General features: G+C 38.6%; 1 protein-coding gene across 5 annotated transcripts; it reads left to right on the top strand.

The window, feature by feature from the left end:
- RAB28 (RAB28, member RAS oncogene family) lies at positions 28,274-139,963 on the top strand. Of its 5 annotated transcripts, none has more exons than XM_018049733.1 (8): positions 28,274-28,564; positions 33,013-33,109; positions 38,209-38,297; positions 51,537-51,666; positions 110,918-111,021; positions 117,712-117,789; positions 125,751-125,845; positions 127,073-127,997. In XM_018049733.1, exons 1-7 carry the CDS (start codon positions 28,490-28,492, stop codon positions 125,838-125,840), a joined length of 663 nt encoding a protein of 220 aa, XP_017905222.1. In that variant the 5' UTR covers positions 28,274-28,489; the 3' UTR covers positions 125,841-125,845; positions 127,073-127,997. The 5 variants fall into 5 exon arrangements, with proteins under 5 accessions (XP_017905222.1, XP_017905224.1, XP_017905223.1 ...); XM_018049735.1 differs by lacking the exon at positions 125,751-125,845 and adding an exon at positions 124,953-124,991 and having other exon boundaries at positions 127,073-127,181; XM_018049734.1 differs by lacking the exon at positions 125,751-125,845 and adding an exon at positions 124,950-124,991 and having other exon boundaries at positions 127,073-127,181.

Below are 144,179 nucleotides of genomic sequence, written 5' to 3'. Positions count from 1 at the left end.
TTCAAGTCATTTGGGGGAAGAAGATAAATGTTGATAAATAAATAGATGAATAAGGATGGAGGAATTTTGTTCATCAGAATTAGTTTCAGGTATATGACTATCTTTTAGGGACAATACAATGATTAGTATGAAGCACCCATTTCCAAACCCCCCTCTTGCCCCACACTCAATCCCAATATGCAGATGTAGGCTGGCAAAAAGAGCATGTAGGAGAAAGGAGGAGAAATCTAAAGCTCTAAGGGAAATTTGGAAGAAGGAAAAAGAAGCCAGGGTAGCTGGGGGCTGCCTAGAAGAAAGAGGTTAGAGGAGTGGCCTGGGTAGAAAGAAGGCTGAAACATAACATTTGAAGAACAAGAAGGTCTAAAGGGAGATCTGCTATTTCCCATAAATTATGCAATTTCAGCCATCTTCCCCTCACCCTTTCTTAGATGAATGTCCTTCCCTGCCAAAGACCCTGTCTGCAACCCTGCCCTCCAGCTCCTGTTGGTTAGACGTGGAATGGACCCCTGAACTGAACCAAAGCAGTCAGATGCTCTCAGTGATTTCGAATTGGGATTCAGAGACAGAGAATTCATCTCTGTGTATAATTAGAATTACAGTCATGCAAGCCTGAAGGCTGAGGCATGGCTGTCTTCCAGAATGGGGCAAGAAAGCAGAGTATACCAGGCTAAATGGAGTGGAATAAATTATATGCCAAGAGAGAAATAAATACAAGAGATAGAGTGTCTCTCTCTCCTCTTTATGGATTTCTAGGTCTTGCTTAAAAGTCCTCCTGTGGAACTTAATTTCATTCTTGTCCTTTGGTTCTATAGGATACTCCTGTATCCCAGTAACAAAAATGACTAAGCCTAGTTCAAGGTACTGTCTACTAATTTAACCAAAAGAGTTTTCCGCTTCTGAGAATTTATTCAAAGAAAGCAAAGGCACTAACTTGAGAAGATATGTACATCCCCATGTTCACTGCAGCATTGTTTAACATAACAAGACATGGAAACCACCTGTGTCTAGTCGAAGGGCTGAATGGATAAAAAAGATGTGAGTTGGATATATGTATGTGTGTGTGTATGTATATCCATGTATATATATATATATATATATATATATATATATATATGCATACATAATGGAATATTATTCAGCCATACAAAAAAGGAAATTTTGCCAGTTCTAACAACATGAATGGAAATTGAAAGCTTTATGATAAGTGAAATAAGTCAGAGAGAGTGAGTAAAGACTGAAAGATATCACTTATATGTGGAATCTTAAAAAAATGAATAAATAAAAAAGAATAGAGCTCAAAGGTACAGATTGTTGTTTTTGTTGTTCGGTTGCTAAGTTGTGTCTGATTTTTTGTGACTCCACGAACTACAGCCAGCCAAGCTTCCCTGTCCTTCACTATCTCCTGGAGTTTGCTCAAATTCATGTCTGCTTTGGCCCCACCTCTTCACTTTTTCTGGAGCTATTAGTAATTGCCCTCTGCTCTTCTCCAGTAACATACTGGACACCTTATGACCTGGGGGACTCATCTTTTGGTGTCGTATATTTTTGCCTTTTCATACTGTTCATGGTGTTCTCACAGCAGTAATACTGGAGTAGTTTGCCATTCCCTCCTCCACTGGACCAGGTTTTGCAGAACTCTCCACTGTGACCTATTCATCTTGGGTGGCCCTGCACAGCAGTGCTGATAGTTTCATTGAATTACGGAAGCTCCTTTGCCACAACAAGGTTGATGATCCATGAAGGAGAGATACAGATTGGCGGTTGCCAAAGTTGACCAAGTGGGTGGATGAAATGAGTGAAGGGGGTCCAAAGAAACATATTTCCAGTTATAAACTCAATAAATCCTAGAGATGTAATACACAGTATGGTGACTATAGTTAATAATATTATATTGTTTACTTGAAAATTGCTAAGATCACTGCAGATGGTGACTGCAGCCATGAACTTAAAAGATGCTTGCTCCTTAGAAGAAAAGCTATGACCAACCTAGACAGCATATTAAAAAGGAGAGACATTACTTTGCTGACAAAGGTCCGTCTAGTCAAGACTATGGTTTTCCCAGTCGTCATGTGTGGATGTGAGAGTTTGACCATAAAGAAAACTGAGTGCTAATGAATCGATGCTTCTGAACTGTGGTGTTGGATAAGACTCATGAGAGTCCCTTGAACTGCAAGGAGATCAAACCAGTCAATCTTAAAGGAAATCAGTCCTGAATATTAACTGGAAAAACTGTTGCCGAAGCTCCAATACTTTGGTCACCTGATGCAAAAAACTGATTCAATGGAGAAGACCCTGATGCTGGGAAAGATTGAAAGCAGAAGAAGAAGGGGACGACAGAGGATGGTTGGGTGGCATCACTGACTCGATGGACGTGAGTCTGAGCAAGCTCCGGGAGTTGGTGATGGACAGGGAAGCCTGGCGTGTTGCAGTCCATGGGGTTGCAAAGAGTCGGACACAGCTGAGCAACTGAACTGAACTGAAGTGAATAGATCTAAAGCTTCTCATCGCAAGAAAAAAAAAATTAACTATGATGATGGAAGTAAGCTAGACTTACCTGGGTGATCATTTCATAATACATACAATATTGAATCACCATGTGGTACACCTGAAACTAATATGATGTTATATACCAATTATATCTCAATTAAAAGAGTTTTAACTCAGAACATTGGTGTCTGAAGTTGGATTGCAAATAATAGCCCTTTGGGGATGAGAACTGTAGAATTGGCTCAGTTGAAGTGCTATAAAATGGCATGAATATGAGTGGGACAGGAATAGAGCTTGATTTTGTTTCTTGCAACCAGGCAGATATGACTAATCACAGTTAGAGTGGGAAGATTAAAAATGCCAAGAGAAAACCATTTAACAAAAGCCCATAGAGATCACTGGAGAAGAGAACTAGATATGGACAGGAAGATCCAGTGTTTGTCAGGAAAAAGTATTCAGGAAGTGAACTGACAACAGTTTTTCTCTTCAGATGAAGAAAAGCCTAGGTAGAAGTAAGGCAAATTTTACATTCAAATATGATTAAGTATGAGCACTTATAAATGAAAAACATAAAATGTAGCATGGTGTGTATAATATAAAAAATGGAAGCATTGTGTATTTGCTTCCCCGGGGTGCAGTGACAAAGTATCACAGGCTGAGTGGCTTAAGACACCAGAAACTTATTCTCTCATGGTTCTGAAATTGAGATGTCCAAAATCAAGGTGTCTCCAGGGCCATGCTTCCACTAAAGGCTCCAAAGGAGAATCTTTCTTTGTCTCTTTCATCTTTTGGTGGCTCTAGGCGTTCCTTGGCTTGTGGCAGCATCACTGTAATCTCTGCCTTCTTCTTCACATTGCCTTCTTCTCTCTGTGTTTCCACAAGGTATTCCTCTCTGTGTTTCTTTCCTCTTCTAATAAGGACGTTGGTTTTACTGAATTCAAAGCTCATGAAAATGTTCTTAACTCAGTTACAACTGTAAAGGCTATTTCCAAGTCAGATCACATTCATAAATGCTGGGGAATAGGATTTCCACATATCTTTTTGGAGGGGGACAATTCAACACAAAACAGATTGTATATAAATATATCTTTTTAAAATTATTATTTGGCAACCTGATGCGAAGAACTGATTCATTTGAAAAGACCCTCATGCTGGGAAATATTGAAGGTGGGAGGAGAAGGGGATGACAGAGGATGAGATGGTTGGATGGCATCACCGACTCAGTGGACATGAGTTTGAGTGAACTCTGGGAGTTGGTGATAGACAGGGAGGCCTGGCGTGCTGCAGTCCATGGGGTCACAAAGGGTCGGACACGACTGAGTGACTGAACTGAACTGAACTGAACTGAACTGAATTCAACACAAAACAGATAGTGTATAAATGCATCTTTTCTTATTCAGTAGACAGTTATTTTTCAGTCTGGGGCTATTGTAAATCATATCTTCAAAAAGAGGGCTACAACAATGTCTCCCATCCTGGGTACCCTTCTGCAGTGTTCTTTGCCATTCTCTCACTGGTAGATGGAGTGTAATTCCCCTCCCATGGAATCCAGCTAGCCTTGGTGAATTGCAATAACCAAGATAATGCAGTAGAAGTGTCGTCACATGACTACTAAAGCTCCATCAGAAAATATTTTGCAGCTTCTGCCTAGGACTTCAGAGAAGGCATTGACAACCCACTCCAGTACTGTTGCCTGGAAAATCCCATGGACAGAGGGGCCTGGTAGGCTGCAGTCCATGGGGTCGCTAGGAGTTGGACATGACTGAGCGACTTCACTTTCACTTTTCACTTTCATGCATTGGAGAAGGAAATGGCAACCCACTCCAGTGTTCTTGCCTGGAGAATCCTAGGGACGGGGGAGCCTGGTGGGTTGTCATCTCTGGGGTCGCAACCCCAGCCTAGGACTTGAGAATGCATGTTTCTAGTCACAGCTCTTTAGGGTACTCCCACTCAGAACACGGCCATGTCCTGTGGGAAGCCCAAGACACTGAGAGGCCACATGTAGATGTTTCTGTTGACAGTCTCACCCGAGCCAAGTCTTCAAGCTGTCCTAGCACAAGATCCAGACATTGAGAGAAGAATGCTTCAGATTACTCCAGACTCAAGGCGTTTGTGTCACTCCCAGTCACTTGAGTCTTCCCAGCTGTAGCTCCAGCTATTGCAAAACACAGACAAGCCACTCCTGCTGTGCCCTGTCCAAATTCCTGATAAACAGAATCCCCAAACATAATAAAATGGTGATTGTTTTATATCCCTAGTATGTGGTAATTTGTTCTGCTGCGATAGTAATTGGAATAGTGGGTCACAACTCATTAGTGTGATGTAAAATGAATTTAGCGGGAAAATTAAACTAAAAGTTAAACATTTTATATTCTGCGTCTTGAGATTTTTATTTTAAAGTGTAAATATAAATTTGCTGTTAAAAGTGATTGTATTTTGTCTTTGTGGTTTGGAAGGCTGTGTTAGAAAAATTATTGTTGTTGTTTAGTCACTAAATTCTGTCTGACTCTTTGTGACCCCATGTACTCTAGCCCGCCAGGCTCCTCTGTCTATGGGATGTTCCAAACTTTTGAACTGTGGTGTTGGAGAAGACTCTTGAGAGTCTCTTGGACTGCAAGGAGATCAAAACCGTCAATCCTAAAGGAAATCAGTCCTGAATATTCATTGGAAGAACTGATGCTGAGTTGAAACTCCAATACTTTGGCTGCCTGATGCGAAGAACTGACTCTTTGGAAAAGACCCTGATGGCAGGAGGAGAAGGGGATAACAGAGGATGAGATGGTTGGATGGCATTACCAACTTGATGGATATAAGTTTGAAAAAGCTCAGGGAGTTGGTGGTGGACAGGGAAGCCTGGCATGCTGCAGTCCATGGAGTTGTATAGAACTGGACACAACTGAGTGACTGAACTGAACTGAACTGAAGCAGGAATACAGGAGTGGGTTGCCATTTCCTTCTTGGGGGATCTTCCTGATCCAGGGATTGAACCTGCATGTTCTGCATTGCAGGCAGACTCTTTACCACTGAGCTACAGTTATTTAAATGTAATAGCCAGCAGGAAAGATGTGCTGGAAAATCTACGAACTCAAGGATAAATGTGTGAAAAAGAACTTTTGACAATGGAAAAAATAGAAAGAAAAACAAATGCTTGTTATACAAGCAAACCCATAACTCCAGTTTGCATGGGCAGCTAGAGGATAAGAATGATTTCTTTTTAATCAAAAATTTTAAAATTTTAGTTTCAGATGTACAGTATAGTAACATCTGAAACTGTGAAACTATGTATACCCACTTTTCCAGATTCTATCCCCTTATAAGTTATTATATAATACTGAGTATAATTCCCTCTGCTAAAAGCATCTACCTTCCAATGCAAGAGACGAGACAGGGGTTCCATCCCTGGGTCTGGAAGATCCCCTGGAGGAATAATGGACAGAGGACCCTGGTGGGCTTTCGTCTATAGGGTTGCAAAGAGTCAGACTCAACTGAAGCAACTTAGCATGCATGCCTGTACAACCCTAGACAACTCATTGGAAAAGACCCTGATGCTGGGAAAGATTGAAAGCAAAAGGGGAATAGGGCATACAGGATGAGGTGATTAGATAGCATCACTGACCCAATGAACCTGAATTTGAGCAAACTCTGGGAGATAGTACAGGACAGAGGAGATGAGCATGCTGCAGTCCATGGAATTGTGAAGAGTCTGACAGAACCTAGTGACTGAACAATCCCAGGAAGATTATATCATGCATCTAAAATTCAGTATTTTCATCTATAAAATGGAGATTATAATAATACCTACTTCACAGAGTTGTTAAGAAATTACATAAGTTAATGTGCATCACCTAACAAAGAGCTCAGTTCCGTTCAGTTCAGTCACTCAGTCGTGTCCGACTCTTTGTGACCCCATGAATCGCAGCACGCCAGGCCTCCCTGTCCATCACCCACTCCCGGAGTTCACTCAGACTCACGTCCATCGAGTCAGGGATGCCATCCAGCCATCTCATCCTCGGTCATCCCCTTCTCCTCCTGCCCTCAATCCCTCCCAGCATCAGAGTCTTTTCCAATGAGTCAACTCTTTGCATGAGGTGGCCAAAGTACTGGAGTTTCAGCTTTAGCACCATTCCTTCCAAAGAAATCCCAGGGCTGATCTCCTTCAGAATGGACTGGTTGGATCTCCTTGCAGTCCAAGGGACTCTCAAGAGTCTTCTCCAACACCACAGTTCAAAAGCATCAATTCTTCAGCGCTAACCCTTCTTCACAGTCCAACTCTCACATCCATACATGACCACAGGAAAAACCATAGCCTTGACTAGAAGGACCTTAGTCGGCAAAGTAATGTCTATGTTTTTGAATATGCTATCTAGGTTGGTCATAGAAATTTCATGGCTGCAGTCACCATCTGCAGTGATTTTGGAGCCCAAAAAAATAAAGTCTGACACTGTTTCCACTGTATCCCCATCTATTTCCCAGGAAGTGATGGGACCAGACGCCATGATCTTCGTTTTCGGAATGTTGAGCTTTAAGCCAACTTTTTCACTCTCCTCTTTCACTATCATCAAGAGGCTTTTGAGTTCCTTTTCACTTTCTGCCATAAGGGTGGTGTCATCTGCATATCTGAGGTTATTGATATTTTTCCTGGCAATCTTGATTCCAGCTTGTGTTTCTTCCAGTCCAGCGTTTCTCATGATGTACTCTGCATATAAGTTAAATAAGCAGGGTGACAATATACAGCCTTGATGTACTCCTTTTCCTATTTGGAACCAGTCTGTTGTTCCATGTCCAGTTCTAACTGTTGCTTCCTGACCTGCATACAGATTTCTCAAGAGGCAGGTCAGGTTGTCTGATATTCCCATCTCTTTCAGAATTTTCCAAATGAGCTCAAATAGATAAATAAGAAGCAGAAAATTCAGTACTCTGGCTTAGCTCTAAATAATTGAGGCGAGTTAGTTGGTATGGTAGGCAGAATTCTAGGATGTTCCTCAAGATATCTACCTCCTGATGGGTGCAGCTTGTGTGTGACTGTGATGGGATAGTCGATCCCATGCCTGGTTAGATTATGTGGCACAGGTGACTTCAGTTCAGTTCAGTCGCTCAGTTGTGTCCGACTCTTTGTGACCCCATGGACTGCAGCACACCAGGCCTCCTTGTCCATCACCAGCTCCCGGAGTTTACTCAAACTCATGTCCATTGAGTCAGTGATGCCATCCAGCCATCTCATCCTCTGCTGTCCCCTTCTCCTCCTGCCTTCAATCTTTCCCAGCATGAGGGTCTTTTCAAATCTGTCAGTTCTTCGCATCAGGTGGCCTGGTATTGGAGTTTCAGCTTCAGCATCAGTCCTTCCAATGAATATTCAGGACTGATTTCCTTTAGGATGGACTGGTTGGATATCCTTGCAGTCCAAGGGACTCTCAAGAGTCTTCTCCAGGTGACTTAAAGAATAGATTACCTTTTCTATTAAAGAATAGACAGATGACTTAAAGAATATATTGTCCTGGGTTGGTCTGACCTAATCAGGTGAACACTTACAAGGGCTCTTCCTAAAGCAAGAAATATGAAGCAAGAGATTTGATACAAGGGAGGTTCTTGGTTGCAGGCTTTGGAGTGAAGGAAACCAAACAAGAAGGAATATAGATGGGCTCTGGGAACTAACAATTTATCTGATTCTTTTGGATTTTCGCTTGTACACAGTCGTATCAATGCCAGATAATGACTGTTGTTTCTTAATGTCTGATCATTATAATTACTTCTCCTTAAGTTATGGTGCCAACTAGGATGGCCAGTACATCAGTAAGTAATATCAGTGACAGAGGGACTCCTCTTTCTAGGCTCAAATGGAAGCTTTGAATTATTTAACACAAAGTGTAGCGTTTACTACAGCTGCTGGTAGTGAAAGTTGCTCAGTCACGTCTGACCCTTTGCAACCTCATGGACTGTAGCCCGCCAGGCTCCTCTGTCTATGGAATTCTCCAGGCAAGAATGCTGGAGTGGGTAACCTTTCCCTTCTCCAGGGTATCTTCCCAACCCAGGGATCAAACCTAGGTCTTCCATGCTACAGATGGATTCTTTACCATCGGAGCCAAATTTCTTTATCAAAATAAGGGAGTTCCTTTCCATTTCCTATTTGTTAAAATATTTTTTTTTAATCATGAAAGAATGTTGCCTTCTATTGAACTATAACCTTTTTATTTATCACCTGAGTGGTCATAATTTTTATTCTTTAATCTTTACATGTAATATATTGTATTATTTAATTTTATAGTGTCAAACCATCCTTACATTCCTTGGATAAGCCCTACTTCATCATGACTTTAGACCATTTTTCTCCATTTATTCCTTTCTCTCCGAGATTTATTTGCTATTGTTGTAGTGTATTTTAGTTCTACGCTTTAAAACAATATAGAATATATTATTTTAATACTTTAAAACTCAGTATTCCTTTTTTTACACACATGTTGATCACTTTCTTTCTTCTTCTTACATGTTAGTCCTTATGAAATAATTTTTCCTACCTCATGTGCATCCTTAAAAATTTTCTTTAGAGTGAGTCTAATGGTGGTAAGTCATTTTTGTTGGCCTAATTTATCTCTTTGTACAGTACAGTATTATTTCTGTGTATAGACATCTAGCATAACAGTTATTTTCTCTAGAACATTCAAGAACCCATTTGTCAGTCTTTTGACTTCTATGGCTGTTGAGAAGTCAAAAGTCCATATGCCACTCTTTTAATGATAACCTCATTTTAACACACTTTTCATCACACTGTTTTCATGACTGAGAATTTGGGATTGGCATGTACACACTGCCATATTTAAAATAGACTACCAACAACAGCCTACTGTACAGCATAGACAACTCTGCTTAGTATTCTGTAATAACCTAAAAAAAAACCACAGACACTTTCTTTGTCTTTGAATTGCACATCCACGGGGTGTATTTGGATATGGATTTGTTTTTATTTAACTTGTTTGAGATTCATTGCAATTCTTGAAGCTGTGGATGAATGTCTTTCATAAATTTTTGGAAACCCTCATCCCTTATCAATAAAAATATTACACCTGCCCTGTGTTCTATTTCATCATGTTCTGGAGTTCAAGCTGGATGGTTGATAAACCATTTCATTTTATCCTATGTTTCTCAATAGTTTATACTTTTCACCTTTTTTTCTTTCTGTTCTGCATTCTGGATACTATCATCTGGACTATCTTATTCACAAATTCTTTTTTTCATTTGTGTCAAATGTGTTTGTTGTGTTTTTAATCTCAGTTATTTTAAATTTCATTTAAGAAATATTACTGGATTTCTGAATGTCTGCTTTGTTATTTTTTAATAAATTCCTTTTACCTGCAAAAATATTCCAGTTTTCAGACTTACCTTTTATGTCTTTAAACATACTGAGCATTTTTTTTGTAATTTGTATTAATAATCCCATTCTGTTAGTTATTTTAGGTCTGTCTATGCTGTCTGTTATTTCCGGTGATTGTCATTCACAGTGTCTTATTTCTTTCTGTCTTAATTATCTTTGTGAACTGCTCATTTCTTGATGGAAAATTAGTCATGGTGATGCTTTGTAACATAGGAAAACGGTGCCTTCTTCCAGGGATGATTAATTTTTATTTTTTTCTCTGTGCCTAGGAGCGCTAGGGCTGGAGACTAATTTTAAGCTAAATTCATGGTTTGAATTTTATCAGTTATATAAGTGGTATATGTTTATTCTCATAGCTTGCCTTTTAACTTTGTTTACAGTGTTTTATCTTTTTAAACTAAAGTTGTTTTCTTTTTTATCTTAAGGGGATCATTATATATATTTTTTATAGTCTTGTTTTTATTCTTTAATAGCTCCTTTCCTACCCCAAGTTGTATGTTGTATATTTTTATCTAAAACAATAGAAAGTTTTGATTTTCCCAACTATATATTATTTTAAAATATTTACTTACATTTGCTTCTTTGGTTGTGTTGAATCTTGGTTGTGTCATGAGGGATCTTCCACTGTGGTGCATGGATGCTCTAACTGTGGCGCTTGGGCTCCGGAGCCTGTAGGTTCAGTAGTCGTGATGTGGGGGCTTAGTTGCTCTGTGGCATGGGGACTCTCACCTCCCTAACCAGGGACTGAACCCATGTCCTCTGCATTGGAAGGCTATTGGACTACCAGGGAAGTCCCTAGATTATTTTTATTTACAGTGTAGGATGTAAATTTTTTTTCAAATTAATATCCAGTAGTCCAAGCATGATTTACCTACTAGTTCATCCCTCCTTCTCTGATTTGAAACACTGCACTTCCATGCATGTATAAGTCTGTTTCTGGATTCTCCATTCTATTCTAGTAGTGTCTTTATCTGTACAATGTCTGTATGCTTTGTTCATCTTTTTCAAAATTACTTGGAACTTCAGGATTATCTTGTCAAGTACCATATTAATACTTGTTTCAAATTTAATCAAAAAGTATTTCGGGGCTTACAGTCCATGGGGTTGCAAAGAGTTGGACATGACTGAGTGACTAGGCACAGCATGGCACAGTATTTATGTAGACTTGGGGCTATTTTACAGTAATAACTTTAAAAATATTGCCTTTCACCTCTGAATATAGTATATATATATATCTTTATTTATTTCTTCAATGATGTGTTACAATTTTCTCAACAAAATTTTTGAACATTTTCTGCGTCTCATTACCTCATAGTTTTTCTGTTTCTTTGTGAATGGTTTTTTTCTTTATAATTTCTAGTTGATTTAGTTGGCTTAGAAATACCATTATTGTGTGTGTGTGTGTTAATGTTGTAACCAGCAACCTTAATGAACTTTTTAGTATTATGAGTTTACTAGAAGATTTACTTTGCTTTTCTATGTAGTTGATCATGTCATCTGCAAAGACAATTTTGTATTTCCTTTTTAATATTTATAAAGATACAAAGTGATAAAAATGTTAATCAAAGTGGGTATCAAGGGAACATATTTCAACATAAAAATGGCCACTGTGACAAACCCAAAGTAATATCTTATTCAATGATGAAAAGCTGAAAGTCTTTCCTCTAAATTCAGGAAAAAGGACAAGGATGCCCACTTTTACCGCTTCTATGTTAACACAGTTTTGGAAGCCCTAGCCACAGTAATCAGAAAAGAAAAAAGCCATCCAAATTGGAAGAGAAGTAAAACTGTCACTAATTATGCCACAAAAGCTGGCATAATACTTTGTATTGGAACTCTCAAAGTCTCCACCCCGAAACTACTAGAAGTGAATTCAGCAAAGTTGCAGGAGGCAGAATGATACAGGAATATACAGAAATCTGTTGCTATTCTACACACTATCAGAAATAAAAAGTAAAAAAAAAAAAATTCCATTTAAAATCACATCTAAAAGAATAAAATACCTAGGAATAAACTTAAAGATGTGAAAGACCTATACTCTGAATACCATAAAACACAAAAGACCACTAATTGCCAAAGCAATTTTGAGAAAAAAGAATAAAGCTGGAGGTATTGTGCTCCCAGACCTCGGACTATACCACATAGTCACAGTAATCAATACAGCATGGTACTGGCACAAAATAGAGACACATAGACTCATGGGGTCACAAAGAGTCAGACACAAATTAGTGACTGAACAACAAGACTAGTGGGACAGAACAGAGAGCCCAGAAATAAACCCACACATCTATAGTCAATTAAGACAAAGGAGGCAAGAATATACAGTGGAGAAAAGACAGTCTCTTCAACAAGTGATGCTGGAAAAAATTAGACTGCTTCATGCAAAACAGTGAGATTGGAACATTTTCTCACACCATATACTCAAACTCAAAATATAGATAAAATAAACTTAAAGTGGATTAAAGACCTAAATTTAAGACTTGAAACTGTAAACCCCTTTAAGAGGAACATAGGCAAAACATTCTTTGACATTAAATCATAGCAATATTTTTCTGGATCTGTCCCCTGAGGCAAAAGAAATAACAAAAATAACAAATGTAACCTAATTAAAAGCTCTGGCACAGCAAAGGAAATCAATGAGAAAATGAAAAGACAACACATAGAATGGCAGAAAATATTAGCAAAGGATATGACCTATTAGGGGTTAATGTCCAAAATATATAAACAGCTCATACAACCCAACATCAAAAAAAGAGAATCAATCAAAAATGGATAGAAGACCTGAATAGACATTTTTTCAAAGAAGGCATATGGATGACTAATGAGCACATTAAAAGCTGCTCAATAATGCAATTATCGGAGAAATCGAAACAACAGTGAGATGTCACTCACACCTGTCAGAATGCTGCTGCTGCTGCTGCGTCACTTCAGTCGTGTCCGACTCTGTGCGACCCCACAGATGGCAGCCCACCAGGCTCCCCTGTCCCTGGGATTCTCCAGGCAAGAGTACTGGAGTGGGTTGCCACTGCCTTCTCCAATGCATGAAAGTGAAAAGTGAAAGTGAAGTCGCTCAGTCATGTCCGACTCTCTGCAACCCCATGGACTGCAGCCTACCAGGCTCCTGCATCGATGAGACTTTCCAGGCAAGAGTACTGGAGTAGGTTGCCATTGCCTTCTCCACCTGTCAGAATGGCTATCATCAAACATCTACAAGTAAAAAATACTGGAGAAGGTATGCAGAAAAGGGAACCCAAATATACTATTGATAGGAATGTTGGTAGGACATGAGTTTGAGCAAGTTCCAGGAGTTGGTGATGGACAGGGAAGCCTGGCATACTGTAGTTCATGAGGTCACAAACAGTTGGACACAACTGAGTGACTGAATTGACTGACTGAGGAATGTAAATTAGTAAAGTCATCATGGAAAATGGTATGGAGCTTCCTCATAAAGTTGAAAATAGAACCATGTGATCCAGTAATGCCACTCCTGAGTACATATCCAGAAAAAACAAAACAACCCACTAATTTGAAAAGATACATACAAGCAAGATATGGAAGCAACCCAAGTGCCCATCAACTGATGAATGAATAAAGAAGATATACACAGTGGAATATTATTCAGCCATTAAAAGAATAAAATCCTGCCGTTTGCAGCATTGTAGATGGACCTAGCAAATATTATGCTTTGTGAAATAAGTCAGAAAAAGACAAATACTATATGATGTCACTTATACATGGAATCAAACAGATAATACAAATGAAATATTTGCAAAACAGAGACAAACTCAGAAATAGGAAGCAAACTAGTGGCTACTAAAGAGGAAGACAGAAAGGAGCAGGAACAAATAGAGGCTTGGGATTAAGAGATGAAAACTACTATACTATATATAAAATAAATTAGCAGCAGTGTGCGTAGCACAGGGAATTACAGCCTTTATCTTGTCATAACTTTTAGTAACTTTTAATGGAGTTGCAAGGAGATCCAACCAGTCCATTCTGAAGGAGATCAGCCCTGGGATTTCTTTGGAAGGAATGGTGCTAAAGCTGAAACTCCAGTACTTTGCCCACCTCATGCGAAGAGTTGACTCATTGGAAAAGACTGATGCTGGGAGGGATTGAGGGCAGGAGGAGAAGGGGACGACAGAGGATGAGATGGCTGGATGGCATCACTGACTCCATGGACGTGAGTCTGAGTGACCTCCGGAAGTTGGTGATGGACAGGGAGGCCTGGCGTGCTGCGATTCATGGGGTCACAAAGAGTCGGGCATGACTGAGCGACTGAACTGAACTGAATCTGTGAAAATACTGAATCGCAAGGCTATATACCTGAAATTAATATAATATTATAAATTGACTGTAAATTTTTAATATTTATTGTAATGTTTCAGAGTAATTTTGCCTCAGAGTAAGAAAGTTCCCTTCTATTCCTCATTTTATAAGAGGGTTTTTTTTTTCCTAAATCATAAATAAATATGAACACTTGGACTGTGCTTTTGTTCTCTGTAATCATAAGAGAATTAACATCTTTTGTCTTTTCAAGACCTGAAGTCATTTATGCCCTTAGTTTCATTTCTACCTACTGCTTTAACCTTCTGATTATCCATGATTTATGTCTTGAATTCTCTTTTATATGCTATTATTTAGTCTTATATGTACATAATAGAAGAACTTGCCTCCAATAAAAACTTTATAGAATTATTTTAACTAGGAGCTTGATTGATAGATGTTGTGGGTTGAATGGTGGCCTCTAAAAAGATATGTCTATGTCCTAAGTGAAACCATACGTGAAAAAGTGTCCTTACCGATGTAATTACATTAGGCATCTCAAGACAAGATCATCCTAGATTAACTAGAAAAGCTCTCAGTTCAATGACAATAGTCCTTCTAAGAGACATACCGAGGTCTTTTCCTCCTTGTCTGTATCAGATAGCCATAAGTCAAGGAATGCTTAGAGCCACCAGAAGCTTGAAGAGGCAAAAAAGGGTTCTTCACTAGAGTCTTCAAAAGGAGTATGGCTCTATGGACACTTTGATTTTGGACTTCTGACCACCAGAACTGTGAACTAATACATTTCTCTTGGGGCAATTTGTTATAACACTTCTAGAAAACTCGTAATATTCTGGTTATTAATTCTTTTTCTATTTTCTTTTATGCACACCTCTTTTATGAGCTTGTCTCTTGTTCTTTAGTGGAATATGGGTGACCATCATCTTTTTCCACACAGTGAATCTCATTGTCTTCCAAAATGTCTCTGAGTTGGTGTTTTTTTTTTTTTTTCCTGGAAAGATTTGAAAAATATTTTTTCTGAAATTAAGGTAAAGGCGTCACAGTGATCACATGGAAAGGTCTGTTTCTTCTTACAGGCACTGACAGCAAGGAGTTTGGTTGTCTCCTGACAAAAATACAAATCAGTTTCGTAGTTGATATAACATTATCGACAGTTATTGTTCAGTCGTTCAGTCATATCCAACTTCTTGCAACCCGATGGACCGCGTCTAGCACACTCTTCGCGCTTCTCTTCACTTTCTCCTGGAGTTTGCTCAAACTCATATCCATTGAATTGATGAAACCATCCAACCATTTCATCCTCTGCCATCCACTCATGCCCTCAATCTTTCCCAGCATCAGGGTCTTTTCCAATGAGTTGGCTCTTCACATCAGGTGGCCAGAGTATTGGAGCTTCAGCTTCAGCATCAGTTCTTCCAATGAGTATTCAGCATTGATTTTCTTTAGGATTGATTGGCTTGATCTCCTTGTTGTACAAGGGACTCTTAAGAGTCTTCTCCAACACCACAGATCAAAAGCATCAATTCTCCAGCGCTCAGCTTTCTTTATGATCCGACTCTCACGTCCGCACATGACTACTGAAAAAACCATAGTTTTGACTATATGGACCTTTGTTGGCAAAGTGATGTCTCTGCTTTTTAGTACGTTATCTAGGTTTGTCCTAGCTTTAATTTCAAGGAGCAGTTTTCTTTCAATTTCATGGCTGCAGTCACCATCCTCTGATTTTGGAGCCCTAGAAAATAAAGTCTATTACTCTTTCCATTTTCTCCCCATCTTTTGTCATGATCTTAGTTTTTTGAATGTTGAGTTTTAAGCCAGCTTTTTCACTCTTCTCTTTCGCCTATATCCAGAGGCTCCTTAGTTCTTCTTTGCTGTCTATCATTAGGATAGTGTTATCTGCATTTCTGAGGTTATTAATGTTTGTCCCAGAAATTAAGACAAAGGACTGTACTTTCACATGGCATATGTGGGCAACATTTTTATTCACTTAGAAGAATCAGAGAGGGAAAATAAATCTATAAAAGTAGCAGACGTTTCTACATTGAGCATGTGCTCAGATGAACAGTTCTGTGTGCATTCATGTGTGTGTGTGTGTTTTAAAGTGTGATTGTTTACAGTATTCAGGATGTAGCCTTTTGTAATTTTCTGTACAATACTTTTTTAAGTCTGAGATATAACTTTTTTTGAAATAAACATTTCTCTTTAAAATGACTTAAATCTGCAAAATCTCAGACAGATAATATGGTACCACTATTAACACATGCCTATTCATCACCTCAGAAATTAAGTACATTATGTGTAAGTACAAAATTATTTTCAAGATTTCTAGGATGGTATTAAATTGTCATTACTCTCTGAAAGCATGGATCTTCTGCTACCTTAGATCACCAATAGAGGACCTTCCCATGCATTCCCAATAATAAGTATTTTTCTCATTGACTAAGAAAATTGATATTTTGGGTGAGGGCTTTGGAGAGAAGAAGCTGGAGTCTCGTAGCTTTGTATATTATACAGTAGAGCTCAGAGACAGGTATGGTCCCCTCAAGTACTTCAGCTTGACCTGAACTACTGGAGTTCAGCTTCAACTTAATTGCAGCACAGCAAGGAGTCCCTTCTGGAAACCAGCTGCTTGATCAGGGATTCATTTATCAGGAGGATTATGACTCCAAACATTTTTCTAAACTGTTGTGGCCATTTAAAAAGGGAAAAAAAGAGGAGTCTGGGGAACTAATTAGGAAGGAGTGGCTCCCCTCTGAGTCCTGACCTTAACCCCACTGAGAAAGTGTGGGATTTGCTTTACCTAAGTAAGGGAAGAATATAAATAGTTGGCAAAAATGCTTTGTGGTATGAGTTCCAGCAAGTCATGAATTGGCCTGATACAGAGATGGAGAGACGTAACAAAACACAAGAACTCCAAAAGCTTTAAAAGTAACAATTAAATGCATCATTGTAACACATCATTATTTTGTACTTTCCTGATTACAGGAAAATAAACTAATTTGAGTCTGTGATTAGTATATAAAATATGAAAAAATGTTTTTTGGTTTTTGGCAGATTATGAAGTGTTATCACAATAAGTCTAGGTGTTATTTTCTATTATTCCACTTAGTATATTGTGTTTTCCTATCTGCACATTAATGTTTTTTATTAATCTGGAAAATGCTCAGGCTTAACCTTGTAGAATTCTTCCACATCTTCTCTTCTTTCTCCAACTCTGTATCACACCTTTTTTTTTTTTTTAAATCTTCCATGTTTCTTAATCCTTCTTTCATTAAAAAAAAAAAATCTCCTGATATATTTGAGTTACATTCTGGGTAACTTCATTATGTCTATCTTCCAGTTACTGAGCTGCTTCAACTGGACTTGAGTTTGGACTGCTACTACTACTGCATAATCCATTCACTAAGATTTTCATTTCAGTGTTTGTAATTTTAATTTCTTAAAGTTCAATTTTTTCTTTTTTTAATTTTTATTTTTACTTTATTTTACTTTATAATACTGTATTGGTTTTGCCATACATTGACATGAATCCACCACGGGTGTACATGAGTTCCCAATCCTGAACCCACCTCCGACCTCCCACCCCATATCATCTCTCTGGATCATCCCCCTGTTGTGAGGACTTTATACAGTTTGCAAAGCTGCTAGGAGCAAATATTTAGCCTTTTTTCAAGTCTATTTCTGCCATATTAAGTAAACTGTAGGAAAAATGAAGATATAATCACTAGGAAGCTCAAATGAACACAAATGAGTACCTCCTGGTATAGTCTGAAGAGTTCTTCAGAATATCAGCATTTAATTTAGTCAAAGTACTCTTGTGAGGTGCTTATTCTTATATCCATTTTATGGGTAACAAAACTGAGACTTACCCAAGGCCTCCAAGCTAGTAATAAGTAGAGCTGAAATCAAACTCATGTTTTATGACTCTCATTTTATTCTATATTTCTTCCAATATTTATCCTTAAACATTTTTTACATTTATGCTATGGGTTGAGTGTTGAGTAAGTAGGTAAAGGTGTACTATATTTCACTATGACACAATTAAACTTTCTCTGAAAAAACCTACTTAAGCTCAGCCCAAGGTAACTCAAAATGTTTCCTGAGTAAATGACAATGGGTTTTCAGAATAATTTTTTTCCCATCTTTTTTAAAAAATTTCCTTACTTCCTACTTTGCTTTTCTATGTTTTTACCCCCTCCCTTAAGGGTCTTATATTCTGTAAAGCAATTTATAATTTGCAATTTATAAAAATTTAAAGTGAAAGAAAGTGAAAGTCACTCAGCCATGTCTGACTCTTTGCAACCCCAGAGACTGTTGCCTGCCAGGCTTCTCTGTCCATGGGATTTTCCAGGCAAGAATGCCATTCCCTTCTCCAGGGGATCTTCCCAACCCAGGGACTGAACCCAGGTCTCCTGCATTGCAGTCAGGTTCTTGACTGCCTGAGCCACCAGGGAAGCCCAGTAAATAAAAAATATCAAAACAAGACACTTTAGTAATAGGGTCTAACACAGATTTACTAACACAGTTGTGCTAAGCATTGTTATTGTTCAGTCGCCAAGTCGAGTCCAACTCTTTGTGACCCCATGGACTGCAGCACCCCAGGCCTCCCTGTCCTTCACCATCTCCCAGAGTTCGCCCAGTTTTAGGTCCATTGTATACATACATATATTGCATTGTATACCTACCTATAATGTATGTATGTATAATATTGACAAACCCTATGAAGAAAGAATATTACTATAATCTGTTTTATAGATGAGGAAACCAAAACTCATAGAATTTAAATTACTTGTTCAAGCTCGTAAACTTGACCACAAATGAAATTAAATTTCTTTGACTCTAGGCCAGTGCTTTAACTACTCTGCTTGAGTAGATCTTCATATTCTTACAATACGAATTTGTTTGAGTTATAATTGCAAAGGCACTGAGAAAACTTTAAATACGTTCTGAATCAAAACATTTATCAGTAAATTGAAGTCTTCACATATGTAGGGAGAAATTGAAATCTTTTTCATATGAATTTTGTATAGTGGAGATTTAAGTATTGAAAATCATTTGCTTACTGCTTTTAAGATTTCTTTCTCTATTGGAATTTTTTAGTTTTGGATTTTGTTTGATGTGTACAGTTTTAAAAATCTTTATTAAATGCATTACAATATTGCTTCTGTTTTATGTTTTGGATTTTGGTCATGAGGCATGTGGGATCTTAGCTCTTCAACCAGGTATTGCGGAGAAGGCAATGGCAACCCACTCCAGTACTCTTGCCTGGAAAATCCCATGGATGGAGGAGCCTGGTGGGCTTGAGTCCACGGGGTCGCTAAGAGTAAGACACAACTGAGCGACTTCACTTTCACTTTTCACTTTCATGCATTGGAGAAGGAAATGGCAACCCACTCCAGTGTTCTTGCCTGGAGAATCCCAGGGACTGGGGAGCCTGGTGGGCTGCTGTCTACGGGGTTGTGCAGAGTCAGACACGACTGAAGTGACTTAGCAGCAGCAGCAGCAACCAGGTATTGAACCTGCAGCCCCTGCATTAGAAGGCGAAGTCTTAACCACTGGACCATCAGGGAAGTCCATAGTTGCAGAGTTTCTGAAATAATGTTGTATACAACATTAATTTTATGCAATCTCAGTACAATAGAACTTTGGTCAAATAAGTTTGGGAAATTTGGGGTTAAAAAAGTCCAAAAGAGTGCTTTTTGCAATATTCTCAGAGTCTGTTAGGCTCAAGTGCATCATCATGTTCCAACAGTGGGATAGCTATAGCTGTTTGCAAACTTTATTTGAAAAGCAATTCATGGGACTAGTGTCCCTAAGAACTTGCCTTTGGAAAATGCTATCCTGAAGGCAAGATGGTGTTTTATAATACCATCTTAATTGTCTGAATGTCTGAAACCTAATTTTAAAAACATAGGTAAACTGGAAATCCAGATGATGTATCTAAGGGACGATTACAGGTAAAGCAGTTATGATATACATAGAAGAGCTGTGGAAAACAAGGTTTCTGAAGGGATCAAAGCAAAGGATATTAAGTCTTGGAGAATATCTGTACTGCTGCCAGTGCATGGAATCTGGAAAATCAGATTTTCATGAATACTCATGGAGTTCTCTATGCTAGTTCTTGATGGCCAGGGAAATGCCCATCCCCAAAGCTCCCACATTCATGTTCCAGGTAGTATTTTGCATTTCTACTGCAACTTCTAATTTTGGGGGGACGTTTTGACACGTATTACCTTATTTAACTGTGCCAGACTCACTGGTAGGTTGTGATAGGTCTGGTTTTCACAGCTGTGGAGGTGATTTGAGAACTCTCCTGCTTTACAAATTTTGGGTTTTGTCTGGAGCTTTGCTTTAGCAATCAATGAAGCACATCCCCAAGCAATGAGGCAGAACTGTGGACAGCTGGGAATCTGCAGCTCACACACCAGCCTGGGGTTCTCTTACAAACAAGATTTTTTTTTTTTTTCTTTTCAAACAAAGGCTCTTAGATGATTATGAAACCAACAGGTTTTCTATATTAGTAGAATCTTCTTGCCACACAATAAAGTTCTCATCTGCCCACTGTGAAAGGGTTGTAGGTAACTATTTAGTCTTTTGTTGTTATTGATGTATTTTTGCATGTTGTTTTTCTGACTGCAACATACATTCACGTTTACTATAAAAATTTCATAAAATACAGAAATATATAACATGGAAAATGATAGTTTTCTATAATCTTGCTACTATTAATGGCTATAAATAAGTTGGCTTAGAGTCTTCCAGATTTAGTTTCACTCTGCGTTTGCTATCAACCATATATGTGTATCTTTATAATTTTTTTTGCCTGGTCCATGCAGCTTATGAGATTTTAGTGTCCTGACCAAGGATGGAACCTGGGCCCTAGGCAGTGAGAGTTTGAAGTCCTAACCTCTGGACCACTGGGGAATTCCCCAGTATTTTTACCATTTTAGTTTCAGAATAACATACAAAAAATTGTAGTAATTTTCAAGAATATACCTAAGTGAAGTATGAGAAAGTAGACAAACCAGTAAGCAACCCATTAGCCAAGTAAAAAAAAGAGAGTTATACCAGTACTCTAAACGCTTCTTTCGTGCCTTGGACTTCATCATTACCCACTTCTTTCTCCCCAGAGGTAACCATTATTTTGACTTTTAATACCACAGGGGTTTTCTTCAACTTTATGTAAATGGAACCATGGAGGATGTACTCATTTGTGTCTGAATTCTTTCATTCCACATTGTATTGATGAAATTCTTCCATATTGTCATGTAGCAATTTATTCATTTTCATTGCTGATGATATCTCATTATGTGAATATGTCACAATTCAATGGCTGATGGACATCTGGATATCTTCCAGTTTTGGAATATGTGAATAATGCTGCAATGAACATTCTTGCGCATGTCTTTAGCTGCATCTTGACTGCATAGAGAAGGGGATGGAAGAAGATGAGATGGTTGTGTGGCATCACTGACTCACTGGATATGAGTCTGAGCAAGCTCCGGGAGTTGGTGATGGACAGGGAAGCCTGGCGTGCTGCGTGCTGCAGTCCATGCAGTCACAAAGAATTGGACACAACTGAGTGACTGAACTGAACTGATTGGAGAGATACTAAGAAATGAAGTTATTGGACTAGAAGTGAAGAGGAACTGAAGAGTCTCTTAGTGAGGATGAATGAGGAGAGTGAAAAAGCTGGCTTAAAACTCAACATTAGAAAAACTAAGATCATGGCATTCAGTCTGACCACTTCACGGCAAAAAGAAGGCGAGAAAGTTGAAACAGTGACAGATTTCATTTTCTTGGGCTTCAAAATCATTGCAGATGGTGACTGTAACCATGAAATCAAAAGACACTTACTCTTTGGAAGGAAAGCTATGACAAACCTAATTGTTGTTTGGTTGCTAAGTCGTGTCTGACTCTTTGAGAGCCCATGGACTGTAGCACACCAGGCTTCCTTGTCCTTCACTATCTCCTGGAGTTTGCTCAAACTTGTATCCATTGAGTCAGTGATGCTATCCGACCATCTCATCCTCTGTCACCCCAAACCTAGTCAATGTATTAAAAAGCAGAGACATCACTTTGCCGACAAAGGTCCATATAGTCAAAGCCATGGTTTTTCCAGTGTGATATGGATGTGAGAGTTGGACAATAACAAGGTTGAGTGCCGAAGAATTGATGTGTTGAGTCATGGTGCTGGAGAAGACTCTTGAGAGTCTCTTGGACTGCAAGGAGATAAAACCAATCAACCCTAAAGGAAATCAATCCCGAATATTCACTGGAAGGACTGATGCTCAATCTGAAGCTCCAATACTTTGGCCACCTGATGCAAAGAGCTGACTCATTGGAAAAGACCCTGATGCTGGGAAAGATCGAAGGCAGGAGGAGAATGGGGCAACAGAGGATGAGATGGTTGGATGGCATCATCGACTAAATGGACAGAAGTTTAAGCAAACTCTGGCAGATATAGGATATGAAGCCTGGCATGTTGCAGTCCATGGGGTCGAAAAGAGTTGGACATGACTGAATGACTGAACAACAACAACCGGAAGGTCATATGTGTCCAACTTTAGTACCTGATGCCTAACAATTTGCTGAAGGAGTTACAGAAATTTATGCTTAAACCAGCAGTGCATAGAATGCTCCACATTTTCAACACTTGGCGATGTCAGTCTTTGCAATTTTATTCTGGTGAGGGTATAGTGGTAGCGCATTGTGGTTTTCCTTTACATCTATCTGATTATTAATGAAGTTAAGACTTTTTAAATGTTATTGGCTATTTTTTGAAATGTCTGTTCAAGTCTCGTGTCTAATATTCTGTTGATTTATTTGTGTCTCTTTCTTTTTGAACTCGGTTGTTGTTGTTTAGTTCCTAAGTGATGTCTGACTCTTTTGTATAAACCTTTTCAATTCTAGATGCAATTTGCTTATGAGTTATATGAAATGAAAATATCTTCTTCCACTGTAGGGTTTTCATTTTTCATTTCCTTAAAGATGTTTTTTGATGAGAAGAGTTTTAAAATTTTAGTATAACTCATTTAATCAGCCTTTCCCTTAACAGTTGATTGGTTTCTTTTGGATTTTCTTTAAGAAGTCTTTGCCTACCCCAAGATTATGAAAATAGTTTTTCTAAGTTATCTTTTAAAACCTTTCTTATTTTTAAACTTAGCTTTATAAAATGCCTGGAATTGCTATGTGAAAATGGTATAGAATACAAGCTAGGGTTCATTTTTGTTTTATATAAATATCCAGCTGACCCAAGATTATTCATTGAAAAGAGAGTCCATTTTTCATTGCTTTGGGGTGCCACCTTTGTGATGCAGCAAGAAAAAAATGATCTCTTGGAATTCCAGTTATATATTTTAAAAATATTCTGTATATCTTCTATGGTCTTTTCTGTAATTTCTTCACCACTATGTTTCTGTCCTTCATTTATTTTCTTCTGAGTTATCTTTTGTCTTATTATTTCTCTCTTCAACTGTGTCTAATCTTCTATTAAATTTACTCATTGGGATTATTTCTGTTATTATATTTTTTATTGCTACTTTCCACTTGGTTCTCCTTTATATTTTCAACTTCCCTGACCAAATTCTCTATCTTGTTATATAAATCCTTTCACATTTCAGTTATTTAACAACCATATTTTATATGTCCATTACCTGGATGTCTGTGGGTTGCTTCTGTTGTTCACAGTTTCTCTTGATTTTTGGTTACAAAATTTTGGATTGATTGCTAGATATTGATAGTGAGAAATTGTAGAGACAATTTGACTCTCCTATAGAGAGAATGGAGAAGGCAATGGCAACCCACTCCAGTACTCTTGCCTGGAAAATTCCATGGATGGAGGAGCCTGGTAGGCTACAGTCCATGGGATCGCAAAGAGTCAGACACGACTGAGGGACTTTCACTTCCTTTTGGAGAAGGAAATGGCAACTCACTCCAGTGTTCTTGCCTGGCAAATCCCATGGACAGTGGGGCTGCCGTCTATGGGGTTGCAAAGAGTTGGACACGAAAATCACTGCAGATGGTGACTGCAGCCATGAAATTAAAAGACGCTTACTCCTTGGAAGAAAGGTTATGACCAACCTAGATAGCATATTCAAAAGCAGAGACATTATTTTGCTGACTAAGGTCCGTCTAGTCAAGGCTATGGTTTTTCCAGTGGTCATGTATGGATGTGAGAGTTGGACTGTGAAGAAGGCTTAGCGCTGAAGAATTGATGCTTTTGAACTGTGGTGTTGGAGAAGACTCTTGAGAGTCCCTTGGACTACAAGGAGATCCAACCAGTCCACTCTGAAGGAGATCAGCCCTGGGACTTCTTTGGAAGGAATGATGCTAAAGCTGAAGCTCCAGTACTTTGGCCATCTCATGCGAAGAGTTGACTCATTGGAAAAGACTATGATGCTGGGAGGGATTGGGGGCTGGAGGAGAAGGGGACAGCAGAGGATGAGATGGCTGGATGGCATCATTGACTCGATGGACGTGAGTCTGAGTGAACTCCAGGAGTTGGTGATGAACAGGGAGGCCTGGCGTGCTGCGATTCATGGGGTCGCAAAGAGTCGGACACGACTGAGCGACTGAACTGAATTGAACTGAACTGAAGCAGCTAACACACAAAGAGAGAATAGAGGTTTGTTTCTAGTACCCAGGGGCATCAGCATCTCAATTCAATGAGGAATTGCTGCTGCTGCTGCTAAGTCACTTCAGTTGTGTCCGACTCTGTGCAACCCTATAGACAGCAGCCCACCAGGCTCCCCCATCCCTGGGGTTCTCCAGGCAAGAACACTGGAGTGGGTTGCCATTTCCTTCTCCAGTGCATGACAGTGAAAAGTGAAAGTGAATTCGCACAGTCGTGTCTGACTTTGCGACCCCATGGACTGCAGCCCACCAAGCTCCTCTGTTGATGGGATTTTCCAGGCAAGAGTACTGGAGTGGGTTGCCATTGCCTTCTCTGAATGAGGAATTTAAGTAACACAAAAATTGGCTTCAGCTTCTGTGGAGGTGATCTATTTCCGCTTCACCCACCCTAACTCTTAAGATATAGCTTTTTAGGAACTTCTTAACCTGAAAAATGGGGACTGGTTTACAAGTGTTCCTCCTTTGTGATGTGCCTTGACCTTCACTGTTTCTATTTTATAATTTTAATTAACTTATTTTTGGTTGCACTGGGTCTTCATTGCTTTATGAGGGCTTTCTCTATTTGCTGGTGAGTGGGGTCTACTCCTTCTTGTCATGCAAGGGCTTCTCATTGAGGTGGCTTCGCCTGTTGTGGAGCAGAGGCTCTGGGTGCTTGCACTTTAGTAGTTGTAACACTTGGGCTCAATAGTTGTGGCTCACTGACTGTAGGGTGTGTGGGCTTCAGTAGTTGTGGTGCACAGGCTTAGCTGCCCTGAGGCGTGTGGAATCTTCTTGCCTCAGGGATTGAACCCATGTCCCCTGCATTGGCAGGTAGATTCTTAATCAGTTTTGCTAGCGGGGATGTCCTCGTCGTTTTGTCCTCGTCGTTTATTTTAACAAAATTTGGCTATGCTAAGATTTCATTGCAGTGCGCTGGCTCTTCATTATGGGCTTTTTTCTAGCTGTGGCATGCTGGCTTTTCTTGTTGTGGAGCACAGGCTCGAGAGCATGCAAGCTCAGTATCTGTGGTATACTTAGTTGCACTGCGGCATATGGGATCTTAGTTCCCTGACCAGGGATTGATCCCAGGTCCTCTGTATTGGAAGGTGGATTTTAACTCTTGGACCACCAGGGAAGTCCTGACCTTCATTGTTTGCCCCTTCTTCTCCCAGCTCTGAGACTGTTAAAGTGCTATTTATTCTCTCTCTTGACTCTAGTCGTGAATCAGCAGGTACCTCCTGGGGAGAGTGGGCCTCAGTGCTTGTTTTGGATCTTTGAGCTTCCCTCCTCTGAGCTCCATAATTCCCCATGTCATAACTCGGTAATTCTCTGATAATGTCAAATAGATTTAAAATATATTATGTATGCTGCTGCTAAGTCGCTTCAGTCGTGTCCGACTCTGTGCGACCCCACAGAGGGTAGCCCACCAGGCTCCCCTGTCCCCGGGATTCTCCAGGCAAGAATATTGGAGTGGGTTGCCATTTCCTTCTCCAATGCGTGAAAGTGAAAAGTAAAAGTGAATTCGCTCAGTCCTGTCCGACTCCTAGCAACCCCATGGACCGCAGCCTACCAGGCTCCTCCATCCATGGGATTTTCCAGGCAAGAGTACTGGAGTGGGGTGCCATTGTCTTCTCTCATATTATGTATAACTTTTCTAATTTTCCTCATCTAATCTTTTTGTGGAAGCTTATATGATCCTAATGGTATTTTTTGCCACATGAGTATTTAAAATTTTATGTACACCTAAGTATTTAATTTTTTGACTGAGCTTCATGCCATGCCTATATGGTATGGCACTTAACTTTTCATCCTAATTTTTATGAACACACCTAGTGATGTAGACAGCTGGTAGTGATGGTGATGGAGCGGAGAAGGGAAAGAGTTGGGGACTAATAGCAACTGGGTAGTGACTATTATGGATGGCTCTGTCTCCAGGTGAAGGGACTGAGGCTCTACATTGGAGCCCTGGGTTTAAGGTAACCCGAATAGAAAGCAGTGACGGGTCAATACGGACCATATCTAATGATGTCCAGGAAGGTGATACCCGTTAGTACTGAGTGATTATAAGCCGGCCATTGTACTATGTTACTTTGCAGTGGTTACTTTAATTCTCAACCCTATGAAAAAAGTGGTGCCTCTCTTTTATAGATAAGGAAATTGAGGCTCAAGGTCACACCTCTAGTGAGTGAAGGTCTGTAATTAGAACTTCAGTTCGGCTGCCAGCGTGAGTACTTCCTTACTCTTTACTGCTTTCTCATTTGAATTCCCATAGTCTTTGAGAACTACTGCCTCTGAGCTAAGCTTTTTGTGACTTAAGCTTCCTAATTTGTAAAATGAGATAATTCTACCTAATTTATAGGGCTCCCATGAGGAGTGAACCTGATAATTCATGAAAAATAATTAACAAGGAGACATAGTAGGCCGGCATTAATATTGTGTAATTTATCTATGTTGAAAAGTTCAATTATGTTTTTTACCTGCTCTACTGGACTGAGATCATCCAGAATAGCAGTTCTCGAAATTTTAGGGCTCAAGGCCTCCCTCTATGCTCTTAAGAATTATTGTGGACCCCCAAAGAGTTTTTATGTTAAGTTATAACTCTCATTATTGCATTGAAATGGATACCAAGAAACGTTTGGCCCTTTAGCTCTCAGTGGTGATGCCATACAGATAATGCATCTTCTGGAAAACTTCTAAGTATACTTGTAAGCGCATGAACGTGAAAAAGGAAAGAAAAATGAATTACAGGAAAGTAGTTTTGACTTTATTGGGATCCCACTGGGTACCCCGGACCACACTTTGAGAACTGCGGCTCCAGCTTAAGCACTTCGTGAAGGAACCATCGGATTCCGCAGTTTGGCTAAGAAAACGCAGGATCTGAGGAGTAAAAAACGAGAAGACAGCGCCAAGCCGACGTTTCACTCTCGCAGCATCGCCCCGCGGCAGTTATACTTTCTTAGCCATCGCTTGCTCCTCGGCTGCACTGCAGTCCTTCCCGGCGCGCGACCCTCAAGACCCACCCCGTTCCGAGGCCCCTCCTCCCCTGCGCGCGCTCCTCCCAGCAACCCGCGTCCCGGGCGCCCAGAGACAGGCCCCGCCCCGCCGCCTCTTCTCCGGATCCGGACTCCCATGGCAACCGCGGAGCGCAGCCTGGATCCACCCCGCCCACCCGCCTAGTCAGGCTAAACCATTCGCTTCAGGGATCTCCACAGGGGGAGATGATGGAAACAGAGGGATTTCACAGGATGTCTACGCGCTACTCTGCTCTTGTTTTTTCTACCTACTTTAAATTTTTTTTCTCTTCATCTCGTTAACTGTCCCTGCGAGGGGTAGTGTCGCGTCTCGCCTGCTCGGTTCGAAGGCCCCCTCGGCCCAGGCCGGCACTTGGGCCGGCCAGCCAGGGAGGCTCGCGGTCTGCGCGGGTTGGCGCGGAGGCAGGGCCGCGCGCCCGACGTAGCGCGCGGTGGGGGCGGGGCTGCGCGCCCGACGGAGCGTGCGGTGGGGGGGCGGGGCCGGGCTCAGGGGGCGGGCCGGCGGGCAAGATGGCGTCCGGCGAGTGATACCTCCAGTGGCCTCTGAGACACCGGCGCTGGGGGTGGGGGGAGTCCTGTCCCCGCTGCCGGGCTTCCTCCTCTCCCCCGCCCCCGGAGATCTCCCTCCTTCCTTTCCTTCTTCTATTTCGCGGGGGTGGGGTCGGTGGGAGGGAGGGTAGGCGGGCCTCGTTCCTGGGACACCATGTCGGACTCTGAGGAGGAGAGCCTGGACCGGCAACTGAAAATCGTCGTGCTGGGGGACGGCACCTCCGGGAAGGTCAGTCCTCTGGTGCGCCCGCCGTGCCAGGCCTGCAAGGAATCCCGGCGCGGCCCCGGCGCCCTTCAAACCTACTCCTCCTCCCCGTTCCCCCGGGCGTCGCCTTATTTCCGCGAGTCCCGGGGCGTCTGGGCTCAGGCCCGCCAGGAGGTGGCTTGGGGCCCGACACAAATTAAACGCTTGAAGTCCGACGAGAGCTGTCCAGCTCCCTTAAAAAAAAAAAAAAAGTCATTTCCTAATCCCTGCCTGGATCGCGAACTCCTACTTCTCTTCAAGACCTGAGCCAGCATCGCCTCCCTGGGAAGCTTTCCAGCTTCTCGCCTCTGAGGACTAGCAATGATCTGCCAAAACATCTTACCTGTTTTTCCTTTAGGCCGGGTCACACTTTGCGCCTTACCCCAACCCCGTTTACTGTTTCTGATGCCTCCGCTGCACTGGGAGCTCCCAAGAGCTTGATTCTGGAATCAGGCTCCCTGGGTGAGACAGCGGGGGCTTCCATCACTTTACTGGTCGAGTCACTGGAGGGCAAATTGCTATCCCTATTTGTGCTTCAACTGTAGGATGGGTATGTTGATAGGGGTCGTTTCGGAGGGGTGAAGTGTGCGTATCCACAGTAAATGTAAACATCTACATGCAGCTTGCAGCACACGGAGTGGCCGCACTAAACGTTAGTTTCTATGTTCATACCTGTTCATCTCTGTTCCCCAGCACAGCACCTGTCAACACGAACATTCAATAAATCTCTCTCTCTTGTGGCCTGGGTGCTGAGGGCAAGGCTGCTGGCATGACAGATGGCATCCTTGCCTTAAAATCTGTCCTGTGATGACAGTTGATTGAATGAAGTGAGTGCGTGAGAATATCTAGCCGCCAGTCCCTTTACCTCCAAGGCAGGGGGTCTTTAACCCAGGGTTGGGGAGCTACTGAAATGGAGTAAACGTTGCCCGGACCTTGCTCTTTGAAGACCATCGGTAAGATCTTGAAGGATTCTGGATCCGCCCCGCCCCCCAAACGAGGAGCAGAGCCTCTGCCCAGGGAACCTCCACACCTGTCGCTTCTGTCAGTGGCGCCAACGCTGCCTCTGGTCATACTGCTAAAGTTTGTCTCCTTTCTTCTTCCGTCCCTTTTCCCCACCAGAGGCTCCAGAAACGCGGGTTTATTATTGTTACCAGGGTTCTGTTTTCCACTCGGTTTCCGTGTGCCTGGTGTAGTTTGGATGCTGGTTTCTGTGGTAACCACTGCTGATATGTTTTCCCTTGGCAGTTGGCACTGCAGCTGTTCGCCTCTTTCGTGCTCAGGGAAAGGTGTCATTCATAGGCAGAGTTTGGAGAATTCTGTTCATTTCCTTCTTGCCATCGTGATTCTTTGTTACTGATTTTTACTGTCGAGGAGAAACAATTCAATATTCTCTGATTACTTTTAAACATTTTGAGGAAGAAAAGAACTTGGGATCACTTTTCTTAGTCAAGTATTAATTATATGACTTTTTGTACGTTTATAACAAGTTTTTGAGTGGATGAATTGCTTTAAATAAGTCAACATTGTTTCTAACACAATACAAACTTTGTTATATTTTTATAGTTTTTCTCATGATTCGTATATGCTTTTGAATGCCTTCTAATTTTTCACTTCCTAAATCTTTTTATCCTCCCCTCATAAAAATTTATTTCCTGTTTAAAATGATAGTGACTATAATACTAATACACCTCAAAAAAAAAGACAAAAGTTGTCCATTATCCTATATTCTATCATAATTCTTTGAATTTTTGTTACTTTTTTCTCCCAGTACTCATTTGTTATCATGCATGTATTTCTCAATTGAAATCTGTTCATAACTTTTTACCTCCGTTTTTCCTCTAGCCTGTCATGTATTGTCCTCTTTTTGCTAATTTAGTGTGAATAATTATGACTTTTCATATCTAAAATTCTATCTTATATGTGACAAAGTGTATTTTTCTCATTCTATATTATGGAATTAGGGATATTATTCTGCTCCAAAGGATACTGGTGTTCTTTGTCATCTTGACTCATCTGTTTTAAAATTGTAAAGATGTTTTTTCTCCCAGAAATTTCTGGATACCAGCATCAGACATCTTACCTTTTTTTCATTGTTCATATGCAAGCTGCTATTTTTTTCATGCCATATTCAGTTTTCAGATTATTGGCAGCTACCGATTCCCATTCTGTGTCTTTTACGGTCTTTTTCTTTTATGAATTCAGCCTCTCTTTCATTCTTAACTTGTGTCCTGATTTAACTCCTGTCCATTTTTTTCTAGCATCAGTTTTTTTTTTTTTTTTGCTAGTTCTAATCAGGACATTTTTGTACACCCTTACAAAAGCAATAGAGTATTGCGATGACCACTAACAGTTTATGCAAGAGAAGTTTAGCACCTCCTTCCATTAACACATTTTTCTATTTCTTTCCTGTTTTGATTCCTTTGATTCATACTTTGAATTTTATTATATATTAAGATTTTTTTTGAGGCAAAATATCCTTTTATGGTGTCTTTTCAGTATTAGTAAAGGTAGTATGGTTAAAAATTGCTAGCAAAAGTTCACCAAACCAAAAAGAAAACTGTAAAGAATCAGATTTGATAGATGGTTGCTCACTTCATAATTGTTCAAGAAAGGTATTTCTACAATGACTTCTGAGAAATTATCAAATGAGACAGATAACATAATATCTAGATAATTGGAGAGGAAGTGCCTCTTTCCTGCTGATTCAGATGCTCCTCTTTAATTTTTGTAGTAAGATGTCTGGAGATGATGTAAGAACCTATTTTAATATTCGTTGTTCCTAATGACCTACACTTTTGACAAATTATACTTTATTACAATTGAAAATTCTAGTTTTATATGTCTCAAAAGTGTGAGGGTAGGGCTATCAAAATCCAGAAGTCCTATTTTTGGGAAAAGAAACACTCTGCTGAAGTTACATGTGCCTTGCATTTCTCTTAGACTTATGAAAGTGTTTCAACTGTCCATATATTAAACATTTTGAAATATCTGTAATAGTATAAGTAGTGTTAATTACTTTGCTTTAGAACCCTTAGCCTCTTCATAGATAGTTTTGTCCTCTAAGTTAAATGAGTTCAGTGGCATAAACAGGCTAAATAATAAAAGGCTTTAAAAAGGAATGCTTACTTTTTTTTCTTCTGATCTCTCAGTTTTTATATTATCAAGGAAGCCAAATGAATTTTCATTTTGGTGTAGTAAGTTTATTTCTCAGAGTGTAGCAGAACATCTTATGGTACTCAATATATATTTGACCAAATATTTTAGCAATTTCTTACAAATGCTGATTATATAAATATTAGATGAATTGGAATTAGTGTGTGCAAATTGCCATTTATCTGAAAAATATGATTCTTATGTCAAAGGAATTTTAGGGTTTTTTTGAAAGAAAGTTTGGCCCAGTTTTCTTTTGCACTGTCATAATTATAATAAGCTATATGTCATAATTATAATAAGCTATCTTACAAATTTTAGGTTTCATTATTTTAGGAGTTGACATCTAATTTTACTTTTAAAATAAAAAAGGGTTATTTTTCTTTAACTTTGAGAATCTGTCTTGAAGAGCAGAAAAGCTTCATGACGCTCCCGTTCTCTTCTTTTAGAGGATGTTTACAAATAGTGCATTACAAATGTTTAAGGAACTTTTGAGTTATTTCACTAGAATGATTAATTATTTGTTTGCATTGGTAAGAAATGGTACTGTAAAGAAACTCTAGAGTTTTGAGTGTAACTCTGAATTATTATTTAAAATATGTAGATATATATTTGTTCTAGTTATAATATTCTTGTGACTGTTAAGCTTTCTAGTTCTTGAATAGAATATATTTATTTTTGCCTGCTTAATATTAATCTTAAAAATTTCAATTTCTTCATTTAAAAGATAAATACTATCAGTTCTATAGACTCATTTTCATTTACATGCAGAGAAAAATTAGACACATTTCTTAGGGGGGAAAAAAGAAATTGTATAAACAGGTTCTCCTTTCCTTAATTAGTTTTACTTCTTATTAGCTGAGGACACAAACTACTCAGATGTTTGACCTCAGAAATGAAACATCTGTGAAAGTTGTGTTGAGCTGATATATGGGGACATATAAAATTCAGATCTTTAATCATGTTTTAGTTTTCTCTGTTGATAAATAGAAATTCTAATTTCTAGAAAGGAATAGGAGGTTGATAGTTAGGAGATATAAAGAGATTTAAAGAGATTTAGCTGATTAGTGTGTTGTTGCCACTGATAGCTGGTTGGCAAGTGAAATATACCTGGTGGAATGAAAAGTCCCTCTTCCCCTTGTAATTGATTAGAACTGCTTAAAGTTGCTTGGTATAATTGGGGTATAAATATTAAGATTACTTAATAAGATATAGTAGTGATTTTGTTTACATTTCTAAAGCCAAAGACATTAATTTTGATATTCTGTGCATCAATTTTTTAGACCTCCTTAGCTACCTGTTTTGCTCAAGAAACTTTTGGGAAACAATACAAACAAACTATAGGATTGGATTTCTTTTTGAGAAGAATAACATTGCCAGGTAAGAGACTAAAATGTCTTAACATAGAAAGTTGTTCACATCTGACGATAAGAGACATAAGCAGAAATGTGTAACATTCAGGTACTGTTTCTGTGTGAAAATATATGTAATCAGTAAATGTGTCTTAGGGAGGTTCTTTCATCAGCATCTATCGTGAAGACATACTGTTCGTGTGTGTAAGGAAAAAGTTTATATACTCCCCACGCTACACTGTTTTTGACCGTTGCACATTTTTTGAGGATAAACAATAGTTGCTTATAAAATTCTAACCTTAAAAACAAAATCAAATGCCATATAATTATCAACAGATATTGTATAAACTAAATGTGAGAAGACTGGAAAGGATTATTTTTTTAAATGTTATTTTGATTAGCCTCTGCTTCAGTTTTTTGTTTGAGAGAAAGTTGGAACAGAAGTATAATGTAGCTATGGAACTTCTGTGCTCTAATATGTGAATGCTGTTTTATGCAAGGCAGCATGAAATTGCTGGCATTTAATAGACCACTAAAATTTAGGGTCCCTAGGCACTCATAAAAATACAGTTTGAGCATTCAAGATGTTTCAGTTCACCATGCAAAGAAACTATTTAGATGCCAGTCGCAGCACATTTTGTGGGAAATACAGGGAAATAATAACAAAAAAAGAGTGGTTTCTGTTTTAAGTTAGTTTCTGAACAATTGGGGCTTTAAAATGCTCTGTCCATTCACTTGTGCTTAAATTATGTGTTTAAAGTATTTTATTAAAAGCAGTTTGTCTTGATTGACTTCATAAACCAGTCAATCTCTCTTCTCTCTGAGGAAACACATTTGAATAAAAACAGTTGCAAGTGTAGTGTCAGATTCATATACTGGACCGTGAGTGATATAGTGGGAAGGGGTTTAATAAATTCTAATATGATTGAACTATGTTAGTCTCTCAAATACAACTCTCTATGAATGTTTTAGAACAGCTAATGCAAACTCCTGGTAATTGAAGGTATTCTGCATATCTCACTAGTAATATGCTGTTATATTTTGATGGTTGTTACTCGACTACCAATGAAAAATAAGAAGAAGATATAACTTCAGAAATGAATTCCAATTATCCATTACTAAGTTATTGTTCAAAAAGAGGTTTAATGAGAAACGTGTGTATTTTGTTTCATTTGTATTTTTGTATGTATTAAAAACTGAAAATTTCCTTTTTATTATTAGCTTATGGATAGGTTAATGCTGATATAAATAGAATATTTACCCCAATCACTAGCAGAATACATGTAGAAATCAGATAATATATTTGCTGAAAACTTATTTTACAACAGTTTCTTCAGAGATGCCAGCTGTACACAGAGAACCTCAGTATGTATTTAATTACTGTTTTGTTTCAGTGCTAACTAGCAGAAGCACTAACTTTCTGTATTATGAATATTATTTAATTTTTCTGATTTTTCAGTTCAAAGACTTAAGTAAAGGAGCAAGCACCTATTCGACATTAAAAACATTTTAAGGCTGATTCTAAACATTTTATATGTGTAATACATGTTGATGATTTCTAGTTCTTTGCACAATACCAGCCATTTTTGAATTTTGATGACTTTGTAAAAAGTATTTGTTATTTTTGAAATCCAAATTTATAATATATTTTAGAGTAGAAAGTACGTAGGTTAAAGAAATGACACTAGGAAATGCATACTCTTATTGAATGTATGTTTTAATTTTCGTGATTAAGCTTTTATTTTGATGGGCAGAGTTCCAGAAAAAAATTTTTTTTATATAAAGCAGTTGATTTTATTCTGTTTAGTGGATTTAAAATTATTGTATAAATATTAGTAGGAAAAAGTTGTAGTTTGATTTGATATTAATAGGTATATTAAGAAATAAGATGAATAAATTAAAGGTTTATAGTATACCCTTTGTATAGTTTAATTTTAATTCCTTGTGCCCAGTGATTAATATTTGTATCATTTGCTGAAACATTATAGGCAGCATTATTAAATTTATGGTGTAGCAGCACAGAAGGCAAATCTAGTATTTGTTAGTATTCTAGTGAGTCTTCTATCCATTCAGATCCTTAGAGGTGTAATACCTCCTGTCCATCTATTGACATTCTCTTCATGCAAGTTTTCAAGGTCATTACTTTGCAAATACTCATCCATGTTAGTATATTTCATGATCTGGTATGCTGTATAGTCTGGATGCAACCACTGTGCAGATTTTACTGCTTAAAATAGTGTATCTGTTAGTCAGAGATTCTGCTGATAGAGCTTCTTAAGAGCCTAGTCAAAATACTTTCAGGAAGCTTGTGGGTACAGTCCAGTAAACAGCGTTCTACTGTGAAAAGGATTTCTAAGTCTTTAGTACAAGAAGTGGGCAGACTTGTGTTTTTAGTTCCATCTTGACTATGCAGCACTTTAAGTAAGGTTAACCAAGGCACCAAGTGTACTTTTACAAGGTCACTGTTGAATCCTCTTGGTGGCTTTGATTCATACCAAAAGCAACTTACCTGTATTTTGTCACCTCATTTATTTATTTTTTTCCCTAGTTAAATGTCATTTCTTACAGAGGAGCAGGAGTAGCATTTTGCATTTAGGATTAGATTGCTGACAGTTTCCTCCTTAACATTCTTTATTAGTTAGAAATTTATTTTAATGGATTCTAGGATTTTAATAATTTTGCAATGTTGATTATTTGAAAATTCTTAAATAGTTTTATGGGCTTGTCATTTTGAAAGTATACCAGAAGATTTAATATATTTTTGCTTGTTAGAACTAAAGGGAATATTAATTTGACTTCTGTATTATTTCCCAAATAGAAGGAACTCTGATTTATTTTTATGTGTTAATAAGCATAAAATTCAAATGTGGAGTTGAAAATACATTTCTTGATACATGAAATAACCATGAAGTTAATATCATTTGTTGAAGCTGTAACAAGAAAAGTTGTTTATTTTTTTGGTTAGCATTGTATATTAGTAGGTTATTAGTAATACACAGCTATTTTTATCTGAGGCACTAGAATATGTATATTAAAGAAAAACAAGCCAAGAACAACAAATAGTGTTTATTTGGAAAGGTATGGATTTAACAATTATTCCCTCAATATTGGAATATAAACCTCTCAGGTGGGAGACAGTTGAATAAATGATTTTAAGTCTTGAAATTATGTTGTCAGAATTTAAAAGTATGTAGTGAAGATGATACTTCTAAAGTTATAGATAGGATAGGGTCCAAATATCAGAATGTAAAGGAAAAAAGCTTCATATTTCTTGATATAAAGTTAAGTTTATTGACCTTGAAGAAAATGATATTAAATGCCCTTTATTAAGTTTGCCTAAAATCTTTAAAAAGTTAACACTGTTGAGGACTGCTTTTTGAAGTAAACATTAACTAAAGAGTCTTATTAGTAAAATGAATAGAGTACTGCCTGTTTATCTAGAGGCTCCTGAAACTATATGACATTCTTCTAGTGTCAACTAGCCCTTTCTCCCCTGCTTAATTTGAGATAGCATTGTAGCACAGTGAATTTTGAATTTAGATTTCTTAATTTTCTAGAATTTAATTTTCTTAATTAAATTTTCTTAAAATTTCTTAAAAATTTAGATTTTTAAGATACTAGCTTTATACAAGTTGTTGGGTGAGAATTCATCTGTGATGTTTTGGTTTTTGTGTTTGTAGAGCTCTAAGAACACTTCAGTCATTACTCTGTGAGTGTTGAAAGTGTGTATATGTGGGAAAGATGACTGGTGATAAACTTCAGTAGTTCTCATTAATGCTAATGGAAGTTCCTCATGTAAATCCTGCAGGTTGGCAGATGGAACAGAACTACATCCAGATAATGGAAAGGTTGTAATACAGACCCTACAAAACTTAGAGTTAAGGGTAAAAGTTGACTGGTTAATCTAGTGTTGTACTTTCTTTCCAGTTGCTAAGTTGAATGGTGTGACTGACATTCTCCAATTTTAGTGTTTTGCATTGGTATAAAAATTCATATCTATATAACATTTTTTGGTTTGTTTTTGAAGTGAGACTAGTCTTTTAGTATCTAAGATTTTAAGTTTTCCTGATTTGCAAATCATTCAGAAAGATACATTTTTGGTGTGGGAGCTCATTTTGAAGGTGCTGATTGAGATTCTGTCCACCTTTGGAGAAAACAGCATAATTTTATTAGGAGAAACAGTCTGAAATGTTAAAATACAAAGCATATTGAACTTGGTCTTTAAATTTTGTTGTTTAGTCACTAATTGCATGAATAATAGAGAATAAAAATAAATTATAAATTTATAAATTTTTTATCAAGTAAATATTTTGCAAAATGGATGAAAGAATTTTAAAGATTGCCTTTTAGTAATTTAGAATGCTTTTATAATGTTTGTATGGGAAAGAGATTTGTGAAATCATCAAATAGATTTATTCTATTTTATGAGGGCTTTGAAGCACATATTATAATTAGTTTCAGTTGACTGCTTTGAACAGATGTAAATGCATCATAACAATTTGTGATATCCTGGGTATGCTCCTACATCAGTTCTGAATAGGGCTGTCGAAATGTTTATATTTTATAAGTTAAATTTGAAAACATGTAATTTTAAAATTATGTTCACTATTGTATATAGTAGCTAACATTCAAATTTAAAACTTCATTCGAATTGAAACCTTGAGATCATTTTTGTAGTGTGTTGGTAATTTGTGAGTTTTATTTAGAATCTGTAGAGTTTAGAAGTTACAGCAAAATTCATTATATGCAATAAGGTAAATTTCAGTTTTAATTTTTAAATTATATCTTACTCCACACTCGAGTGCTGTATTGTTTTAGTCTCTGTATAAGAAAAAAAAAATTTTAAGGTTTAAGATGGTTGTGAATTAAAACTTTATTTATTTTCTTTTGTTTTGGAGGTGATTATAAATGTGGTTGCATGGAACTGGGGTAAAGTGTAAACCTAAATTCCCCACTGTTAATCTCTTTTGACAGCATTATTTCACAATTCCACTTATGTGAACATGCAGGATAAACATGCACATTAGGTTCAGAGTTTATCACTGTGACTTAATGTTCTGTGAAACTGTATTCAGTTGTTACATTGTTCCTGTTTTTCTTATTTTTATATTCTGTTTTATACTGTAGGAAGCTTGAATGTTACTCTCCAAGTTTGGGACATAGGAGGGCAGACAATAGGAGGCAAGATGTTGGATAAATATATCTACGGAGCACAGGTATGAAATGAATTCTGTGATTATTCCAATACTGAATATACTCTGCTTACAAGCACATAGACAGATACATACACACACCACACACACATATGCTGTTTCTACCTTGATTTTTACATCATATATATGGAGACTGGTTTTACATTTGTGCTAATCCTTTTATTTCATCCTCCCTCAAGAGTCGTGTTTGGAATGATTTGGGTCAGGGAACTGGGTTAATCTTAATAGCTTTCATATGCTACTTGTATTACTAATATTACTGTTAGAAGTTTAATACATGTAGTAATAAATGATATTTTGATATTTAGTAACTGATTTTGGTCATATTCACCACTTACAGAATATATAAATTGAATGAAAATTATTAGAGAGGAAAATTTAATTTCATTTTAAATTGTAAGGACAAAAAACATATATATGTATATAATTTTTATGATGAATTAGTTTCTTAAATATTTATAAGTGTTCAGATTTAATAGATATATCAGAAAACTAAGTATGACTAACTGTGTATATGAAGCACATACAGTTTTTTAACATGATAGTCATGTGTAGTGTGTGTTCAGAAGAAAGTATGTAGAGTAAGAAAAACTACTTGAATAATTATATAATAAAAATTCTTTGGCAACATGAGCTTATATAGATATATAGATTTTAAAATTAAATTATGCTAATAGAAAATATACATAGTAATCATTAATGTACTTAATTATTGACATGCTGTTTTTTTGCTCTTTCCTCCACTTTGAGTTAGTATCTTTTATATCATCATGAGGTATTGGGGGGTAATATTCATGATTCTCATTTAGTTCTTTGTTGGAGTTTGATGTTTTAAGTGGAGAATCATAACTTGGTTATGTGGAACTGTGTTGCTCATAAAAAAACGAATCTAGAAAATGAAGGGAGAGTTTTAAGCACTCTTCTATATGATGTTTGATGCTTAACAGATATCATTGCCTTAATTTTGGATGGCAAATAGATTCTGAGTTATTTTCTAAAATATGCAGAGAAGGCTGAGGCTCACATGGTTCTTGATCATGTCTGAAGGGCCTCGAGCTGTGTGTTTGTGTTGTTGACATATAGATGAGGCTTTTAGGACTCCTCTTCGCCATTTCTTCTACATGTTCTTTGTCTCCTGGAAAAAATTTCACCTGTGACCATATGACTTAATATTTTATGCCTGTTCATTTTCCTCTTAGAAAATATGTCTCAAGTTTTTGTGTCTGGCTTTTTTATTGTTGTTTTTTTCTATTTTAAACTGATTATGTTTAAAGTAGATAGTAAGGTAAAGAAAAATTATTGGACAGAGGTTTGTAGAAAGCCACAGTCCTTGTTTCATTCACCTAGTTGGTAGAATAGGATTTGAAAAATGACAGTTTCTTTTCTTTTTGCTCCATTAAAATCTATCTACATGGATACATATTTGATTTTAAAAAAATGAGAACTAGATTAGTCAAGCTTCTAATGATATTTGACTCTGAATGTAAAATAAAATAACTTTTTATGGTTCATAGATATATCTAGAGTTAGTGGTGAATGTGAAGTTTTTATGCATCTCAGAGTAAATAATATAATATTCAATTAAAATTTTTTTTTCATTTAAAAATTAGGGGAATATCATGTGTGTGGATTAGACTCTCTTAATTTTACCTTACTCCAAATCATTTAAAAATTTGATATATTTAGTGTTGGTTAAAACAAAATTTATCAAATTTGTTATTCGATTTATAGGAATTTAAAGTTTATTAATATTATAAAATTATTATATAAAATTAATATTGGTATGAAATTCACATAGTATACAAACAAACATTTTCAAAATGTATAACCAGTGATGTTTAGTACATTTACAATGCTGTGTGACCATCCCCTCAAATCTTTATAGTTCTTTACAGTGTGTGTTTTATGCTATTATGTAGCTGGTTAAAGTCAGTAGACATTAATGGGCAAATTTATAGAAATTTTGAAAACTTCCATCATCTTTGAGAATAGTTGAGTTTAGTAAAATGTCTGTATTCATTTCTAATATAATTCATATTTTGGGAGAAAGAGAATGTCACATGAGATTTCTATTTTGAAGGTACTTGTTGATTTTATTTTTTGACAGTGCCTTACATTGTTTACATATTATAATCTCTGTAAAGCATATACCTTGGTTTATTTAAACAATGCAGTAAAGTATTTCTAGGAAGTACATGAACATTTTCATGAAATCATTCCAGGAAAGTAGAAATTCTGAAATGGTAAAATGAATTGTCATAAATTTTTTCTGCTTTCCAGAGATTCTAAGTTTAATGCTATATAAAAATACAATACAGTAGTTTCTTTTGTTAAAATATATGTAAACTTTTTTACCCAGACCAGAGAAGCTTTGACTACAGTTCTTTACTATAAATTGGGGGAAATGTTACTTTTAAAAACAATGCTTTCATAAACATTTTAATAGTGTTTAATGTAGATTTGTGTCTAGAATCATTGTAGATGCTGTATATTGCATGAATACTTCAGATTTTTGTGCACATGCTATAGGGTAGAAATCTTTGAGAAATGTTTTGACAAGCTGTTTTGAGGACATCGGTATAATGAATTATTTAGGGTTTTGTTCTACGTTCTCTAACTTATATAATGTGTATGGAAAGAGTTATACATAACTGGACTATTAAGCTATGAATCTGTTTTTTTTAAAGCATTTTTTATCATCCAGGAAGAAGTTTATTTGTCAGCTAGGAATTAACTTAGATTCAAATCAAACTGATTGTTTTACCTTCTTCACTTTTTACTGTCTTTACTTTTTCTCAACCAGCAGCATTGAATTTTAGTGATAGTGTATTGAATAGTGTTGGTTAAAACAAAATCGAATTGACATCCAAGAAAACTCGTGAAGTATTTTGTCAAAAACTAGTTCTAAGAATTGAAGTATGTCCCAATTAAATTCCCTGATTTTAAATTAACTCAAAATTTTCTAGGAGTCTTCAGAAAGATGTTATAGGCTATTTTTCATAGTGGTTGCAAGCAAACACACAGCACATAGTGTTTAGTGCCGTGTAACCTGTGGCTAACAGAGGCTAATAACAAACCTCAGAGAAGGACTGGATGTTTCGTTTTTGTAGCTCTTTCCGCCCTGGAATCTAAGTGGTTTGCAAACACTGCTCTACTGAGTATAAACTCAATGAAGTGTAGTCATTTGTGAGGTAGAAGAACATAACTACTATTGTGTGCCAGTGCCCCACGCAGATGAGCCACCTTGTTAACCACCAACAAAAGGATATGGTGCTTGTATGACAGCTGGGGAGATGGCAGATCTTGAACTTGGACTCCCTGAGACTCTGCTGTCTTTTACTTTGAATGTTCTTTTGGTTGGATATTTGCCAACTTGTAACTGATTATATTTACAGTCCTCTCTTGCGTTAGTGTTGCTTCTTACAGGTTGTACTTATACAGTAAAATATATGTTGTTATGACTATTGTATAATCTATATGATTTAATTCATTTCTATATTTAATTAAAATCTAAAGTAGATTATTTGTTGTACAAATAAGCAAGTAAAAATACCTGCATTTTGGGAGTGAGGAACCTTTCACTAAGTTGTATATATTGTATCTGTTAAATTTTAGAACTAAGTTTTGAAATACCTGATAATATTGTTAAGTGCTGCCACAGTGTTTGTTATTTCAAGATTGCTATTCATTATTCCTTTGAAAATGGTGTCCATTTGATTTACCGACTCATCATACTTATTTCACATAGTGATAAGTGAAGCAGATGAAAACAAAGTGCTATCTAATATTATGTAGGTATCTACTAAAAGTCTTAAGGTTTATAAAGAGAAGAGTTTTTTTTTTCTTTTACAATGGTGAAGTTAAGACAGAAAAATAGAAAAATTTTTATGAAGAGTTTATTAAGATGTAGAAGGACTAATTAAACTTAAGAGTGTGATTTCCAAAAGTCGTGGCAGAAAGATTTGGAAAGAAGAGGAGCATTTGGAGGGTCAGTTAGGAAGAGGAAGCACAAGGCAGGATAGGGATGAAGACCTACATAGCAGAAGGATAAATGGTGGACAGATGTTTGATAGAAGAGGGTATCAGGGACATGAGACATGGTGGTGGGTTCAGATGGCTGCAAGGTTGCCAAGAGACAGTTATTTCCAGCAGTTCCCTGGAGATTCTTCTCAGAGTTCAGTTGTTGCTGAAATGTGTTGCATTTCAGAGGGAGTTGTACTCTCTGATAGTTTTCTGGAAGAGAGCTGGATTGATTGATGCAGTGAGAGACTCAGGGCTTTGAGGTGCTTGTATGATAGGCTCCCAAAGAGGTGAGTACTTAGAGGTCTGACTTTGGTGTGCTGAAGCTGGTGGGTAGAAGTTCTGGGAGTCTGTGGCAGCTTGTATGAGTTTTGGCAGTTTGTGTGTTTCAAAGAATTGGTTCATTTCATCTGTGTTCTCAAATTTTTGGCCGTGAAGTTGTTCATATTATTCCTTTATTATTATTTTAATGTCTATGGGAATCAGTAATGATCCCTCATTAATTTGTGTCTCTTTCTCAGTCTCTCACTCTCTCTGGTCAGCCTGGCTAGAGGTTATCAGCTTTTGCTTTTGTTAATTTTCTCTATTGTTTTCATCTTTCCAGTTTCATTGATTTCTGCTCTAATTTTTATTATTTTTTCTTCTGTTTGTACTAAGTTTAAATTCCTCTTTTCCCTTAGTTTCCTAAAGTGGAAGCTTAGATTTTTGATGTTTCTTCTTGTGATATATGTATCACAAGAGATACATATATCACAAGATACATGTGTTACAGTCAGTGCTCTATATTTTCTTCTAAGCACTGTTTTTGCTGTATCTTCAAGTTTTGATAGATTGTATTTTATGTAAGATATTTTAAGTGTCTCCTGGGACTTCTTTTTTTTGACCCATGTGTTATTTAGAAGTATGTTTAATTTCCAAATATTTTGAGTTTTCGCAGCTATCTTTCTGTTATTGATTTCTAGTTTAATTCCATTGTAATCTAAGAACATGCTTGGTATGATTTCTATTCTTATAAATTTTGTTAAGTATGTTTTATGGGCCAGAATGTGAATGTTTGATGAATGTTTCATACAAACTTGAGAAGAGTGTACATTTTAATGCTGTTGGATGGACTGTTTTATAAATGATGAGATTAGATAAAGCTGATTGTTAGTGTTGTTCAGGTCAACTTTCTGACTTTCTGCTTGCTTGGTGTATCAATTAATGAAAAAGAGGTATTGATATCTCCAACTGTGCTAATGGATCTGTGGGTTTTGAATTCCATACAGTTCTGTCAGTTTTGGCCTCCATATTTTGATATTCTGTTGTTAAGTGTATATACACAAAGGATTATTATGTTTTCTTGGAGAATTAACCCCTTTATCATTATGCTGATCTTTATAAAACCTCATGATTTCCCTTATTCTGAAGTCTGCTTTGTCTGAAATTTATATAGCTACTGCAGCTTTCTTTTTGCTTGTGTTACATGATATTTCTTTATCCCTTAATTTTTAACCTGTATCTTTGTATTTAAAGTGTGTTTCCTATAGGCAACATACAATTGAGTCTTGTTTTTTTTGGAGTTTGTGTCTTGTAGCTCTTTCAAATATAGCCTTTTACTTATACTAGAGGCCTTTTGGTGTGTGGTGAAGTATGGAGGAGGGGAAACATTCTGTACCCTTATGATTAAGTCACAGCCTTGTGTGACTTAAGCATTTGTGCCCTTGAAAATGTCTTTTAATTGGTAGATTTAGACTGTTCACAGTTAAAGTGTTGACTGACGTAGCTGGGTTCATAGCTTTCATGTTTTTTTCTGACCTTGTAATTGTTTCCCTCCCCTCCTTTCTGTCTTTTCCCATTTTAGTTGAGCATTTTATTTCTTCTCTTAGCCTGTCAATTATACTTAAACGTGAAACGTGAAGTCGCTCAGTCATGTCCGACTCTTTGCGACCCCGTGGACTGTATGTAGCCTACCAGGCTCCTCTGTCCATGGGAGTCTCCAGGCAAGAATACTGGAGTGGGTTGCCATTTCCTTCTCCAGGGGATCTTCCCGACCCAGGGATCGAACCCAGGTCTCCCACATTGGAGGCAGACGCTTTAACCTCTGAGCCACCAGGGAAGCCCATTCTTTTTTAAGTAATTGCTCTGGAGTTCACAATATACATTTTAAACTAATCTAAGTCCATTTTCATATAATATTACATTGCTTCCTGTGCAGTTCATAAAATATTTCATAAAAGAATATTCTCAGTTCATCTCTGCTGTCCCTGACATCAGTGTCTTTCATTTCATATGCTATAATATAATCACTCAGTACATTAAATAGTTATATTTTAGATTAATTAAGAATAAGACAAATAAATGATTTTATTTTACCTTTTCTTGTTGCTTCTCTGATATGCTTCCTTTCTTTATATGGAACTGAGTTTCTGACGTGTATCATTTCCTTATTCTTGAAGAACCTCTTTTAACATTTCTTCCTAGGCAAGTCGTTTGGCTGTGAATTCTCTCAATTTTTGTCTGAGTAAGTCTTTTTTCTTCCTTACTTATGAAAGATAATCTTACATTTGAAATTTTAGATTGGTCCGTTTCTTCATTTCAGTGCTTTAAATATTTCATGTCATTCTTCCCTTACTTGTGTGGTTTCAAATGAGAAATTCTGTATAATTCTTATCCTTGTTCTTCTACAGATAGGGTATTCCCTCGCTCCCCTCAGCTTCCGCCTTCTACCTTTTCTTAAGATTTTCCCTTTGTTTTTTGTTTTATGGAGTCTAAGTATATGATGTGCCTAGGTGTAGATATTTTTGTATTTATCCAACTTGGTGTTTTCTGAGATTCTTGGAACTGTGGTTTTGTGTCTAATTAATTTTGGCAATTTCTTGGCTATTATTACTTCACATATTTCTTAAGTTCCATCTTCTCTTTCTGATATTCTAGTCCCATGTATGTACACATTCAGAGTTGTCCCACAGTTCTTTGATATTCTATTTTATTCATTCTTTTTTCTCTTTTCATTTCAGTTTTGTAAGTTTCTGTTATGTTCAAATTTGCTGATTCTTTCCTAGGTTGTGTCTAGTCTACTGATGAGCCCATCAGTGGTCTTATTTCTGTTATAGTATCTTTGATATCTGACATTTCCTTTTAATTGTTCTTTAGAGTTTCCATCTCTTTGTGTACTTTACTCACCTGTTCTTTCAGTTTATCTTTTCCATTAGAGTCTTTAAAATATTATTCACAATTATTTTAAATTCCTGGTCTGATCATTCCAAAATCTGTCTCATGTTTGACTCTGGTTCTAATGCTTGCTTTTCTCTTCAAACTGCCTTTTAGTATGCCTTCTAAATTTTTGTTGAAAACTAGACAAGATGTATGGACTGTTCAGTTCAGTTCAGTTGATCAATCATGTCCTGCTCTTTGTGAACCCGTGGACTGCAGCACACCAAGCTTCCCTGTGCATCACCAACTCCTGGAGCTTGCTCAAACTCCTGTCCATTGAGTCAGTGATGCCATCCAACCATCTCATCCTCTGTCATCCCCTTCTCCTCCTGCCTTAAATCTTTCTCAGCATCAGGGGCTTTTCCATTGAGTCATTTCTTTGTATCCGGTGGCCAAAGTATTGTAGTTTCAGCTTCAGCATCAGTCCTTCCAATGAATATTCAGGACTGATCTCCTTTAGGATGGACTGGTTGGATCTCCTTGCAGTCCAAGGGACTCTCAAGAGTATTCTCCAACACCACAGTTCAAAAGCATCAGTTCTTCGGCACTCAGCTTTCTTTATGGTCCAACACTCACATCCATACATGACTACTGGAAAAACCATAGCCTTGACTAGACAGACCTCTGTTGATATAGTAATGTCTCTGCTTTTTAATATGCTGTCTAGCTTTGTTATACCTTTTCTTCCAAGGAGCAAGCGTCTTTTAATTTCATGCAGTCACCATCTGCAATGATTTTGGAGCCCCCCAAAATAAAGTCTGTCACTGTTTCCATTGTCTCCCCATCTATTTGCCACGAAGTGATGGGACCAGATGCCATGATCTTAGTTATTTTGAATGTTGAGTTTTAAGCCAGCTTATTCACTCTCCTCTTTCACTTTCATCAGGAGGCTCTTTAGTTCCTCTTCATTTTCTGCCATAAGGGTGATATCATCTGCATATCTGAATTTATTGATACTTGACCTGGGAATCTTGATTCCAGCTTGTGCTTCATTCAGCCCAAGATTTCGCATGATGTACTCTGCATAGAAGTTAAATAAGTAAGGTGATATATGCACTCCTTTCCCCATTTGGAACCAGTCTGTTGTTCCATGTCCAGTTCTAACTGTTGCTTCTTGACCTGCATACAGATTTCTCAGGAGGCAGGTAAGGTGGTCTGGTATTCCCATCTCTTTAAGAATTTTCCACAGTTTATTGTGATTCACACAGTCAAAGGCTTTGGCATAGTCAATAAAGCAGAAGTAGGTGTTTTGCTGGACTTCTCTTGCTTTTTTTGTGATCTGACATATGTTGGCAATTTGATTTCTGGTTCCTCTGCCTTTTCTAAATCCAGCTTGAACATCTGGAAGTTGTCAGTTCACATACTGTTGAAGCCAATCTTGGAGAATTTTGAGCATTTCTTTGCTGGCATGTGAGATGAGTACAGTTGTGTGGTAGTTTGAAAATTCTTTGGCATTGCCTTTCTTTAGGATAAGAGCTCAAATAAATAGTCTTTTAATTAACTTGAGGTTGTATCTTAATTTGGCCAGGAGTTGTTCTGTGCTTAATGCTTACTGAAGCTTTAAATGCCAGAGACATGAAATGCTCTTAGTGTCCTTGTTTTTTTTCCTCCCCTGTCTTTTTGTGCGTCTTGAACTCTTCCTTAGTTGGAGTGTGTGTCTTGCAGCTCTTTCAGATGTAATCTTCCTCTCTTATCCTGGAGCCCTATTGATGTGTGGTGAAGTATGGAGGGAGGGAAACATTCTATACTCTTATGATTAAGTCACAGCCTTGTGTTACTTCAGGATTTGTGTCCTTGGGCTATGACTTTCATAGGTATCTTTTAGCTTTTCTCATTTATGTGATATAGGTGGGCTAGAAGGGGCTGAAGTTGGAAAATGCCTGTGATAGAAGACTCTGATTAAGGTTTTTTCCTGGAAAGTATGCCTTTTTTTGGACAATGCTCTGGGCATATTTTACAGTGGTTACTTTCTCTTTCCTTCTACCAGAGCTATGAGGGTATTTTTCTTGATTCTTCACCATAGGTAAAACCCATGAAAGTATGAAGGTATCCCAAAAAGTATGTCTTCCAGGAGTTTCTGATCCTTAGGCTAGACCATGCTCAGACTTCAGCAGTTTGTCAAAATTACCATTTAAGTATGTCTACTATTTACTGGTTCTAGTGACTTTTGTTCCAGGTAAGCAGGATTTTGATGGTGACTTTCGGGATTCACTCCTCTTTCTCCGGATTTCAGGATGTCAATTTGCCCTACAAACTCAGCTGTCTGTTTGATCTAAAAAAAGTCTTTGATTTTTCCGTTTGTCCAGCTTTTTTCTTAATGTAAGGACAAATATGATGACTTCCAAACTCTTTACATGTCTGAGCTGAAACCGAAAGTCCTAGAACTTCTTTTGCTTTAATGTCTTTGGCTTTCTCATTTTCCTTTCTCAGTTTTTCACCACATTGATGTGATTCAAAACTGGTGCAAAGTTGTCATTTTAGGAGCAAAGATAAAAATCGTAATTTTTCATTAAATGATATTGAAAAAGGAATATATGAATCAATAGATATTTGGGTTGCTAGATTAATGGAAAGGTGTTTTTCTTTCTTTCTTTCTTATGAGTCGTGGACCAATTCATAGGTATTGCTGATTGGAGAATATTGGGATACATCAGTTTAGATGAGAAATTGGCAAACTTCCTTAAGGAACTAGACAGAAAATATTTTACGTTTTACAGGTCAGACTCTGTTGTGGCTACACAACTTTGCCCTCATAGTGCAAAAGCAGCCATTGATAAAACTTAAACAAATGAGTGTAACTAGGTGTCAATAAAACTTTATTTGTAAATATAGGCAGTGAGCTTAATTTGATCTTGGGGCCATAGTTTACCGATTCCTAGTCTAGATCAGTTATAGTTTTTATTCTTTGGCTCTGGTCTAGTACTGATTATCAAAAGATGCTGGCCATGTTTTATTTGCATATATTCTATTATGTTCAGATATTGATCCATGTTGTGATGACTATTTTAATATATTACTTAGAAGAGTTCTAAAAATTTTCAGGTTTAAGAGGCACCATAGGTCAAAATTACTGCAGATGGTGACTGCAGCCATGAAATTAAAAGATGCTTGCTCCTCGGAAGGAAAGCTGACAAACACAGTGTGTTTAAAAGCAGAGACATCACTTTGCTGACAAAGGTCCATACAGTCAAAGCTATGGTTTTTCCAGTAGTCACATACAGATGTGAGAGTTGGACCATAAAGAAGGCTGAGTGCCCAAGAATTGATGCTTTCAAATTGTGGTATAGGAGAAGACTCTTGAGAGTCCCTCAGACTGCAAGTATATCAAACCAGTCAATTGTAAAGGAAATCAACCTTTCCTTCAGCGGAAGCTGAAGCTCCCAAATTTGGCCACCTAAGGAAAAGAGCATTTCATTGGAAAAAACCCTGACGCTGGGAGAGGTTGAGGACGAGGAGAAGGGGGCCACAGAGTATGAGATGGTTAGATAGCATCACCTACTCAATAGATATGAATTTGAGAAAACTCTGGGAGATAGTGAAGGGCACGGAAGCCTGGTATGCTTCAGTTCATGGGGTCACAAAGAGTTGGACTTAGTGACTGTACAACAAATAGATCAAAGCTCAATTTATGAGAGTGAAAGCTAGCTCAAAGTTACCTTGAAAATGATTCATATTCATTCAGAATAATAATAAAAAAGTTCCCAGTGATTGGGTAGTATCTTATTTTTAAATAAGTCTGTTTTTATTACTTCACTTAATCATGACAGATATTATAAAGGTGGGTGACGAAATATTCCCCAAGATCAGTAGATGGTAGGGCCAGGACTATAATCCAAAGCTGATTTGACTTCCAGAGCAGGGCTCTTTAAGCATAATACATTGTATCACTCATGTCAACTGAAGGTAGAGTCAATGGATTGAGTAGTAGCTTTGTTCAGAGGCTGTTTCTGGGACGTTTTTAGTAAGAAAAGTGGGATTATGCTTATTATTTCAAATAATTCTGTGCTGAGCATTATTTCAAAGCATTTAGGACTATAGAAATAGGTTTATAAGTTGCTAAAATAAATCAGACACATGATTTTGCATAAAGATTATAGAGTCATTAAACTGGAAGGGATCATAGAGAGTGTTTAGGCAAATAACCTGAGACCCAGAGAAGCTAAGTGACTTGGGGGAGCCAATGTAGTTTAACGAATGACTGTGCAATATATGTAAATTAAGCCTTCATGCTGTATGCCTTAAACTTAGGTATGTCAACTATTTCGTGATAAAACTAGGGGGAAAAAAGAGCATAGGACTGAAAGGTCATAACAGTAGTGAGCTAGATCTGATAGGGAGAGTCAGTTGTTAAAGTTTTAGGAATTTTTTTGAGCCAATTGTTGAATACATTTGTGATTACAATATATATATATAAACTCATAAATTATATGAAAAACAAAGATTTATACGATCAAAATGTATCACTTACTGATTATTTTACTGTACATTTCTGTTGTTTGTGCCCTTAAGGTTCTTTTTATCTAGTGTATCAAGTGTATCTATATAGTGGAAATGCTATATGGTGATGTCCTACCCAGCTCTGTTTGGTGAAGTAACATTGATAGATTTTAAATGACCACAGGAGAGTATTTACATTACAGAAATTGGCAAATGCTACAAATAACCCTCTCTCATCCTTTCCTCTCCTTACCATGCCATAAGCTGGTTAATTAATATTTGCCAGCATACCGTTGCTGATGAGTTTTGTGTTATATACTTGTCTGTTTGTGTGCCTGGCTTTGTTGCAGGGCTGTGAATTCCTTGAAGCTGGAATTTATGTTCCTAGTACCCAGCACAGTGCCTGGCGTATAACTGACTGACAAATGTTTATAGAGTAAATGAGTGGACTTTATATTCAGTCCTTGATTCAAATTCTGGCTCCCTGTGACCTTGTGTTTATTAGTGAAAATGAGGATAATACCAGTCTTGCATGATTTTTTGTGAGGAGGAATGAAAAGATCCAGATATCTCTCTGGAACATAATAGGTATAAGAAGTTGTCAACATTTGTGATTATAACTTAAGAAGTAGGAGACATAAATGCCATTAGGGTCCAGACTTATATATGCAGAGCTTTGTATTAAGTGTTTGAGCATAAATTGGATGAGAATCAAGAATGTAGCAGTGTTATTTTGTGTGTGTACGTCTCCTTCCCACACAAAATAATGGGATGTATTAAAAGGAATATGATATATAAGAGACAGGAAGCAATCCCTCTGTTATATTTGGCTTTGTTCAGACTCTTATTACAGTATCATATCCAGTTTAACATTGCTCATTTTAAAGAGGATGTCAAAAAACTATATGTAGCATGCCTTGGGAAGAACCAACAACTATGATTAAAAGGTTAGAAAATAGGTCCTTTGAGGCAAGTTTAAGGAATTGAGTTTGTTTATTCTGGAAAGGAGATGGTGAAAGAGTTACTTAACTATCTTCAAGTACATGAAGGGTTATTATGAGGAGGATACTCTCATGTTGTTCTCCTAATGCACAGAGGACCGAAAGAGGAAATCGACTTATTTCATTTAAAGAAAATTGTGTTAAACGCTGAAATTGACTATCAAGGGATGTGCCATGGGATCTCCATTTTTGAAAATATTTTAAAAGAGCAGCAGCAGATGGTTATTTATTAAAAAGTTTAAATGTTTGACCTCATGAAAGTGACAGGCAGAATTGTAGACCTTTCAGCTTTTTCCACCTCTATAATAAGATTTTCTTACATTTATTGAAAGTTATCAAGCGTATCCCAGATATCTTATTGGGATCTCACTTACAATTTGATATAATCATTCTTTATCTTGCTTTGTATCTTAACATCTTGAATGAAAACATTCAATATTATCTGTCTGCTAATAACAGAATTAAAGTCAGATACAAACAGTCCTTGCTTGTATTTTTTATACTCAACATATCTATTACTTATGAGTATTTAGTATTAATATTTTTTAAAGCAGTATATTACAAATGTTGTGTAACTCTCTTATGACAGGGAGTCCTCTTGGTATATGATGTTACAAATTATCAAAGCTTTGAGAATTTAGAAGACTGGTATTCCGTGGTGAAGAAAGTGAGTGAGGAGTCAGAAACTCGGCCCCTGGTTGCCTTGGTGGGCAATAAAAGTAAGTTACAAATGTATGTTTATATGTAGTAAATTTATTTGCCTATCTTCTAGTTTTTATCCCTTAAAGAAATAATGTTTGGAGACATAAGTAGCTTTTTTGGAAAAATAGCTTTTCTGGAGTGAGCAAGTTGAGAAAATTCATAAAGATGTGTGCAGTCTTTTCAGTAACAGTTCTGATGCTTGACCTGTCATAACTGCTCTGCTGCTTTGGCTGGTTCCCTGTTAAGGTAAGTTGTGTTCTGACAGTGTGTGTGTTTTGGCTTCCTGTGGTCTAAGGATGCAGTGTGGACTATTAAGAACAGCAGCACAGCTGCAGATTTTTATGATATTGCACTGCAGCTTTAGCTCTGCCCCAGAGATTTTGAGAGATACATTTCATTAAATGGTACCCTGTTCCGGGGAAGGAAGCAGTGTCTGCATGGAATTCTGTGTGTATTATTCCTTGCGCTCATCGCTTCTTTTTCTAAATTTTTGAGGTTTGCTTTTACATTATAATTTTTTTTTTCTTGAGAAAGTGTATTATTGTGGGGAAGGTGTGGTGCTTAGTAGAAATGATGGATAATTTTTGAAATCTGTCTCTTGGGCTATGATATACAGCATTTAAGAATTATGAGACTGATTTCAGTACAGGATGGTTACTTGGTTCTTAGTCCTGCAATGCATTTACCCTGGAAAAGAGGACCTTAATAAGAGTTTTCAAATAGATATGATATGACCCAAACTTCTACAACTTATTTGAGGTCAGAGAAAAAGAAATGAATTTAAATTATACCATGGAGTATTCAGGTCAGAAACTGTTTCCTGACTATAAGTGTTGTTAAATCAGTACCCAAGTTTACTACCAAGAGAATTATCTCCTCCAGAAGTCTTTAAACATATAGTGCATTTTTGGGGGGATTTACAATTGTTTAGGAAATAGTACTTCCTGAAGGACCAAACCATGGTTTCTTCATTATGTGGTTTTGCACACTTAGATGAACATTTAATAAATCCAAGCCTTGCTTTAAAACCATTACAAAACAGGTGTGAATATAATTTCTCTGAAGAGTTAAAAATATAAATTTTATACTACGTTCTAGAAAACAGTATAACGTATCACAAAGTGGATGAAAACAGTTTTTATTAAGCTTTAATTAAATTTTGATCATCTATTTTCTAGATCTAACTAAGTGAATCAGATGCTTTTCAACTTACTGAAAACTCATTTTATAAATCATAAGTTTTGATGAGCTTAGGTTCTATTTCTGAGTACAGCTTTTCATTTTAGAAGATCATTTGTTAGTGATTTGTCATGTCACCAAAGCATTGGCATACATTATAGTTAAATTTGTGCTTTATTGGAGGTTTCCCATCACCTTTTGGGAAATTACAGAGTAAGGAAGTGATGGGAGTTAGGATTTGTTTTTGTTTCTTTCAGGATATAATCTAACTACATCTGGAGTAATGGTGTGGTGATGCACAATTATATACATTATGTTATGTGTTTATGCTATCCTGTGAGGCCTCCGTCATTGGTCACTGTCAGGATGTCAGACTAGATGGGCTATTGGACTGTGCCAGTGATGCCATTCGGAGTTTTAAAAACAAACATTTACATAAGTTATATGAACTTATGCAAAAAATTGTTACAGTGTTATGTTTGAGATTTAATAGCATGAAAACTGAAAGAATTTTTTTACTTTTGGAGTAATCCTTTTCTTGTATTTATATTACTAATACTCTTTCAGAATGAGATCATGTAATAGAGTATGTGATCACACATGTAAAATTAAGTGAATAGAGATGAACATTTATCTGGATACTGTTTACTATTATCTGTCACTGGCCCAGTTTCATATGATCAATATGTTCATGTAGTGAATGATCTTACAGTTTGTTTCTAAGAGATAAGGCATTACATTATAGTAGTATATTCTTTTTGAGGAGGTATACTCATATTAAAAAGCAATGATTTTTTTTTTGATCAACACTAAGCTAGTTAAAGAGATTTTATTAAGAGTTTCTATTATCAAGGGCCTCATGAACATTGGAAAGTCTTCCAAGTCAAGGAAGCAGCTCTCAGATTCAGAGAATGTTCCATATGAAAAGATGCTCACAGTTATTCTGTCGCACCTTTTTCATTCATCACATGAGTGTCATATTTGTTCAGGCTATTGCTTCTCTTTTCTCCTCTTTTTCTTCCTTGGTTAATTGATTATTATTCCATTTTATCTCACTTATTATGCATATTATATATTCATGTATTATATTTTTAGTTGCTTCTTTAGAATTTTGGATTGGGTGGCCTATCCCTTCTCCAGTGGATCTTCCTGACCGAGGAATTAAACTGTGGTTTCCTGCACTGCAGGCGGATTCTTTACCAACTGAGCTATCAGGGAAGCCCAGAATTTTCAATATACATCCTTAATTACTCTACCTTCAAATAATAGTATCCCTTTTCATGTGTAGCATTGTTTAACACTCCCTCAATCCTTTGTGTTATTTTTTTCAGACATTTTTAAATATTCTGTAAACAACTTTTGTTTTAAATAGTCACTTAGCTTTCAAAACAATTACAAATAAGAAAAAGGTGCACTTTATTTTGGTGTCCCAGGCGGTGCTAGTGGTAAGGAACCCATCTGGCAATGCAAGAGATGAAAAGAGATACAGATTCCATCCCTGGGTAGGGAGATCCCCTGGAGGAGGGCAGTGCAACCCACCGTAGTATTCTTGCTTAGAGAATCCCATGGACAGAGAAGCCTGGTGGGCTACAGTCTATAGGGCTGCACAGAGTCAGACACAACTGAAGCAGCTTAGCACACATAGCACACACATGTTTTATTTTACCTTTAGTTATTACATTGCCAACACTTTTATTTATCTGTATACATCCAAGAGTCTGATAGTAGATTCTTTCTCTTTTAAGAACTTCCTTTATCATTTCTTTTAGAGTAGATCTATTGTCAATGAATTTAGGAAGACATTTGAAGCTGAATTATGATGATTATTATCTATATAGAGTCATTGTCTGCCTAACTGTGCTTTTAAAAATTCATCATTCTGTGCTGTTCTGTGCAGCTTGAATGGAAAGCATATGTTGAAAAAGAAGCATGTGTAGACTAGGAAAATATTGACAGCAGTAGCCAACTTTTAGCCAAAGTTTAGCAAAAAGATAAGATACAGAGAAAATTTCTGTGCACAGAGTGTGTGTGATCAGCCCTGGGATTTCTTTGGAAGGAATGATGCTAAAGCTGAAACTCCAGTACTTTGGCCACCTTATGCGAAGAGTTGACTCACTGGAAAAGACTCTGATGCTTGGAGGGATTGGGGGCAGGAGGAGAAGGGGACGACAGAGGATAAGATGGCTGGATGGCATCACCAACTCGATGGATGTGAGTCTGAGTGAACTCCGGGAGTTGGTGATGGACAGGGAGACCTGGCATGCTGTGATTCATGGGGTTGCAAAGAGTCGGACACGACTGAGCGACTGAACTGAACTGAAGGACCTATATTACTAAGTTATAAAGTCATTTGTTTTTTATTAAAATATGGTAAATTCTCAGAAATTTGGGCTGAGGATTGAGGATAGTCCTAGGTAAAGGTGAATTACAGGTTTATTCATTTATTTTTTTTAAATTTAGATTTATTTATTTTAATTGGAGGCTAATTACTTTACAATATTGTATTGGTTTTGCCATACATAAACATGAATCCGCCACGGGTGTACATGTCTTCCCAATCCTGAACCCCACTCCCTCCTCCCTCTCCATACCATCCCTCTGGGTCATCCCAGTGCACCAGCCCCAAGCATCCTGTATCCTGCATCGAACCTGGACTGGTGGTTTGTTTTTTATATGATATTATACATAATACATCAGTACTTGAACCGTGAACTCTCTGATGTTCAAGCTGGTTTTAGAAAAGGCAGAGGAACCAGAGGTCAAATTGCCAACATCTGCTGGATCATGGAAAAAGCAAGAGAGTTCCAGAAAAACATCTATTTCTGCTTTTGACTGTGTGGATCACTATAAACTGGAAAATTCTGAAAGAGATGGGAATACCAGACCACCTAACCTGCCTCTTGAGAAATCTGTATGCAGGTCAGGAAGCAACAGTTAGAACTGGACATGGAACAACAGACTGGTTCCAAATAGGAAAAGGAGTACGTCAAGGCTGTATATTGTCACCCTGCTTATTTAACTTATATGCAGAGTACATCATGAGAAACGCTGGCCTGGAAGAAACACAAGCTGGAATCAAGATTGCCAGGAAAAATATCAATAACTTCAGATATACAGATGACACTACCCTTATGGCAGAAAGTGAAGAGGAGCTAAAAAGCCTCTTGATGAAAGTGAAGGAGGAGAGCGAAAAAGTTGGCTTAAAGCTCAACATTCAGAAAACGAAGATCATGGCATCCGGTCCCATCACTTCATGGGAAATAGATGGGGAAACAGTGGAAACAGTGTCAGACTTTATTTTCGGGGGCTGCAAAATCACTGCAGATGGTGACTGCAGTCATGAAATTAAAATTAAAATTATTTTCTTACTCCTTGGAAGAAAAGTTATGACCAACCTAGATAGTATATTCCAAAGCAGAGACATTACTTTGCCGACTAAGGTCCGTCTAGTCAAGGCTATGGTTTTTCCTGTGGTCATGTATGGATGTGAGAGTTGGACTGTGAAGAAGGCAGAGCGCCGAAGAATTGATGCTTTTGAACTGTGGTGTTGGAGAAGACTCTTGAGAGTCCCTTGGACTGCAAGGAGATTGAACCAGTCCATTCTGAAGGAGATCAACCCTGGGATTTCTTTGGAAGGAATGATGCTAAAGCTGAAGCTCCAGTACTTTGGCCACCTCATGCAAAGAGTTGACTCATTGGAAAAGACTGATGCTGGGAGGGATTGGGGGCAGGAGGAGAAGGGGACGACAGAGGATGAGATGGCTGGATGGCATCACGGACTCGATGGACGTGAGTCTGAGTGAACTCCAGGAGATGGTGATGGACAGGGAGGCCTGGCGTGCTGCGATTCATGGGGTCACAAAGAGTCAGACACGACTGAGCGACTGAACTGAGCTGAACTGAACTGATACATGTTTCAATGCCATTCTCCCAAATCATCCCACCCTCTCCCTCTCCCACAGAGTCCAAAAGACTGTTCTATACATCTGTGTCTCTTTTGTTCTCTCACATACAGGGTTATCGTTACCATTTTCTAAATTCCATATATATGCGTTAGGATACTGTATTGGTGTTTTTCTTTCTGGCTTACTTCACTCTGTATAATTGGCTCCAGTTTCATCCACCTCATTAGAACTGATTCAAATGTATTCTTTTTAATGGCTGAGTAATACTCCATTGTGTATATGTAACAAAGCTTTCTTATCCATTAATCTGCTGATGGACATCTAGGTTGCTTCCATGTCCTGGCTATTATAAACAGTGCTGCGATGAACATCGGGGTACATGTGTCTCTTTCAATTCTGGTTTCCTCGGTGTTAATGCCCAGTAGTGGGATTGCTGGGTCATAAGGCAGTTCTATTTGCAGTTTTTTAAGGAATCTCCACACTGTTCTCCATAGTGGCTGTACTAGTTTGCATTCCCACCAACAGTGTAGGAGGGTTCCCTTTTCTCCACACCCTCTCCAGCATTTATTGCTTGTAGACTTTTGGATCACAGCCATTCAGACTGGTGTGAAATGGTACCTCATTGTGGTTTTGATTTGCATTTCTCTGATAATGAGTGATGTTGAACATCTTTTCATGTGTTTGTTAGCCATCTGTATGTCTTCTTTTGAGAAATGTCTATTTAGTTCTTAGGCCCATTTTTTGATTGAGTCGTTTATTTTTCTGGAATTGAGCTGCATAAGTTGCTTGTATATTTTTGAGATTAGTTGTTTGTCAGTTGCTTCATTTACTATTATTTTCTCCCATTATTTTTGTAAAAATTGTGTTTTATTATGGTTAAATACAGAGAGTAACTAGAGTAGGTTAATGATATAGCCAGCAGAGGAAGGGACTTGCTTTAATGAAATAGAGTGTAAATTAGTAAGTTAATTATTTCAGTACATACTAAAAAGTATGTAATATTTGACCCTTGAACATCACAGGGGTTATAAACGTAGTTCCTTCCTGCAGTCAAAAATTCACATTTCACTGAATTTTCAATTTCAATGACTATAGCCCCCTGTAAACATGGTTACTCTGTATCTGTGGTTCTGCATCCATGGATTGAACCAATCTTGGATCATGAGGTACTGTAGTATTTACTACTGAGAAAAAAATCTGCTTGTTAGTGGGTCTGCACAGTTCAAACCAGTGTTGATCAATGGTCAACTATACATAAAATATTTTATTTTATACTCAATTCTAAAAGGCTATAAAATACTAGTTAATGTTTTTTCTTTGTACTGTTTAAGATGGAAAATGAAGTATTGAGTCGTGGTTAAGATCAGAGGGTTTTAAATTGAGACAGACTTTCCTTACAAGCCCCATTTTTTCCTCTACTAGCAGTGTAATACCATACAAGTTACATTATTTCTTTAATTTCTTCATCTGGAAATAAGGATAATGGTTTCTGTTTGATAAAGTTAATTTAATGATTAAATGGGCTATTACATAAAAACACTTTTCCTATATACATAAGTGCTTGATAACTATTTATTATTATTATTAATCATATAGCCTTTTAAAAGCATGGACTATAACTTCAACTCCAGAAACCATAAATTACAGATTAGTAGAGCTGAAATAGAGATTTTACAAAAGTAGCCTGAAGGAAATGGTTCTTAAAGAATTCTTTCATCACCATCTTTTCTTGGTTTTTACCGTGATAGTTCTCGTATTATGTTTTGGGATGGGCAGTTCATTCAGCAGACATTCTCGAGGGCCAGCTATGTGTATTCAGGTAGCCATTATTATTTTGCAGAAGAGTAGAATCCAAGAGAATGCTTAAGCAATGTTTGGGACCTGCTAACCTGGGTCTTAATTATATTCTTTTTCTATACCATCTTCAAGTTTTCTAGAAATTTGACCTTCTTTTGCTTTGTTTGGTTGTTGAGATTAATAAATAGTTATATTCAAATTTCCATGGAAGGCCTTACTTTTCCCTAATGAGATTAAAAAAATTCGTTTGGAAGTAGTAACGTTCAGAATGGAAAAGAGGGTAAGCCATCTACTTATTCTGTGTGTTTTATGGAAGTTTGGTTGAAGTTTGATGATGTTTGCAGCTGCAAGTGCCGTGAGATGTCTCATAGGCTACAATGACTATAGCCACATAAGGACCTGGAAGCAATTATATTACCATCTAGGATAGCTTCTACAATTTGGGGAACCACATGCACTGGGCCTAGACCTTGGTTTCCTGGCCTTGAAGGTCTAGCTGTACCAACATTGGGGCACTCTCAGTTGACCAGAGCCTGTACTGCAGAGCCTAGGGATTTTCAGTTCATCTCCACTTACTACAGGCTTGTTACAAGTGGACCTGACCGTCTATCATGTGAACTATGGCACTAGCTTCCTAACTGTTCTTCCTGCTCCTAGCTTTGTTCTCCTACAATTCAGCTCCCAAACGGCAAATTGTGTTATATGACTTTTCTGCTTAAAACCCACCAGTGCCTTCTCATCACACTTAGAATGAAATCCAAACTCCTTATCCAGTTTCTCAAGCACAAGGTAATCGGGCTCCTACTTACCTCTCAGACTCATTTTCTACTAAATGCTCCCTTGTCCACTGTGTGTGTAAGGCACATTTGTCTTTTTTTCTGTTCCTATAACATTCCAAGTTAATTTGTACTTTAGGGTTTCTTCTGCTTGATAGACTTTTCCTTCTGGCCTCTGCTTGGCTGGCTCCATTTTGTCATTTTTAACTCATCTTAAATGTCATCACCTCAGAGTTGCCTTCCTTGACCAATGAAATCTAAAGGAATCTAAAGTCTGTCAGGATGTTCTGTTTCAGTTATCTGCGTAGTCTCATTGTCATCTGGTATTATTTCTTGTTTGTTTCTTGTCTGTCTAAACTCTGTGAAAGCTGAGGATCTCATCACTTACAACAGTGCCTGAATGAATGAATACTGAATGAATGAATAAAAGCCTTTTCATGAAGACTCTGTTGAAATTAGAAGTGTTTATGGCCCGGGATATGTTATTCAGGGAAAATGGTTTCTTAATGAGGGAAAATACATATGTAGATACAGGGAATCTGTTAGATGGCCTTCAGACCCAACGGCCCTAGTGAATTCCACTCTGGTAAATAATGTCAGAGTTTCTTAGGAAACACATTGAGGTTATATTATGCTGTATCATGTTTGAGATAAGATGTCATAGATTTTCTGCCATGATTTTAGATTAAGTAAATGTTAAAAAATTCAGATTTTGCTTCATTTTTTAAACTTTTACATATTGGTAGAACTGTACACTTTTAACTTTTAATTTACAGATTAAAAATTTGTGTTTAATTTAAAAATCATTATCTGCACTCAAATGCAATTTTAGTTTTTCTTTTAGTGTTTCAGGGAAGGTTCAAATTAAAATGAAATGAACATCAGGAATATTAATTTTTTAAGATTAATTTTATATTCAATCCATGTTTTATAACTACATGACATTTTAATTTGTCATTTTGTTATTTTCTATCTTTAAGCTGTTATGTTTTCCTACTATCTGATCCATCACCTAGTTTCTCCCCTGACTAGCTAACATTCTCAGTTGGATAGATTGTAAACAGAAATTAACAGGGTTGCATAGGAGCTGCCCCCTTCCTGATTTATAGCTTCTTAGTTAGTGGAGGGGTGGTGGCTATCAGTAACTTGTATTGGGAGTAAGAATTATCACACTCCAGTATAGAGTGAATGGATGAATGATTTCTACTCTTAAAGATATTAAACAGATCCTTTCCCAAATAAAGACTAATAACTCAGATTTTTAAACAATCTTCATGACAGATGAGGGCATAGAGAAGAGTGCATCTACACTAATTAACAATGTTGAGTGTATATTCTTCTTAACAGTGATTGATTGTTCTTGGAGTACTATCTCTGCCCAGGAAGTGATGTTTTACACTGTGAGGTTCAAAGGTTGCATTTTAATGTACCCTGTAAGTTGTGTTCCCTGAACTCCATGGAAATGTATTAGTAAAACAAGTAAATTTTAAGTTGAAAATTTTACTGATCTTCTCAATAAAATTATCACAAGGCTTTTAGAGACTGTTCTTTATTCTTAGTAATAGAAGAGTGTAAGAGAAGGTTATAAGTCCAGCTTTAAGAACTTCAGGGGAATTTACATGAAAATACTTGCCTATACTGTGACTTTTTTGAGTCTTCAGAAATTCTTATTTTATCTGGAGAGTGGAAATGTGAAACTATGAAGTAAGTAACATTTACTTTGATTCCTGTTTTGAAGGATTAATATCAACTTCTATAAAAATTGTCATCTATAATATTATGACAAAGTGAACAAATGAGTCATTATTACAAATTTGCGTTGAGTTTACAATTTATAAAGCATAAACAAAAGCTTTTTTGAGGATTGGAAAAGTTCATTCTGTTTATACACTCTAAATTAAAAGTCTGCTCCTTATCCATTTATTTTAATACTTTGGTTCTTTTTGTTCCAGTAATAGTAATCCCAAGGTATCAGAGCCAAGTGTCTTTTTCAGATGGATCTGACAGTTCTGTTTCTGTGGCTTTATATGTATATTGCTTTCTCCTCTGTTTACATGTAAATTTTTAAAATAGAGCTATGATTATGTACTTATTGGAGGATGATGATAGCGTCTTATTCTGACGCTGGTAGCATCAGTATTCTGTATATTGAGTGAGAGTATTTTAATATAAATACTTATAGCTGTTCCTTTATGTGATACTTCACCCTACTACTGTACTTTAAGAACATTTTGATAATATTTCAAGTTTAATTGATCGAGTAGTTTCCTCAAATAAATGCATAAGCTTGAATTCAGACTGGTATTGTGACTGATATGTTGGGGGGGAGAAAATGTCATATGAGTGCTCTTTCATAATACTCATTAAGAAACATTTTTCACTTGACAGTTGTTACAGTTATGTCATTTCATAGTTAACTTTTTTTTTTTTTAAGACAGCCTGCTTTAAACCATTTTGGCAGTATTATGGCTTACTTAGCTTGGGAAGTTTAAGGACTTTGTGGTTGTGTTTTTTCTTTTTTTTTAATTGGAGGCTAATTGCTTTACAGTGTAGGGTTGGCCTCTGTCTTATGTGGTTTTGTTTTGTTTGGGAGGAGCTGTGTAAGGATTTTGGGCATAGCAATCTGTTTATATAATTTCTGTCTATCTTTTCTTGTCATGATATAGAAAGTTTATTAAATATTAAAGCATAATCCATCTTTTGTTTCTTTATGATGAATTTCTTTGAATTTAATTTTTAGAAGAAAATTTAATGACTAAAAATTAAATTAATATTAAGTATTAAATAAAAGAATGCAGCTATAAAAACAGATTTTTTGTGTGAAAAATTGAGATTTTCAACAATGTAATTTAAGCCCATTTAATAGTTTGCTATATATTTGCAGTGATTATATAATAAATCCAATATGCATTAAAAGAATACTAGAGTGGGGATCAGAAAACTTTGTACTGCTGCTGTCATTTTTTTCTAACTTCATTACCTTGGCAGTTTATTCACTTAAGATGATCCTCATGTATAAGATGAGGGGATTGTACCAGATAATCATAAGCACCTTCTATTCCTAAAATATGATGACCCTAAGTGTATTTAGATGTATGTCTGATTAATTGAGCATATTTGTTGCTGTATAATTTTAAGAGAGTTTAACTTTACATGTAATTGAAATCCTGTCTTAATTTTAGGCTCATTTTATCATTCAGTTATTAATTATCCATTTTCCATATACATGAATAGATGCATATACCTAAAACAACAGTAATGATAAATCTTAATATTGAATTCTTAGCTGTTTCTTTTGTTCCACTGATCTATGTGTCTCTTTTTATGCCAGTACCATGCTGTTTTGATTACTGTAGCTTTGTAGTATAATCTGAAGCCAGGGAGCTTGATTTTAAAAAGCATTTCTTTTTAACTGAAGTTTGTTCTCAAGTTTAGAATTTAGTTTTCATTTTCTGTAACGTTTTCTAAAATTTCATATGAATGTCTAGTTTCTGCAGTAAGTAAAACAATTCAGCAGTTATTTTCTTTGTCTGCTTTCTTACATCTTTTCTTATTTATTTCATCCATTCAGCAAATTGTCATTGAGCCCATACCTGTCTAGGTGTTCCAGTAGAGGAAGATAGGCAATAAATAAATAAGTATAATGTATAATGTATTAAATGGCATTGTGTTGTGTAGATAGATAGAGTAGGAAAGGAGAAAAAGGAATTCTTAGAAGAGAGTGTTAAGATTTTAAATATGGTAGTCAGGGAAAGTCTGAGAAGATTACATTTGAGCAGAGGCATAAAGGAGATGAGAGAGAGAGCCACATAGATACCTGGCCGAAGAGTTATCCAGGTAAAGGAAAAGAGTAAGTGCAAAGGCCTCCCTGAAGTATTTGGTTGTTGTTTCTTCTCTTAGAAACTGAAGAGGCACACGTGTCTGTGTGTACACGAGGTAGCGAAAGAAAGAGACAGGAGAGGGGGAGAGCCGGTAGCTGTGTGTATAGCTCTGTATGGGGAACGGTAACTGAAAGACTAGCATAGGATTGAAGCGTGATGCGAGAGAAGGGGAGGATAGGTCAGGAAAGACTGTTGGCCATTGTGAGGACTCTGACTTTTATTTGAATGAGATGAAAAGCCACTGAGGGGTTCGAGGAGAGTAAAATGATTTAACTTGAAAGGATTACTACAATTCCTATTTTGAGAATATACCGTAGTGGTTAAAAGTGGAAGGAAGGTAAATGGAAACTTTCTGACAATCCAGGTGAGAAGTAGTGGTAATGGTGAAGTCCCAGGTGGCCCTAGTGGTAAAGAACCCACTTGCCAATGCAGGCCATCTCAAGGGCACAGGTTCAATCTCTGGGTCAGGAAGATCCCTTAGAGGAGGGCATGACAACCTACTTCATTATTCTTGCCTGGAGAATCGTATGGACAGAAGAGCCTGGCAGGCTATAGTCCACAGGGTCACAAAGAGCTGGACACGATTGAAGTGAGTCTGAGTGAACTCCAGGAGTTGGTGATGGACAGGGAGGCCTGGCGTGCTGCGATTCATGGGGTCACAAAGAGTCGGACACAACTGAGCGACTGAACTGAACTGAAAGTGACTTTAACATCCATGAGAAGTGGTTGGCTTCTGGATATATTTGGAAGGTATTGATGGATATTTTCGTAGATTGGTTATGGAATAGAGGGGAGAAGAGGCCATATAATGCCAAGATTTTTGTTCTTTGCATCTGGAAGGTTAAAGTTCAGTTTACTGAGATGAGGAAGAGTGTTGGAGGAGCAGATTTGGATAAGATTGGTTTTGGACATGTTAGATGTACTTATTAAGCCTCTATGTAGAGATGTTTAGTAGTTGGATCTATGAGTCTATCATTCAGTGACAAGATGAAGACTAGATAAAAGTCTGGTAGTCAACACCATATTCAGTCAGTTCAGTTCAGTCGCACAGTCATGTCCGACTCTTTGCGACCCCATGGATTGCAGCACGCCAGGCCTCCCTGTCCATCACCAACTCCCGGAGTCTACCCAGACCCATGTCTATCAAGTCGGTGATGCCATCCAGCCATCTCATCCTTTGTTGTCCCCTTCTCCTCCTGCCCCCAGTCCTTCCCAGCATTAGGGTCTTTTCCAGTGAGTCAACTCTTCACATGAGGTGGCCAAAGTATTGGAGTTTCAGCTTCAACATCAGTCCTTCGAGTGAACACCCAGGACTGATCTCCTTTAGGATGGACTGGTTGGATCTTCTTGCAGTCCAAGGGACTCTTCAAGAGTCTTCTCCAACACCACAGTTCAAAAGCATCAATTCTTTGGCACCCAGCTTTCTTCATATCCATACATGACTACTGGAAAAACCATAGCCTTGACTAGATGGACCTTTGTTGGCAAAGTAATGTCTCTGCTTTTAGATATGCTATCTAGGTTGGTCATAACTTTCCTTCCAAGGAGTAAGCGTCTTTTAATTTCATAACTACAATCACCATCTGCAGTGATTTTGGAGCCCCCCAAAATAAAGTCTGACAGTGTTTCCACTGTTTCCCCATCTATTTGCCATGAAGTGATGGGACCAGATGTCATGATCTTTGTTTTCTGAATGTTGAACTTTAAGCCAACTTTTTCACTCTCCTCCTTCACTTTCATCAAGAGGCTTTTTAGTTCCTCTTCACTTTCTTCTGTAAGGATGGTGGTGTCTGCATATCTGAGGTTATTGATATTTCTCCTGGCAATCTTGATTCCAACTTGTGCTTCTTCCAACCCAGCGTTTCTCATGATATACTCTGCATATAAGTCAAATAAGCAGGGTGACAATATACAGCCTTGATGTACTCCTTTTCCTATTTGGAACCAGTCTGTTGTTCCATGTCCAGTTCTAACTGTTGCTTCAGGTTTCTCAAGAGACAGGTCAGATGGTCTGGTATTCTCATCTCTTTCAGGATTTTCTACAGTTTATTGTGATCCACACAGTCAAAGGCTTTGGCATAGTCAATAAAGCAGAAATAGATGTTTTTCTGGAACTCTCTTGCTTTTTCCATGATCCAGCGGATGTTGGCAATTTGATCTCTGGTTCCTCTGCCTTTTCTAAAACCAGCTTGAACATCTGGAAGTTCACGGTTCACGTATTGCTAAAGCCTGGCTTAGAGAATTTTGAGCATTACTTTACTAGCATGTGAGATGAGTGCAATTGTGCGGTAGTTTGAGCATTCTTTGGCATTGCCTTTCTTTGGGATTGGAATGAAAACTGACCTTTTCCAGTCCTGTGGCCACTGCTGAGTTTTCCAAATTTGCTGGCATATTGAGTGCAGCACTTTCACAGCATCATCTTTCAGGATTTGAAATAGCTCCACTGGAATTCCATCACCTCCACTAGCTTTGTTCGTAAATCCTTGAGACTGGATGAACTTTACATAGAATGAGTATAAAAAGAAAATAGGTCAAAAGATTAGTCCTTAAATTAAGTCATATTTTAAAGTTGGGAAAGTGAAGAGAAATTAGCAAGGGAATTAAAGTGTAGCCAGTAAAGGTAGGAGGAAAATCAGGAGAGTGAAGTGTCCTGGGAGCCCAATGTACAGGATTTTTAAGGAGAAAGGAGTGATCAACAGAGCAGGTCTGAGGATGGTTAGATTAAGCAGTGCAGAAGCAGTTGGTGGTGACCTTGGCAAGCAGGTTCACTGGAGTTGTGGGACTGAAAGCTGAGTAGAGTGAGTTCCAGAGAGAAGGGAAGGAAATGAATTGTAGACAGTGAATGGAAGCAACATGTATATGTAATGCCATTGAGTGAGGGAGTTGATGAGTGGGGGAGCAGTGGGAGGGGATGTGGGTGAGGACCCACATTAAAGGAGGGACGGTAGTACCGTATGCTTTATGTTCCTTGGAAAAGAGAGAGACAGACATGGAGGGGAGGGAGTTGTGCAAACACCTGATGATGTTAAATGAATGTTTCAATTTTTTTTTAAACTTGTCCTGATTTTAGATACAGTTTTAAATGTCATCTTTCTTTGCTCTTCAGTTTGTTGTATTGATTCTCATTAAATGAAAAGGTAGAACATGAATGAAGGGTGTGTGTGAGAACTTTCCCAATTCTCTTTATAGAGGATTGAGGAAAATAGAAAAGGACTAGGTAGGACAGAATACTAGAGAGTTTCTCCCTTGATTTTAATACTTATTAGCTGTTTTATGCTTTTTAAACTGTGCCATTTTCCTGAAAAAGTATCTCCTTTTTTTAGGGCAAAGTTTGTTTCATTTTTCCCTTTGGGATCATGCAGGTGTTCTGTGACTAAAGCTCCATGAAGGCAGAGACTGTCTTGTTCACCGCTGTCTCTCTAGGGTCCAGTTCAATCCCTGGCCACAGGAAATGCTCAATAAATGCTAATACTTGTTGTGAGTGACTACAAAATTATTAATTCTCAATCTCAGTAAAAGATGGAATTATAGAACTTTTGAGATAATAAAGAGAAAAAATAATACTCCCCGCCCCCCCCCCACCCCCCAGCTTTTGTAAAACTCTAGGCTAGGTTTTTCATTTGGAAGAGGCATTTAGTAACAGCTTCACTTACTGTAACACAAGATCATGTAAAAATTCTTTTATATTACGCACATAGTTGTTTTGAAATCTAAACTCTTAAACCCTAATCACTTAATTTACATTCAAAATTTTAATTTTAAAAGATGAGAAGTTGCATTTATTTCCCCTTATTGATATTTGTTTTGTAGTGTGTTCTAGAACTTTAATATCTTTTTTATAAAGGCAGTATGAGTAGTGGTCAGGACAAAGACTTCTAAGTAAGATCACTTAGGTCAGATATGGGCTCACTTATTTAAATCTGTGACCATGGGGAGGTAATCACCCTCTTGTACCTCAGTTTTGTCATCTGTAAAACAGAAATGACAATACCACCTACCTTATAAGGAGGTTGTTAAAAGAATTAAACACATACAAAACTCCTGGAATCATGCTTGGTATTTAATAGGTGGTATATATATTAGTTGTTGTTTTATTTCCCACTGTCTCTCAGAATGCTGTCTTCTAGTTATGGGTAATGGGAAGAGATACTGCTCAGTCCATGTAGATTTTTAACTTAAGGATTTGAAAATCAAAAACATCAAAATTTTTATGAAATGTCTTTGAATGTATTTCAAATGATTATTAAAGTTTTGGTTATAATTATTGTTTGGAAGCCACCCTTCACTTGTAGTTTAGAAGTACATTTTTTTCTGCAAAAATATTTAAATTCAGTTGATGGAGATGTTATAATTTTGGTATTCAATCTGAATGGTGAAAGCTGGTGTACAGTTGCCATGATTTTTTATCTCAAGTTTATTTTGATTTGTAGACATGTGTCTAATAAAAAAAAGATGCTACATAAACCATCGTTTGAGTTTGAATGTTCTTCTGTTTTTGGTTGAGGTATAAATGTTATTTCTGGCTGTGTCCTTCATACTTAGCTCTTCTTACAACAAATGGAAAGGCCTTAATTGTGCCTAAGGGAATAGTTAATCCACAGTGGACATATGGTGGACAAAAGCCGAGTCTAGTAAATGAAATAAAATTATAAATGGTAAACATTTGAATGCTTACAAAGTCTGGTAGCTATAAAAGATAGTGTATTGTTTGAGATTAGCAAATTTGTGTGCAGCATAACAGATCTTTTCTTGGCGTGTTTGTGTTGTGTAGGTGTATGTAAATTCAGTTGAAAGACATACTCTTAATTTATGTATAAAGCATATTTGTCTCCTTTTAGCTTTGTGACTTTGACGTCAGCAATAAAGGCTGATGATCTCACAATTTTGGGAAGTTACTGCTCTTTTGATTGGGGGCAGTTAATTAGCATTAACCCAGAACAGCTCTTGGACTTCATGGATCTGAGTATTATATGGGGTTGCACTGCTCCAGCAAAAGGTTAAGTATTAATGGAAAATGGTCACAGCCCTTTTACTTAAAGAAAACATGTTCCTTGTAAGTTTTCTTTTGATTTTACTTTTACAGTTGCATTGAATGTCTTCATTCATTTAGCCATCCATAAAGCAAATATTGTTGCACATGAGGTGGATAATAAGTCTTTTTAGGACTACTTGTGTGGCATGTCACAGATCATTAACTGCAAGTAACCACCTGACTTGAGGGAAGCCTGGAAGCATCATTATAGTGAAATAAGCTTTTATTTAGGTATCACTGCAGCACATTGATTTATTGAAATGTCACCAATTGCTACTGTGAAAATACATTCTCATTATCATTCAGGGAATGGTTAAGATTAGCCACTGTATACTGTAAAAGATGTATTTTGCTAACAGTGGAAAAAATAAGAATAAATATTGTGGTCTGTATGTCTCTAATAGTTACTTTAAATGATTAATTAGATGGTTAATTAGGCTAAATTAAGTAATTCTTGTGGGGCTCCCTTGGTGGCTCAGTGGTAAAGAATCTACCTGCCAATGCAGAAAATGAGTTTGATCCCTGGGTCAGGAAGATCCCCTGGAGAAGGAAATGGCAGCCCACTCCAGTATTCTTGTCTGGGAAATCCCATGGATAGAGGAACAGAGAGAGGACTGCAGTCTTTGGGGTCAGAAAAGAATTGGACATGACTTAGCAACTAAACAACAACAACAACAAAGTAATCCTTGTACAATGCTTTAAAATCTGTGTGATTCTATATATGTGTTATAGACATGCTCTGAGTTCTTTCAAATTTGAAATACCTTGAAATTAAGCAGCATAGAAAGATAATAGCAAACTTAAGTTAACTATTTAGTACAGTCAGTCTATAAGGTAACAAGTTCTTTTTGTGAGCACATGGCTGCTTCCTGGGCACATATGTCATGAATCCAGCCTTCAGGAAACTTGTCTTGTTGTGGAAGTAAGATTAACATAATGGGCAAAAAGTACAAAAGAAAAACAACATATTACTTAGCTCTCCTTTATCAGTGGGCAGGAAAGGATTAAGAGGAATGTGGAACTCAAACTGAATCTTTGCAAAACTGTTAGGTTTGGATACATCTTGTTATGGTTAAGTCTTGAGCCAATTCAAGGGTATCTCTCCATTTGGAATTTAATGTTGGCTTAAATTTTTTTTAATTTTATTTTTATTGAAATATAGTTGATTTACAATGTGTTATTTTCGGGTGTATAGCAAAGTGAAAAAGTTATATATATATGTGTGTGTGTGTGTATATATATATGTATGTATATGTACACACACTATTTTTAAAGATTCTTTTCCATATAGGTCATGGCAGTGTTGAGTAGAGGTTCCTGAGCTATACAGTAGGTCCTTATTAGTTATCTGTTTTATATGTAGTAGTGTATATATGTCAGTCCTAGTCTCCCAGTTTATCCCTAGCCCCCCTTTCTCCCCTGGTGACCATAGGTTTGTTTCCTACATCTATGACTCTATTTTCTGTTTTATAAATAAGTTCCATTTTCTTAAGATTCCATATATAAGCAGTATCATAAGATATTTATCTTTGTTTGACTTAATTCACTCAGTATGTCAGTTTCCACATCCATTTGTGTTGCTGCAGATGGCATTATTTCCCTCTTTTTTATTGCTGAGTAATACTTCACTTTTTATACTACTGTATGTAATATAGCTTTATCCACTCCTCTGTTGATGGACATTTAGATTATTTCATGTCTTGGCTATTGTAAATAATGGTGCAGTGAACGTTGTGGTGTATGTATCTTTTTGAATTAATATTTTCTCTGGATATATGCCCAGTGTTGGGATTGCTGGATCATATGATAGTTCTATTTTTAGTTTTTAAGAAACCGCCATACTGTTCTCCATAGTGGCTGTATCAATTTACATTCCCACTTACAGTTTAGGAGAGTTCCCTTTCTCCACACCGTCTCCAGCATTTATTGTTGTAGCTTTTTTGATGATGGCCATTCTGACCAGTGTGAGGTGATACATGATTGTAGTTTTGATTTGCATTTCTGTGATAATTAGTGATGTTGAGCATCTTGTGCTTTTTGGCCATCTGCATGTCTTTTTTGGAGACCTCCTGGACTAATGGAAATAAAAACAAAAATAAATAGGGCCTAATTAAACTTACAAGTTTTTGCATGGCAAACAAAACCGTCAACAAAACAAAATGACAACCCACAGAATGGGAGAAAATATCTGCAAATGAAGCAACTGACGAGGGATTAATCTCTAAAAATACAGAGAGCTCATGCAGCTCAATGTAAAAGGAAAAAACAACCCATTCAGAAAACGGACATAAGATCTAAATGTTGGCTTTAAAAAACAAATCTCGTATGAACTCATTTTCGAGTTTCTTGGAGTATGAGTTCTATGTCCATATTTGGTGTTTGTTCTCATGCTACTGCTGCTGCTAAGTCACTTCAGTCGTGCCCAACTCTGTGTGACCCCATAGACGGCAGCCCATCAGGCTCCCCTGTCCCTGGGATCCTCCAAGCAAGAATACTGGAGTGGGTTGCCATTTCCTTCTCCAATGCAAGAAAGTGAAAAGTGAAAGTGAAGTCGCTCAGTCGTGTGTGACTCCTAGCGATGCCATGGACTGCAGCCCACCAGGCTCCTCCCATGGATTTTCCAGGCAAGAGTACTGGAGTGGGGTGCCATTGCCTTCTCTGGTTCCCATGCTAGGAGGATCTAAATTACTGAACAATATTAGAGCCTGTATTAGCTTGCCAGGGCTGCCATAACAAAGTGCTTCAAGCTAGGTGGTTTAAACAACAAATTAATTTTCTCAGTTCTAGAGGCTTTCAGTCTGAGATCAAGGGGTCTTCAGGGGTGGTGTGTAAATGGCTTTGTCTTCACATGGTCTTTCCTTTGTGCATGTCTGTAGTCAAGTCTCCTCTTATAAGGTCACCGTCAAATTGGATTGTTTACTGTAGCCACCTTTACCAGTTAACATAGCTCCATCTTCTTCTCGCAACTTCCCACAACTTCTCTACGAGCACTTTCTGGTTCACCTTGTGCTTTCATGTTGATGGAGCATGGCTCCATCTCCATGGAGATGGCTTCTTTCCCTGGACCTTATTCATCAACTTTTGTTAGCTCCAAACGTTTCTTCTGGAGGTTCCTCACCTCTCTCAGCCTTCATTAGTTGAAGAGAGTGCCGTGCTTTGGGTTTTGCTTTGACTTACAGGAATGTTATGGCTGGATCATTTTCTATATTGACCTCTAAAACTTTCTCTGCATCAGGAAAATGTTTGCAAATGATGTGACTGACAAGGGCTTAATTTCCAAAATATACAGGCAACTCCTGCAATTCAATAACAACAACAAAAAATCCCAATCGAGAAATAGGCAGAAGGCCTAAATAGACATTTTAACAAAGAAGACTTAGAGATGGCCAGTAGGCATGTGAAAAGATGCCCATTATTGCTAATTACTAAAGTAGTGCAAATCGAAATTACAATGAGGTACAGATGTACAGTGGAATACTACTCAGCCATAAAAAAGAATGAAATATTGCCATTCATAAAAAGGAATGAAATAATGCAGCAGCACTGGTGGGCCTAGAGATGATTATACTGAGTGAGATAAGTCACACACAGAGAGACAAATATCATATAATGTCACTTATATGTGGACTCTAAAAAAAATGACACAAATGAACTCACTTAGAAAATAGAAACAGACTCAACTTAGAAAACAAACTTATTGTTATGAAAGGGGAAAAACAGGGTGGGGGCAGATAAATTAGGAGTTTAGACTTAACATATATGTGTGTGTGTGTGTGTGTGTATGTGTGTATACACACAAAATAGATAAAAACAAAGACATACTGTATAACACAGGAAGTTCTACTCTGTATTCTGTAATAACCTAAATGGGAAGAGAATCTAAAAAAAATTTACAGGTTTAGGTATGACAGAATCAGTTTGTTGTACACCTGAAACTAACAATAACATTGTAAATCAAGTATATAAAATAAAAATTTTAAAAAGTAGTAAAGGATTTTAAAAAGTTACCACGAGGTACTATGTCTGTCAGTTAGAATGATCATTACTAAAAGGTCTACAAATAATAAATGCTGGAGAGGGTGTGGAGAAAAGGGAACCCTCTTACACTGTTGGTGGGAATGTAAATTGGTGCAGCCACCATAGAATACAGTATGGAGGTTCCTCAGAAAACTAATAATAGTGTTACCATGTGATCCATCAGTCCCACTCCTAGGCATATACTCAGAGTTATAGTTTGAAAGGATACATGTACTATTTGTACATGTACAAGTAGTGCTCATAGCAGCACTATTTACATTAGCCCAGACATGATCAGTGCAAAGAAATAGAGGAAAACAATACAATGGGAAAGACCAAAGATCTCTTCAAGAAAATTAGAGATACCAAGGGAACATTTCATGCAAAGATGGACTCAATAAAGGACAGAAATGGCATGGACCTAACAGAAGCAGAAGATATTAAGAGGTGGCAAAAATACACAGAAGACCTATATAAAAAAGATCTTCATGACCCAGATAACCATTATGGTGTGATCACTCACCTAGAGCTAGATATCCTGGAGTGCGAAGTCAAGTGGTCCTTAGGAAGCACCACTATGAACAAAGCAAGGTTAGCTGATAGAATTTCAGCTGAGCTATTTCAAATCCTAAAAAATGATGCTGTGAAAGTGCTGCACTCAGTATGCTAGCAAATTTGGAAAACTCAGCAGTGGCCACAGGACTGGAAAGATCAGTTTTCATTGCAATGAAAGGCAGTGCCAAATAATGTTCAAACTATCGCGTAACTGTACTCATCTCACACGCTAGCAAAGTAATGTTCAAAAATCCCCAGGCTAGGCTTCTAGAGTACATGAACCGAGAGCTTCCAAATGTTCAAGCTGGTTTTAGAAAAGGCAGAGGAACCAGAGATCAAATTGCCAACATCCATTGGATCATAGAAAAGGCAAGAGAATTCCAGAAAAATATCTGCTTTATTGACTACACCAAAGCCTTTGACTGTGTGGATCACAACACACTGGAAAATTCTTCCAGAAATGGGAATACTAATAGCTTACAGTGAATGGTGTTGAATTCGTGATCTCTGAAGAAGAAGATTTAGCATTGGGATCAGGGACTAGGCTTGATCACTCAAGAGCTTTTGTGTAGCAGAGTTTTACCAAAGTATGAAAAGGGCCAGAGAAAGCTTCTGACACAGACATCAGAGAGGGGGATGGAGAATGCCCCCCATGCTAGTGTAAGCAAGGGAGTTATATACTTGTTAAATTACTCAGTTCTGTTCAGTCACTCAGTCATGTCTGACTCTTTGCGACCCCATTAATTGCAGCACGCTAGCCCTCCCTGTCCATCATCAACCCCCGGAGTTCACTCAGACTCATGTCTATCGTGTCAGTGATGCCATCCAGCCATCGCATCCTCTGTCGTCCCCTTCTCCTCCCGCCCCTAGTCCCTCTCAGCATCAGAGTCTTTTCCAATGAGTCAAGTCTTCACATAAGGTGGCCAAAGTACTGGAGTTTCAACTTTAGCATCATTCCTTCCAAAGAAATCCCAGGGCTGATCTTCAGAATTGACTGATTGGATCTCCTTGCAGTCCAAGGGACTCTCAAGAGTCTTCTCCAACACCACAGTTCAAAAGCATCAACTCTTTGGCGCTCGCTCAGCTTTCTTCCCAGTCCAACTCTCACATCCATACATGATCACTGGAAAAACCATAGCCTTGACTAGATGGACCTTTGTTGGCAAAGTAATGTCTCTGCTTTTCAATATGCTATCTAGGTTGGTCATAACTTTTCTTCCAAGGAGTAAGCATCTTTTAATTTCATGACTGCAGTCACCATCTGCAGTGATTTTGCAGCCCCCGAAAATAAAGTCTGACACTGTTTCCACTGTTTCCCCATCTTCTTGCCATGAAGTGATAGGACCGGATGTCATGATCTTTGTTTTCTGAATGTTGAGTTTTAAGCCAACCTTTTCACTCTCCACTTTCACTTTTATCAAGAGGCTTTTGAGTTCCTCTTCACTTTCTGCCATAAGGGTGGTGTCATCTGCGTATCTGAGGTTATTGATATTTCTCCTGGCAATCTTGATTCCAGCTTGTGTTTCTTCCAGGCCAGCGTTTCTCATGATGTACTCTGCATATAAGTTAAATAAGCAGGGTGACAATATACAGCCTTGACGTACTCCTTTTCCTTTTTGGAACCTGTCTGTTGTTCCATGTCCAGTTCTAACTCTTGCTTCCTGACCCAAGTACAGATTTCTCAAGACACAGGTCAGGTAGTCTGGTATGCCCATCTCTTTCAGAATTTTCCACAGTTTATTGTGATCCACACAGTCAAAGGCTTTGGCATAGTCAATAAAGCAGAAATAGATGTTTTTCTGGAACTCTCTTGCTTTTTCCATGATCCAGTGGATGTTGGCAATTTGATCTCTGGTTCCTCTGCCTTTTCTAGAACCAGCTTGAACATCTGGAGGTTCACGGTTCATGTACTGCTGAAGCCTGGCTTGGATAATTTTGAGCATTACTTTACTAGCATGTGAGATGAGTGCAATTGTGTGGTAGTCTGAGAATTCTGTGGCATTACCTTTCTTTGGGATTGGGATGAAAACTGACCTTTTCCAGTCCTGTGGCCACTGCTGAGTTTTCCAAATTTGCTGGCATATTGAGTGCAGCACTTTCACAGCATCATCTTTCAGGATTTGAAATAGCTCCACTGGAATTCCATCACCTCCACTAGCTTTGTTCGTAGTGAAGCTTTCTGAGGCCCACTTGACTTCACATTCCAGGATGTCTGGCTCTCGGTGAGTAATCACACCATCATGATTATCTGGGTCTTGAAGATGTTTTTTGTACAGTTCTTCCGTGTATTCTTGCCACCTCTTCTTAATATCTTCTGCTTCTGTTAGGTCCATACCATTTCTGTCCTTTATTGAGCCCATCTTTGCATGAAATGTTCCCTTGGTATCTCTGATTTTCTTGAAGAGATCTCTAGTCTTTCCCATTCTGTTGTTTCCCTCTATTTCTTTGCATTGATCGCTGAAGAAGGCTTTCTTCTCTCTTCTTGGTATTCTTTGGAACTCTGTATTCAGATGCTTGTATCTTTTCTTTTCTCCTTTGCTTTTTGCTTCTCTTCTTTTCACAGCTATTTGTAAGGCCTCCCCAGACAGCCATTTTGCTTTTTTGCATTTCTTTTCCACGGGGATGGTCTTGATCCCTGTCTCCTGTATAAAGTCATGAACCTCATTCCATAGTTCATCAGGCACTCTATCCATCAGATCTAGTCCCTTAAATCTATTTCTCACTTCCACTGTATAATCATAAGGGATTTGATTTAGGTCATACCTGAATGATCTGGTGATTTTCCCTACTTTCTTCAATTTAAGTCTGAATTTGGTAATAAGGAGTTCATGATCAGAGCCACAGTCAGCTCCTGGTCTTGTTTTTGTTGACTGTATAGAGCTTCTCCATCTTTTGTTGCAAAGAATATAGTCAATCTGATTTCAGTGTTGACCATCTGGTTGACCGGTGATGTCCATGTGTAGAGTCTTCTTTTGTGTTGTTGGAAGAGGGTGTTTGCTATGACCAGTGTATTTTCTTGGCAAAACTCTATTAGTCTTTGCCCTGCTTCATTCCATATTCCAAGGCCAAATTTGCCTGTTATTCCAGGTGTTTCTTGACTTCCTACTTTTGCATTCCAGTCCCCTATAATGAAAAGGACATCTTTTTTGGGTGTTAGTTCTAAAAGGTCTTATAGGTCTTCATAGAACCATCAACTTTAGTTTCTTCAGCGTTACTGGTTGGGGCATAGACTTGGATAACTGATATTGAATGGTTCGCCTTGGAAATGAACAGAGATCATTCTGTTGTTTTTGAGACTGCATCCAAGTACTGCATTTTGGACTCTTCTGTTGACCATGATGGCTACCCCATTTCTTCTAAGGGATTCCTGTCTGCAGTAGTAGATATAACGGTCATCTGAGTTAAATTCACCCATTCCAGTCCATTTTAGTTCGCTGATTCCTAGAATGTCGACGTTTATTCTTGCCATCTCTTGTTTCACCAGTTCCAATTTGCCTTGATTCATGGACCTGACATTCCAGGTTCCTATGCAGTATTGCTCTTTACAGCATTTGACCTTGCTTCTATCACCAGTCACATCCACAGCTGGGTATTGTTTTTGCTTTGGCTCCATCCCTTCATTCTTTCTGGAGTTATTTCTCCTCTGATCTCCAGTAGCATGTTGGGCACCTACTGACCTGGGGAGTTGCTCTCTCAGTATCCTATCATTTTGCCTTTTCCTACTGTTCATGGGGTTCTCAAGGCAAGAATACTGAAGTGGTTTGCCATTCCCTTCTCCAGTGAACCACATTCTGTCAGACCTCTTCACCATGACCTACTTGTCTTGGGTGGCCCCAGGGGCATGGCTTAGTTTCATTGAGTTAGACAAGGCTGTGGTCCTAGTGTGATTAGATTGACTAGTTTTCTGTGAATATGGTTTCAGCGTGTCTGTTCTCTGATGCCCTCTTGCAACATCTACCATCTTACTTGCGTTTCTCTTACCTTGGGCGTGGGGTATCTCTTCATGGCTGCTCTGGCAAAGCGCAGCCGCTGCTCCTTGCCTTGGAGGAGGGATATCTCCTCACTGCCGCCCCTCCAGACCTTGAACGTGGAATAGCTCCTCTAGGCCCTCCTGCACCCATGCAGCCACAGCTCCTTGGATGTGGTATTGCTCCTCCAGGTCGCTGCCCCTGGCCTCAGTAAATCAAATGATTGTCTCAAGGTTGTAAAGATCTTACTAGACCCACTCCCAGAATTTATATTTTAAGATAAAAGGATTAGCCAGAAGGTTTTCAGGAATTAGAAACTGTCCTCAAGCAGGATACACTGTTGTTCAATTCAGTCGCTTAGTCGTGTCCGACTCTTTGCAACCCCATGAATCGCAGCACGCCAGGCCTCCCTGTCTATCACCAACTCCCAGATTTCACTCAGACTCATGTCCATCGAGTTGGTGATGCCATCAAGCCGTCTCATCTGTCGTCCTCTTCTCCTCCTGCCCCCAATCCCTCTCAGCATCAGAGTCTTTTCCAATGAGTCAACTCTTCGCATGAGGTGGCCAAAGTACTGGAGTTTCAGCTTTAGCATCATTCCCTCCAGAGAAATCCCACAGCTGATCTCCTTCAGAATGGACTGGTTGGATCTTTTTGCAGTTCAAGGGACTCTCAAGAGTCTTCTCCAACACCACAGTTCAAAAGCATCAATTCTTTAGTGCTCAGCTTTCTTCACAATCCTACTCTCACATCCATACATGACCACAGGAAAAATCATAGCCTTCACTAGATGGACTTTCGTTGGCAAAGTAATGTCTCTGCTTTTCAATATGCTATCTAGGTTGGTGATAACTTTTCTTCCAAGGAGTAAGCGTCTTTTAATTGTTGTTATATAATCTAATCTAATCTAAACAACAATTAGAACCAGACATGGAACAAAGGACTAGTTCCAAATTGGGAAAGGAGTATGACAAAACTGTATATTGTTACCCTGCTTGTTTTACTTATATGCAGAGCACATCATGCAAAATGCTGGACTAGATAAAGCACAAAGTAGAATCAAGATTGCCAGGAGAAATGCTAATATCCTCAGATATACAGATGACACCACCCTTATGGCAGAAAGTGAAGAGGAACTAAAGAGCCTCTTGATGAAAGTGAAAGAAGAGAGTGAAAAAGCTGGCTTAAAACTCAGTATTCAAAAACTAAGATCATGGCATCTATTCTCATCACTTCGTGGCAAATAGATGGGGAAACAATGGAAACAGTGGCAGACTTTGTTTTCTTGGGCTCCAAAATCACTGCAGATGGTGACTGCAGCCATGAAATTAAAAGAAGCTTGCTCCTTGGAAGAAAACAATGATCAACCTAGACAGCATATTAAAACGCAGAGACCTTACTTTGCCGACATAAGTCCATATAGTCCAAGTTGTGGTTTTTCCAGTTGTCATGTATGGATGTGAGAGTTGGACTGTAAAGAAAGCTGAGCACTGAAGAACTGATACTTTTGAACTATGGTGTTGGAGAAGAGTCTTAAGTGTCCTTTGGACTGCAAGGAGATCAAACCAGTCAATCCTAAAGAAAATCAGCCCTGAATATTCATTGGAAGGACTGATGTTGAAGCTGAAGCTCCAATAATTTGGTTACCTGATGCGAAGAACTGACTCATTGGAAAAGACCCCGAGGCTGAGACAGATTGAAGGCAGGAGGAGAAGGGGATGACAGAGGATGAGATGGTTGGATGGCATCACTGACTCAATGGACGTGAATTTGAGCAAGTTCCAGGAGTTGTTGATGGACTGGGAAGCCTGGTGTCTTGCAGCCATGGGGCCACAAAGAGTCAGACATGACTGAGTGAGTGACCTGAACTGCGACATGGACACAAGCTAAATGTCCATCGACAGATGAACGTATAGAGAAGATGTGGTATGCATGTGTGTATATATGTGTATATTCTACACACACAATAGAATAGTACTCAGCCATTAAAAGAATGGAATAATGCCATTTGCAACAACATGGGTGGATCTAGAGATTATAGTGCTAACTGAAAGGCATATCGTATATGATATCTCTTACATATCGAATCTAAAATGTGGCACAAGTGAACATATCTACAAAATAAAAGCAGACTTACAGATGTGGAGAACAGACTTGAGGAAAGAATGGGGAATTTGGGGTTAACAGATGCAAACTATTATTTATAGGATAGATAAACAACAAAGTTCAACTGTATAGCACAGAGAACTATATTTAATATCCTGTGATAGACCATAATGGGAAACAGTATGAAAAAGAATATATGTATATAACTGAGTCACTTTGTTGTACAGTAGAAATTAAACACAACATTGTAAATCAATTATAGTTTAATGAAATTTAAAAAAAAAACAACTTTCTTCATGTTAGCAGTGAGGCTGTTTTGGTTTTTTATCATTTGTGTATTTACCAGAGTAATTTGCAATCTTATATGGGCTCAGTTTTGATACTGATACTGTTAGTTGTTCTGTTGTGTCTGTGTCTTTGCCACCCCGTGGACGGTAGCCTGCCAGTCTCTTCTGTCCATGGGATTCTACAGGCAAGAGTGCCGGATTGGTTGCAGTTCTCTTCTCCAGGAGATCTTCCCAACCCAGGTATTGAATTTAGGCCTCATGCATTGAGGCAGATTCTTTATCATCTGAACCACCAGTGATGCTCCAAAACAATTACAATAGTGACATTGAAGATTGCTGATTATGGGTCATCATAATGAGCTTCCCTGATAGCTCAGTTGGTAAAAAAAAGAAAAAAAAAAAATCTGCCTGCAATGCAGGAGACCCCAGTGCAATAACTGGGTTGGGAAGATCCCCTGAAGAAGGGAAAGGCTACCCACTGCAGTATTCTGGCCCGGAAAATTCCATGGACTGTAGAGTCCATAAGGTTGTAAAGAGTCAGACACGACTGAGCAACTTTCACTTTCACATTTCACTAACATAAGAAAAATGAAAAAGTTTAAATTATTGTGAGAATTGCCAAAATGTGACATAAAACCCAAAGTGAGCAAATGCTGTTGGATAAATGGTACCAATAGACTTGTTCAGTGCAGTTTTCCCTCAACTTTCAATTTTTAGAAAATGCAGCACCTCAAAGCACAGTAAAGTGAAATGCAGTGAAATGAGGTATGCCTGTGTCTAACATTCAAGTGAATAAACTTAAAAAAATATATATTTGGCTTAATTCCAAAAGATTGGCTGTTTTACCTCTTTTTGAGCTAATGGTTTTCAAGTTTAATAAATATAGGAATGTCAAGAGGGAGTCTCTAGACTGAAACTAAACAATCAGGTGTACTGTTTGAACTGTTCACGTTGAACATTATCTCAAGATAATCCCCAGAGATAATAAATTGCTAATATGATAGTCATAAAATTTAAAATTGTCAATGTGACATTTTAAATCAAATCTTAAGTTTAACCTAAGCTTTAATTTGTTTTTCTTTGTTATTTAACTGCTATAGTATTAATACAAGCAAGTGTTGAAAGGGAATGGAAGGGGAGTAGTACCTCAAAGTGATAATCCTACGAGGATAATCACTTGTGTGTTGTTTAGAACTGATGCCGCTCCATAGTATAACTACTCTACTGTCTTTCTTGCCACAGAACTCCGTGTGCATGTGTTAAAAAAAAAAAAAAGAAAGAACAGTTGAACAGAATTCCTGAAATTGCTAGAACCTGTAAAAGCCAAGAACTTTGTCAGAGTTTAAAAGTTTCTATTAATTCTCCACTAATGCTGAATATATTAAGATCTTGAAACAATATATATGGACCAAATTTGGCTTTTTCTCAGAATTCCTCCTGGTCTTTTCCATACACACACACAGGTACATGTGCACACACATACACGCAGAGCACTCTTAAGTAGAATCTTGAGTGCTTTTCATGATGCTGGAGATTGACTTTGCTAGTGTTGAGGTTTCTGAGATAGACAAATCTGCATTAAATTACCATGAAGGATTAAAGTATTTGAGGAAAACAGATTTGTTGACATAGTTTTATATGAGGTTCAGTCCTTAATTTTAGTAGTAGTCACGGGAGCTTAATTCCGAAACTGCCTCCCTGCTTGCTGATATTTAAAAATTAAAAAAAAATGTTATTAGGATTCTTATTTTTTTAAAGTAGTGTGGAAACAGTGTCAGACTTTATTTTTGGGGGCTCCAAAATCACTGAAGATGGTGATTGCAGCCACGAAATTAAAAGACGCTTACTCCTTGGAAGAAAAGTTACGATCAACGTAGACAGCATATTGAAAAGCAGAGACATTACTTTGCCAACAAAAGTCCGTCTAGTCAAGGCTATGGTTTTTCCAGTGGTCATGTATGGATGTGAGAGTTGGTCTGTGAAGAAAGCTGAGTGCCGAAGAATTGATGCTTTTGAACTGTGGTGTTGGAGAAGACACTTGAGAATCCCTCGGACTACAAGGAAATCTAACCAATCCATTCTGAAGGAGATCAGCCCTGGGATTTCTTTGGAGGGAATGATGCTGAAGCTGAAACTCCAGTACTTTGGCCACCTCATGCGAAGAGTTGACTCATTGGAAAAGAATCTGAAGCTGGGAGGGACTCGGGGCAGGAGGAGGAGGGGATGACAGAGGATGAGATGGCTGGATGGCATCACTGACTTGATGGACGTGAGTCTGAGTGAACTCCGGGAGTTGGTGATAGACGGGGAGGCCTGGCGTGCTGCGATTGATGGGGTTGCAGAGTCGGACATGACTGAGCGACTGAATTGAACTGAAGGTTCACAACAAAACTGAGGGGAAGGTACAGAGATTTCTCATATTCCCTGTGCCCCCACACATGCATAGCCCTGCCTCATTAATAAGCCCCTGGAAGTGGTTCTTTTGTTACAGTTGATGAACATGTAATGGTACATCATAATCATCCAGAGTTCACAGTTTACATTGTGATTCACTCTTGTTGTTACACATTCTGCAGGTTCGAACAAGTATATGATGGCATGCATAGCCATCGTTATGATAGTATACTGAGTATTTTTACTGTCCTAAAAATCCTCTATGCTCCCCACCTGTCCGTCCCCTACCTGCGACTCCTGGCAGGCACTGATCTTTTTACTGTCTCCATAGTTTGCCTTTTCTGCAATATTATATATTAGTAGTTTGAATCATGTGGTCCTTTTCCATAATACTATATATTAATCATGTAGTGTGTAGCTTTTTCAGATTGTCTTCTTTCACTTAGTATATGTATTTGTAGCTCCTTCATGGCTTTTTCATGGCTTAATAGCTCATTTCTTTTTAGTGCATTTTATTTATTCATTCACCTACTAAAGGACATCTTGGTTGCTCCTAAGTTTTGGCAGTTATAAATAAAACTGCTATAAACATTGGTGTGCAGAGTTTCGTGTGGACATATTTTCAAGTCATTTATGACCAAGAAGTGCAATTGCTGGACCATATAGTAAGAATATATTTACTTGTGTGAGATATTGTCATGCTGTCTTTCAAAAGTGCTGTGCCAGTTTGCATTTTTACCAGCACTGTCTGCGAGTTCCCTGCACTCTGCATCCTCGCTAAAGTTTGGTACTGTCAGTATTCCATTGCAGTAGGTCATGCCATTGCATTGGTGTTTTCTTTTCCATTTCCCCGAGTGATGCTATGACGTGGAACATCTTTTCATGCGCCATTTGCCATTTGTGTGTCTTCTTTGGTGAGGTCTGGCTTGTCTTCTCGTTTTTTAGACATCATCTTTCCCAGAGTAGTTCTTAATTTTAACAAAGCTTTATCAACTTTTTCTTTCATGAATTGTGTCTTTGGTGTTGTATATAAAAAGGTGTCACCATACCCAAGGTCATCTAGGTTTTTTACTGTTATCTTCTAGAGTTTTATAGTTTGGAATTAATAGTTCTATGATCCTTTTGGGGTTAATTTCTGTGGAGGATGTAAGGTCTGTATCTAGATTTTTCTTTTTTTGTTTGCATATGGCTATCCAGTTTTTCTAGCACCACTGGTTGAAAAGACTTATTACCTTATTACTTATTACCTCCACTGTATTACCTTTACTTCTTTGTCAGAAATCTGCTACCTGTGTTTATGTGGTCTATTTTTGGTCTCTCAACTCTGTTCCATCGATAACATTTGTCTTTCTTTTGCAATTCCACATGGTCTTGATGACTGAAGCTTCATAGTAAGGATAGCGGTTGGGTAGTGTCAGTACTCCGTTTTTCTCTTTCAGTATAGATTTGGCTACGCTGGGCCTCATGCCACTCCATGTAAACTGTAGAATGAATTTGTCAGTATCCACAAAGTAACTTGTTAGAATTTTGAGTGGGATTGCATTGAATCTGTAGATCAAGTTGGATAGAACTCACATCTTAAAAATAGCAACTCTTCTTATCCATGAGCATGGAGTATATAATCATTTATTTAGTTTTTCTTTGATTTTGTCAGAGTTTTGTAGTTTTTCTCTACATGTACAATTCCTTTATAAGGTATAGACCATATACATGATTTGTTAGATTTATACAAGGATGTTTTATTTGGGGGGTATTAATGTAAATGGCAGGAGTTGGTGATGGACAGGGAGGCCTGGCGTGCTGTGATTCATGGGGTCGCAAAGAGTCGGACACGACTGAGCGACTGAACTGAACTGAACTGAACTGAATGTAAATGGCAGAATGAAAACCACAATCACAGAAAGCTAACCAAAGTGATCATATGGGTCATAGCCTTATGTAGCTCATTGAAGCTATGAGCCTTGCCATGCAGGGCCACCCAAGATGGACCAGTCATGTTGGAGAGTTCTGACAAAACATGGCCCACTGGAGAACGGAATGGCAAGTTCATTCAGTTCAGTTCAATCACTCAGCTGTGTCTGACTCTTTGTGATCCCATGGACTGCAGCACGCCAGGCTTCCCTGTCCATCAACAACTCCTGGAACTTCCTCACACTCACGTCCATCGAGTCGGTGATACCCTCCAACCATCTCATCTTCTGTTGTCCCCTTTTCTCCTGCCATCAGTCTTTCCCAGCATCAGGGTCTTTTCTAAGGAGTCAGCTCTTTGAGTCAGGTGGCCAAAGTATTGGCACTTCAGCTTCAGCATCAGTCTTTCCAGTGAATATTCAGGACTGATTTCCTTTAGGATGGACTAATTGAATCTCCTTGCAGTCCAAGGGGGCTCTCAAGTCTTCTCTAGCACCACAGTTCAAAAGTATCAGTTCTTTGGTGCTCAGCTTTCTTTATGGTCCAACTCTCACATCCATACATGACCACTGGCAAAACCATAGCTTGGACTACATGGACTTCTGTTGGCAATGTAAGGTCTCTCCTTTTTAATATGCTGTCTAGATTTGTCATTGTTTTTCTTCCAAGGAGCAAGCGTCTTTTAGTTTCATGGCCTCAGTCACCATCTGCAGTGAGTTTGGAGCCAAGAGAATAAAGTCTGTCACTCTTTGCACTGTCTCCCCATCTGTTTGCCATGAAGTGATGGGACTGGATGCCATGATCTTAATGTTGAGTTTTACGCCAGCTTTTTCACTCTCCTCTTTCACTTTCATCAAGAGGCTCTTTAGTTCTTATTCACTTTCTGCCATAAGGGTGGTGTCCTCTGCATATCTGAGGTTATTGATATTTCTCCCTACAATCTTGATTCCAGCTTTGAGTCATCCAGTCTGGCATTTTGCATGATATACTCTGCGTATAAATTAAACAATCAGGGTGACAATATATATCCTTGTCGTACTCCTTTTCCAATTTGGGACCAGTCCTCTGTTCCATGTCTGATTCTAACTGTTGCTTCTTGATTTGCATACAGATTTCTCAGGAGGCAGGTAAGGTGATCTGATATTCCCATCTCTTTAAGAATTTTCCACAGTTTGTTGTGATCCACACAGTCAACGGCTTTAGTGTAATCAGTGAAACAGGAGTAGGTGTTTTCCTGGAAAGCTCTTGCTTTTCTCTGCCCCAGTGGATGTTGGTAATTTGATCTCTGGTTCCTCTGCCTTTTCTAAATCCAGCTTGAACATCTGGAAGTTCTTGGTTCACATTCTGTTGAAGCCTTAATATAGAATTTTGAGTGTTATTTTGCTAGTGTGTGAATGAGTACAGTTGTGCAGTAGCTTAAACATTCTTTGGCATTGCCTTTCTTTGGGATTGGAGTGAAAACTGACCTTTTCCACTCCTGTGGCCACTGCTGAGTTTTCCAAATTTGCTGGCATATTGAGTGCAGCAGTTGCTTGGAGAACCGCATACATAGTATGAAAAGACAAAAAGATATGACAGTGGAAAATGAACTGGATTTAGAAAAGGCAGAGGAACCAGAGATCAAATTGCCAATATCCAGTGGCTCATAGAAAAAACAAATTCAAAAAAAACATCAGTTTCATTAACTATTTTGGGATCAGTGCCTTTGACTGTGTGGATCATAACAAACTGTGGAAAGTTCTTAAAAAGCTGGGCATACCAGACAACCTTACCTGTCTCCTGAGAAACCTGTACGTAGGATAAGAAGGAGCAGTTAGAACCGGACTTGGGAACAACAGACTGGTTCCAGATTGGGAAAGGAGTACATCAAGGATATATATTGTTACCCTGCTATTTCGCTTATATGTAGAGTACATCATTTGAAATGCCAAGCTGGATGACACACAAGCTGGAATCAGGATTGCCAGGAGAAATATCAACAACCTCAGATGTGCGGATGATATCACTCTAATGGCAGAAAGGGAAGAGGAACTAAAGAGCCTCTTGATGAGGGTGAATAAGGAGAGTGAAAAAGCTGGCCTAAAACTCAACATTGAAAGAAACTGAGATCATAGCATCTGGTCCCATCACTTCATGGCAGATAGAGGGGAAAAGTGGAATCTGTGACAGATTTTATTTTCTTGGCCTCCAAAATCACTGTGGATGGTGACTGCAGCTATGAAATGAAAGACACTTGCTCCTTGGAGAAAAGCTATGACAAACCTAGAGAGCATATTAAAAAGCAGAGACATCACTCTGCTGACAAAAGTCCTTATAGTCAAAGCTATGTTTTTTCCAGTAGTCATGTATGGTTGTGAGAGTTGGACCATAAAGAAGGCTGAGCACTGAAGAGTTGATGGCTTTGAATTGTGTTGCTGTACTAGACACTTGAGAGTCCCTTGGTCAGCAAAGAGATCAAACCAGTCAATCCTAAAGGGAATCAGTCTTGAATATTCATTGGAAGGACTGATGCTAAAGCTCCAGTACTTTGGCCACGTGATGCAAAGAGCTTACTCAGTGGAAAAGACCCTGATGCTGGGAAAGATTGAGGGCAGAAGAAGGAGGTGAAGGAGGCTGAGATGGCATCACCGACTCAATGGACATGAGTTTGAGCAAACTCCAAGAAGTAGTGAAGGACAAGAAAGTCTGGTGTGGTGCAGTTCATGGGGTCAGAAAGAGTTGGGCATGACTGAGCAACTCAACAATAGGAATATAGACATCTGCCTGTACTATATTTATGTGTAGATCTGGTGACATGTAGAACATCTCTTGACTATTTCTAGTTTCTCAGTGAAATGGGAAGCACAGTCCTGGTGGTTTAAATTCTTTTCCCCTAACAAAATACACTGAAATCTTGACCTCCAGAATCTGTGAGTATGACCTTATTTGAAAATATGGTCTTTGCAGATGTAAGCAAGGTAAGATGAGTTGTACTTGTTTAGGATTATTTGTAAATCCAATGACTGGTATCCTTACAAGGACAGAGAAATTCGGACAGAAACAGAGACACTTAGGGAGGAAAGTCATGTGAAGATAGAGTCAGATTGGAGTCAGGGAGCTACAAGCTTTGCCAACGTTTGCTAGTAACCATAAGAGGCTAAGGAGGGGCAAGAAAGGATTCTTCCCAAGAGCCTTCAGAGGGAGCTTGGTCCTGCCAGTACTTTGATTTATGACTTCTTGCCTCTGAACTCCAAGAGAATACATTTCTATTATCTTAAGCCACCTATTTTGTGGTTGTTTGGTTCCAGCAGTCCTTGGAAACTGATACCAGTCTTCAACTGTGAGTGAGAATAGGGGAAGGCTTGATGTTTTGATTTCTCATGGATTTTTTAAAAAACTTTTATTTTTTTGACCTAAGACTTTCCATGATATCAAGCTTCCTTGACATTTTCACTGGCTGGTGCCTAGAATGTTACTAGGCCAGTTTTTTTTTTTGTTTTTTTTTAAACATTTCAACAACTTTATTTACATTTTTTTTTTTAAATTTTAAAATCTTTAATTCTTACATGCGTTCCCAAACAGGAACCCCCCTCCCACCTCCCTCCCCACAACATCTCTCTGGGTCATCCCCATGCACCAGCCCCAAGCATGCTGCACCCTACGTCAGACATGGACTGGCGATTCAATTCTTACATGACTAGGCCAGTTTTTAATGGACAGAGCATGTCTTCAAGGCTACAGTCTTGGTGGTAGTTTTCTTACCTTTTTGCAATTCCAAGCACGTGACTTCTTGCAGGTAGGATTTAGAAAAGCTGATTGCTACACTCAGAACTGATTGACCCTTCTCCTCCCAATGGGCCTCTGTTGAATCAGTTTATGATTATTTCTTTGTTTTTTAACATTCTTATAAAAATTTTTAACACAGAGGGAAGTTGAACTTTGCAGTAAACGCCTATATACTCACTGTCTAGAGGAAAAGTTTGGCAGGCTTTTTCTGAAAAGAGCCAGATAGTAAATATTTTAAGCTTGGCAAGATATACAGCATCTGTCACAAACTGTTGAACTGTCCTATTGTGGTGTTTCTCCAGCCATGAACAATTTATGAATGAATGAATGTGACTGTGCTTTATTTATAGACACTAAAATTTGAATTTTGTATTTCTTATGTCAGAAATTATTCTTTTCGTTTATTTTCAACTTTATTCAAAATACTGTTCTTAGCTCATGGGCCCTAAGAACAGGTGGCAGACCAGTTTTAACCCACAGGCCATATGTGGTTTATTGACCCCGATCTGGGGTTTGCAATGAATATTCTGTTTTGTTTGCTTGATCACTTATCTATCCATCTATCCATCCCTCTATCAGTCTAGCAGTTCATCTGTATTTTGATGCATTCAAAATTAGTTGTAGATAGTACCTTTTATATCTAAACACTTTCATTATACATATCATTACTTAGAGGTCAAGTTTGGGGGGAGTGTGGTAAAGTTTTCTTACAGTGAAATGAAAAAAGTCTTAAGTATATCATGTGTTGACTTTGTCAGGTCACGCCCCTGCATAACCTTTATCCTTATAAAAATATTGAACATTATCATCCCAGACGAGCCCCAGCCTTCCTCCCTGCCCTCCAGATCCTGCTGTAGCCATTGCTGTGAGCACAAAGCTGAGGTATTGGACTCAGCAGCAGCTGTTGCCACTGCTGTATCCTCCACTGCCAGAGTCGGAAGAGGTTGGTGATGACAAGAATGGGATGCTTGCGTTTTTTTTTCGTTGTCCTTTGTTTTCAATATTGGCTGTTTTCTTGAGGGTTAACAGATCTATTCCTCCCATTCATGCTCTTGATTTCTTAAGATCTGTAGACTCTTGCTTGTTCCTATTTAAATATGAATGTAAAAATTGAGTAGTATTAGTACCTGATCTGGGCTTCCCTGGTGGCTCAGATGGTAAAGAATCTGCCTGCAGTGTGGGAGACCTGGGTTCAATCTCAGAGTTGGGAAGATCCCCTGGAGGAGGAAATGGCAGCCCACTCCAGTATTCTTGCCTGGAGAATCCCATGGACAGAGGAGCCTGGTGGGCTACAGTCCTTGGGGTTGCAAAGAATTGGACATGACTGAGCAACTAAGCACACACACATATCTGATCTAGGTTTTAAAATTTATGATGAAGGATATTATTGGATTTTCTTAGAGTTCTTACCTTGAAGGTGAGGACAGCCTTCAGGGTTTGCAATATATTTCACCCTGACTTTAGAGTATTGGTAGTATATTGACAATCAGGCTTCTAACATGGGTGTATAGACAGGCAATATCGGAGACCCCTGTCCATTGTAGATGTTAGAAAGGAATTATTTTGGACTGACTTAGAGGAGTTTACCACTGTATACAACTGTTCTTCCTTTCTCTTTTTATACTTCATGGCAGTTTAAGGATAAGTGGGTATACTGCTGTTTCTCTGGTGGCATTGTACTTGGCTAAACTGGAAATATGTTTCCAAAATTTCCTTTCCTGTACTGGTCAGTTAGCACTGGTTACAAAAGACATTTTGTGGAAAAGCTGTAGGAGAGAAGTGAAGGGATAGGCATGCTTTGTGGCTCTCTGAGGGTCAGTGCTGTGTTCCAGGCACTGTGGCAGCTCTCACACTGTAGCACTCATTTGCTAGCTCACCTTGTAGGTGTGGAATGGCAGGTGGACCTGCAGTTCCATCAGCACCTGTCAGATTTCCCCCTTCAGCATCTCTGAGTACTTGCCTTGCATGTGCAGCTCCCTAGAGAAGGGTGTGCGTTTCTCCTTTTGGTCGCCCTTGGCATCAGGCTTGGGTTGGAGAGAGACAGATGCGAGTTCAGTTTGTCATTACTGTCATCCTTACAGGTTCCAGCTAGTTCTTGCAGACTTCATGTCTCCTTATCAGTTCCAGCTTATCCTGACAGGTTCCGGTTTATCCTTGCTCTTTATCCAGTTCCCTTCCTGACTGCTGGTCTGGCTGACCTACAGCATGACTTCATGCTCAAGACCAGATGCAGGGGCAACAGCCTGTACCTGTTGCTCAGCAGCTCCCACAATGTTGCAGTCTGACCACTGTAATAAATCTTTCTTCTTATCATCTATGCTGTTCTGCCTCATTGATTGAACCCTAATTGATACACCTTGGATATTCTAAGGTTCACAAATTTATAATATTAGATCCCATATTTGGAGAGTTATTTCTACCAGTTTGTTTTATCTTCCAGAAGTTTTTCTGTTTCTCTTCTATTCTTGGCACCTTTTCTTTATTTATTGTTTCCAGTGCTACTGTGTGTTCTCATTTATAATACTTCCTCAGCATATCAGTGGCATTTCAAACCTTTAATAGTTTGAATTTAAAAATCCTTATTGTGCTTAAGTATTAGTTTTAAAAAACATTTAAACAGTTGTAACTGGAGAAGCCATGAAATTAAAAGATGCTTACTCCTTGGAAGGAAAGTTATGACCAACCTAGATAGCATATTCAAAAGCACAGACATTACTTTGCCAACAAAGGTCCGTCTAGTCAAGGCTATCGTTTTTCCAGTAGTCATGTATAGATGTGAGGGGTGGACTGTGAAGAAAGCTGAGTGCTGAAGAATTGATGCTTTTGAACTGTGGTATTGGAGAAGACTCTTGAGAGTCCCTTGGACTGCAAGGAGATCCAACCAGTCCATTCTGAAGATCAGTCCTGGGTGTTCATTGGAAGGACTGATGCTGAAGCTGAAACTCCAATACTTTGGCCACCTCATGTGAAGAGTTGACTCACTGGAAAAGATCCTGATGCTGGGAGGGATTGGGAGCAGGAGGAGAAGGGGACGACAGAGGATGAGATGGCTGGATGGCGTCACCGACTTGATGGACATGAGTTTGAATGAACTCCGGGAGTTGGTGATGGACAGGGATGCCTGGCATGCTGCGATTCATCAGGTCGCAGAGACGGACACGACTGAGTGACTGAACTGAACTGAACTGTACCAGAAAAGGCAGTGGCACCCCACTCCAGTACTCTTGCCTGGAAAATCCCATGGATGGAGGAGCCTGGTAGGCTGCAGCCCATGGGATCGCTAAGAGTCGGACATGACTGAGCGACTTCACTTTCACTTATCATTTTCATGCATTGGAGAAGGAAATGGCAACCCACTCCAGTGTTCTTGCCTGGAGAACCCCAGGGATGGGGGAGCGTCGTGGGCTGCCATCTATGGGTTCGCACAGAGTTGGACACAACTGGAGCGACTTAGCAACAGCAGCAGTAAACTGTTGTTAACAGTCTTTTAAAAACAGCTGAAGTCTTTTTACCGTAAAGACCCACTTAAAATGGTGAGCTGGGAGTGTACCAAAAACCCAAAGAAGTTTTTGCATATAAATGGCCTAGAGTGAGACAGCAGTGTCAGTTTAAATCAGTACTATGGCAGAGACACAGTGAGAGGTGTTTGACAGCCAACCTTGAGACTATTTTCACATTGTGCTCTAGACATGTAATATTATGTGATCGATTATGAAGTAAGATGTTACACTTTTCTTTTTGGCAGCTTTAAAGTTTGATCACCTATTTCAGTGACGTGATTCTCCATTGGGGTGATTTGTGTATCATTTGTTTTCAACATGTTTGTTTATTATCAGTATATTTTTTATTTCTGAGGTTGACGTTTTTTGTTGGCAGTGAAGTGAAGTCGCTCAGTCATGTCCTACTCTTTGCGACCCCATGGACTATAGCCCACCAGATTCCTCTGTCCATGGGATTTTCCAGGCAAGAGTACTGGAGTGGACTGTCGTTTCCTTCTCCAGGGGATCTTCCCAACCCAGGGATCGAACCCCAGTCTTCTGCATTGCAGACACACAGTTTACCGTGTGAGCCACCAGGGAGACAGAATTATTTAACCATTCAGGTTAATTGATGCCACTTTGGCCCCAAATGAGATTTTATTATAATGTTTTATTTTTTCTGAGACATATATAAAGGACTATGAAATAAATAATTGTTGAATAAATTATGCCAAATGGAGACATTCAAAAATATTATTACATTTTTAGAAATATATTATTAAATATTGGTGAAATAATTTTGTAAAGTACAAGATTATCCTTGATATGGTTTTTAAAAAACACTTATTTCCATGTATTTATATCTCATATTCAAGTATTAGCATACTGAATTATTTAAAATTTATTACTTGTATAATGTAAGACATTGGCTTAAAATTGAATACCAAAAATGGTTGTATAGTTTTAGTTTCTTCTTTATTCCTACTTCTTCCCTACCCCTGCCATTTATATAGAGAAGTATAATTGGATATGCTAATATATAGAAACTGTGAACTGAATTCTTAATCAGTGGACATGAATGTTTTCTGGGCTTGCACTCAAGCTCACTCTTTCCTTCAGATCTTTTTTTTTAACCTTTGAAGATTACTGACAGCTGTTCTATATTTTAATAAGAAGTGGTGAAAATTGATGAAGTTTTATGTGTAGTCTTAGGTTCAGGAATGATATTTTTCTTTGAAACGTTTTTTTGTTAGGAATTATCTGTACTTGCAGTTTTTCTTAAATAGTTCCTTTTTTTTTAAAGAGGAAGCATTTTTAAAAATCCGTTGTCTTATTATTTATTATTTCTTGGCTTATTGACGTATCAGGCTAGCACCATCTTCTGAGAGTTTGTTACATTACAGTTTAATACTAAAGTCTAAGATATTTTATAATTAAGAAAATGCTTTCAGTTTTTGTGAGAATTTAAGAATTTTTTCTATAATCAGTTTGGTTAAAATATGTTTTGATAATCATGAAAACATAACTACCTGTTTAAATTGGACTTTGTTCTTACTATTGTGAGCAATTCAATTTCCTCTGACAATATTTTAAAGTGTTCATTCGGTCATTCATTCATTAATGAGTGCCCTTGACATTCTAAGTACAGTGGTGTGCAGTTGGTGTGATGGCGGTGTCCTAGCACAGTGTACTTGGTGTACAGGAGGACTTGATGTACAGGTGCAGAAGCAGACTCTTAAGGGATACGCAGGAGTGTGCCACACGGAGAAGAAGAAGAAACAACAGTTCAGGAACAAGTAAAAGAATGAATAAAGCCTCAGACGCTAGGATATAGCCTGAAATATTAAGGGAAATTTACAACATTTTGTTGTAGCTGTAGTATAGAGTGTAAATCAGGAAGAGTTGAGAAACAGAGGCTATATTTTAAGGAGTTTGGATTTTCTCCTAAAAGCTATAGAAAGTCCCTCAGGGATTTTAAGCAGAAGAATGATTTGAGCAGTGGTGTAGAGCAAGAGTCAGGAAACTGCAGCTTATGCCACTTTTTTGTATGGCCAACTACCTGAGAATGGTTTTTACATCTTTAAATGGTTGGAAGAAAATCAAAAGAAGGATAATATTTTCTGACACCTGAAAATTATATGAAAATCAAATTTTAGTGTCCATAAATAGTTTTATTGGAACAGAGCCACACTCATCTGTTTACATCTTGTCTATGCCTGCTTTTTCACTACAACGGCAGAGTTGAGTAGCTGCTGTAAAGAACATATGACCTGCAAAGCCTGAAATATTTACTGTCTGGCCCTTTACAGAGAATGTTTGCCAACACCTGGTCTAAATACACCAATTAAATCATAGAGATAGTCAAAATGGGTAGAAAAGCAAGACCCAACCATATCCTGTCTATAAGAAAAGTGAAAGTGAAAAGTGAAGTCACTCAGTCGTGTCTGACTCTTTGCGACCCTGTGGACTGTAGCCTCAGGCTCCTCCGTCCATGGGATTCTCCAGGCAAGAATACTATAAGAAACCCACTTTAAATATGAAGATTCAGATAGGATAAAAGTAAAAGGATGAGAAAAGATAAGTTCTATAAACCCTAATCAAAAGAATGTTGAAGTAGTTTTGTTAATACCAGAAACAAGAAACTTACCAGGGATAAAGAGGCTATTACAATAATGATCAGAGAGTCAATTAAATAAAAAGCCATCACAATCCTAAACATATATAAAGCCACTGATAGAGCAGAGAAGAGTAATAGACAGATCTACCATTGCAGTTGAGACTTCAACACTCCTCTCACTACTGATAGGGCAAGTAGAAAATAATTAGTTAAGGATGTAGAGACGTGAACAACATCAACCAGCCAGATCTAACTGACATTTACCGTACATTTACTCTGACAACAGCAGAATACACATTGCTTTCAGGTGTATATGAAACAAAGCTGTATTCTGACCTATAAAAACAAATTGATAAGAATTGAATATATTCTCTGACAGTAATGGAATTAAATTAGGAACCAGTCACATAAAGATATTTGTAATATCTCCAGTTATTTGGAAATTAAACAACTCACTTCTAAATAACCTAAGAATCAATAGAAAATTAAATATTTTGAACTGAATAAAAATGAAAGCACTGCATATAAAAATTTGTGGGATGCAGCTAAAGTAGTTGTTTAGAGAGAAATGTTTAGCGTTACTAAATGCTTACATTTGAAAAAAAGAAAAATCCTCAAATTCCGTAACCCAAGCTTTCATCTCAAGAAAACAGAAAATGAAGGGCAAGTTAAATCTAAAGCAAACAGAAGAAAGGAAAATGTAAAGCTAAAACCAGAAATAAAAGACAGTAGAGAAATTAATGAAATCAAAAGCTGATCCTCTGAAAAGATTGATAAAATTGAATAAACCTCTAGCCAAACTGACCATAAAAACAGAGAGAAGATACAAATTACAGTATCAGGAATGAAAGAGGAGAATTTGTCATAAATCCTGTGGATATTAAAAGGAGAATGGGAAATATACTGAGAAGTTTTATTTCCATAAACGACAATTAAATGAGCAAATCCCTTTAAAGATATAAACTACCAGAGTTTACTCAAGAAGAAATAGATAACCTGAATACTGTGATATTTATGAAAAACAAAACAAAACTGAATCCATAATTTAAAATGTTCCTACAAAGAAAACTACAGGCCCAGATGGTTTTACTGGTGAATTCTGCCAAACATACATGGAAGAAATAATACCAATTGTGTGTAAATCCTTTCAGAATATCAAAGAGGATGGAACCTTCTGAACTCATTTTGTTGTGACAGCAGTGTTAATCTGATACTAAGCCCAGGAAAAGACAAAGTAACTACAGACTAATATCCCTCATGAACATAGACACAAAAAATTCTTAACAACATATTAATGAATTGAATTTAGTAGTATATAAAAAGGATACTACATCATGACTGAGTGGTGCTTATTATAGAAATGCAAGGCTGTTTTAGCATTCAGAATCAATATAATTTGCTATATCAATAGGCTTCAGAAGAAAAGGCATATGATGATCTCAATAAATGCATAAAAAGCATTTGATAAAAATTTAACATCCACTCATAGTATTAAAAAAAAAGTCAACAAACTAGGCATGAGGATTGACTTCTTCAACTTGATAAATGGCATCTGTGAAAAACCTACAGTTAACATCATGCTGCTGCTGCTGCTGCTGCTAAGTCACTTCAGTCATGTCCGACTCTGTGCGACCCCATAGACGGCAGCCCATCAGGCTCCCCGACCCTGGGATTCTCCAGGCCAAGAATACTGGAGTGGGTTGCCATTTCCTTCTCCAATGCATGAAAATGAAAAGTGAAAGTGAAGTCGCTCAGTCGTGCCTGACTCTTAGCGACCCCTTGGACTGCAGCCCTCCAGGCTCCTCCATCCATGGGATTTTCCAGGCAAGAGTACTGGAGTGGGGTGCCATTGCCTTCTCCGAGTTAACATCATACTTGATAGCAAATGAGTGAGAATGCTTTCCTACTAAGACCAGGTGCAAGGCAAGGATGTTCACTTTCACTGTTCACCATATTCAACGTCATTGTTGAAGTCCTAGCTATTGTAAAACAGTAAGAAAAAGATATATGACATACAGATTAAAAAGGAAGAAATAAAACTGCAAATTCTCAGATGATGTGAATAACTACTTCAGAAATCCCTGGGTTGAGAAAAGTATACAGTTTAATATAAGGTTTAAATATAAGACCCCAAATAAAAGATAACTCCCATGTTCAAGGATACAAAGACTCAATATTATAAAACTAACATTTCATCTCAAATTGGTTTACTGATTCAGCATAATTTTTAAACCCAATGTTATTTATGTGTGGTATTTAAACTAACTGACTCTAATATGTATATGGATGGAAAAAAGGGCCAAGGATAGTTAATATGGTCCTGAATTACAAGGTGAGAACCATTTGCTATGCTAGTGATAAAAATTTTTATAAACAGCTTGTAGTAAATACATTGAGGAATTCACTAAAGAAAATAGAGTGGAAATGCTAGAAACAAACCCTCATATAAAGGGAACTTTGGTGTTATAATGGAAGTGATATTGAAGATCTTCTGAAAGGATTGTTATTGTTCAGTTGCTAAGTCATGTCCAACTCTTTGCGACCCCATGGACTCTAGACAAGAATACTGGAGTGGGTTGTCTTTCCCTTCTCCAGGGGGTCTTCCTGACCCAGGGATTGAACCTGGGTTTCCTGCATTGCAGCCAAAAGATTTCTTTTTTTTTTTTTTTTCACCTTTTGTGCCACCAGGGAAGCCCCGTAAGTAATAATGTACACATCAAAAAGCCTAAGAAGTAACAGATATAATATGAATCTACAGGAATTCATGTTCATTGCTGGGTGGATTGTAAATTGATAAAATGACTTTGAAAATAATTTGCCATTATTCTGTAAAGTTGAACATTCATAGACCCTAGGATTCAACAGTTTTATATCTTAAACAGACTGTTATACATATGTATCAGGTGACCTGTACTAAGAGTAGTCATGCTGCTTCATTGTTGATAATAGCTAACAATTGGAAACAATTTGAGTGTCCACTTGAAGAAAAGATTTATAAATTGTGGTATGTTCATACAAAGATGTGTTATATGGCAATGAAAGTGAATGAAGTATTCCACTTGGGATAACATGAATGAAACAGCTTCCTGGGGAAAACGACAGTTGTAGAAGATTGTACTGCCTGAGGAGAAAGCTGAGTGAGCGTTAAGAATGCAGACTCTGGAGATGGACCCCGAGGGCCTTGAATTCTGGCTCCTCTCCTTACTAGAAATGTGTTCTTATATAAGTCATTTATCCTCTCTGTGATTTATTTTCTCATCTGCCAGATAGTGGTTATTGTGAGGATTAAATAGTATGTGTAATGTGCCTGTAAAACACTTTCAGTTCAGTTCATTTCAGTCACTCAGTCGTGTCCGACTCTTTGCGACCCCGTGAATCGCAGCACGCCAGGCCTCCCTGTCCATCACCATCTCCCAGAGTTTACTCAAACTCACGTCCATCGAGTCAGTGATGCCATCAAACCATCTCATCCTCTGTCGTTCCCTTTTCCTCCTGCCCCCAATCCCTCCCAGCATCAGAGTCTTTTCCAATGAGTCAGCTCTTTGCATAAGGTGGCCAAGGTACTGGAGTTTCATCTTTAGCATCGTTCCTTCCAAAGAACACCCAGGGCTGATCTCCTTTAGAATGGACTGGTTGGAACACTTTGGTGCTATATAAATGTTAACTATTCTTATTACTCTGGATTCTGTTGCTATTGGGCAGTTTTGTCTTTACTTTTTGTTGTGATTTTAAATCATGTTATATCATTCACCCTCTCCCAGTGGATCTAATATATGGTCATTGAGGGCAGTTAGAAAAGAGAGGAAAATAAAAGAAATAATTAAACAACCATAGTATAATTGCTAGTTGAACCAGTTCTTAACTGTTGCCTCTGATCCTTGCAAGATCCAAGTCTATACTGGTATCTAGGAAAGACAAATACACTTTTTTTTTTTTCATGCAAAAAAAAGAAGTGCATTTTTTTTTTTTTTTTTAATGAAAGACATAAGTGGACTGGGACCTTGTTATACTATGTAGCTATCATGCCGATCTTTGCAAATAAACCTATGTAATACTGGCCAGTATGAGATTCTCCAGTAATAATTCCAATGGAGACTGCCTGAAACATGACTCAAAATAAGAAGAGTCAATATACAATAAAAGTTATAAACTGTCACAAATACAGAAAGAGTTGCTTACTCCATGGTATTATGTCCTCATTTAGACCTGCTGCTGCTGCTGCTAAGTCGCTTCAGTCGTGTCCAACTCTTTGCGACCCCATAGACGGCAGCCCACCAGGCTCCACTGTCCCTGGGATTCTCCAGGCAAGAACACTGGAGTGGGTTGCCATTTCCTTCTCCAGTGCATGAAAGTGAAAAGTGAAAGTGAAGTCATTGAGTCATGTCCAACTCTCAGCGACCCCATGGACTGCAGCCTACCAGGCTCCTCCGTCCATGGGATTTTCCAGGCAAGAGTACTGGAGTGGGTTGCCATTGCCTTCTCCGTCATTTAGACCTATTATTAATTACATGTTAACGTGAAGTTAGAGGAGAGGTGGTTATCCATTACCCACCACCAGAGAGAATGTAGATAATTCAGTTAATGATACTAAATAAGCTGAAATAATATGAATGTTTCCATACTCTCCTTCCTGCCCTCTCGATTCTGCCTGCTGTTAGTGTTACTCTGGTGACTCTACAGAGTAAATGGTATTTATTATTATCCCCTAAGAATCCTTGTAGGTCTGGTTGTAGATATGTATGTGACTATACAATAGAAATACAGTGTAAAATAATTAGGCAAATCTTATAGCAATATAGAGAATCTATAAAAATATTAGAGAATTACTATAATGAAAAGTAATTAAAAACTGAAGGATCTGGAGGAGTCAGGTAATAAATAATTGAAGAGAAAATCCACAAGATTCATGACGTATATAGAGAGGTTGAAAGTGTATGATTTGATAATTAAGGGCCTAGAGAAGTCCTTGGGAAAATTGTGAAAACCATGAATATTTTTGCAGCAGTGACCTTTAGGATAATGTGAAAAATTCAGTTTGACGAGAAGATTGTCATATTAGTGTAATTTTATTAGACTTTTTAATATAATGATATGCACATACAGAAAAGTACATAAAATATATGTGTAGTTTAAAGAATTGCTGTTCCTGGATCATGAAGTAGAGCATTGCCAAACACCCCAGATGCCAACCAGGTGCCTTTATCAGTCCTTTCTATTCCTTTAGAGTTAACTACTGTCCTTTGTCCTAACGTTTTCCTTGATGTTCTTCTTAGTTTCATCATCTGTGTATTCTTCACTGATAGCTAATTTTATCATTTTAAAATTTCACATGAATGTTGTCATTTATGTGTATGTCTTAATGTCTTTCTGTTTTGCTCAACGCATTTGTGATGCTCATTCTTAATTGTGGTGTGAGACTCTAGCTCAGTTTTTCAGTCCTGTATAGTATTCCTGTAAAATGAAAGAATACTTATTAGCTTAGACACCTTTGATATTTTGTTTTTCTTTTTTTTTAAACATTTGTTTATTTTTCATTGTGCTGTGTCTTTGTTGCTATGTGGACTTTTCTCTAGTTGTGGCGAGCGGGGACTACTCGCTGGTTCGGTGCACGAGCTTCTCATTGTGGTGGCTTCTCTTGTTGTCGAGCACGGACTCTGCGGCACACAGGCTCCGTAGCTGTGGCATGTGGACTCAGTAGCTGCAGTTCCTGGACTCTGGAGCACAGGCTCCGTGGTTGTGGTGCATGGGCTTAGTTGCATGCAGGATCTTCCTGGATCAGGGCCGGGATTTGTGTCTCCTGCCTTGGCAGGCAGATTCTTTACCACGGAGCCACCAGGGTAGCCCCCAAAATATTTATCTTTATTCAACAAATATTTTTGAGTGGCTATTGAGTTTTGTGCTTTCTTAAAAAATTTGTTTTTGTTTTTAGCTGCTTAAAAAAGAACCAGGAAAGGTAGCTTAAGTAATAATGAGCCTATTTTCTCAGTGTATTTTATTTCATAAAATTTTCTGTGATCTAATGCATCGTGAAAAGGAAAATCCTAACTTGAGGGAAACGGTCACTGGAAAAAATATAGCAGATGTCCTTCTTATAGAAAACACACACATTAATAGGATAAACATTAAAAACAGTAGAAACGGGGAAAGGAGGGAAGAGGCATTTCACAAAGAAATTATAAAAAGTAGTACATATGAAAAATGTTAAACTGCATTGAGGTCTTTTTTTAAGATTTATAGTAGAAATTAGTTTCTTTGATGACACGTTTTTTCTTTATGTATTTGTGGAACACAGTTTCAGGCAGTTACATTTTTTAAGAAGTTTGGTTGGAGAATCTCCAAAGTCAAATTCTGGTAATTTTTTATTTTCTTGTGTTAGCAATTCTTCTAATACAGTATGATTTACTATGTCATCACAGAAAGACAGCATTAGAGAGTGTGCATGGCAGGGTAAAATTAAACATATGCTCACAATCAAATTAATGTATTTCATCTGTCTTCAACTAATAACAATCTGTCATGTTATCTATCTGAGTAGGGGCATAAACAGTTTATTTTGTGTTTGGAGTAACTTCCTGGAGGTAGTTAATGTGACAAGTAGTTTGTTTGAATTGAGTATAACCAGATCAACACTCTAGATGTTTCCTTGATAACCTAAAAATTACTGTGAAAATCCATACAAGTGCTATATCTGTATTTTGCCTCTTTAAGTTAGGCAGCGACATATTTTGCAATAACTTCACAGAGAATATTGTTTTTGCCATTATATATGGACTAAGAAGTGTAAATAGTTTATACTTTCAATGCTTTCTTTCTATTAACAGGGAACAGACAATAATGTAATAAGTTACCATCATACAGTACTTTCACTTTTTTAAAAAACATGAAGTAATTCATTCTGGTCTGAATGAAAAAGTCATATTCATTATAGAATATGTTCTTACAGGATGTCAAAAAGTGAATATTTAGGAAAATAGAAATATCTTAGGCCAATATAAAGCAATATAGAAACTATTGTGATTTAAAAATTTTGCTGAAAGTTTTATATTATTTAGTTTAATTAGTAGCTCTGATTATTGTACATTTGATATATAGTTTTTAGGCTATTTATTACATTTGGGACTGTATCTTGGGAGGCTGTTCTGTTCATTGCATCAACAATCCTGTAAGTAGCTGCAGTGGAGATCCTGAACATGGATGCCCGGATGCCAGTAAACAAATAGGACTAAGAAAGAGAAGTTGTCATATACTTGGCTTATTAGCATTAGCGTGTGTATATTAGAAGTCAAAATATATACATAATTTTAAGCACATGTAAATCAAATTTAATAAATTATTAAGGGTATTTTACTTGTCATGTGTGGGCTAATCATGATGGATCATTTTTAAACATTATGTAATTTCACAATTTGTATGTACAGCTGCAAGTACTTTGTAAAGGACTTTATATAATCAAGTGCTAAGGCAGAGTGTCTTATTTTGTAATGCTGATGGGATCAGTTTTATGATTTACTGTTATTAATGAATACTTTTAAAGTACTAGTAAGCAATAACCGGGTATATAATAGTTCACGTTTTTACGGTAATGAGGTTTTAAAGTTTGATGTCTTTATTCTTTTAATTAAAACTCTGAATAAAAGACTACTACGTGATCATCCCCCAAACTGAGGTTCCTTCTTCTTTGTGAGACACTGGCTGGATTTGGAACAGGATGGTTTGGTTCTCCCTCGTGCTACAGATGACTAGCAATGAGACTTTGGTTCAGTCACTCTGAAACTCAGTGTGTTGTGTGTAAAGTTAGTTAATGCTTTACCTGTCTGTCAAGATTGTTATGGGGCCCCTGAACGTTCTGTAAATTTTGAAATGGATTTGAGGTTCTTCAGAAGTCTCCTGGAGTGGTTTCTCTACATCTGTTTTGCCCTTCCGGCTCCCTTCTCCTCTTAGTAGCCAGAGTAAATTTTTCCGAAATGCAAAGATCACATTGTGTTCTTGCGTACAGCCCTCCAGGGACTTTGCTTTGCCGTGTTTCAGTGACATCTTTGTGTTATACCACACATACCCACACGCGCTCAGTACGCTTCTTTGTTTTCCTCAGTTGTACTCAGTCATTTTCCTCTTTTACATTGTGTCCTAGTGACAGAAACATTTTTCTCTTCCAGCTTCCTCCTAACCTGGTTGGCTTATTCTCATCTTTCAGATCTCAGACCAAAGAGATCTTTCATGGCTACTTTATAAAATTGTCATAGTTGCCATGGCGAATTCAAGTCAATGTATGGCAAAACCAATACAATATTGTAAAGTAAAATAAATAAATTAATTAAAAAATATTGTCATAGTTGCTATCTTGCTTCTTGTCACTCTGTTACTCTCTATCCGCTCAACAACCCCCCACACACACACAATTTCTGATTATAATTGTTGCATTGACTTGTTTATGTATTTGTTTACTTGTTTCAGTCTTTCTCCCTCCTGAATGTGAGAGTAGGGATAGTGTCTATTTTGTTCTCTAATTTATTGCTTACACCTAGCATAATACTTGACATAATAGGTGTTTATATTTATTTAATAAACTAATTTTAAGGTGATCCATTTTCTTTTAAAGAAATACATGAACTATTTTCTTGGTAGCCTGTGATTTTTGCAACTGCATAGTTAATCTGAATCATCTTAGGTTGATTAATATGCAGTGTAATGACTAATGACTTTGTGTATAAGTATAGACCTTGCCATCTTCTATTTTTAAAGTTATAACATGACAGTGGCAACTATTTATGTATACAAGATGCCTGAACAGAAAAAAACATGTCCTATTCCTGAAATCTCCATTTATCATTTACAGTTTTCTTTTGAATAGTCTCTGAAATTAGAAACAAAAGTAGTCACTGTGTAGTTAATAGAAATACTTTGAGTCCAGCAAGGGAAAGTTGAAGGTTTTCCAGTGTATATCATCACCTGTAGGATTTCCTTTCAGTGCTTATATTTTGGCTCAGATCGACTGGAATATATGAGGTACGATAAATGAAAGTGTAGTGGTGTTTTTGTTATCTACACGTATATGAACCTCTTAGTATCCTATAAAGACCCTTATGCACCAGCCCTGCTGATTTTACCATCTCTTGGAAGCCAGGTTCTTCAGATGCTTTTGTACACGTTCCTTGGTAAAGAGTGTGTGTCTCCTCTGTTTCCAAGACTGGGTAATTTTTCCTCATCCTTCAAGAGTTAGCTGAAGCATCAGCTTCTCTTGTGAGATCTTTCTTGTCCCCATGTGCAGTCTTAGAAGTTTTCTGTATTGCTCCTATTGTACCTTATCTTATACAGACCACTGCTGTTCTCTTGGTCTTAGAATGTCATTGTATAATATCTTTCCACATGTGTTCCTCTCAGTCGTCTTAGCAGTTAGCACTTAGAAGGCCCTGGATAAATAGTTCAGGAATAAATAGATTAATGACAGTAATACTTATTATATGCCGGTCACATACTGTGTACCTTGCTATGTACCAGTCATTGTTCTATGTGCTTAGTCATTTTATCTTGGAGAAGGAAATGGCAACCCACTCCAGTGTTCTTGCCTGGAGAATCCCAGGGACGGCGGAGCCTGGTGGGCTGCTGTCTCTGGGGTTGCACAGAGTCAGACACGACTGAAGCGACTTAGCAGCTTAGCAGTCATTTTATCTATTACATATTAATATTATGTGGTAGGCACTATTGTTGTTGCCATTGCATGAGCAAACTGAGAGAGGTTGGTTGTTCAAGGTTCCACAAACAGAAACCACAAGGCATCAAGCCCAGGCACTTTGGCTCTGCAGACTGTATTCTTTACTACATCTCCTACATCCTTTCCAAATAAATTGTGAATGATTGACGAACCATAGTTTCTTCTATTTTTGCCATAATGCAAACATTTGAGAAGTTCGGAAAAGTTATTTCTTTTATTGAGACTAGTGTTTATATATAATCTACCACTCCAGAGAGTAAAATAGTAACAAAGATCATCTATTGGAATATGAAAAATATTGTTGTAATGATACTTATTTTATGATGATATTTGACATAATGTCATTTTTATCAAGGTTGTGTATTGTTTATTAAACACCATTCACTTTCTGTTACTCATCAAAATCTGTTTTTATATCCTGATATAAAGGCCACTTTATCCTGAAAGTTATCAAAATAAGTAAATTTTGAACCATCACATCAGTTTAGGGGATTAGTGTCCCATTGGAATCAGCAGGACCAAATGAAGGATGAAAGTGACAGCTTTAGATTCAAAACTCTCATGTGTTGCTTCTAAATCAAAGCTTTGTTCTTCATTAAAACCAAAAGAAAGCATCTTAAGAATATATCATAAAATATCATGGTTGAAATGATATGGCTTTGATTTGCTTTAAAATAAGAATGTGGATATGGATGAAACAAGATTTGTCATGACTTGATAGTTTTTCAGATATTTTGTATCTTCCAGCAAAATGTATTAACAAAAGGAGAATGAACTTTTGTTTTCATACTGTTTTCCATGTACATATTACTTGAACTGTTTAATGGCAGAAGAAAGAACATTTCTCCAGTGGTTTATATTTGGTTTGTATTTGTTTCCCTGGTAACTAAAAATGTAATTGCCTTTCAATTTATAATTAAGTTTGATGTAATTTTTAAACTGTTTAGTTGAATATGACATAATCAGAATCTAAGAGATGACTGTAATGCTGGATTATATGATCTCACTAATTATAACTTCAAGTTTTCATTAGTTAATAACTCAAGACCCAATATAGGCTCAGGAAGAGGTTTATTGTTAACAAGAGTGATGAAAATCTATATTTTATGTTAGTTAAGGTAATTAGTGGTAAAGAATCTGTTCAATCCCTGAGTCGGGAAGATCCCCTGGAGAAGGAAATGGCAACCCACTCCAGTATTCTTGCCTGGGAAATTCCATGGACAGACGAGCCTGGAAGGCTGCAGTCCATGGCATCACGAAAGAGTTGGATATGACTCAGCAACTAAACACCACCACCAACAGTCTGTATTAGTTAAGGTAATGCTAAATGCTATAAACAGACTGTCCCTGAAGTTTCAATATCTTAACACAATAACAATTTATCTCTTACTTACATAAAGACCAAACCCTGGTACTGCTTATCAGTGGCTCATCTCCCTTTCAGAAACCCAGACTCCTTCCATTTTTCTGGAACTGCCATTTTCAACAGATGGCTTCATAGATTACTGTGAAAAAGGAAAGTAAGGACTATCACACTAGGGGTCAAGCCTAGCAGTGATCAGTTCAGTTCAGTTTGGTCACTCAGTCATGTCTGATTCTTTGCGACCCCATGGACTGCAGCACGCCAGGCCTCCCTGTCCATCGCCAACTCCTGGAGCCCACCCAAACTCATGTCCATGGAGTCAGTGGTGCCATACAACCATCTCATCCTCTGTCGTCCCCTTTTCCTCCTGCCCTCAATCTTTCCCAGCATCAGGGTCTTTTCTAAGGAGTCAGCTCTTCACATCAGGTGGCCAAAGTATTGGAGTTTCAGCTTCAACATCAGTCCTTCCAGTGAGCACCCAGGACTGATCTCCTTTAGGATGGACTAGTTGGATCTCCTTGTAGTCCAAGGGACTCTTCAAGAGTTTTCTCCAACACCACAGTTCAAAAGCATCAATTCTTCAGTGCACGGCTTTCTTTATACTCCAACCCTCACATACATACATGACTACTGGAAAAACTGTAGCCTTGACTAGACAGACCTTTGTTGGCAAAGTAATGTCTCTGCTTTTATATGCTGTCTAGGTTGGTCATAACTTTCCTTCCAAGGAGTAAGCATCTTTTAATTTCATGGTTGTAGTCACCATCCTAAGTGATTTTGCAGCCCCCAAAAATAAAGTCAGCCACTGTTTCCACTGTTTCCCCATCTATTTGCCATGAATTATAGTAAAAATTGTACATATTTATTTTTCAAACAGCTTTCCAACTTCTTATCCAAATTATTCTTGTTAGCCAAAGTTAATTGGCTTCTAAGACTTCCATCTCATGAACCATGTGATTTTTAAGAATATAGCAGATAGATTTAGTATCTTGATAACTTATTTTCTTTTGTTCCATTTTAATTTCCAGGTTAAGGTGAGTGAGCTAAGGGATTTGGGGGAGGGGCTGGGCAGAGTTGGTTTTGACAGTGAAAAATTTGGGTTTTCTTGTCTGTCTAACACCGTCTTAGAATTTTTTCATCTCATGGTTTTTTAATCTCCATTTATGTCAGCTACAGAAGAAAGCCTTTGACATTGTTATTATTGATTTACTTCCTTCATTCTTACCCTATACAGTTCTGTCCTTCACTTTTCAGACCCCTGTTTCTGCCCTTTCTTAACTTCTGAGATTCTTCTATTGGGTCTTCAGGAACTTACAAATGAGATATCAGTAAAATTCCTATACTCTCAACATCTTCCTTGAACCAGGCTTTCCTAGTAGCTCAGACGGTAAAGCGTCTGCCTACAATGCGGGAGACCTGGGTTTGATCCCTGGGTCGGGAAGATCCCCTGGAGAAGGAAATGGCAACCCACTCCAGTATTCATGCCTGGAAAATCCCATGGACCAAGGAGCCTAGTGGGCTACAGTCCACGGGGTTGAAAGAGTCGGACACGACTAAGTGACTTCACTTCACTTCTGTCACTTAGCTCTCCTGTAAGGACAGCGCTGCCGTCTCCTGAAGCTCCTTCAAATATTGACATCTCTGCCTTATCACTAGTACTGGAGGGTGGGTAGTGACCTTATTGTTATTGCTCTTTCCAGATCATTTTTCATCTTGCCTAAAAACCTTTAGATTTGACTATCAAGCTGTATGATTATACATCAGCCAACCCCTGAATCACTCACTACCTTGAATTTCTTAAAGATTTTGGTTCCTGGGTCAGTCACTGCATTACTGTTGCTATCTTGATTAGCAATTTTAGTTGCATACAGATTATCCTTTTAATACTTTGGTCTCTCAGTTCCTTGAATTCATCATCTGCTATAATGTTGCCACCTATCAACACTAACATAGTTTTTTTTAATTTATTTTTTTGTTGAAGGATAATTAATTGCTTTACCGAATTTTGTTGTTTTCTGTCACACCTCAACATGAATCAGCTATAGGGATACATAGTTATTCTGAAGACTTACTGTCTCCATAATATCAATTATCACTTTCATGTGTCCTAGTTTGTCTGTTATCTCTCATCTTTGGTAACCCAATTCCAGTAATTTTTAAATCCACTTAAGACTTTAACATTGCTTAATCTTATCAATTTTTCATTTTCTGGATCCCCCTTCTTATCTAACTTAAATTCCATGCTCTTGTCAATATAATCTACTCCTAACATTTTCTATTTTCAATTACCTGCCTTTCTTTTCTATAAATGTACGTGATTGGGAAAACTCCAGCACTGCTTAACTGCAAATGTTTATCTGCTCAGCACCTACCTACAATACACTGTTTCATTTAAAATCCAGGTTAAACTATCCTCAAGTGATTCTCTTTATCTTCTACATCCATGTCAAATCCATTCGTATTTCTTACTCACTTTTTAATTCCCAAAATATATTGAGAATCTACCCTACTTTTTATCATCTCTCTTGCTCCTACTCTTGTCCAAACTACGGTCTTCTCTTTCCTAGAGTTTTACTGTAATCTTACTCAGTGTCTTCTCTGCTTTACATTTAATTACAGTTTATTTCCCAGTAGCTTAGCAGTAAAGAATCCACCTGTAATGCCGGAGATGCAAGTTGAGAAGATCCCCTGGAGAAGGAAATGGCAACCCACTCCTGATTCTAGCCTGGGAAATCCCAAGGACAGAGAAGCCTGATGGGCAGTCCATGGGGTCACGAAAGAATAGGACAGGACTTGGTGACTAAAACAACAAACAGTGGTTTATTCAGCAGCCCCAACCTTTTAAACTGTAAGATTACAGCTTAAAAATTTTTTTTTTCCTTACAAACCTCCCACTAGCTTTGCATCTCTCTTTCAGTGACTTATATAGTTGCTGGCTTTTAAAACTTCATTTCCTGGTGTTTCCCTCTCTTGCTAACTCATCAGCCACTCTGGCCTCCTGGCTTTTCTTTGAGTGTGGTAAGTGTGGTCTTCACCTTAAGGGTCTTTGGCCTACGTGTTTGAAAGAGTAATTCATCTCATGTATATTTTATTTTTTTTCAATAAGATATATCAACATTTGCAATACTCTGTAATTTACTTGTGTGTCTGTTTCTCTGAATTAGAATGTAAGGTCATTGTTACATATGCAGCTCTTAGGACAATGCCTAGCCATGTCTGTGTTTGTGTTAGTTTGCTTAGTTGTGTCCGACTCTCTGCGACCCCACAGACTGTAGCCCGCCAGGCTCCTCTGTCCATGGAATTCTCCAAGCAAGAATACTAGAGTGGGTTGCCGTTTCCTCTCTGTGCCTAGCCATAGTAGGCACTCAAATATTCGCTGAATGAGTAGAGTGAGTGATCAGTAAACTGGTTATCCATTGAAATTGTTAAGCATACTTTAAGCAGGGTATAGTATAGTAGAGCTGAAAGAAAGTTGTGTATTGCAATGTTAATGCCCATGATCTTCAGTTGTTTAGATATTGGAAGGATATACACTAAAATGTTAACAGTAGTTGTCTCTAGTTAGTGACATTTTTTATATCCTTTTGAAAATTATTTTTCTGAATATTTGGGAAATGTTTATGTATTAATGCTGTTGGAAGGTTTTAATTCCCTTTTTAAAAATAAAATGCAGGAACTAGCTGTATTAAAATAAGAAAATAATAAGAGTAAGTATTTTATTAAAAAAAAATTAATAAGATACTGGTTCACTGAAGCAGAGTCCCCAGCCCTTGGGTCATGGACTGGTACCACTCTTTGGCCTGTTAGCAACCAGGCTGTACAGCAGGAGATGAGCAGCGAGCAGGTAAGCAAGCAAAGCTTCATCTGTCTTTACAGCCATTCCCTGTTGCTCACATTGCCTCCTATCAGATGAGCGACAGGCATTTTCATAGGAGTGAGAACCCTACTGCTCTTGAATTGGTCATGGAAAAAATTGTCTTCCAAGAAACTGGTCCCTAGTGCCAAAAAGGTTGGGGACCACTGCACTGAAGGATATAAGGGAAATTAAATCATATCAGTAAGATTGTTAACACATGTATGCTAGATGAATCTGGATAATAATTTTAAGGATGCTTTCAGAAATCGAAGAAATGAAAGAATTTACCAGTATCTCACTGTAGTTTCATTGACAGAATTTATTTATTTCTGGATTATTTAAAATGAAGTACTCTAGTAACTAGGGCTTTCCTGGTGGCTTAGCAATAAAGAATCCTCCTGCCAATGCAGGAGACATGGGTTTAATCCCTGGGTCGGGAAGATCCCCTGGAGAAGGAAATGGCAACCCACTCCAGTATAGTGCCTGGGTAATCCCATGGACAGAGGAGCCTGGTGGCTATAGTCCTTGGGGTTGCAAAAGAGTCGGATACAGCTTAGTGACTGAACAACAATGGACTCTAGTAATTAAGGCCTTTTAATTTTGCTCACTAAATTCTAACACAACAGAGGAAAACAATGGTCAGTCAAATTCTGCGAGGGCCTTTTCTATATCTGCTGTGTCATTCTCAACATCTCTGTTATTTCAGATGACTTTTATATTTCTTAACTGTCTGTTATATTCCTAATACTGGTGGTAATTTTTTTAGGACCTGGATTGTATCTTTTTCCTCTTTGGGTTCTCACTGCCTACCATAGTGCTTGGTATATCATAAATACTTACTGAATAATTTTTTTATCAATTGGTTAGTTATAATTATTAGTCTCTAATGATTATCTTTGTTAGGAAAAAAACTTTTGGCTAGTAAATCCCCCAGTGCTATATGGATAAATTTATAGTAGTTTATCTACGTAAGTAATTGAGGAGTTATCTGGTAGGGCTGGTGGAGAATGAAGAGAAGAAAGGAAGGAAGAAAAGACACAGCCATGGCGGACTGTTCCATTAGAAAAGACAAATGCCCATGCATGTTGAATGACAGACTTTTTTTTAATTGGACAGTGATCTCACTGGGGAATTTTCCTAGTGACATGATTTGTTCTTACTCTTGTTGAATTAGGAAAGTATTCTAACTTCAGTATTATGGTGAACTAGATGTACAAATGTCAGTGCTAATAGCTTAGTATTTTAGTCGTCAACAAATTGATGCCTGTGGTATCTGGACATTTTTTGGCCTCTTCTTGTAAATAAAGTCTCAGTGATGTTTAAGGAACAGCAAGTTGTGGCCAGAAAAGAAAAAAGGTGCATATTATCCTAGTTAGGCAGTATAAATGGGGCTCAGGAATCCCCCAGTAGATCAAAAATCTCCTAGAGAAAGATCTCTTGAGCTTACAAACTAAAGACCTTCAATGTAATTTCAAATAAAGCCTTTTACATAGTATGAGAGCCTTTTTTAGTTGATAATCAATTGCCACTATTATGTAAGCTTACTAGATTTGCAAATTTACAAGTTTTTACAAGTCAGTTGGGTCCCTTCCTCAGGAAATCAGTTTAAGTTTTTTTTTCCTATATTGACTCAAAGAGCCTAGTTGTCCTTAAATCCTGTGACTATATTTGCCTTATAATTTGACGGCATTGAATCAACACCCTTATAGGGTTTGTAGTGTTGTAAAAAGAGAAACTGTTCAATAAAAGATCACATTTGAAAAAATTAGACTGTGTTGGATAAAACCAGTATTGGATATGAGTACTATGCTTTGCTTTAAAGCACCTACCACTATTCAAGAAAATATATTCTGGCCCATTACTGCTTTCCAAATGGACACTTTTAGAATTGGAAAGCAAATGAGCTATGTCTTTGTGAAATTAAGCAGTAACTGTAAATAAAGTAAGTATATAATGAAATATTGCTATCTTTTGGCAGAAAATTGATAATGTGCTTGTGTTAACATTAAAGTTTATAGAGACTATAGAACTATTGTAATTAATGTATTAAGGTACTTAAATTTTCAAACCAAATATGCTGTGGTAAGTATATGTAACAATTAATCACTATGTTTAAATGCATTATACTAATGCATATTTTTGCATATCATCAAATGTGCCTCAAACTATATAGATAATAGGAATGATCTTTCAGTTTTCTGGGCACTTAACATGTGCTGGTCATTGTGCATGAAAGTGAAAGTCACTCAGTTGTGTCTGACTCTTTGCAACCCCGTTGAGACTATACAGTCCGTGGAATTCTCCAGGCCAGAATACTGGAGTGGGTAGCCTTTCCCTTCTCTAGGGGAATCTTCCCAAGCCAGGGATCAAACCCAGGTCTTTGGCATTTCAGGCGGATTCTTTGCCAGCTGAGCCACCAGGGACGCCCCATTGTGCACTAAACATGGATTAATTCTCAAAAAACTTTGTATATGATAGGTCCATTTGTTTTTCCCAGCTTTTAGATTTAGAGACTGAAGCATAAAGAGACTAAAAGAATTGCCCCAAATTATACTGCTAGTGTCTAAACTGGGGTATAATATTGGAAAAGAAGTCACATTTAAACTTGTTAAATATTTATTGATTAACTTTATTATTGAATTTGGTTCTCTGTTTTTGTTCATCTTTCTAGTTGATTTGGAGCATATGCGAACAGTAAAACCTGAAAAACACTTAAGATTTTGCCAGGAAAATGGTTTTAGTAGCCACTTTGTCTCAGCAAAGACAGGAGACTCTGTAAGTAAGATAATGAATGCTGAATATTATAAGTAATGTTTTACTTTTATTTACTAATATTCATAGGAAGTACACTTCCATTGCTTAACTTTTAGATTAATTCCTATTGAAGACATAAAATACCTTAGGTTATATACAGCATGCTTATTCTGTTGATACTCCTCTTATTTATTTAAAATAATTTCATGATTCTTTTAGGGAATTAAAAATATAAAAGTTAAAAAGAATATAAATAGCTCATAATCTCAGCCTCCAGAGATGATCATTCATAACCTCATATGATAGTCTCGTTTTCTGATGCTGCTGCCACCACGGCTAGTGGACTGCTGTTTACTGAGTGCCTACTTTGTGATGGGCATGTACTACTTTGATTATCTCTATTTAGTTGTTAATTAATTGCATTTGATTGGATGCTTATTCTGTAAATCACCCTAACCATTTAAATAAGTTTAGAATGATGTTAAAATATTTTTTAATTAGTCTAAAATATCTTCACATATAAGTCAGATTTATTTTCCAGCAATCATAAGTAATTATCTCTGTTTTATAGAGTAGTTTTAGAGAGGTTATGTTGTGGGGGTTCAGGGTACACAGAATAAGTGATGGAGATAGGATTTGTAAACCTAAGGATTGACCTTCCAGTGTTTACCATATTAACTATGCTAAATGTTTATTTTTTTAAAAATTGAGATCATAATATAGAAATAATTTTGTATTTTTTTGTTTAATATGTTTATTCATAGAAAGTTTTCTCATGTCACTTAATATTACTAAATAGATTAAAAACCCACTAGATTTAATAATCCATTGAATAAATGTTCAGATTTATTCAACCAGGTCCCTATTGTTGGATATATAGATTGTTTCCAAATTCAAAACATTGTAAACTTTTGCAGAATTTCTGATGTAAAATTTTGTCTGTAAGTTTTGATTATTTCCTTGGAAGGGAATTGAAACCTTTTGCCAAATTACCACCAGAAAGCCTAAGTTAATTTATATTACCATCAGCATTGTATGAAAGCCATATCACTGTAATCTTTTTTAACATTCAGAATTTATTTATTTTTAAAACTTTGTCAGTTTGATAGACAAGGGATTAAAAGGTATTTTACTATTTAAATTTCTTTGACTGCTCTTGAGGTTGAAATTTTTAAAATTTTATTACCTACTTTCTGCTTATATCTGTTTATAATATTATATACTTATTGTAACTTTATTTATTGTTGATTTTCTGCTTATTACCTGTTTATTGTATTTTTGTTGCTTTTTAAAATTTTCTATGACCATTTTTGTGTTAGGGATAACGTAACAGCCATTTGTCATAATTTTTGCAAATATTCTCTTTCTACTGCCCAGATTTTTGTTTGATCGTTAATTTTCTTGACATTTCCAACCAGAGGACGTTTGAATTTTTCTGTGGTTTAATCTTCTTGATGTTTTTCCTGTATGATTTCATTGATGGTTTTTATGCTTAGGAAAAATATTAAATAATATAAAAGGTATTTATTCTTTTGAGGGATCAAACATTTAAAAATGTGATATGTTAGCACCCTTTACCCAGGACAATGCTAATGTGGGACACCTACCTACTTTAAAAATGTATACAGTATCAATGTTCCTTGATAAACCTATCCATGGATTGGGTTTTTACCCTCACTTATCTTCCTGGGGGTCTCTTATCAGTTTAGAATTATTTTAACTTCCGGTATTTTAGCTTGTGTTTAACCACTTAGTATATTTTGTGTACTTATGTTGAATGACTTTTAAAAATCCTCATTGTTTTCTTTTTAAATGCAACTTTGAAATGGTTTGTTCTCGTGAAATCAGTTTATGTCGTCTCCAATCACAGATTACTTCACTTCATTGCTTGAGAAGTTGATCTCCAGTCTTACTGTACTTTCTCTGATACTACCTTTGTCATAATTCTTAGTGGTGTCAGTATCGTTGTTCACCACCCCACCTCATCCATGCTCCCACATGCTACTGTAGCCCTTCTGTTATCTCCTGTCTCAGTATCAGGCATGCAAATCACTGACCAGCTTGAATGCCCTAGTCCAGTCAGTCTGCAGCCCCTGCAGGGCCTACATGACAGTGATCCTAACACTTGCCCCTGACCTTTCGTGTCCTCATTTTCCTTTCTTCCTTACTCGTGGTCAGTCAAAATCATTACCATGCAGTACTCTGTCTGTCAGTTTCCTTTCCCGTCAGTCACTTTATCTAACTTATTTGACTAAACCTTGACCATGCCCCTTTATATGGTTGCATTCATGTATTTGAACATGATGAGAGAAAAAAGCTTAGAGGCATGTTGGAGGTTTCATTACCGTCCACAGTCAGCTCACCTCAAGTGGACCTTAATGCTGCTTAGAACTTAGGTCTTTAGGCCATTGCCTCTCTCCTTCACCTAAACGAGTGTTCCATAGCTTCTCTTCTCAAATTTTCAAACCTTCATCATCCGTTCTCTTAGCTGATTCCCTTGTTTCTTATTTTATTAAAAAAATATTGAAACAAAGGGAAGACAACTTTAACATACTCCTGCCACCTCGTTTCCCCCAGCTCTCCTTCCCACCCACTGTCCATTCCCACCTCTCTGTCTCCTCTGAGATTCCTGTGGATTGGGCTGTCTCTGCTGGTAGCTAGGCTCAACTTCTCCCTTGTGCATTAGTCCCATGTCTCTTTGCCTAGTAACAAACATGGCTTAAAATTCTCACTCCGGCATCGTTTTTTTCCCATCTACTGGATTATTCTATCAGCACACGAAATGTTATGACTTCTCTTACCTTAAATATAAGAAAATGCTTGATCACCCACATCGTTAGCTGTTTCTTACTCTTTGCTACTTACCAGTAGAATGTTTTCAAAGAGCTGTCTCCAGTTCTCTCCTCCCGGTTTGTCTTGAACAGTTCCAGTCAGACTTTTGCCCCTAATATTTCACCCCCAGATGCTCTTATTAAGGTCATCAGTGACCTCCTTTTTGTTCAATTCAGTGGCCAGTTCTTAGTCCTCATCTTACTTGATTTAGTTGCAGCGAATAAAATAGTTGATCACTCGCTCCTCTGTTCACTTAGTTTCCAGAATACTACATCTTCTGGTTTCCCTCCTACCTTGCTAACTACTCTCTTATCGCCTTTGCTGATTCCTTCATTGAATTGCCCTAGGCACAGTCCTTGGATATCTCTCTTTTTTAAACTTATTCCCTTTGTGACCTCATCTAGTCTCATGGCTTTGGCCAGACTTCTTCCCTGAACTCCAGACTCATTTACCCCAGCACTCCTGCTTAAGTGTCTTAAGAGTCAGTCCCAGTTTAATGCAGGATTCAGGTCCAGAACTGAACTCTTGATATTTTTTCCTCAGATCTTTTCCAGTCTTCCCCACTTCAATAAATGGTAGGTCTCCTATCTTGCTAAGAACAGGAAAATTTGGGGGTCATCCTTGACTCCTTCTGGTATGTCTTTGACATACCACAACTCTCACCAAGTCCTGTTGGTTCTGCTTTCAAAATGTGCCCATAATCTGGTGACTTTTCTTGCTATTGCCACTGCTGCTACTTTGTTTCAGGCCTCCATCATCTCTTACATTAGTGTTCTTACCAATTTCTCTTTTTTACCCTTGATCTTCTATAGTGAATATTCAGTACAACAACCAGATTGACCTTGTAAAAACCTCAGAGTGAATGAAAGCCAAAGTCCTCCGCATAATAGCCCAACAGATCTTGCCTGCTTTGTTAAGCTTACCTAATGCTCTTAGTCACTCTGCTGTTTTTCTTTTTACAGTCTTCCCTTTCTCTCCATTTCGCCACACTAGCTTTCCTGTTTCTCCTTGAACTTTGACCATCAGTGAACTACAATATGTCATGCTCTTTGGGGTACAAATGACATAAGCCTTTTGGGGACATCATCTCTTTTTGATTAGAAGTTAAAATTAAGTTGTTGAAAGTGAAAGTCGTTCAGTCCTATCTGACTCTTTGCGATGCCATGGACTGTACAGTCTGTGGAATTCTCCAGGCCAGAATACTGGCGTGGGTAGCCTTAATGAAGTTGTGATAAATATTCAGTAAGTAGTCATGAGTACAAAAAGTTCTTCACGACCCAGATAATCATGATGGTGTGGTCACTCACACTCACCTAGAGCTAGACGTCTTGGAACGTGAAGTCCAGTGGGCCTTAGGAAGCATCACTACGAACAAAGCTAGTGGAGGTGATGGAATTCCAGTTGAGCTTTTTCAAATCCTAAAAGATGATGCTGTGAATGTGCTGCACTCAATATGTCAGCAAATTTGGAAAACTCGGAAGTGACCACCGGACTGGAAAAGGTCAGTTTTCATTTCAATCCCAAAGTAAGGCAGTGCCAAGGAATGCTCAAACTACCACGCAATTGCACTCATCTCACACGCTAGTAAAGTAATGCTCAAAATTCTCCAAGCCAGGCTTCATTCTGCAATATGTGAACCGTGAACTTCCAGACCTTCAAGCTGGTTTTAGAAAAGGCAGAGGAACCAAAGATCAAATTGCCAACATCCGCTGGATCATTGAAAAAGCAAGAGAGTTCCAGAAAAACATCTATTTCTGCTTTATTGATTAAGCCAAAGCTTTTTTGACTGTGGGGATCACAATAAACTGTGGAAAATTCTAAAAGAGATGGGAATACCAGACCACCTGACCTGCCTCTTGAGAAACCTGTAATGCAGGTCAGGAAGCAAGAGTTAGAATTGGACATGGAACAACAGACTGGTTCCAAATAGCAAAAGAAGTATGTCAAGGCTGTATATTATCACCCTGCTTATTTAACTTCTATGCAGAGTACATCATGAGAAACGCTGGGCTGGAAGAAGCACAGGCTGGAATCAAGATTGCCCGGAGACATATCAGTAACCTCAGATATGCAGATGACACCACCCTTATGGCAGAAAGTGAAAAGGAACTAAAAAGCCTCTTGATGAAAGTGAAAGAGGAGAGCGAAAAAGTTGGCTTAAAGCTCAACATTCAGAAAACGAAGATAATGGCATCTGGTCCCATCACTTCATGGGAAATAGATGGGGAAACAGTGGAAACAATGTCAGACTTTAATTTTGGGGGGCTCAAAGATCACTGCAGATGGTGACTGCAGCCATGAAATTAAAAGACGCTTTCTCCTTGGAAGGAAAGTTATGACCAACCTAGACAGCATATTAAAAAGCAGAGACATTACTTTGCCAACAAAGGTCCGTCTAGTCAAGGCTATGTTTTTTCCAGTAGTCATGTATGGATGTGAGAATTGGACTATAAAGAAAGCTGAGCGCTGAAGAATTGATGCTTTTAAACTGTGGTGTTGGAGAAGACTCTTGAAGAGTCCGTTGGACTGCAAGGAAATCCAACTAGTCCATCCTAAAGGAGATCAGTCCTGGGTGTTCATTGGAAGAACTCATGTTGAAACTGTAATACTTTGGCCACCTGATGTGAAGAGCTGACTCCTTAGAAAAGAACCTGATGCTTGGAAAGATTGAGGGCAGGGGGAAAAGGGGACGACAGAGGATGAGATGGTTGGATGGCATCACCAACTCAATGGACATGGGTTTGCATAGACTCTGGCAGTTGGTGATGGACAGGGAGGCCTGGTGTGCTGCGGTTCATGGGGTCCAAAGAGTCGGACACGATTGAGTGACAACTGAACTGAACTGAGTCATGAGTAAGTAGGGGTCAGAATAAACTTGGATATTTTGGGAGCAAAGACAGAATATGCAGACAAGCAAAGACTGTATTGGAGCTCCAGGAATCCTAGTGGACCCCAGATAAGCTATCTATGTAGGAAAGGATGTTTATAGAAGTCTTTGCATTTTTTTGTTTCATGATACTGGATTGTGAAAGTGAAGGTCACTCAGTGGTGTCCAACTCTGCAACCCCGTGGACTACACAGTCCATGGAGTTCTCCAGGCCAGAATACTGGAGTGGGTAGCCTCTCCCTTCTCCAGGGGATCTTCCCAACTGAGGGATTGCACCCAGGTCTCCCGCATTGCAGGCAGATTCTTTACCAGCTGAGCCACAAAGGAAGCCCAAGACTACTAGAGTGGGTAGCCTATCCCTTCTCCAGTGGATCTTCCTAACCCAGGAATCAAACCAGGGTCTTCTGCATTGCAGGCTATCAGGGAAGTCGTATACTGCTACTTTTCTGTTTGACAAAATACAGTAAAGGATACTAATTTTTTTGCTCCACAGAGAATTTATTAAAATTGATTAGAACCTTAGAGATTATGAGAGTGGAAAGTAAGACCTTTCAAGGTAGGCTAATGCCATATCAAAAGATCAGTGTAAAATTGGCAGTGAAAAACTTTCCCCAGGTAGTAAAATATAGACTACTTTCATTTTCTTCAGGACTTACAGCAGTTTATTATTTGGCTAGTAGTCTTTTTTTTTAATGTTGTAGTTGTAATTAATTATGTTAACTCTTTAAAAGTGTAAGTTTTTCAGGATAAATGTGTAAATTTAGACCAGCTCAGTGAAGTGTATGAATTTTCAAATTATGGTTTAATCATTTAAAAAATTATTATACTTAAAATGTTGCTGTATTTGACAAATAGAGCTATTTTTGAAACAACCTGGTACATCATATTTTTTGCAGTTCTTGCTGTTTATCATTTTTTAGAAAGTTCAATTTGTTTGAAGGTAACTTAGGCATGCCTGTTTTAAATCATTTAAACCTGTTTTTGTTATGCAGGTCTTCCTGTGTTTTCAGAAAGTTGCTGCTGAAATCCTTGGAATCAAGTTAAACAAAGCAGAAATAGAACAGTCACAGGTGATTATGTTGAACTGTATACTTAAAAAGATAATTTATTTCTTAAAAGACATTAATTTTCACTCTGAATCCTTTTACATTTATGCATTCTATGTACATATCCCTAACAGCCTTAAAAATAGATTGTGTGTATGAGTCATTGTTTATTGCAGAAGATGGAGGGTGTTAACTTTTTGCCAAATGATGATACCCTTGAAACCTCATTTTGTCATTTTTTTTTGTCGGAAAAATGAGATTAATGTAATAAAAATTTCATCAGCAGTTAAATAATGGCTAAGGAACTGACCATCTTATTTTGTACTTTTTTATTTAAGTTCTTCCATGATTAGTATATAATATCCTTTTTATGTTTTATATAAAATCCTAACTATTTATTAAAGTTTAGTCTTAAGTAGTAAGAGTTTACCCAATTTGGCATCTTCTATGTTTGCTTTGGTGAAACACTATAAAATATAGTATTTCTCTGTGTTCTTCTGTAAAATATCCTGTGTTATAGTATTAATTCTTGATGTTATTTTATTGTTAATTTAATAATGGTATTAATTATTGAAGATTGCTGAATTCTCCCCTGTTCCTAGACAGTTCTCTTAGACTAAGAAATAAACATGAATACCAAGTCAGCTGCTTAAAGATACAGCAGCACACTGCTTTACATGTTTGATTGAATAAAAAAATCAGAGCAAGAGCCTGTAGTTTAAAATTAGACTTCAGAAGTGGTTTGCTTAGAAGCAACATATATTGATAAATTATATTTTCCCTCAACCCCCTCTACTTTTTCCCTGCTTTGTGAAGCTACAAAGGTATAACAATCTTTCTCCATCCTTAAATTTTTCTTTAATTCTTTCTGAATTAATTCTGTGTCTTCTTTTCATGGTCACTCTGTGTGTGTGCATATGTGCATGTTTTTAGACAGTTTGAGTAAATATCAATTGAAAACTGTTATGCTGATATGGCTGTTTCTAGAACTTCATTAAAATATTTGGAACTCTGGAAATCTACTTTTACTTCTCACATTCAAAAGACATTTCAACACTTACTGTGGCCAGACACGGTGTTTAGCTATTTGTGCCTTATAAATTGTTCCCTTGAACAAAGTAGTTACTTGATTTGGCCTAGGAGGATGGATACAAGAAGAGAAATCAGTGATGTGCTTGACTATACAGAACTTGGCAGATTCAAGAAGTCACGTGATGCCTCTGCTTTGTAGCTTCACTTTCTAAATGATATTTGTGCCTGGTTAACTAGGTAGTCCGTAAGTGATTTTCAAACGATGATAAATGATTAATTGATGATATAAGTGTGGTTTACTGCTGGATCCAGAGGAGATATAAGAGTTTAAGATGCAGTGAAGACAATTAATAAATGTGCCAGCTTCTGTTATATCATTTAATCCTTATAATAACTCTGGGGCAGGTGGCACTTCATCATTTTATGGTTGGAAAACTGAGACTGCAGAAAGGTTAAGTAACTCGATCTGCTTATCCACAGCTGGGCAGTGGTGGACCCAGGATTTGAACTCGGGTCTGTCCAATGGCAGTGCCCCTAACGTTTCCATGCTACCATACTGGGAGAAGATTTACTGGGTGGTTTGGAGTGGGGAGTTGAAAAAGAAGCTAGCACAAGCAAGTTGAAAAGTTTAGATTGTATTTTGGAGAGAGAAGAGCTGTTTGGTAAAAATAAAGGACTATTTGTGTTGGAGTGTGAAGGAAATTTGAGGAAAGATTATGGAGATTTATGAATGCCAAGTTGATAAATTTTAATCTCACATATTGACAGTGGAAAATAATTTTAAGCAGGGAAATAAGCAAAAGCAGTTTTTAGATGGGATTAATCTAATGGAATTTGTGTGTATGTGTGGATGGGTGCCAGAGAGGTTGAAGCAAGGAGACTGGGTTACTGCCCTCGTGTGATAAAGACCGGAATTGGATGGAAGGGGAGGGATGGATGTAAGAGACATTTCACAGAAGAATCAGTAGGACTTGTAGAATGACCAGATAAAAGGGGAGAAGTCATCCCAGATCACCTTGAGGTTTCTCAGCTGGAGGAATGGAAAACGGGAGACCCAGTGATGAGCCCCTCTCGAGGAGACTGCCCGTGCGGCGCTGACAGCCCCGGACAAGGAGCCTGTACTTGCCCGAGCCCGCCACAGTGCTCAGGCTCCAGGGCATCTCCAGAGAGGTGGCGACTGGGGCACTGCTAAGAGGCAGAATTCTAGGGACGCTTGGCTCGTGTTTTTAGCTCACTGTTAGTCACAAGAGGCAGAAAGTTTCTCTTTGGACTTCTGGAGATCGACTTACCAGCTAGGCACGTTTTAACTAAGCCCGTGTCAGTGGCATTCACTCCAGAGCCCCTCGCCCTCCCCGGGCACGCCACCTGTTTGTAAGTGCACCCCAGCCTCTTAGGCCGTGAAGCTTGGCTCTGGTTTCGACTTGCGGGTTTCTACTTTGACTGCATTCATCTGAAGACGAATTCTAGCCACTAAGCCCTCCTTGACTGGGTCTGTCAGAGCCTTCGTGTAGGGAAATCTCATTCTCCATTCCTTAGACCAGTGAATTTGGTGCCTTTGCCGGTTAAATTATGTGTTTCACAGTTAAGTTTTCTCAGTGGAAGGAAACATTTTTGAAAGTTCATTATTTTTAAAATATTTTCTAAGAACATACTTGCAAGCTATCTTGAGCACAGTATTATTTTTTATTGAGATATACTTGCCACAAAACATTATGTAAATTTAAAGTATGTAACATGTTAATTTGATATCTTTATATATTATATGATTTTGCCATTATAGCAGTAATTAGTACCTCTATCATGTTACATAAATATCTTTGTTAGTAGTTGGAATAATTAAGTTCTAATCCCTTAGCAAGTTTGATGATTATAAAGCAATATTGCTTTCTGTATTGACTATACTGTGCATTGTTTCTAGGACTTATTTACTAATAATGGTAAGTTTGTACCCTTTAGAAGACATCTTTCCTATCCCCTCATCCTCCGGGAACAACCATTTTATTCTTTTTTTTGCAATTTTGGCTTTTTAAAATTTCATGTGTAAGTAGTATCATATAATTCTTGCCATTTTCTGCCTGATTTATCTCATTTTGCACAATGTACTCAAAGTCCATCCAAGTTTTTACAAATGGCAGACTGTTACTTCTCATGGCTGAATAATATTACATTGTATGTGTGTGTACATATATTTATATTCTACATTTTCTTTATTCACCTATCAACAGGCACTTTGATGTTTCCATATTTTGCTTATTGTAAATAACACTGTAATGAACATGGGAGTGCATGTATCTTCAGATAAGTACTCAGAGATGGAATTGCTGGATGGTATGGTAGTTCAGTTTTTAACTTTTTGAGGAGACTCCATACTGTTTTCCAGGGGCTGCACCAATTTACATTCTCATTCAGGGTTTCCTTTTTTTCCACATCCTCTCTAGCACTTATTTCTTATATTCTTGAGGAGAGCCATTTTAACAGGTGGGAGGTGATATCTCATTGTAGTTTTAATTTGTTGATTAGTGATATTGAGCCTCTTTTCATGTACCTGTTGGCCATTTCATGTCTTTGAAAGTTCATTTAAAAGCAAAGAAGTTCAGATAATCTGAACTTCATTTCTATATATAATTTATATACAGAAAGTGGAGGAGTAGGGTGCAAAGGAAGGGAGAGAGCGAGAGCTTGTGCACCCGGGTTCTGTGGTTTTATGTCATTCGAAAGAGTCCTGAAGGAACTCAGTGTCACAGAGTGATAAAGTGGTTTGTATTATTCTATACAGAAGAAATTAGATTGTAGACTCACCAGTCACATGGAAATTGATGCTGTAGTAATTTTGTTTGTGACAAACATTTATAAGGCCTTAGTCTTAGTTCCATTCACTGATTATTTAAAGAGATTCTGCTATTTTAGTTTTAACCTAGATTATTCCCATTTTACAGTCATATAAAATGAGTTATCAACACACTTTACAAGCTGTTCAAGGAAGAGAAGAAGGAGAAAAGACGGAATGAAGTTTACTAAGACAGCAGACGTTTTTTGAGGGTCTTTATGCCAGAACACTAAAATCTGGGGATACAGAGATGAATAAGTCACAGTGCTTGTCCTCAGGGAGCTCCCAAATTACATGAGGGCAGACAGATAGGTCAAGTATGCTCTAGATCTGTTTTTTATAATGCTCTATTAGTGACATTTCCACTGGCCAGTTAATAAATTATGACTTTGTTTGCTTTGAACTAGGTATGTGTTAGTTTTAGTGATCCTATATTTTTATAGATTATACTTCATATAAAGTTATTAAAAATAGTAACTTTACATTATTTCCTTGTATTTTATTCATTTTTATCCCTAGTAGGTTGTACCTCTTAATCCCCGTCCCCTGTCTTTCCCCTTTCCTCTTCTCTCTAACTACTGGAAACCACTAGTTTGTTTTCCATATCTGTGAAGCTATTTGTTTTGTTATATTTAATTGTTTGTTTGTTTTATTTTTTAGATTCTGCATGTAACTGAAGACACACAGTATTTAGTTTTCCTCTATCTGACTTATTTCCCTACACATAATAACCGCTAAGTCCATCCCTATTGTTACAAATGGCAACATTTCATTCTTTTTATGGCTGAGTATATTCCTGTGTGTGTGTGTGTGTGTGTGTGTGTGTATCACATCTTTCTTACCCATTTTGGGCTGATGAACACACGTGACTTCCATATCTTGTTTATTATAATTAATGCTGCTGTGGACATTGGGGTGCATATATCTTTTCAGATTAGTGTTTTTGTTTTCCTCAGATATATACCTAGGAATGGAATTACTGGATTATATAGTATTTCTATTTTCAGTTTTTTGGAGAGCCTCCATAGTGTTCTGCATAGTGGCTGTGCCAATTTGCATTCCCACAGCGGTATAGGAGGGCTCCCTTCTCTACACATTCTTGCCAACACATGTTACTTCTTGTCTTTTTGATAGTAGTTATTCTAACAAGTGTGGAGTGATACCTCATTGTGGTTTTGATTTGTATTTTCTTAACTGTTAGAAATATTGAGCATCTTTTTCATGTGTTTTTTGACCATCTGTATGTCTTGTGTGGGAAAAATGCTTATTTCAGTCCTCTGAACATTTTAATTCTGTTTTTCTGTTGTTTTGTTTTTGATATTGAGTTATATGAGTTCTTTTTATATTTTGTATATTAACTCTTTATCATATCATTTGCAAATGTCTTCTCTCATTCAGTAAGTGGCCTTTTCATTATTTAATGATTATTTAATGTGGCCTTTCATTGATGGTTCCATAACCATCACCCATTTTGTTGATGATTGGTTCCCTTGCCTGGGGAGAAAGTTCCAAAAAAATATTGCTAAGCCCTATGTCAGATCATATTCCATTTTTTTTCTTTTTTTATTCACTTAAAAAAATTTTTTTCCCATATAGTTTCAAAACCAAATGGGATCTTAGCAGCCACATAGATAAACCTTATGTTTTATAGATTAGGAGAGTGTGAAGACCAAAGAGGTGAAGTAGCTTGCCCAGAGCTGTGACTGTTACTGACAGCCTGTGATTGCATATTATGGAGTGTATGCGTAGGCCATTACAGTGAAGGAAAAGGAGAGTCGCTTTCTTTAAGCTCCTACTGTGTGCATGGTACCATGCTTTTAAAAAATGCTATATTTGTGCTTTGAGTGGTAACCTATAACCTTTTGCACATTGAATTTGTATCAATCATAGTATTCTTTAATAATTTATGCATTTGTTTTCCTTGCTAAACTCTTAATGAATCTCAAAAAAAAAGAAAAAAAAAGAGATCATGATTGCTTGTTGGAATGTTTCCAGTACCTGGAATAGTGATTTGCTTTGAATGAGTGATAGTGACAGGTGTTTCAGCTGTCAGAGTATGTTTCCTCTCTATCCTGAGGTGACCAGCTATGACTTTTGTAAGGTAAATATGTTTCTACTATCTGGATTAGAGCACAGTTGCAGAATTGACTAGATTTATCTTTCCTGAGTCCATCTCTACTGCTTATACCTTACCACTTCAACTCCTAAGTTGCTTTCTTGCTTACCCTAGTGAAGAGCCACCACTTCCAGTTCTAGTATCTGACTCTGACAACTCTGACAAAACAGGGGTTAAGCTGGTGTTCACCCACACGGCTCCCTTTCTCTTAGGGCCACTGCATTGTTTTCGTTCACTTAACTAATAGCGGAGAACAATTGAGTTTACTCTGTTGCTCCAAACATAAAGCTGGTGTTTTGTAGGTAACACTTTTCTCTGAAAACATCAATGACTGAATGAATTGTAAACAAGCAACTACTGTGAAGTCCCCTACCATGAAGTTTATATCATAGAAATTATGCTTTATTTACTCAGAGAAAGCAAAGTCCTGAATATGTAGAACTTTGAGTCTGGCTTCCAGTTCAGAAATTTTGTACAGAGCTTTATGTCAAACAACCAAGGCCCTCAAGAAAGATGTTGCCTTGTTAGTTCTTAATTAATTTGATGAGAATTAGTGGTGAAAATCCAAGTCATTTATGTTAGTCAATACTTTGACCAGAATGTCTTGACCACAGGTCAGTGACCTGGTTGTGTTTATAAGATAGGGTTTAAACCATCATTTTGAAGGATTAATGAGTTGCTTGCTGATTATGAAAATCCCTTCTCTTTATTGTAACCCATAGTTTGGCATGAAGCAGTTAGGTTTGGGGAGGCCAGATGATGGTGTTCAACGGGTCATTGATGCGCCCTCCTCATATGTCATGTGGCAGTTGGCAACGCTCCTGTGATAGCATCAGGCTGAGTGCCTAGTAAATCATGAGTCTTGTCCAGAAGTTAATACTGCTTGCTGGAGAACTGGAGCAGAGCCTGTCCAAGGCTAATACACCTTAGTGTCCTGTTCATTTACTCTCAGTTGTTTATCCAGGCTTTATAAACATTATCATAAGCAGCAGCCTGATTAATATGTTTTCCTCTATGTGCTAATTAATAGATGCTATGGTGAAGGAAGATCTTTCCAAAATAAAATATTTGAACTCATTAAAAGTGGGTATAGTTCCAAGTCTAAAAACTTTGGGGACTGTGTTATCTGTCATATTTGTCTTATGTGGTCTTCTCATCTTAAGGGTTATAGTAATCAAAAAATCTAACTAGTTTTGCTTTGTTACTTAGCAGAATTCATTTGAAAACATCAGCTGTCATGCTTAAAATATGGTATGTTTTTTAACTATAAAAAATGTATTTTGATCTTACTTTTTTCTGTATGAAATTTCAAAACTTGGAGGTTAGGGCTGTGAGAGCCGGGGAAGTGACCATCAAAAGGAAGTCTCTGACAATAATGAATATGATTAAATGTAAAAACCGTAAATGACATGCAGCATCCTCTCCCTACCTTCAAAGAAAATGAACCACTGTTTGTTCCCACACAAATCCACTAGTAAATGTCTTACCCGGTATGATGGTTAGCTGTCTGCATGTTCCCTTCCCACGGCAACTTGTGAACAAATCCTGTGCAGTTCATCATTTGTTCCCAGTGTAGAGCGACCGGCCCACGGTAGATCCTCAGTAATGTTTGTAAAAGGAAATTGAATGAGTACCTCTGCTGCACTGTAGTAGAGAAAAGCCCCCAAATTCTTTGTTGTCTTCTGAAATACTGGGCAATATATGTGTTACATGTAATTGTGATATCAAAAATAGAGCCCACAGCTTTTCTGGGAGGCTCAGTAGACATGTCCATTTCAATAATTAAATAGAATTGTAATGTTTCTTGAATCTTGGTTCATTTTCTTTCCTTTTATATGTATATATTCTGCTATTTCCTTTGTGGCTTGTTTAAATTTATGTGCATATTTCTTTTTCTGCTTTGGCGTTCCCATCTATTTTCAGTCATTGAACACACTTTCCATTTTTTTCTTTCTTTCTTTTTTTTCCCCCTTTCTCCTGCATCTTGTTTCTGTTATACGGAATTGACAGCATATTGTCAGGGCAGAAATAGTGAAGTATTCGGAAGAAGATAACCAACATACCAGCTCTGCTCAGAGCAGAATCTGTTCAGTACAGTAGTGCAGGTATTAATTGATAAACTATTGCAATTTGTGGGAGGAGGGTGGGGAGAACTGGTGAATGTTATCTTGTTCTTTATGAATAAAAAATTCAAAGATTTATTGTACATTCTTGGGAATTAATATTGCATAAGTCCTGTTCTGGAACTTTGAAAAATTGATCCTTTGCCAGACTTACAACTTAAGGAATTGGGAACAAATTAAAATAACATTTCATTTACTTTCAAATGTATTTGTCTTTATGGTCGTGTTTATTACATGTGCAGTGAAGTGGAGAATTGAAGCAGTTATTTCATTATTCTCTCCTTACTGTTTTTCCTGAAATAGCGTGGTAATTGAAAGAGTATTTTTAAAGTTTGCCTTGAATTACCCTTCTTTGTCTGCTTATGTGTGCAGACTTAGTAGGAGTTGAAAACAGTTCAGGATTTGTTTTTCCTTAAATTATTACTTAAAGAAGAATGTTAGAGTATGTCACTAAATTCATTGTTTAAAATATTCCTTGAAGTTGTGTTAGAGGAAAGGAAGAAAAAGTTAAAAATATCTTTTGATTTAAATTATTTTAAACACATGAATGTGAGGTAATATAAGAGTCATTATTCATGACCCAATAGTGGAGCCATTTGGAACTAAGTCAGGGATTTAGGAGAAAAGTTTTAAAAATTGGAAAAGTTCTGCTCAAAACATTTCTTCCTTATATGTGACTTCTCTTTAATATTTTTATTTCTTCTCACTAACTCACAAATTGATAAACATTTTTAAAAGAGTTATGCCTGAGTATAATAGTATATGGAAATATTAATAAATAATATTTTTACTTTGAAATGATGAGGCCTTATCTATGAATCAAAACTTGTAATGATTAATTTTAAATCCTTTGCTTTAAATTATAACCAGGGTTTAGTTTTTCATATTGATTTGCCAGTTTTTTACTAGACTTGTGATAACTGCATAGATATCATAAAACCAGAGAAGACTAAATTAAAAAATTGCTATTACACCCTTAACAAAACCAACCCCTTCCCCACCCCCCTTCTCCCCCCCCCCCAAAAAAAAATGAAAATCCTAGCTTGACATGAGTTGGTTCTGGCTGATTCTTTTAATATCAGCTTCTGCTTCATTTATGATGTCTGTCATCAGGAGTTCACGAAAGTTCAGAAAATAAAAATATACTTTAAGGAGCTCTTTCTAAATGTTCTGATGTCCTGATAATAACTCTGTTTTCTTTTATGACAGAGAGTGGTGAAGGCAGATATTGTAAACTACAACCAGGAGCCCATGTCAAGAACTGTTAACCCTCCTAGAAGCTCTATGTGTGCAGTTCAGTGAGCACATTTTTCTTCTGTATTGATAGTTCTGACTGCCCTTCGCCTCTGTGTGGGCCCCGAGGACCTCTAGGAACTTGTTTTATCAGTGACCATCTCTGTAGTTCAGTTAACACTTTCCGCTCAACTCACTTCATCATTGCGTGTTGCCTCAGCCGCAGGCAGCTCCTCTGACTGGAAAGAATTCAGCTTCGGGACCACACACTTTGAATTCAGCTTGGAAAGCCCATTCTCTGGAATCAGACTGCTCCATTGAGAAAGAATAATGTTGGCTCTCTTATGGCCTCACTTCTTTTTTCTGTGATGTAAATTTTTGTTCAAACAAATATGAAAACTATCCAGGTCTTGATCATCAGGCAGGATTTTGCTGCAGCACAGTTTCATTCTCTTATCTGAACTCATACCTGGCAAAGTACGCTTCAGAGTGCAAACATCCGAATGAGTAATATATTTTATCTACCGATACTTAAGAAAGGATTCTTTTGCTATCTCTTGTGAGTAAAAATATATAAAGCGGTATCTAACTGAAACTGCTTGAAATAAAGCTATAGTAGAAATATTTTCTTCATTTTTTTTAAAAAAGCCTAACTTGTTTATATTTTAGCTGTAGCTCACAAAGTAGTGAGTATTTGATAGTGTATTTTTATTATTGTATCATGGTCATTATGTCTTGTGTAATACTCTGGTTAGATGGTTTTGTGATTCTGATGCTCCATGCGGACTTGCTGTGTGAGAGTCCTCCCAGAATGAGCTGTGACTATTGTTGGATCATTGTGGATCAGACTGTACCTGACGGGCAGATATTTTTCTCCTGCAAATAAATTTATTTAAATTACTTTTGGGGGAGAATTTTCTTTCAGCCACGTCCCCTTTCGTTACAGAAAAGGTATATTTGGATACAAATCAATGGTTGTGTGAAGTTTAATAAACATTCGGTCACTTAGAGTTGTTAGGACTTCCCCACTGGCTCAGCGGGTAAAGAAACTGACTACAACGCAGGAGACACAGGAGACAGGGGTTCAGTCTCTGGGCCAGGGAGGATCCCCATGGCAACCCGCTCCAGTGTTCTTGCCTGGAGAATGCCACGGACAGAGTCGCAGATAGTCGGATATGACTGAGCACATGACCCGCGTTCAGTTGGTAGGTAGGTAGAGCTGTTAGGGAGCTTAGTTGAAGTGATGAAAATCCAGACCTCAAAGCCTGACGTTCAGGGGTTCCATGTCAGTCGCATCCTGCGCCCTGGACACAGCCTCCCACTGTGCCAGCAGAGTCACGGCCACGCCTGGATGCTTTGAGACACTCTGCATTCCTGTCTGCCCTGCACAAGTCCCCCTGCCTGGAATTCCTCCACCCTCTCTGTCTCCCTTCTGCCATCAGCCTTCAGGCACTGTGAAGGCAGGTGGCTTGGTAACAGTTTTGTTTTTTTTGTGCTCGGGCACAGTCCCTGGCATGAGGGTGCACTGTGTTGGCCACATCAAAACAGGATGAGTGCTGCCCCTCTGCAAAACGTTTGTTGTGCCCACAGCTGCGAGTTCCACATGAGCACCTCCCGGATGGCCATTACCCCCTTCCTGCCTGGTATCACGGTTATTTGTGTCCTTGTGTTTTATTGTTCATAGACCATCCATAAGTTTATTGGAGAACATATCTCTCATTTGGTCTCACATCCTTCAGGAGTGCCTGTCAGGGCACCTTACTCATAGGAGACCTGCCAGAGAGGTATGGAGAAATTTTGGACTTCTGATTTTACAACTAACAGATTTTAGAAAGCTTGCTATTTCCATCTTGTGTGGCTAAAGAAACTGAAGTCTGGAAAGAAAAAGGAACTTGCCAGAGATGGGGAAGCCGCTAGGGGTTCTGGAACTTTGCTTTTTCCATGATCCAGTGGATGTTGGCAATTTGATCTCTGGTTCCTCTGCCTTTTCTAAAACCAGCTTGGACATCAGGAAGTTCACGGTTCACGTATTGCTGAAGCCTGGCTTGGAGAATTTTGAGCATTACTTTACTAGCGTGTGAGATGAGTGCAGTTGTGCAGTAGTTTGAACATTCTTTGGCATTGCCTTTCTTTGGGATTAGAATGAAAACTGACCTTTTCCAGTCCTGTGGCCACTGCTGAGTTTTCCAAATTTGCTGGCATATTGAGTGCAGCACTTTCACAGCATCATCTTTGAGGATTTGAAATAGCTCCACTGGAATTCCATCACCTCCACTAGCTTTGTTCATAGTGATGCTTTCTAAGGCCCACTTGACTTCACATTCCAGGATGTCTGGCTCTATGTGAATGATCACACCATTGTGATTATCTTGGTCTTAAAGATCTTTTTTGTACAGTTCTTCCGTGTATTCTTGCCACCTCTTCTTAATATCTTCTGCTTCTGTTAGGTCCATACCATTTCTGTCCTTTATCGAGCCCATCCTTGCATGAAATGTTCCCTTGGTATCTCTAATTTTCTTGAAGAGATCTCTAGTCTTTCCCATTCTGTTGTTTCCCTCTATTTCTTTGCATTGATTGCTGAGGGAGGCTTTCTTAACTCTCCTTGCTATTCTTTGGAACTCTGCATTCAGATGCTTATAGCTTTCCTTTTTTTCTCCTTTGCTTTTTGCTTCTCTTCTTTTCACAGCTATTTGTAAGGCCTCCCCAGACAGCCATTTTGCTTTTTTGCATTTCTTTTCCATGGGGATGGTCTTGATCCCTGTCTCCTGTACAATGTCACGAACCTCATTCCATAGTTCATCAGGCACTCTATCTATCAGATCTAGTCCCTTAAATCTATTTCTCACTTCCACTGTATAATCATAAGGGATTTGATTTAGGAGAGTGAAAAAGTTGGCTTAAAGCTCAGCATTCAGAAAGCGAAGATCATGGCATCCGGTCCCATCACTTCATGGGAAATAGATGGGGAAACAGTGGAAACAGTGTCAGACTTTATTTTTTGGGGCTCCAAAATCACTGCAGATGGTGACTGCAGCCATGAAATTAAAAGACGCTTACTCCTTGGAAGAAAAGTTATGACCAACCTAGATAGTATGTTCAAAAGCAGAGACATTACTTTGCCAACAAAGGTCCGTCTAGCCAAGGCTATGGTTTTTTCAGTGGTCATGTATGGATGTGAGAGTTGGACTGTGAAGAAAGCTGAGCGCCGAAGAATTGATGCTTTTGAACTGTGGTGTTGGAGAAGACTCTTGAGAGTCCCTTGGACTGCAAGGAGATCCAACCAGTCCATTCTGAAGGAGATCAACCCTGGGATTTCTTTCGAAGGAATGATGCTAAAGCTGGAACTCCAATACTTTGGCCACCTCATGCAAAGAGTTGACTCATTGGAAAAGACTGATGCTGGGAGGGATTGGGGGCAGGAGGAGGAGGGGATGACAGAGGATGAGATGGCTGGATGGCATCACTGACTCGATGGACATGAGTCTGAGTGAACTCTGGGAGTTGGTGATGGACAGGGAGGCCTGGCGTGCTGCGATTCATGGGGTCACAAAGAGTCGGACACGACTGAGTGACTGAACTGAACTGAACTGAACTAGGGGTTCTGGCGCTGGGTGAGCAGGACTGCTTCTGATTCTTCTTGCCGTCCCAGCCCTCTGTGGAGGGGCTGCTGCAGTATAATCATATTTAAGAAAAAGAAAAGGAACTTGCCAGAAGTCATGGAATACAGAGGTAGATCCCATAGGAGATCTTCTATCTCTCAGCTGGGGAGACACTTTTTCAAGAGTGGTTGGAAATTTATGAAATGTAAAAATTGTGACTGCTGTATTATTAGGCAGTGAGTTCACTTTTTCCCTAATTTCTGTGTTCTTTTTTTAGCAACTAAGGAATCTTTTAAGCTCTTTTCCAAGGTGGCATGCCCTTCAAGATAGTTCAATTTATCCTTCCTTTCAACATCTATTATATCCCAGTCAGTCTGCTAGGACCTTTTGGAGAATATAAAGTGAGATAGAAGATTTCAACCCTCAGGGACCTTACAATCTAGTACGAGAGATGTTTGTTGTCTTTGCTGCTATTTTAAAGCTATGACTGATTGAACTCTACTATTGAACTAAACTTGCCCAAGGCTTTACATTCAGTAAGGGGTGAGGACATGCCCTTTTGATCATTTCGTGTTATTTATATACCTATGTGAAAATTTTGAGGATTTACAAAAGTGGGTTTTTGGGGGGTTTTTTGTTTGTTGGTTGGTTTTTTTCAGTCTCGTTATTGTAGTACTAAAATGTGTGACTTAACACTCATATGTGATGGTACAGGCATCTGGAGGAGACAGAAAAGACAAAAAGATCTGGGATCAGACCAAAATACTTGAGTTGTGTGCTTTAAAGTCAGAGCACTGAATGGGACTGAATGGCCTTCATGGGCTTGCTCTGTCTGGTACACATCCAAGAACTTGTCACAGGAGCTGTTTTATTTGCACACCAGTCATGAGAAGGTGTATCGCAGTTCCTTTCGTTGATGTGGGGATGTGGAAGCAGGGAGTAAGTGATTATACCAAGCCCCTCCTCCAGTAAGTGGTAGGGTCAGGATCCACATAAACTGTTTCTGAGGTAGGTTGGACCAGGCCAAGTACTGAACTAGGTTACCTTCCATTAGAAAAGATCACGCAGCTGGCCTTCCTGGGCCTTGACTAGGCCTGGGTGTTAACGTTGCTCATTTGCAAAGTGGTAATGGCTAACGCTGGTCCACCCACTTTCTCACACTGACCATCTAGACCTGCAAGCAGTGCGTGTCGAGAGAGGCTGATAATCAGTTGCTAAGTTGTGTCCAACTCTGCCACCCATAGACTGCAGCATGCCAGGCTTCCTTGTACTCCACTGTCTCCTGAAGTTTGCTCTCAAGTTCATGTCCATCGAGTCGGTGATGCCATATAACCATATTATCCTCTGCCTCCCTCTTCTTTTGCCTTCAATGTTTCCCAGCATCAGGGTCTTTTCCAATGAGTTGGCTCTTCGTATCAGTGGCCAGAGTATTGGAGCTTCAGCTTTAGCATCAACCCTTCCAATGAATATTCAAGGTTGATTTCCTTTAGGATTGACTGGTTTGAGGCTAATGGGTATATTTGCCCTCTGATCACTGAGGTGAGGACGGAAAAATGCCTTCCCTGCATTTGATCTTCTTGGTCTTCTGTCTTTCCCCTCTAAGCCTGACCAGTCAGTGAGAGCCGTTTGGCTCAAGGAGAGCAGGCACAGTGAACGTGCTGTAGAGGACAGGGCCGAAGCAGATTTCTGAATTCCACATTACAGTTTTCCCCACCCCTCGGGTGTTATTTTTGAAACAGAAACATTGGATTGATGCTTATTTTACTTTGACTGTTACCTCTCCTGTCCACACTTTTTAATTTAAAAAATTACAAGTCTTTCCATCTAGTTTTAGGCACTTTGTCTCCTGAAGACGCATGCTATAAAGTTTCAAACACATTGTGGTCACTTCTGGTGCTTATTGAACTTTTTGAAAACACAAAAGCCAGAACCAGTCATTGGATGCTGTCTTTCAAGTGCACCCTCTATTATGTGTGGCAAACCACTCTAGAGTGGTTTTTGGAGTGGCCCAAAGAACCCCTCCTGTGACTGCTTTATTATTCCAGGAGGAGGTAAGCCAGGGCCCTTTAAAGTTGATCACTGAAACAATGTGATGGGGCATAATAATGTGTGTGTGTGGTTTAAAAATAGAAAAGTTTTCTGGCCATAACCCATGATGGTGATTGGTGAAGTGCTGGACATCCTGAGAGAATGCTCACAGGATTCAGAGGAAATGGAAATGCAGACCCATAGAGCATCATGGCCAACATCTGTTGGCCTCCTCCCCAGCATCACGTTGCCACTTCTCCCAGCAACAGTCATCTCCCGGTTTCCTGGTGGAGCCCTCCTCCATTTTCAGCTCCCAGGGCTCAAGGGAGTGCATTCTCATTGGCTTAACCCTATTAGGATATTCATTTCTCTTGGCCTCAGTGATTGGCTCAGAAGTGAGTGGTTAATTCCATCAGAGCTAATGAAACTGGAGAGGACTTTACTGAAGTTTCTGAAAAAGAGAAACAAGAAAGCTTTCATTGCCTGAAGTTTGCAGACGACACTCTGCCCGCTGGGCTCGAATGAGAAAGCTGTAGCCCCTGAGCAGCGCTCTGAAGGGTGATCCTGCCCAAGTACAGGGTTGACGCTGAGGGAGCGAGGTGAGAAGTGGGGAGAACCCCTGTCCCCAGCACTGAGCTCCAGGTCACGCCATGCCACGAATCGTTTCCTTTATCCTTCTTGGGGCAATGTTGCTTCATTTTTTCTGTTACTTCTTACATAAAAGTGTTAAGTGGGTAGAATAGGAAACAGGGGTCCAAAATGGCGGTGGCTAAAAAACAAGGAAGGGAAAAGCCCGTGAAAATAGAACACAGGAAGGTCCGAGGACCAGAGTGAGGACCTCAGGGAGAACAAAGAGCACTCCTGGCTAGCCCAGTTTACACAGGGCAGGCCCAGGGGGAGGAGAAACATAAAAAGAGGAGGCAGAAGGCCAGGGGTCTCTCTCTCCCCTGCGTGCATGCTCACTCTCTCTCTCTCTTTTCTTCACATCTTTTGGGTTGGCATGCCCCCATGCCTCAAGGATGTATTTTCCTTTACTTTCTAAATAAAACCGAGGAAGCTATAACACTGTCCCAGAGCTTTGACACACCAAGGGCTTTAATGTCCATCACTTCAAATTTTTGTTGAGAGGAGACACAACCGAGGAGAATACACTTGCCTAACAAAAGCATCAAACATGGACAAGATCTGTGTTTGGTCCTTAAGCTCTTCCTCTAGGCACATGTATAACTCATCAAAATGTAATTAGACTGTTAAATGCTTCCATAAAACTGTTAATACATAGGAAGGTATGGCTTGCTGCTGCTGCTGCTGCTGCTAAGGCACTTCAGTCATGTCTGACTCTGTGCAGCCCCGTAGACGGCAGCCCACCAGGCTCCCCCGTCCCTGGGATTCTCCAGGCAAGAACACTGGAGTGGGTTGCCATTTCATTCTCCAATGAATGAAAGTGAAAAGTGAAAGTGAAGTCTCTCAGTTGTATCCAACTCTTAGTGACCCCATGGGCTGCAGCCTACCAGGTTCCTCCATCCATGGGATTTTCCAGGCAGGAGTACTGGAGTGGGTTGCCATTGCCTTCTCCCGGGTATGCCTTAGTGAGTGAAAAAATGGATTTCCGATAACAGGACTCAGGGTCAACAATATAACTACCTCTTAAAAGACTGAATCATGTAATCTTTTTCAGTTCAGTCGCTCAGTCGTGTCCGACTCTTTGCAACCTCATGAACTGCAGCACGCCAGGCTTCCCTGTCCATCACCAACTCCCGGAGCCTACCCAAACTCATGTCTATTGAGTCGGAGATGCCATCCAACCATCTCATCCTCTGTTGTCCCCTTCTCCTCCTGCCTTCAATCATTCCCAGCATCAGGTGGCCTTTTCAAATGAGTCAGCTCTTCACATCAGGTGGCCAAACTATTGGAGTTTCAGCTTCAACATCAGTCCTTCCAAAGAACATTCAGGACTAATCTCCTTTTTACTAATTTTTATTGTAGTAGAGTTGCTTTATGATGTTGTGTTGCTTTCTGCTGTATAGCAAAGTGAATCAGCTGTCTGTATACATATATCCCCTTGTTTTTGAATTTCCTTCCCATTCAGGCCTCCACAGAGCATTGAGTAGATAGAGTTCCCTGTGCAGTACAGTAGGTTCTCATTAGTTATCTGTTTTATACACAGCAGTGTATGTATGTCAATCCCAATCTCCAAATTCATCCCACCCTTCCTTCCCCACTTCGTGTCCATATGTTGACTCATGTAATCTTCAGTTCAGTTCAGTTGCTCAGTCGTGTCCGACTCTTTGTGACCCCATGAATTGCAGCACGCCAGGCCTCCCTGTCCATCACCATCTCCCGGAGTTCACTCAGACTCACGTCCATCGAGTCCATGATGCCATCCAGCCATCTCATCCTGGGTCGTCCCCTTCTCCTCCTGCCCCCAATCCCTCCCAGCATCAGTCTTTTCCAATGAGTCAACTCTTCGCATGAGGTGGCCAAAGTACTGGAGCTTCAGCTTTAGCATCATTCCTTCCAAAGAAATCCCAGGGTTGATCTTCATGTAATCTTAGGCTATGTCAATACAGAAGGAGGCTCTGTTCTCTGAGTTGGTTTGTGCAGATCAGCTGAAGAATATTGATTCAGTAAGCCTAGGGTGAAATTTGAGGCTTTGCATCTGTAACAAGCTGCCAAGTGATCCTAGTGCTGATGCTGGCTTTTGGATTGCACTTTGAATTGTAAGAGATTAGAGCATGCCTGCATTATTTTTTTTCCTCTAATGAGTGCTCCTCTTTTCAGATGCGTGCATGCTCAGTTGTATCTGACTCTTTGCAACCCCATAGACTGTAGCCCGCCAGGCTCCTCTGTCCATGGAATTTTCCAGGCAAGAATACTAGAGTGGGTTGCCATTTCCTTCTCCAGGGGCTCTTTCCAACCCAGGGATAGAGCCCATGTCTCCTGCATCATCTTGCATTGATTGGCAGGTGGATTCTTTACCACTGCACCACCTGGGAAGCCCCTCTTTAAGAAGGTGCTTTCTGATTATGGTGTCCTAAGAAACAGATGAAGACAGACAGTGGGCTTAACATGGAAAAGAGAAGGCCTCAGGGTCTCTGATGATGGTTTCCAAACTGATGAAAGAACTGCTTTAGAAAAAGGTTCAACTTCCAATATGGAACCTATAGAACTCTAGATATAGGATAGGTAGATAGAAGCTATAGAAAGGATTTTGATCCAGCCCAAGAAAGAACCTTGCAAACATCCGTTTTATGCATTATGAAATGTGTCATATTGCAGGGCTGCAAACGCATATGGCATAAGGGGCTAGGAGGTAAGTAATACAAAGCAGTTAAGAATAGACAGCAGGGAGTGGGCTGCAATTTGGAGAGCATGTGCCCATCTAGAGCCATCCAATCCCATTTTTAAAGTTACATTGGCCAAATAAAACCTGTATATAGATAAGGCCACTGCCAGTGTGTATAGAATCACTGGGCTAACTAGAAAAAAATGTTCCTTTCTCACACCACTTTATTTCCCTCTTTTAGAAGACTGTCACACTGTTTTGATAGATCACTTTATTATCCTGGAAAATGGGTGATTGAATCTACAAGACCTGTGATGTGAATGGCAGCTCTATTGATGGGGGGATTCAGCCCTTGGGATCACAGCCTCAGTGTCTGGATGTGAAGCTGATGAAACTGGGAGAGAAAATTACTTGTCAAGGTCTTTCAGAGAGCAGAAGTGGTGTTCAGGCCCTAGGGACTGAGATGCCTAGGGACATGGTCTCTGCCCTCAACTTAGCAGGGCACCCTCCCTGGTCTCAGGAGAGGGCCCATCGTGGTAAATGGTGGGCAGGGTGCTGAGAGCAGCTCCGTTCGTCCAGGCAGGCGGGGGTGACGGGGTGATCAGACAGATTGCCCAGGGAAGTGATGCTCAGCCTCATGGCCTTGAGGGAGACAACTCTTCGAGCACCTCCATCCCGGGGAAGCCAGCCTTTCAGTGGAGCAGGGCCTCAGGGCTGAACTCGGAACCGCATTTATCCCATCCTGCCTGGCCCTTCATTTCATCAGTTTGCCACATTGGAGAGCAGGAAATGAGAGGAAAGACTCTGCCTTAAAACCCTGCTTCCAAGTGGGTTGGAAGCACTGAATGTTCTTAGGCCTCTGATGCTGTAGATTGAAGCAGACACAGGGCTGGTGATGAGGGTGAGGGAGGCATTTATTGTTGCCACCGTGTGCGCACTGGCTCGGCGAGCCACTGGCACCTCAGCCTTGCAAGCCAGCCTCCTTCACCCTTCCTTAACCTGCATCCACAGGTTGCATGGGATAGGACACCTGGACACGGTGTCTCGTGGGCATCCTTTTCCACCGCTGCCTTCATTCCCCGCTTGGGAATGTTCCAAAAGCCTGCTGAACTTGACTCATGGGTTTGAATCAAGTCACTTTTGTTCCAAACTCCCCATGGCTCCTCATGACCTTTTCCATCAAAGGAAAATGACTTGCTCAGCTAGATACTCAGAATCCTCTCACAGCTTCCCTGTCCTTCCTTCTGAAAAGCCTGTTCATCTTCAACTCTGGTAACCGACTTTGTTCTGTTACAGCAAGTGGTTGCTCACTGCTGTGGCTCCACTGGGATTTCCTGTAGGGAAAGAGTTATAAACCCTAGCAGAGACGAGTTAGAAAATGTGCTGCTTCTCCCGGCTCAGAAACCCACTGGCTGTATGAGTGGTCAAACCGCTTAACATCTCTGAGCCGGTTCGCGGGGCTCCTTTGTGAGTACAGTTATATGTCTGTGTTATCGTCACTCTGGCTTATAAAGAATGCAGTGCAGATACTCCGAGCCCTTTATAAACATCTCCTCCTTTGATGGATGGGTTACTCAGCCTTCAAGACGGCCCCCATGATCTTTGCCATCAGTTTGCCAGCCCTTGGACGCAGTTGGCTTGGAAGCGAACTCTCTGGCTTTATCTGACTCCAACTTTGGCAGATACCTCCAGCTAGAAGCACCCAGCTGAGGTCCCCCCAAATTCCTGGTCTGCAGAAACTGTGAGATAATAAGTCATTATTGTTGTTTTAAGCCATTAAGTCTTGGAGTAGTTTGCTTTATAGTAATAGGTGACTAATACCATGGGTACTTGTGTTACCTTTGATAGACAGGGAAACTGAGACTCAGGGCAGTTTAATATCCTAAGGTGGTATACCTGGGGAGTTATGGAACAGCGATCCAAACCCAGGTCTGCCTGGCTCAGCAGCCTGACTTCTTAGCCATCATGTTGTCCCCCTCACTTAGTATTATACCATCCCTGTGCCCCCATTCATAGTAAATGCTTATTAAACAGTTTCAAGTGAATGAACAAACTGTTTTCATGACTGAATATATAAATGAATTACATGAATGTATATTAACGGAGAGGAGCCTGTAAAAATAAAGAATGAATGAATATTTGCAATCTCTATTAAATCAAGTTGGAATTAGCCTAGTTTCTTCAAATGTTTTAATCTCCTAATGAAAATAGCTCTATCAATAGTTCTTACTGTAGAAGCACAATAAAATACTTATTGCAGAGAAAAATAAAGAAATTAAAATCACTCCCGCCCGGCTCATTATTGTTGACATTTTGGTGAAAAATAATCTTCCAAATATGCATGAATACACATGTCCAGGAGCTATATTTAAAATGCATTATATTAAATAACTCACTTTGAAATTTGCTTTTCTCAATAAAAGTGATAACAGACATCTTCCAAATCCATAAACAAATGCACATTGTCATTTTTAGTGGCTTTAGAGTTTTCAAGAGTAGAAAAGAAGAAAATGGAAGTTGTGTCTAATTCTTTGCAACCCTATGGACTGTAGCCCACCAGGCTTCTCTGTCCATGGGATTTCCCAGGCAAGAATACTGGAGTGGGTAACCATTCTCTTCTCCAGGGGATCTTTCCAACCCAGGGGTTAAACCCGGGTCTCCCACGTTGCAGGCAGATTCTTTACCATCTGAGCCACCAGGGAAGCCTTAATAATAGTGAAAACACGGGGCAGGGGAAATAGCCATAGATTGTGGATATTGGACTAAATTATCTAGTCCTTCTGCAATCTATGGGCATTTTCCCCCCAAATTTTCACTATTTTTATAATGTATGCTTTGTTGAACAGCCTTTTCTGTTTTCCTTTATATATTTATCCTTGAGATAAATTCCTAGAAGTAGCATAGCTGGTTCAAAGGGTAGTTTGAAAGTATTTTATGTATTTTTTAAAAAATTTGCCAAACCACTCTTCAGAAATATTGTACAACTTATCCTGCTGATGGCGAATGAAAGTGTTCACCTCCCCATGACCTTGGCAACGTTAGAGATAGTAAATTCCTCATGCAGATGTAGGGACTTCGCTGACCTGTTCAGCCCTCTGCCTGGCCCTGGTGTGGACCGATTTTCACCAACAACCATGAGCCGAGGCAGATGCAGTATCTCTGTGGTCATGAAGACTCCTACAGGGATGTTTTCCCGGTGCCTCTATTTTGGTCTTAACATATTTCAGTCACGTCACATGGTTTCTTATACGCCCAGCAAATAGCCTTAGAAATCTTGAGTTCACCATCGTTTACTCTAACTTGAATAAAGTCACAGCACACAAGTGGCTTATTAAAACAAAAGTAACTCACCTTCCATAAAAGGAGCCTTTGTTTTCCTTATTTTTCTCTCCCTTCCTCTGTCTGAAGCCTCATGCCTTCCCCCTGCAACTCCTTCGGCCCTCCTAGCCCCCCACCAAGCAGCAGTTACCAAGCCGTCTTGTGCCTTTTGCTCAGATGTGGACGTGAACCCTCCAGCCCTCCATCTGACCGCAGCTACACTGGAGGCCCTGGGCTAGAAGCACCAGCTCTGAGCTCATGGCACCCCCAGGCCACCCAGGATTCTAAGGCCAAGATCCCTGTTGTTTGTATCTCCCTGGCGCCTGGCGCTGAAGAAGCACTCAATAAAGGTTTATTGAATGAATGAAACCTATCTCTGTTGTAGGTTGTCATGAGCAACGAAACAACCCAGAGGATGAGCTGGGAGGAGCTCTGTCCTGGAGACTGCCAACTCAGAGACCGACTTTGTCTCTGCAACCGACTGGCTGTGTGACCATGGGCTAATTCCTCTCCTTTGTCAGGCTCCGTTTCTTTATCTGAAGTTAATTTGTTAGATGCGATCAGCGGTTTCCAAACCTGTTGTCATCAGAGTCACCTGGAAAGCTTTAAAACAAAAATACTGATCTGGGGGCTCCACCCCCCCCCCAATGCAGAGTCCTGGAGGAGAAAATGGCAACCCATTCCAGTAGTCTTGCCTGGAAAATCCCATGGACAGAGGAACCTGGTGGGCTGCAGTCCACGGGGTCGCAACAAGCGACTGAGCACGCACACACACTTCTCTCTGTGTATCTGCTTCTCCCTTACGTGACCAAGAACATGTTGCCAGCTTTGAGGCTTCTGTTTGCAGATCTGTAAAATGGGGATGGATAACCACAGAAAGTGCCCTGACAACTAACACCATGGGGCTGAAAAGAGACTAATTATGTGGGGGGCGGGGGGAGGGGTGGAGACAGACCTCAAAAACTTATAAGAATGCCAAACATATGCATGAACTATTGGCCTCTTCTGTCTGTTTTTCTCAGTGTGACTTGAGGTCTGGTTTTGAATAGCCAAACGTGGGGCTTCCGTAGTGGCTCAGATGGTAAAAGAATTTGCCTGCAACACAGGAGACCCAGGTTTGATCCCTGGGTTGGGAAGATGCCCTGGAGAAGGAAATGGAAACTCATTCCAGTATTCTTGCCTGGGAAATCCCATGGACAGAGAAGCCTGCTGGGCTTCAGTCCATGGGGTTGCAAAGAGTTGGACACGACTTAGCAACTAAACAACAGTAAAAAACCCCCATGTTAGGTAACGCCTTGCTGATGCCGCTGTTTTGCTTGTCCCACTGGGAGTCCAGATTCTCTTGAAAGCTCCACCCCCATTTGTTTCTCACTTGAGAGCAGGGTATAGTCTCTTTCCAGCTTTCTCCAAACCCTTGGCTCTGAGCTAACTTACCCATTCCCTCTCATCCCGCCTCTGTCCCCTGTTCTGTCCCTTATCCCAGTACTCTGACACTTTCTCAGATTTGTCTTCCAAGTTGGCAGGTGGCCCACTCCCAGATTGGCTGGCTGCCCTGTGTTGGGGTCAGGGTATAGGGATGATGCTGTAAATGCTGACAAGAAGCTGAGTGAACCAAGACGTGGGTACCATCTCATTACCTCTCCCGTGACCAGGAACAGAGGGGACCTGGTCTAGTTTTACATGTGCTCTCTCTGAAGGCCTGTCCCCGAAGACTTGTTGATGAGAAGCGAGAGAAGAAAGATAGAGTGAAGGCATCAAAGATTCATTGAGGAGCTGCTCTGTCCCGGGTCCCATCCTCGGCCACTCTGTGCATGGTTTTCGTGACAGCTGAGCTTCACAGTGCATCTCCTTTGTTGCACAGTCTCCTTCAGCTCAACTCAGCTCAGTCGCTCAGTCGTGTCTGACTCTTTGCGACCCCATGGACTGCAGCACGCCAGGCCTCCCTGTCCATCACCAACTCCTGGAGTTTAACTCAGACTCATGTCCATCGAGTTGGTGATGCCATCCAACCACCTCATCCTCTGTCGTCCCTTTCTCCTCCCACCTTCAATTTTTTCCAGCATCAGGGTCTTTAGGGTGTCTAATTTAGCCCTCGTCTCAGGCCTGCAGTGGGAGTTGTGATCCTCACCTTCCTGATGAGAAAGCTGAGATGGAAAAGTGACCAGTCTAGTCCAGCCTCACCCATCAGCAGGAGGCAGAACTGGGATTTGAACCCTGTGCAGGAAACTGACTCCAGGGTCTGCCCTGCCCGACAGGAATGGGTGCTTGTTCATGCTCCATGTTTAGCATTTAAATTTCTAGGGAAATGCTTGAACCTAGAAAGGGATTTCATCTTAAGTTTTTGGAGCCAAAATTATTTTAATTTTATGGCTAGGAAAAATGTAAACTTACATTTTCAGCAGACCAGAGATGATAAAGTGTGCATTTGTCAAATAAAATTCTTTGCCGTGATAAAGTAAATTATTCCTTGGCCTTGTAAAAAATTAGGCCTCACTTGAACTGTTTTCACTTCAGCCTTTGCTAATATTTCTGTTATCTCCATTAGGGATTACAATGATGAATGCCTTTTATTCGCATCGTTAAGCACTTCAGTGAATGTGTGAGCACACAGAACATCATAAGTCACAGGGAAATGAAACAACATGGTCTCCTGGAACGAAGGGAAGTCTTGAGAGCCTGACAGATTGGGGTTAGCAGCCTGTCTCTGCCACTCTCTGGCTATGCAAACTTGGTCAAATTCCTCAGCTTCTCTGGGTCTCTGCCTCTTAATGTGTAAAACACAGATAACAAAACTTATCTCGCTGGGTAATTTTAAGGATGGAATGAGATGACATACTTATAGCACTTTGCACAGTTCCTGGCATGAAGTAAGTGCGTAATAAATGTCATGGTTATTACTGGAATGGCTCTCGTGATAACTAACTGTTTAATGACACGCCCAGCACTCACTCCAGTTATTAGTCCTTTGGGCAGCAAGACTGAGTTTAGGCCTTACTGTTTGATGGACCCCAGCTGCTGATGTACTTCTGCCCCTGTTAGAAATAGGTCAGGCAGTAGGCAAGTGAAGCTCATTAGTGGGTGTTATCTGTTGAGATCCTTTCGGCTGCAAGCAACAGAATATCCTGGCTTCCCAGGTGGCACGAGAGGTAAAGAACCCACCTGCCAATGCAGGTAGACATGAGAGACACAGGTTGCATCCCTGGGTCTGGAAGATCCCCTGGAGAAGGGCTTGTCAACCCACTCCATTATTCTGGCCTGGAGAATCTCATGGACCGAAGAGCTTGGCGGGCTGCAGTCCATAGGTCTGCACAGAGTTGGACACAACTAAAGCAACTTAGCACTCATGCACGCATGCAACAGAATATACAACTTTAAGTGTCTTGAAAATTGAGAATAGTGGTCACCTCTCGCAATGTGAATTCTCAGGGTAAGGTGATTCTGAGGTTATTTAAGTTGCTGAAAGATGCCACCAAGTTCTCAAAGTCTTCCCATTCTTCTTAGCCATTCTCAGCCTATTGTCTGTTAGGCTGGCTCCCTTATGGTCACAAGATGGCTGCAATAACACCAGGCATCACATCTCTACAGCACAAAATCCAAAGGTCAGAAAAAGCAAAGGGGAACCATTCCATCCTCATGCCCCTGTTAAATAAAGAAGAAAAATTTTCTCAAAGCCCAGCCTTGCAGAATATTTCTCATCACCTTTGTTGGCTAGAGTTATTATCAGACATTCATCCCAGACCAGTGCTAAGGGGCATGGTTCAGGCCAGTGATTCTCAACTCTGGCTGAGATCAAATTGAGGAGCCTTTAAAATATCAAGATAAACAGATGTCCAGGTTCTACGCTTGGAGACTGATTTAACTGGGCTCAGTTGGGGCCCTGTTCTGCATACACACGTTGTGTGTGTGTGTGTGTGTGTGTGTGTGTGTGTGTGTGTGTGTGTGCGTGTGTGTGTGTGCATTCCAAAGAGCTCTGATAAGCATCTAGGGTTGAGAATCACTGGCTTAGACTCTCCAGGTCTCTCCCTATGGGACACAGCATCCTGGTCTTCAGTGAAGCACATGGCCATAGGACAAGTGAGCCAACTGAAGTTCCAGAAACAGGAACTTCTATCTGTGGTACATGTCCAAATGCATCTGCCAACACAGGTCCGGGCAGAATATCTGGATGAGGCCACATGGTATTATGAAAAAAATACACTACAATCTGACAGACCTGAGGACTCCCGTTCTACCGCTTGCAGATTGCATCAGTTTGATTAACTTCATCTGTCTGCGTCTCAGTTTTCTTACCCAAACAATGAAGGGAATACTACCATCCTCTTGGAGAAGTTTTGAGGCTACTGACGGCCAGGCAGTGAGAACTGCTGAAACAGAAGAGGGCTCAGCACATGCTGGCTAAGGTCCCTGGAGGTCAGATTCTCCTTTTCTAGACCAGAAAATATAATTGGCTCCTCCCTGGGGCCCTTTTGGCCTGTCCAACTTGGTTGTGACCTGAATACTTGACCAAAGCAACAAGAGCAATGTTCTTCTGTGTTGTTTGGATCAGAGGCTTGGCACAGAGTGGGTCAGAATGGTGCCCTAGGCAGGGTTGGGTGGAAGGTTTCGGAGACCATGTAGGAAAGAGTGAGGTGTGAGTTCTGGCTGGATTTGAGGCATATCAGAGGCTGCAGAGCCCAGGCCTAACTGCTTAATGGAATCCACTCTGGGCCTGTCCAGCCTCCTCCCTGTCAACCTGGTGGCCTCTTTATCTGCCTACTGGCCAGGAAAAGCGTCAAGTGTAAACCGACAGTTATGGAAATAGGTTGTCAGGTCACTGAATCAATATATTACGGTTAATCTGTTAGAAACAGCA

Source organism: Capra hircus, chromosome 6, assembly GCF_001704415.2.
Source record: "Capra hircus breed San Clemente chromosome 6, ASM170441v1, whole genome shotgun sequence".
Taxonomy (NCBI): domain Eukaryota; kingdom Metazoa; phylum Chordata; class Mammalia; order Artiodactyla; family Bovidae; genus Capra; species Capra hircus.
This window is presented reverse-complemented; position numbering and strand designations above follow the sequence as displayed.

Bases quoted from the DNA above. Each gene is read 5' to 3' on its own strand.
- RAB28 (XM_018049731.1), top strand. From the start codon at position 28,490: ATGTCGGACTCTGAGGAGGAGAGCCTGGACCGGCAACTGAAAATCGTC. The intron at 28,565-33,012 runs GTCAGTCCTCTG...TCAATTTTTTAG, and splicing joins GGGACGGCACCTCCGGGAAG to ACCTCCTTAGCTACCTGTTT. The intron at 38,298-51,536 runs GTATGAAATGAA...CTCTTATGACAG, and splicing joins AATATATCTACGGAGCACAG to GGAGTCCTCTTGGTATATGA.